This window comes from Euleptes europaea, chromosome 6, assembly GCF_029931775.1.
Source record: "Euleptes europaea isolate rEulEur1 chromosome 6, rEulEur1.hap1, whole genome shotgun sequence".
NCBI classification, from domain to species: domain Eukaryota; kingdom Metazoa; phylum Chordata; class Lepidosauria; order Squamata; family Sphaerodactylidae; genus Euleptes; species Euleptes europaea.
In genome coordinates, this window is record NC_079317.1 from 63,449,410 (window position 1) to 63,593,588 (window position 144,179).

The 144,179-nt window shown below is 43.0% G+C and overlaps 2 protein-coding genes and 1 pseudogene across 4 annotated transcripts; 1 reads left to right on the plus strand and 2 right to left on the minus strand.

Annotated features, from left to right (window-relative positions):
• Positions 1–6,329: 6,329 nt before the first annotated feature.
• TTC17 (tetratricopeptide repeat domain 17) lies at positions 6,330–92,410 on the minus strand. Of its 3 annotated transcripts, XM_056850787.1 has the most exons (25): positions 92,186–92,410; positions 75,147–75,236; positions 72,873–73,042; positions 70,715–70,826; positions 69,032–69,163; positions 68,571–68,680; positions 65,777–65,921; positions 65,379–65,518; positions 64,777–64,937; positions 62,808–62,920; positions 59,477–59,623; positions 58,894–59,009; positions 58,407–58,581; positions 56,998–57,075; positions 53,142–53,366; positions 43,934–44,120; positions 27,486–27,656; positions 25,663–25,916; positions 23,389–23,554; positions 21,887–22,007; positions 18,462–18,621; positions 16,726–16,809; positions 11,609–11,728; positions 9,705–9,848; positions 6,330–6,966 (listed from the first exon to the last, which is right to left on the minus strand). In XM_056850787.1, exons 1-25 carry the CDS (start codon positions 92,408–92,410, stop codon positions 6,835–6,837), a joined length of 3,678 nt encoding a protein of 1,225 aa, XP_056706765.1. In that variant the 3' UTR covers positions 6,330–6,834. The 3 variants fall into 3 exon arrangements, with proteins under 3 accessions (XP_056706765.1, XP_056706766.1, XP_056706767.1); XM_056850788.1 differs by lacking the exon at positions 9,705–9,848; XM_056850789.1 differs by lacking the exons at positions 9,705–9,848; positions 11,609–11,728.
• Positions 63,228–63,535, plus strand: LOC130478645 (histone H4-like; annotated as a pseudogene).
• A 5,123-nt stretch (positions 92,411–97,533) lies between the features above and the next one.
• Positions 97,534–114,219, minus strand: API5 (apoptosis inhibitor 5). Its single transcript, XM_056851638.1, has 14 exons — positions 114,132–114,219; positions 111,386–111,547; positions 110,532–110,625; positions 108,283–108,348; positions 107,750–107,901; positions 104,771–104,977; positions 104,521–104,625; positions 104,037–104,126; positions 103,338–103,519; positions 101,782–101,875; positions 100,962–101,018; positions 99,566–99,642; positions 98,921–99,057; positions 97,534–97,858 (listed from the first exon to the last, which is right to left on the minus strand). Exons 1-14 carry the CDS (start codon positions 114,198–114,200, stop codon positions 97,782–97,784), a joined length of 1,569 nt encoding a protein of 522 aa, XP_056707616.1. The 5' UTR covers positions 114,201–114,219; the 3' UTR covers positions 97,534–97,781.
• Positions 114,220–144,179: the final 29,960 nt, after the last annotated feature.

Consider the following 144,179-nt stretch of genomic DNA (forward strand, 5'->3'; position numbering starts at 1 on the left):
AGTAAGAGACTTTTTCTGCCTTTGGGTGTTTTTTTTGTTTTTTGGGGGGGTTGTTCTTCCCAGATATAGCTCTTACAGGCTGGGGGAACTGCTAACCTAGACTTATGCATTGGCATGTTTGCAAGAGTACTTATTTCATGAATGCTTAAATTGGGATCCAGCTGCCACCTGCAGGATTTGAGAAGGAGAAGCCTCATTTTACTTACTCCGCTACCTGAAGATCTCATAGTTGATACTACCTTGGAGAGAGTGTTCTTCACATTTCTAGAAGGCTAAATATATAGGTGTGTCCTCTTATTAGAATCATAGAATCAGAGTTGGAAGGGACCACCAGGGTCATCAAGTCCAACCCCCTGCACAATGCAGGAAATTCACAACTACCTCCCCCGCCCCACCCCACCCCAGTGACCAGAAGATGGCCAAGATGCCCTCCCTCTCACCATCTGCCTAAGGTCACAGAATCAGCATTGCTGACAGATGGCTATCAACCTCTTCTTAAAAATCTCCATGGAAGGAGAGCTTACCACCTCCCGAGGAAGCCTGTTCCACTGAGGAACCGCTCTGTTAGAAAATTCTTCCTAATGACTAGATGGAAATTCTTCTGATTTAATTTTAACCCGTTGCTTCTGGGGCAACAGAAAACAACTTGGCACCATCCTCTATATGACAGCCCCTCAAGTACTTGAACATGACTATCATATCCCCTCTCAGTCTTCTCCTCTTCAGGCTAAACATACCCAGCTCCTTCAACCTTTCCTCATACGACTTGGTCTCAAGACCCCCTCACCATCTTTGTTGCCTTCCTCTGGACACGTTCCAGCTTGTCTACATCTTTCTTAAATTGTGGTGCCCAAAACTGAACACAGTGCTCTAGGTGAGGTCTAACTGGAGCAGAGTAAAGTGATACCATCACTTCGCATGATCTGGACACTATACTTCTGTTGATGCAGCCCAAGACCGAGGAAAGGGGGTCAACAAAGACAAATTTGGTACATTTATACAATACAATGTTCTTCCATAGAGTTAGAACATGATGGGTAGCCATGTTAGTCTGCTTGTAGTAAAAAAGAACCAAGAGACCAGTAGCACCTTAAAGACTAACAAAATTTCTTCAGAAGTAAGCTGTGACTCACAAAAGCTCATACTCTGCCAGAAACTTTGTTAGTCTTTAAGGTGCTACTGAACTCTTGCTCTTTTCTAATGTTCTCCCAGTTTATATATTCATGCTAACAAGAAGCATGGGAGAACAAGCCAGAAGAAAAGAGAACTTGGCCCAGACATTGTGTTAGCATTAAACATACCCATACATTACTTGGCATTCATGTAGGCTCTGTGAAGGGAAATCAATGCATATTGTACACAGACACAGCATGGATTTAAGATTTAGGATGTACTCACTGAATGAACAAAAATCCTGGTTTTGGAAGACTTATTTAAATCTTCACATGCTTAAATATGGAAGTTTAAGAAGACAAAGATCATATTACTTCAGATGTGATAACTCATCACAGTGCACATACAACCTCATGCTGTATGCGTTGCCCTTCTCCTTGCAATAAGGACCATATTACCCTGCTTTCCCAGATTTCAGCCTGAAAATAGTGGAGTGGTATGTTCTTCTCACCCTAGAGTTGCCAACAACCTGGGGGGGGGGGAATAATCCCTGCTCCTTAAATACAGGTTTTGTGTGGAAGCTAATGCTTTTATTGACATGGAATTAAACAACATAACCTAGTAAATAACATTCTATAAAGCCTGTGTTGGCTCTGACCTGGATGGCCCAGGTTAGCAAGACCCTGTCAGATCTTGGAAGCTAAGCAGGGCTAAATTACGAATTTAGATAGTTCGCTAGTGGCTGCCAAAGTATCAGCTCGTTATTTACCTCCTTGGCTCCCTAATCCACAGTCCCCAAGCCTTTCCTCAGAGCTTGTTCTCCCCCATCTGCCCTTCTCTCAGGTTCACATATCTCATCCACTGTTTGTTTTGCTCTCTCCTTCAATCACACAGTGGTGGTTTGGAGTGGTAGACTCAAATCTGGTGAACTGGGTTTGATTCCCCACTCCTCCACATGAAGCCTGCTGGGTGACCTTGGGCTAGTCACAGCTTTCAGAGCTCTCTCAGCCCCACCTATCTCACATGGTGTCTGTTGTGGGGAGGGGAAGGGAAAGTGATTGTAAGCTGGTTTGATTCTTTAAGTGGTTGAGAAAGTCAGCATATAAAAACCAACTCCTCCTCCTTCTTCCCACCCCATGTCATTGTTTAGAGGGGTTGGCTCCCGTTAGTATTTTGTATACTCTTTCATAGGGGGTATGTGTATGCAAATTCCCAGAAGAGTCACCTTTATCTCAACCATGGTTTTCCTTTCCCCAGACAGTGCACATTAAGTCTTTTCTATTAATACTTCAACTGACTTTTATAAAACAATAGATAACATTCCCATCATAAACAGGGTATCAGATAGGTTCTGGCAAACAATTTTGCCCTAGATATCATGCACATGTCCATGCACCAAGTAATTTTATAACTGTCTTTTTTTTTTAATGTCCTTGGTTTCTCCACAGGAGCAGTGATGTCAAGGAGGAGTAATGGTCCTGAATGTAAAGAAGCTCATGTTGCTTATATGGTAAAGCGAGAGGGAAAAAGGAGGAGGGGGAAAGGGAAATCAAGAAAGAACATTGGTAGCTGTTTAAAGATTTAAGATAAGAGCATCCCCAGCAAAGGTTTCCAAATACTCTGTAAGTTCATATGTAGTCTTTGCAGACTACTTGTTTCTTGGATACCAACTCTGTCATTTTTGCCTAATATTTCAAGGGTTCGTGGATCTTGGAATGAAATGCTTTGCTATCAATGCAGCACAATTAATCTAGGGTTGTTGTGGTTTACACAGGGGCCACATAGAAAGGGCATTTCTTACTATTAGGTGAATGTTTTAACTAGCAAAAATGAAGGTAAAACATCTCACAACTTCAAGTCTTTAATAGATAAGCTTTCATGGAGCCCAGTGAATTCACAGTCAGTTTTCTGTTGTATCAAACTGAGGTACAAATCTATTGTGGAGGGAAGGTGGCATGGTATAGCCTGATCTCAGATCTCAGAAGCTAAGCAGGGTTGGTTCTTGGAAGGGAAACCTCTAAGGAAGACTCTACAGAGGAAGGCAATGACAAACCACCTCTGCTTAATCACTTGCTTTGAAAGTCCGTTGCTGGGGTCATCATAAGTCAGCTGCGACTTGACAGAACTTTACACACACACATCTGTGAGAGACTTCTGTATTTCTCTTAAAACCTGTTTCTACTGCCCTGGCAAAATTTGAAAACAGGGTTTCTACTCTTCATGTATAATGAATCTTCCTCTGGAGCTTCCCTTTCCATGGCCAGCAAAGCAGCATTTGGGTCCTCTGCAAAAATGTGAGCCCTCCTGCTGCTTCTGTACTCCGGATGTCTGCTGAAGTTGCTCTTAAAATACAAGTCAGCTCTTTGTTACATACGTTGCTATGTAACACCAACCTTGTACCTTATAGGAGCTTTTTGGATCAGTCTAATAGTGGTGTAGCTATATTTGTAATGAATATATCTAGCTCAAGCAAATTTTCCAGTGCTTGTTCTTGGTGTAACTAATAACCTGATGCTATGACAAATAAGTGCTGCCTCATTAACAATATCCACTACTATAATGTTGTGCAAAGCTGTTGTCTGTTACTCAACAGAGCCAAGTGTGGGACTAAGTATGATTCAGTCCTGATGTAGTCTAAAAGATCTTTATAATCACAGAACCAACCCTGGTATCTGCTTCTGTGCTTTGCTATAGCTACACCATTCTATGGGAATGAGGTGGGAGGACAAACCTACAACTACAACCAGTTTTACACTCATAGCATCCCACTGGGTTCTTCAACCTGCCTTCATAGACACCTGATCAAACTTACATTGGTTAACCAGTCCAGAAGAATTTAGATCTATGAATATAATTACTAATGCTGTTAGTACCCAAATGTAAACATGTAACTCAAGCATGCACAGGAAATAGTAATCATTTAATTTCCTTGGCAATCTACATAAAAAATGCATTAAACATGATAAATGACAATTAATGATAAATGGCATTAAGCATATTTCCAACCCGACCCACAAAGTTTTGGTTGGCAGTGCTCAACTATTATATTGAGCCAAGGAAGTAGAGTGAAGTATGGCGATTTAATTAGAAAAAAAGAAACGGCATCTCAATATTTTTGAAAGTCTTGAGATCTTCACAGGAAATATACCATGGAAGTAGAAGTCTAGCTAAAACAGAATATTGCTTTATGGTCTCCTGGGATCGAGTCAACATATATGTACGGACATCGGATCAAAAGACTCCTGGGTAATTTTCCTTGTGATAATTATTACCCCATGGCATGATTAGGCTTGGCACAAGGAGGATCTTGGGCCTTTTCTAATAACAAAAGGGACTTTCTAAAGAAGATACATTTCACATTTTGAGAACTGTAACTCTAGGATTTCAGATCATATGTTTGGAGATTCACATTTCTTATTTGGGAAAAAAAAACCTGAAAGATTGTGTTACATGGGGTTTTGCAAAACGTATCCTGTAATGTAACCTTGTGTGTAACTCTCTATGAAATACAATTAACTCAGTCATCATCACTGTTGAATTATGTTACCCAATATGACAAGAGAAGCAAGCTGCACATAAGTTTCCTCACTGGGCTTGAAATTGTATATACATATTGCTTGAAGTTGTCCATACATACTTCACCGTGTGGGTTACATTTTTCTATCATTTTTGCAAAGATGGTTGTAAACAAGGCCCAAACATGGGGTGAGGAAGTAAGGAAGAAAACAGGTACACATTACCAGAAGCTTCGACATTTGGAAATAATATAGGAAATTTTCTTTTTGTGGCTTAGTATTGTATGTAGGTGAGGGAATCTGGAAGGGGAGCCTGTGTTAGAAGTTTGTACTAGGTGAACAGAAACAATGATTGGGGCTGGCTTTGTGCAACATTCTGTTTCTTTTGTATGTCCCATCATTGTAGAGCTGGGCTGTAACTCTTGGGTTGTGTCCAACCAATCAAATTTTCCTTCCTCCCACTGCAGTCCATTGTGTGCCCTGCACCCCCAACAAACATCCGCCTGGGTTTCAAGCGGACTACCAGGAATGGCACTGGACTTGATATGCGGGGGAGGGGAGGAAATCGGCAAAAGCTGCACCCCTGCACCCTTCTTCTGCCAGCAGAAACACTCTTCTTCTGGTGGAGAAAGACCATTGGCTAGAACCCTTTGCCCTTTCACTTCCAGACTGGCTTATACTGCATTAATTTTCAATATTGCAGCAATAGGTAGAACTGTGTATTAGTATAGCATGTCCAGACCTGCAAGATGATGTTCGGAAGAAGCTAGTTACTCTTGGCTGGAGACCGTTCAAATTTTAAATACCCCCCACCCATCAATCTCTAATGAAGATATCTCCTCTCCCAAAAGATGTTGTAGATTTTTTTCAATAAATATTCTTACAGGATAATAGGCAAAAAAGAGAGAAAACTCAAGAAGTCTTTGCAGTGTTAATACCACCACCCACATGACAAATATTGAAACTTTGTTATATTTTACTGTAGTTAAAAGGAATTTGGAAGTGATGTATTTTTTTTTAACTTTTCTATTTTTCAGCTGTCAACCACACACCTTTCCATAGATTTTAACCTTCACTTAAGATCTGGGCAATGCTCAGTGAGCGTTAGTAGCAGAACTTGGATCCCCAGCTGTTTTCTGGGTTTGTAGTTATGTTCCAAAACCACAGCGGGAGCAGTGATGAGCTAAGTTCTGTGGTCTTCACCTTTATTGAACAGCACTTAATGCTTGTAAGAGAAAAAAATGGAAATAAGAGGCCAACAGTCCATTCATTAACATAATTGTTTATTTTTGTTCCAACTTATGTGCCCTTGCTGATTCAGCAATGAGACCCAAAGGTTCAGGGTTTTCACTGACCAAGCTGATGCTCATTTGGAAACAGATCACTTATTTTACTTGTGAAAATGTTCTCTCCAGCTTTCAGAGAGAGTGAAAGAATGCGTGTACACATTCCACAAACACTCGCATCTTACTCTCAAGAGGGTAAAACATCCTGTTAATAATTAGTAAAGACACCAAGGGCTGTAGAGAATTTCAAATATAAATGGATACAAAACCTCTTAAACAGTATTTTTTATCTGATTCTCTTTTCTGCTTGTAACCAAAATACAAATAATTTTACATGAGTTCCTTTCCTCACTCTTTCTCCTGTTCCCCTTACCCTATGAAAACCATAGTAGGTTTAAAAAAAAAGAGAAAAAGGGTCTATGTTTTTAAAACACTTAGCCTGTAACCGTCTGTACTCTTATCTCACAGTCTATGTCTGAGTTGGTAATGATGTACTATGGATGGAGTGAGGTGGGTCAAACATGAATTACTGATGGATGAAAAGCCTATTATGGCTTCTTGCTACATACAATGCCTGGTGCAATTATGTGCGTTGCATTTTCATAGATAGGCTAAGACCAGAAGCAGGTTACAGTCTATGCAGGCACCAATTTAATTATGATGCAGAATGTCAATGTGTTTGGGACCCAGGCATGTGGAAGGTTTCTTGTCTTGGTGCTTATTTTACCAAACATTTATATAATTATTTTTATTGCAGGTCTCCCCAAAAGATGCTTTTTCCCTGAATAATAAAAATGATCCCCAAATCTTTGTTTCCCAATTTATCTTAGCACACCTTATTATAAGCAGAATAGCAAACAATGATTTTGTTGTCTTTAAACAAAAATAAAGGGGGGGGGGAAGGTGGAAGGTTGTGATCCTTAAGGAGAACGTCTTTCTTTTTTCATGAGTAAATGACACTGAATGGCACGGATTCGATTCTTTGCTGGTGCAAACTCGGGCTGGAGTTTCAGTGTTGATTCATACCACCCCATGGCCTTCTCAAATTCTTCCTGCAGGGATCATAGACAGAAAACAATCAGGGGCTGAAAAGACACAGGTTCCTAGCACAGTCTGCAGGTACAAGAAAAGCCTACTGAATTAACTACTGATTTAAGCTTTTGGCTATAATATTGAACTGCCTGCAAATTTATACATGTAAAAAGGGCATAGACAGGGGGAGCAAAAATTTTCCCCTTACCTCACTGCGGAAAGTTACTTCCATCTAAACCAATTAATTTCAATGGGGGGGGGGGAGAGAGAGAGAGAGAGAGAGAGAGAGATCTACACCAGTATGGACAAATTGCATAGGTAGTCATCACACAAATTAAATGATTCATGGGTATTTGTTTTTCAGCAGTTACAATGTCACAGAGGTGACATATGAACTGGGTCTAAGTTGTGGAATTGTACTTCAGGATTTCAAACGACAAAAAGAAGGATGGAAGTTGAGTATGGCTGGCTTGGATGGCACTTGCAAGGGAAAATTCTTAAGCCAGAATAATATGCAAAAATGTTTGGAGAAAGGGTAGTTGATCTGGCAGAGTGTTAGGTAAATTGAACTGTTTCATTTTTAAGGCTTTACAAAACAAAGAGTTGCCTAGTGCCTATAAACACTAGGAAAACTGGGAAAAGTTAAATCGTTCGACTTATTTATTAACCGGCATCTCAGTCTATAACTGGCTTCTAAAGTGGTTCACCATTATCAAAATATCACACAAATGACAAAGTTTTAAAAAATGTTTCTTAGGAAGGGGAGGGGGTCCTCAGCTGGGTCCAGGCTTGGTAGAAGGTGCCTGCCTTCCTGCCCTCCTCCAGATGATCCCTATGACGACATCTGGGAACCTATAGTTCCTTCATAGAGCTTCAGTCCATCTTAGCACTTCAATCTACAAAGATACCAATCTCTCCAGTTCTAAAAGCCCATAATTAGCTGCTAATGTCCTTGGGAGAATACAATTCCCAAGAATTTATCTTTAAAGATGTGAATAGGGTCCAGGGTATCATAAGACTCCTTCCCCCCATATAAACATTCATAAATGTTAAGATCTCTAATGAAAGGTTCTTGTTGTATATGCCCCACCACTTGAGGTAAGGTGAGTAGTTATTGGAGACATCACCTTCTGCAAGGTGGCTCCTGGCTTAGAGCACTCAACACTCTTTCCCTGGTAATATATATGTTGTGCCTTTTCTTAATGAGCGTTAGGTGAGGACACATTTATTCTCCCAGGAATTTGGCAATTACTCACCCTCTACCTTTGTCTGCTATTAAGTATTTTGCGAGCGTTTTCAAGGTTTCAAGGTTTTGGCTGCTTGCGTTTCACTGATGTTTTTACTCAGGTATGTAAATATTTTAATACTTCATATTCCGCCCCCCCCCCCAAACATACCAATAATGGTATCCAAAATCTTTTGAAACCATCTTGTGAAGTGCAACCCCTCAGAATACTAAGGTCTTTCCCCCTTTCCAGTCAGTTAGACTCTCAACTGCCCATCAGTGTTTCCCTCATGGAACATATTTGGTCCTCATCATATTGGTTCATCTTTGTTAATTTAAGAAGTGAAACCTGTATTCTTGAAAAGTCCCCTGTGTATGTAGACAGGCTTATCTTGTCTGTGGATGGCCTGGTTTGATTGGCATGGGAGCAAGTCACCTTACTGTTAGAGACAAGAAGCTGGGGGCCTGCAAGGAATCATGGGGGGGATATAAATTCGCTTCCTCCAAATAATCCCCCTCATACTGTCTATATAGAGGATTGAGCAAGCTAATTTTTTTCCTCTTCTGCCACCTTCTCCCTTTAGCTAACTCAGCTGATTTCAACGTTGTTTCCCTTTGGAGCATACTTAATCATCAGGTCATTTTTTAGATTTTGTTTTGCTCTGTAGTGGTTTCTACATACATGTAGAGCCCTCTAAATAGGGACATACTACTACCATTCTGTGGGCAGCCCTATTGTGCTGACTTTGTCATCCACATAGGAGCCAGACAGTTTATGACTAAATAGAATGTAGTATATGATGTAAACACCTTAGCCCACAATCCCAGGAGAAAGCATGTATATAAGGGAAACATCAAAGATTTGTACTGAAACATGGAAGGAGAAAACTAAAATGACTAAACTTATCTGGTTATGTCTATTGATTTTTCTAGTGCATGTTCTTAAAAATATGAAGCCTGTCTTCTGAAGAGGCAAGTTGCAGTGAATATCCACAAGTATCCCTATACTGATGTTTCCTTGTACAGCACAGGTAGTACAGGATTATAAGGCCAGGAAGTTTTCCACATTAATTTTTTTGTCTTTGTTCATTTACCTTTACTTGTTCTAGCTGGGTTGCTGCCCTGCTGATCTGAATACTTGTCAAGAACTTGTGCCCAGGTGGCACTTGCAGGGGGTGTATTTAAATAACCAGGCGCATTTCTTGCATATTACGGAAACACATGGCCAGAAGAACCACACGGGCAAAAAATCTTTAGGTGGACTCAGTGTGGTGTATAGCTATAAATGCTTGTAGATTATATCTATAATACAAAATGATTACTGTTCTAGAGTTAGCTGGCTGACGTAAACTATTAGGACTAGAGGAAAAATACAAAGGGAAGCTTCTTTCTAGCCTTAACTGCACTACTGAGCCCCGACTCCACCTCCAGATGTGGACTTTGTCCTCATTCTGAAACTCTGCTTGTCTGCAACTACAGACCTTCAGAGTGCTATAAAGGAAACTGAACCGTCGGCAGTGATTCCGCACTCACCATTGCTACATAGACATTAGCCAACGTGAAATGATTGACAACAAAGTGTGGGGCAATTTCGACTGCCATTGTTGCCACGATGATGGCATCATTCCAAAGTTTTGCATTGTGGAAGATGTTTGCTAGGCTTATGAGTGGCACGTCCTGAAAGAGAAGAAAAGTGGAATAAACCCAGTGGGTAGAATATGTAGCTTTAGCCGGAATCAGGACAATGACTGCCATGAAGACTACTGATAAGGCTGATTCTGGTTACGGGGAAGGGTCAACTTTCCTTTCATTACTTTGCCAATAGACATATTTTAAGTTATGATTACAAAAAAATATGCCAAATGTTTCGCTGTGAATTTTGTTCCAGTGTGATTACTGCTGTCTTCTTTAACTGACAGTATGTCAACAGAAGAACCACTTCAGTGCAGCATTTACTCAAACACAAGACTCATTTTTTTCTCCTGGTATGTCATTAAAAAAAGGGGGGCATCTTATATTTGCATACAAGTTACAGTTATGTCTAGCTATTTTTTATGCATGTATAACATTTTTAAAGGAGTTGTCTTACATTCAGGGTCATCCTCCTTTCAAGTAAATATTGTAATATGAATGGCTTCATCACTCATGGTAGGATGATAAATATTCCAACTTTTTGTTTAAATTGCAAAAAGAGTTTGATATACCGTATTTTCCGGCATATAAGACGACTGGGCGTATAAGACGACCCCCAACTTTTCCAGTTAAAATATAGAGTTTGGGATATATTCGCCGTATAAGACTACCCCTCTTCCAACGCACACCAAATAAAAATTTGCTGGGCCGGGGGGAGGCGGCGCCTGTTCCTGGAAGAGCCCCGCCTGGGGAGTTGGTCACATTCTTGGCCGCGCTGCAAGAGCGGAGCCAGACGCACCAACGCGCAGGTGGGGAGGGAGGCGGGGAGGGAGGGAGGCAGGGGGGCCCAAGGAGGAGGAGGAGAAGGAGCGCGCAGGCCGCCCGCCTGCATTCGCTCAGCCCCGAACCACCCTCAGTCTGGGCTGGAGCGTGGCGCGGCTGCAGTTGCGACACCAGAGCGGGTGGGCAGGAGCCAGGAGGCGGAGAAGGACGCGGGCCGCCCCAGCCCGGGCCAGCCAGCCACCTGCCTGCCTTGCGCCGCCGCCGGAGCGTGGCCGAGCGCTTCCCTCCGTGCGCCCCGGCGCGCCTGGTTCCGACTCCCAGCCGGGCAGCGAGCGCCCTCGCCGGCCTCGCCTCCCCTCCCTCCTCCGGCGGACATGGACAGAGTGGAGGCGGCTCCCCAGGCAGATTCCCCAGTCCGGCTCGGAATTCAGCACCCGCCCTATAAGACGACACCCCGCGTATAAGACGACCCCCGACTTTTGAGAAGATTTTCCTGGGTTAAAAAGTCGTCTTATACGCCGGAAAATACAGTACTTGAAATTTTAAGGTCAGCCTTTTATTCATGTATAGGTTTATGGCCCATTTTGCCTTTTGTAGTTGGGGCATCATTCAAATGAGGGCAGTAGACAGGCAAATGAGTAAAATGTAGCAGTAGACAGGCAAGTGAGTAAAATGTAGGGTTGGATCCAGACCTCTAATTGCGTAAGCAAAATGTCTTGTACGGGGAGGGGGGGAGTTTGCCGATGTTGTCCCCATGCTGCTATGGAGTGGCCCCCTGACTCTGGAGCAGTTCTGTCAAAGACAGGAGAGGGCTGCTTGAAGCTGCAGTGATGAACTGTGTGAGCGGATGTGAAGGGGCTGGATCCAACCCACAGTTTAGGACAATCTTGAAACTGTATTCAGGAATTTAGTCAGGTTAGAGGTGATCAAGAAGGGTGGAAATCAGCACATCTGGCTATGTACAAACTGAAAGCAGGGAATCACAAACATATCATATGTGACATGGGCAGTGTTACACACACCTTCATGTGATAGGGTGTATGATGCAAAGCTTGCCGGAGGCAGTCAATTGCTTTCTTCCCTTGACCTTTTACTCTCCAGTAGAGGGCTGCCATGCTGGAAAGGACCCAAGAGGTTTGATTCTATTGTGGCATATAGGAAGGAAAATAATGTTAATAATCATCTACTCTTCGATCCACATAATGGCCAACAAGATTTATTAAAATCTACAGTATATGTTTAAAATAACAAGAACTAATGAACATCAGAATAGACCACATCAACTAAAACAGCAGAAACTATCAGCAGTTTTTAATTAAAACACACTGTGAACTCCAAAGGCTCTATGAAGAAGGACAACCTCTGCCCCTCACTGAAAATCATCAAAGATGGAGCAAGACAACACAGAACTTCTTAGGTGCTGAACAATCTCAGTGAAACGGATGAGAAGACACGGTTCCATATAACTGTCCACTGCACTTTAGGCAGTGTTGGAAACATACCACAGGGCCTTCAAACAAATGTCGTATGGGAAGGATCATCTGCGTTAAACTGGAACCAGATCATTTCTTCCAAGCCCTTATTATTTTACTTCTTCTAAAAAGAGAATGTTGAAGAAGAAGAAGATATCCTTTCTTCATCTTAAGAGAGCCATTGCTGTGCAGCGGGTAGTGTCAGACCAGGATTTAGGAGAACCAAGTCGGAATACCTACTCTGCCATGGAAACATATTAGAGTGGTTGTTATGAGAAAAAAATGGAGGGGAGAAGCAGATGTCATCTGCTTAGGGTTAGAGAAAAGCAGGGTATAAATATGCTTGTTTTAACATTAGGGAACTGGAAAACTTAACTTCCCTACCTTGTATGAAAACAGATAGCTGTTGTTAATCATAATAAGTATCTGTGTGGGTCCTCTGACAGGAGTTTCAATGGTCAGGCAAAGTGGGTTGGATCCTATACTCCAGTCCATTAGCAGAACAGTCGTAAGACCCAACTTTGTATATCTCACTTAGTCAAAGATCTTTTTTGTTCAGCACAGCAATGCTGCCCCTCTGTGGCAATGTACAGCAGCTATTTAAAAATCTCTAAAGAGATCCATTCCCCATGAGGAGCCTTGAAAGAGTAGGGCAGGTTGGGGCAGGGTGAGGCAAGGATGGTCACCAGCCTGATTATTTTTCAAGAAGGCCAACAAGGACCTACACCCTCGAAAAAGGAGAGAGTCAACTTGGAAGATATCCAAGACCTTGGTACACCAGCAAAGGAAATGATACATGATAGTATAGGTGGTGATGGCCGAATGTGTTCTTATTTACTCTGATACAGAAGATGGCTGGACAATTCCCCCCTCCCCCCCAGTAAATAACTTTTGTTGTAACTCAGGGTGCTGTTTTCAAATGTATTCACATACCCTTATTCAACAAATTACAGACCCTATGTCCTCTCATATATAATGGCAGGATATATATATCCTGACCAAGAATACTGGCTTGTACCTGGCAGACTGCCAGTAGAAAACAACAGAAATCCCCTTAGATCTCTCTGAAATTATTCTTGGGATCATGGTGCCTGTGTAGACAAGCAAATATGGAAGTTGGGGAGCTATGCTGAAGAGAGGGGAAGGGGCAGCAGGCTGTTCACCTGAGTCCTACAGTCTCAGGAATAATCTCTCAGGGATTGGTGGTGAAAGATACTGCTGCAGTGGGAGGAGAGGAATGTGAGTAAAATCAACATTCTGGTGGAACTTACTGGATACAAGTCCCTATTTTGGTTACAACATCCTTGTATTGGATTTGAATAGAGAAGGTGAAATCACAGGGGTTCTCAGCAACTCTAACATTACTGATCTCATTACTGGGGTCATTCCAAAGGCTGAATCCAGCATTTTTTAGCAATCTTGTGAGACATTCTCAAGGTGTTTTTTTTTTTGGGGTGTGTGTGTGTGTCATGGATTCCAGAGGCCTTAATTAGTAAGGGCCTTTAGTTCTTGATGTATTTTACTCCATAAGAAACAAAGGTTATATTCTTTTAAAGATGTATTGAAATTAGTCATCTTCCATTTACTTCTGAACAAACAAGTCTCCCTAGCATAATAACTACAAAAATACTGAATTCAGTTATGGGTGATACCCTCATGGAAGAATGATTGACTGTGTATCCATGGGCCTCCTCCTATCTCAAAAGACACCAACTCCCTGGTACACTACGGAGCTGCAGACCATGAAATAAACAGGGAGACAGGGAGTTTGAGTAGAAATGACAAAAGACTTGTGCTAGTCTTTCTACAAAGTCCCCTTCTAGACCTCTGAGGTGCAGATGAAGGGGTGAGGAAATCTTTTCAACCACCTTTTTCTTAGTCAACTGCTTTCTGCAGAGCTCATTAGGGTGTTGACTTTTTTAAAAAATGCCAAGAGATCCTCCAGATGACGTGTCATCTTCTGCTTGTTGTGACAGTTTGTCTCAATTATTTGCTAACAACATTCCTCAGATCCTCTCCAGCCACATGCTATTTATAGCAGATATTGACCGAAGATGCTATAAGCATATGTTTGGTGCAACTGCTTGAATCACTTCAACCTGTTCACTATGGACACAGTGCTGGATGCATGCTAGGCAGAACTTGTTTTTTTTAAAAATTAATCAGGGTCTCTATGGACAGGGATGGAATTCTGTCATCTTTCAAAGAGGGGGCAGTTCTGTTTTTTTTGGAGGGGGGACCAGAGAGGTGGCCATGCCAGTCTGTTGGAGCAAAACAGAAGCCCAGAGGCACCCTAAACACTAATAACACGAATTTCCAGCATGTGCTTTCATGAGTATGAGCTTATTTTCTCATGGCATCTGAGGAAGTGACCTCTGGCTCATGAAAGCTCATGCTGGAATAAGTTTTGTTAGTCTTCAAGGTGCTGTTGGGTTTCCTTTTTGTTTTGGGGGAAGAAGCCATCCTTGAATAGGGATGGTCTGACTTGTTTTTATTATTTACTTTTCTGGAGAATGTTATTGAATAACTTCAGGTATATTCATCTTTTTCTGACAGGCTTCTACCCTGTTTATGGTACTAAGATAGCTTTGTACTCTAATTTGTATCTAGAGACCAACAGGAGAAATACTTCCCTGTTTGCTATTTAGAGCATTTTATCTTGTTCTCACTATTTACTTTCTCCACCCCATGGATAAATTTCTAAATCTCTATTCCATCCCCCTTATTTTCCTAAACTAAAAGGCCCCACACTCTTTAGCTTTTCCTCATAGGGAAGGTGCTCCAACCTCAGGATAATTTGGGTTGCTTTGTTTCTGTACCCTTTCCTCCTATGGCTCTTTGGTCTCCTAAAATGACAGGTCTCATGACAAACTCTCACTATCAAGTTCTAGGACATGTAAACAATCCAGACCAGTTAAGCTATCCTCAGTGTAAAAAGATATCTGTTCACCTTATGTGGAAAAGGTCCCCTCTGAGGGATCATTTCAGCACTCCTCACTTTTATATTTTATATTGAGGCCTCATTGCCCCTGGCAATAGGACACCTCTAGCAGGTCTCTGAAACTCACATCTACAAGCCTCTCTCAGCTTCTCCAGGTCACTGATCTTAGCCTTAAGAGTATAAATTTGTTTCCTGAGATCCAGGAGCTCATTACATTGACCCCACCCCGGCAGCTCTGCCCATCAGACCGAAAGTCACACACACAACACATGGTGCTGTACTTGAATCAGGACCACAAGCTGTAGACTTTGGAGGAATTTCTTAATAAAATGACAGCACTGAAGATACTTGCAGGATACTGAAATGGCCCGATACTGATGTTATTAGGAAAGGGATAGTTAGGAAAAGGCTTGAAAATAAAATGGCCAGTATTGCAATGCCTGTGATGCATCCATATTTGGGATAGCATGAGCAGTTCAGAACTATTGTAGAGCTGGGAAAAGTGCAGAAAAGGGCACCCACACTTAAGAAGCGACTGGAGCAAGGCTAAGAAATGTGGGGCTTTTCAGCATTAAAAAAAAAGACTGCTAACGGGGGGTATGACAGAGATTTACAACATTCTACACAGTGGGGAGAAAATGAACAGAGAGGATCTTTTCTTCCTCTTCCATCATACTAGAACTCTTGAGTTGGAATTCAATAATAGAAACCAAACGGTTAATTATTCTTGCTGCTTGATACAGGGATGATGGTTAGATTCCCAGAATATCACAAAAGTTCAAAAGGGAATATATTCACAATTCAGTGTACCGAAGAGATTTAATGGATTGCGCCACCTGCTGAAGGCAGGTGTACACGTTAACTTTACAGTGTGCAAAAAGCTGGAAGCACACAGGAGGTTTTCTGCAGCAGCATAGCCATGCCAGCAAGGGATCCAGTGGTAGAGCAAAGATGCCTCACATGATGAAGAAATGGGGACTGATAGCACACAGCGTATCTGCACTGGGATGTCCTTGTATGGAAAGAGTTTACAATGAATGTCTCATGGAGTACATATCTGTTTATTTAAAACACGCACACGCTGCCTCTTCAGACGCTTGCTCAAGGTGATTCGTAAAATAAAACAAGATAAAATCTTAAAAACATAAATTAAAAAATTAAAAAACCCAGCTAATAAAAACCCAGAGCAAAAAACATCTAGCAGTCCTCAGGCTAGAAACAGATTGTAAAAAACAGTTAAAAGAGCAAACCCTTAAGTTAAAAGCCTGTGTGACAAGAAATGGTTTGGCCTGGTGCTTAAAAGAGCACAGGGTAGACGCCAGGTGAGATTTAGGAGTGGAGATAACACTAGAAGATACCTGTGGATTACTTCAGATAGCAAGCAAAGAGAAGTCCTGCATTCAGCACCGACTTGCTCTGTAACAGGGGGGGTTACCGCACTTTGTATTCCCAGCGATGTATTGAGAGTTTGAAAATGTTATAAAAAACATCGCTTTAAAGGGGTTTTTGGATACCACGGCTTATAAATGGTTGGAAGACGTCTTCACAGCTAAAGGGGCCAAACAAAGTGCGAACAGTATTTTTTATAACATTTTCAAACTCTTAATACATCACTGGGAATACAAGTGCGGTAACCCCCAGGTTTTGAGACATTACAGATGACAGAGCAGGTTGCTCTCCAACTAAAATCAGAACAATCAAATCTTGCATTGCCCTCCATTCTTACCTTTTCTAAAACCTTGGCTATTCGAGTACCAACTTGTTCTAAAGATTGTGGTGGGTAATGGTCTTTTCCAAGATTCTGTAACACCTAAGATGGGAAAAAAAGGAACCCCCCTCAGAAAAAGTTACTAGCAAATTAACTCAGTGGCTTTAACAATCTGTATCCTCCCTTTTGATCGTGCCTGTCTTCCAGTACAGAGCTCATGCATTTATCAACTGGCTTTCCTGTATGTTAAAAATGCAACTAGATAATAGTCAAATACAAAGACTTTGATAGATCACAATGGGTAGCCGCGTTAGTCTGTTTGTAGCAGTAGAAAAGAGCAAGAGTCCAGTAGCACCTTGAAGACTAACACAATTTCTGGCAGGGTATGAGCTTTCATGAGTCACAGCTCACTTCTGAAGATTCTGTTAGTCTTTAAGATGCTACTGAACTCTTGCTATTTCTACTGGTAAAGTATGCTGTATTGAATACAACAATGCTATACACTGCACTATGTATCAGAGTACTACAAAATCTGGTAAAATGTTACAATGTCCATATTTCAATTGCAGAACAGAAAGCTGATTCTCTTCATGATTACCCGTGGACCACCAGGATGGGTACTCCAGGGATCAACCCTCTGACCAAGTTTAGGTTCCTCCCTTTGGCCCTTAACATGGCTCTGCTTCCTGCCCAGTGCAGCCTTATTCTGCTGTCATTTCTTACCTGCAAACAATTTTGCTAATATCTACATAACGTCACTGGTATTGATCTTCAAGATTATAACATCTCAATAATATAATGCAGATGTTTAAGAAATATAGGCATGGTACAGTAAAAAATCCTTTATACTTATATACAGATGTAAATATAAGTTTAACGACTAACCCTAAATGGATTACATGGTGATATAAGAAACAAAGTTGAATAGATGATAGAAATAAAAACTGTCTGATTAGGATAAAATAAGGCACATTTGGTAACATGTTATGTTAACTGTAATTTAGGTAGGTACAGTATGTCTTATTTTGTTTGTATGTTATGTATTTGTAACTGTACGTTTAAAAGAAAATTTATTGAATGAATAGATTATAAAATCTGAACCAATATCTAGAGATCCCCTCCCTCCCCACTGCTTAACAACACGTACATATTGGTAACAGGTTTTGCTACCTTATCCCTGGACAGACACCGATGGTGAAACTAGCCCAATGAATGAAGCAATGAACCCCATAGCAAGGATGGAAGTAGGAGAAGGAAACGACTTTCTATTGTGTTTGGGAGGTGGTAAAAAGGCAGTCTGATATCTAAGCTGATTATTGGTGTGTCTGTTTTGATGAGCTACTTGAATATTGCTGGGGGGAGGAGAGAAGAAACGATGGTGCAACAAGGCTAGCTCATTCAGAACTTCTGATCCTCTCATCCCTGAGCAACTTCTTCCACCTTTGCATGGGCACACTATTTCCCATGGCATACGAGGCACCAGCCCACCACCTGCACTAAAATAAAAAGCAGGGATGGTATTTTTAGTGCATTCTCATTCATCAGCTTCCTGAGCGGCTCTTTTTAATGCTGAAGTACGAGCTGGGAGGGCAGGTCTCACTCTTGTTGATGCAACTGTATGCCTTAATCCAGTAGGAAGCAATCGATCAACATCTACTTCATAGATAACGCTCAGTTAATCACTGCTAGCCGTAGGCAGTGTTTCCCAGAGGGAAGGATCTCCATGTACCGAGCCCGCATGACAGTACAAGTACCTCTTTCAGCTGACTCTCTCCGGTGTAATGAAGGCTCGCTCGATTGGCAACACCCTGAAGGTGATCCAAGGTATGCATGCTGGCAGGGAGGTTGGCATTGCAGACAGGCTCCATGGCTGGCTCTTGAAGCTGAGTGGCAAAATCTATGTGATCTGTAATACTACAGATGAAAGGAAGCCTGAATCAGAAACTAAGTCTTCAGAGGAGGAGGCTGAGGGACAGAAATTCAAATGCAGCGACAGATTTTCTACTAGACATTTCATGCCTGTGCTCTTAGGGATGGATTCAAGGTATCTTTAACTGATGTGCATCAAAAGATCCAGGGCTGAAAAGCACATCTGTTCTGCACCAGCACTGGGGAATAGGAGCCAGGTTGTTTTTCTGTCACTCCATTTGTTTCTTGCCCCTGGTCTCCATGCTGACAGCAAAGCAGTTGATTTGTATGCTTGAGTAACATTTGGGTATAATGGAGGAATATGAGAGGGTGGGAAGGTGCAAAATGGGATCCTTGTGGACTAATAGTCACATACACTGGGGGGGGGAAGAGCTCCTCCTCTCTCTACCTCAAGCACCACTCTGCTGACAGAAGAGGGAGGAGGGTGCACTTTCATACCCACCAGTGTAGCTCCCCCTGATCTGCATGGCTCTTAGATCCCCCAGCCCCAGTAACCAAACTTTGTGGAGTTGGAAGGGACAGCTGGGGAGAGAGGAATGTGGAAAGATCCACATCCACTAGATCCAACTTCTGCTGATAGATCCCTGTGATTTCCTTATTACCTTGTGTAACATACTGCTATAGGACAGCCTACAGGAACAGCTCATGGTCACCGCCAGCTTCCCTTGTGACATCCAGAAATAATCACTGATTAAGAAAGCAACTTGCAGCTTTTCCATGTGTGAATTACTAAGAGCAAGTTACCAAATCCAAGTGATAGTCCTACAGCATCAGGCTACACCGTTCACTGTGGGGTGGTGGTGCGTAAAGGCAACCGCTGTTGGTGAGTTTTATGAGATTAGCAGACTACAAAGAAAGCAAATTATACAGCCAATAGATTCCAATTGGGAATGATGTTAGTTGCTTGCTGATTGTTACATCACAAATCAGTTCAGATGCCTAATCCTTTTTTTAGCTGGAGAAATACCAACCAAAATCTCGGGCCTTTTGGGAACACAAAGCTTCGAAGTGGCATCGTCTCCTACACATTTAAACCTATGCAAGCCTATACGAAAGATCCACAGAAGACAGCAGATTTAGTAGGTATGTACACCAACATAGAAGTTAAGATACAGTGGTGGATAAGCCTTACTAAGATGATGAGACTTAAACATAAGAGTGTAAGTACGTCTTGACAGCTGTGTTCCTAACAAAGCCATACGCAATCAAAGCTTCAAATTTCAAATATTTGTTGGCAGATCAGATACTAAACAACGGCTGCATCCCCAAACCAGGGAGAAAACGGTGCTGCGCTTACCTGTAACTGTTGTTCATCGAGTGGTCTTCTGTGCAGGCACACATGGGGAGCTGCGCATGCACAGGTCATGGAGAATAGACTTCAAAAGCTTCTACAAAGGTCAGCTCATAGGACGGCTCCCCCCTCCTTTCCATCTCACACCCGAGTCAAGTCGACATGTTGTGGCCCTCTCCCAGGCACATGAGGCAATCTGAGTGCTCATCGTTCTGAGCCAGCTTTGTTCCACACCGCTGCCGTTTCTTAAATAAGGCCATCTCGCCCCCAATTGTTGAGTAAAAAAACCCTCCTGCTGAAAATGGTCTATTTACCTCAGGAATTCATAGAATCACAGAGTTGGAAGGGACCACCAGGGTCATCTAGTCCAAACCCCTGCACAATGCAGGAAACTCACAACTACCTCCCCCACACACGCCCAGTGCCCAGAAGATGGCCAAGATGCCCCCCTCCCATGAAGAGCAAAAGCTATATGTGTCCTCTCTCCATGGAGGCAGGAAGAGAACTGAGGGAAGAGCGCTCCCCTGCCCCTCTGTAACATGCCCAATTCGCCAGGAAGAGTTGTTGACTCATGAGCAAGACAGAGGGGACAGGGAGCACTCCTATGAGCTGACCTTTCTTGAAGCTTTTAAATTCTATTCTCCGTGGCTGGCTTGCGCATGCGCAGTTCCCCATGTGGGACTGCACAGAAGCCACGAAGATGAATTGTTTGTAATAAGAGAATCACATATAATATTTGCTGAAATGCTGACAAATGTCAGATTTCTCAAGGAATTCTATTTTCTACTGGTCTGATCCTCTTAACAATTTGATTTTTTGAAAAGCACATAATTGTAAAATTAAACAGCATGTCCCTAAAAAATGTCCCTTCCACTGGTTTCCGTATGTGTCCATTTTTGATGTCTGTGTCCATTCACCCCTATACAAATGAAAGAACTACTCTGGAGAATAAGAAGAACTTTGTCTGTACCACCACATTGTTGTGGCAGTGGATCTCAAAAACTTACACACTGTGAGAAAATGTATATTCTTTGGTCTGTCATGATACTATTTGAAAATCAGTTTCACTGGGTGGCTCAAGTATCACTGGGTGGTTCAAGTATTACAACTAGAGGAGTGAAAATTCTCTCCAGCGTGAGAGAGCCAGGGTGGTGTAGTGGTTAAGGGTGGTGATTTGGAGTGGTGGACTGATCTGGACAACCGGGTTTGATTCCCCACTCCTCCACATGAGCAGCGGAGGCTAATCTGGTGAACTGGATTTGTTTCTCCACTCCTACACATGAAGCCAGCTGGATGACCTTGGACTAGTCACACTCTCTCAGCCCCACCTACATCACAGGGTGTCTGTTGTGGGGAGGGGCAGGGAAGGTGATTGTAAGCCAATTTGATTCTTCCTTAAGTGGTAGAGAAAGTCAGCATATAAAAACCAACTCCTCTTCTTCCTTTGCACACCCTCATAAGTTTATAAAGGAGGGGACATGACAAGATGTTTTGCCCCAATATGCATCACTTGGAACGTGCTTACACTGAATCTCATCATTTGTTCTCTTGCCCAGTCAGAGATCCTCACGGAGTATTTTACAGTCTCTTTTGGGCTTTGCCTCCTGTCTTTGGGGTCATCAGCCAATTTGACTCGCGGCTCACCCCTGAGTGCGATCAGCTCACCCAAGTGTAACAACTTCTGCAGCGGCTGTCTCGAGTGTTATGAACTGCTGGAGGGTGCTGTTAATGGGTAATGACATATCTGACATTACAAGACACACAGGGGAAAACCTGGGATAGTGTAGATGGCATTATTAGGTTTAGTAATAGTGTTCCCGGCGCAGGTGAAAGGCAATCTGTTTACCTACAGTAAAGCTACAGTTCACTGTATCAACTGACTAGGATGAATCCTGTATGCTATAAACAGTTGTCCTAGTTGGTGCCGCTGGTCTAGCTTTGTTTAGTGAAAATACTCACTCAATATTTTTAGCAGAAACAGCTAGCCAGGTGCTGGCCACCGTAGTAAGCTCTACTCTGCGGAGTTTGATGCATTCATCAGGACTTGGCCAACCTAGGCTACGGTAGTCTCTCTTCTTTCCTGGAAAGAAGCAAACAAGAAAAAAAAGGAGAGTAAACATAAGAGCTTTCTTAGTTGATTTTCCTGTATAATTTTACATTTGTCGATGGTGTGTATCATATTTAATGCCTTCAATTAAATGTGGCTGTAGTGATGGTAGGCACGGCTGTTACATGAAATAGGGACGAGAATGGGGTCTTTAGCTGCCTCTGGCAGCAACCAGTAGCACGACTTCCCAGGAAGATACTCATAAACAGTATCCCTTTTCATACCCAATCTCGTTGCAGCAGATCAAGGGGTCTTGGAGCTGCAGCTGATGAGTGAAGTAGCGTTTCTGAACAGAGAAGTAAATGACACAAGGGGAGACACTTTGCAACAGCCCCTGACGAGATGACACAGACCCCCATTCCTGACCGGGCACAGTGCACTTCACTCTGTCCCCTCTGTAGCACTTTTGGCCACACTTTTTTGGAGCACTCTTTGCCTGTTTTACATTTCAAAGGTGGGTTTGGGTGTTGCCTAATTCCCAGCTGCGTGGAGTATAATCACTCAGTCTGTTGGCTTGCTGTGAAGCAGGGATGCTTGGACCTCTCCCAGCCTCAGTGTGATAAAATGGGTGCTCGCGCCACACAGTTGGGCTACCAAAGAGGAAGCAGGTAGCCTATGCGTGTTTTACATTTCCTCCCCAAGAGAAAATGTGACTCTTGCTCTTTCTCCTGGGGTATGGGGCCAATCATAGTCATCTGGACTGTGGGAAGTTTAAAAGGGATATCAGAGGCACTCCTCTATCTATTGCACAGTACAGTACAAACAGGTATTTATTAAAAATAATTACATTACAGCAGAAACCAGAATGTGCCTGCTAACTTTATTCTATAATATCTTTAATGCAAAGGTGTAAATCCAGCCCTGATTGCACCATTACCTTCTTTTAAACCTATGGAAACCCATAATTTTATTATTGTTGGCATGGCTCTAAATTATATAGCAGTTGCTTTGTTCTGCTGAATATGATCTATAGAACCTTCAAGGACTTGAATCACATTTCATGCTCACTCACCTTACATTATTATGATTTTAGCTACTGGGCTACATCATACACTGCTAAATACAAACCAACTAACTTTACTAAGTATATAACAAACAAACAATCCCCTCTCCCACTTTCTCCCAGAATAGTGTTTTGCTCACTGCAGTTTTTCAGGCAGGTTAAGGGTGTTATCCTGTGCACAGTTACCTGGATGTAAACCACACTGACCATAGCGGGACCCATCTCAGAATGAATGTATATAGCATCATGCTCCATAATATGCTGTCATATGATCTGTATGCATCTCCTAATGTAGGAGAATGAAACGCATCTGAAAAAAAAAACCCACTCTAGTTACTGAAAAAAATGTACCTGGTGGTCCAGGGGAGGGAATTTTTGGCCCACTGATCTCTAGTGTCGTTTGGTAAAGGTTCTCCTTTTCTCCGTTTACCCCATCCTCCCCATATCTTTCGCCAGGCTCTTGCGGATACAGGTTTTCTGCTTTAGATTTCTTTACACGCTTTACTTGGAATGTGATCTGCCAAAGAAAAACATCGTGGGGGTAAACTGAAGCAAGTATATTAGGCACGCTGTTAAGAAAGAAGCACCAGCTGACTTCCAGCAGGCTGAGTTGATTTCAAGGGCAATTGCCAGACAGTTTTTCTTTTCTTTGTATTTGTAGCCACTCCCTGTCCTGCTTGCATCTCAATGCATCATACTGAAGGGATATAATCATATAAAAATCATATGCAACAGTTTTAGTACTGGGATCCACCCTGAAAATGAGTCTGAACATCTGCAGGTAATCAGCATAGCGTATTTTCTAATTAATGTAATTTTAAATTAAATCAAGGTGTCAGGCCAAAAGTGATGGCGAAATCCAGCCTCGTGAAGTCTTCTCTCCATACGAGTCTTATGTTAAAAATAATGATTCGTCTGTTTAAAACAATGCAATTCAAATCAGACAAAGCAAGGGATTCTTATTTTTCTTTCAGTTGGCTGGAGGCTAAACTCATTGGATTGGACCCAGCCTTCTAATGAAATAAATGAGTTTGTGGAAGAGATCTTTTTTTAAAAAGTTTCCCTTTCCAGTGCAGCCGCCTACACACCTGAAGAGCGACTGTGGTGGGGTGAGAAACCCTCAGGAGGAGTATGGGAACTAAAGCAAGGGGCTACACTGACAGGCAACCGGAAGACCACACCACACTCCCAACCAGCCCCTGCCCATTTGCAGATTTTGCTGCACTCATAAGAGGGCCGTTTGTGCCAATTCCCTGATTCTTGCTGTAGTTCCCCCATTTCCTTCTCAGAACATCTCCTTGCACCCTCTGAAATTTTGCTCTTGAGTATCAGGCCCCCTCGGGAACAGTACGGCAGGGAGTGTAGGGGGCTGCAGTAAGGAGGGGGGAATCTACAGAAATTCCTTCTCTCCCTCCCCTGAGATGAGCTTTGTTCTGTTCACAGTCCTTACTCCACTTGCCCAACTGTGTGAGATTTGATTTCTGCCAGTACTCTTGTCTTGCTGCAGCTACCTGTGCCACATCTAATTTGCCTTCCGGGTTCCTCAACTACCAGGAACAGGTTTTTTTTTTGGTGGTGGTGGTGGTGGTGGGGCACAAAGAGTTGCACCATGAAGGGGAAGGCAGCAAAAATCCTTTCCATGCACCTTTTCCACTCTCAGAAGAGTTTGATCCAGCCTACATCAGCATCAACTCCACTCTGTCCCTCTGAATCCCCCCAAAACAGCCATGCAAACGTGGGGCTGCAGGCGCTCTCCCAATCTCACTACTGTTGTTATGGGTTTGGTTCATTCTTAGAGCCAAAGGAGAAGAAACAGAGGAGGACAAGGGGCCAATATACAAAGGAAGGAGAACGAGGCAGCAAAGATGGGGAAGCAGAAAGGCTTGTGCTGTTGCAGAGAAAAGGAGGGCATGAGAGAAAGGGGCTAATGTGCCTATATTGAGGGGGAAATAATAGACGAGTCTAACATAGAAAAGGCTGCAATGAGACCTGGGGTGGTGCAGAAAGACAAAGGAGTGCATGAGGTATAAGGAGAAAAAGGGGTAAATGAGAAAAAAGAAAATAAGAGTTATAAAAAATTATTTCCCATAATTAGTGTAGTAATGAAACTCTTCCGAGTGAGTAAAAGTCCATATAAAAAAGCTCACAGAGTGAACAGAGTTGTGAATCTTCATTGTAGGAATTTTGAACCACTTAAATCAATGGGCTTAGAAAATCATCTTTGTGTAGGATTGGACTGTGAAACCACCACACTGTACTACTTGTACATGGCTCAAAGTGCAACATCACGCCACGTTACTTCATTCAAAATCTAATGAAATGAATGGGCAGAGTAAACTTGCATAGGACTGAAACTGTCTGAAGCAAAATGATGGCCAAGAGAGAAATCCTTTGAATCTAAAATAACATAGGGCGAAAACGCATGGTTGCTTTATCCTCCTTTAATCCCTGTTTTAGCCAGGATCGAACGCACATTAAGCGAAACGCATGTGTTCGATCCAGGCTGAATCCTGGCTGAAACAGGGATTAAAGGAGGATAAAGCGACCGTGCGTTTTCGCCCATAGCAAATCTGGATCCAGTTTGCAAGAGATTCTTAGGCTGCCCTTTCAAATGAGAGATTTTACCCATTCAGCTTCATCGTCATCATCTCTGCAGTCTCCAAAACAGGAGCTGCCAAGTCCATCTTGAGAGCCTTTCTTCAGGACACGGATCCCTTGCAAGTCCATCCGGTGCCCCTTCACTTCCAGCGCCCCCTCAAATGCTTCAAGGGGCCAAGAGTTTTCAAATTCGTCCACTAACGCCAACATCTCCTCAGACATCTGAGTGTCTCCTAAATTCTCCACTCCTTCGGAGCCATTACTTTCTACAATAACGGTGCCTGTAAAGGAGGATCAACACATGAAATCACTTTGCTCAAAAGCTGTAGTATAATTCTCAGATACCACGCAAAACAAAAACAAAATCTTTTACTTCTTATTTCCCTGTGCCAAGCAGAACAGATGGTATAAAAATAACTCCTGAGAGTCATGATGTTCTTGAGGAAGGTAGTTTAAAGCATGTTTCCAGTTATCTTTGCAAATATGGGGACAAAAACTAGTTGGGGGGCTGAAAGGAATGGATATGTGTGTGTGTGTAAACAAACAGGAAATTTCCTGCTTACCCTAATCTCCCTCACCAAATACTATGAATTTTAGGGGCCCAAGCAGGCTAAATTTCCCCTCCATCCCATTTCCCTTTCCCCCTCTTTAAATGACACTTCTTTCAACATTTCAGGATGCTGGCCTAGATGAGACTTTGGTGTGATCCATCAGGGCTGCTTTAGGTTCTTATCCAACCAAGCATCTTGCCAGACTTCCAAAAAGAAACTGCACAAGAAGAGTCAGAGGATTGTGGCATCATTAGTTTGTGTGGAAGGCTTCTATAAGGATGTAGCTCCCCCCTTTCCAGTGCAATTAAAATGGTTTTTCAACTTCTCCCTAATAGTTTTGAGGTGATGCTGTACAGTTCATAATGCAGTATGATTTGTGTGACTCATTGGCTTTGGTTAAATCACTTGTCTATGTTAGTCTTAGGAACATAAGAACATAAGAAAAGCCATGCTGGACCAGACCATCAAGTCCAGCAGCCTGTTCACACAGTGGCCAACCAGGAAGTCCACAAACAAGTCCACAAACGCATCCTGCCTGCGTTCCACAGCACCTGATATAATAGGCATGCTCCTCTGATACTGAAGAGAATAGGTATGCATCATGACTAGCAGCCATGGATAGCCCTCTCCTCCATGAACATGTCCCCTCTTAAAGCCTTCCAATTTGACAGCCATCACCACATCCTGGGACAGAGAGTTCCAAAATTTAATTATGCGTTGTGTGACACATTCTGTCATGTTTCAGAGGGTCAGATATCTGACAAAGGGAGCTTTAACTCTCAAAAGCTTATACCCTGAAAATCTTGTGGGTCTCCACTGGGCTTGAATCTAGCACATCCTGTCATGTTTCAATGTGCTTACCAGTTAATGAAGCACATATGTGCACAACCCAAACTGGTGTCTCCCCAGCATACTAACACTATAAGGCATGCCAGATAAATGCAATTCAACATGACAGTGTAGGCATGGAACATTTATACAGGTAAATGACTTACCTGCAGTTGACATCACATATAAATTTGGTCTGGGTATACCTATGGCAGGAACGGTTAAACATCAAAGCTCTGGAACTCTTAATAATTGCATAGAAGTGGGAACTTCGGCATGTGCAACTTTTCAAATGGTAACAGAACTGTGACACGAGAAACTGTGCGCTTCAAAACACTCTCCTTCACACAACTATTGAAGGTACAGGAGTACTAATATTGAAACTGTTGTCCAAGCCACATCTAGAAGAGTACAAAATAACAACTGCTCTGAAAAGATTCATTCTTGTTGCTGTGCCCAGCAGTTACTTACTTTCTAAAGTCAAAGAGGATGAATCCCTTGTGGAACCATGCATGAGATCCACTGAACCATCTTCAGTAACTGCCTCATGATTTTCTTCCACTGAGAAGATCTCAGAGTCTTGTGAGTCAAAGTACTTCTGCTTGGAATGGCTATCACCTTGGCTCTTCTCAGGACAGTGGCCTGCAAAAGGCACGCACAGAAAGCAGACACAATTACCTCAGGATAAAAAAAGGCATTTTCCATTAACGTGGTCATTCAGTTCTGCCTTATTTTCCTGATCTCAAATCCCCCCCACCCCGAGCTGCAGCTCTAATCATTGGAAGATCTTTATGATCATCTGGTAATAATCTACTGGTGGTCCCTGGCCCTAAGAGTGTGTGGCTGTCCTCGACGAGAGCCAGGGCCTTTTCGGCCTGGTGGAATGCTCTGTCTGGTGACATCAGGGCCCTGCAGGAACTTCAAGAGTTCCACAGGGCTTGCAAGACACAGCGATCCCGCCAGGCCTATGGTTGAGGACAGCCGTGAAGGTCATCTTGCTGGCCTCCCTACCCCCCCTCCTTTTATATTATTTTATGCTGAGGGATAACCTGCCGCCTATCTCCGGCAACATGAGTGGAATTTAGATGCCATCTGCAGTTTTTCAGTTTAAATTGGGGTGTTATTGTTTTAAAATTAGAATTTATGGTTAATTTTACTATTGATTATATATTTTTTATAAATGTTTTTATTGATTTTCAATAATAAATAGGGGTACAGAAGGAAAAAAAGGAAACGGGAACTATTGATTATATTGATGTGTTTTAAATGATGTTACCCGCTCTGAGGGCAGGCTATAAATCACAAAAATAACAACAAACAAGCAAACAAGCAAACACCAGTTACCCGAATGGGGCAAATGCCAGTTCTGGGGGTGAGGAGCGCAGATGGCCCTGATCCAAATCCCTGAGCTCCTGTCTGTCTATGAAAATGCTGCAATGGAGGCCCCCCCCACCAACATACAAAGAGGGGCATAAATGAAAGCAAGGATTAGCATCCAAGCCAATGGGTTTCTACTTGCTTCTGCTAGGGACAGGGGTAGAAGTTCTTATTTTTATTGCGGGTGATAGAACGAGGCTGGAAAGTGTTACTCCTCCCCAAAGGTATAGTGACTAGGGACCAGCTTGGTAAATTCCACACTCCCATGATAAAACAGAGATGGCTGCTGCACCTGTTTTGCCACACCACTCTAAAATGTGAACAGACATGCGTATTCATTTTCCTTAGTGAAACCTGTGGGTCTGCAAGGAGGGAACGTAACAAAAGAAAGAGAAATGTAAAACGCTGTCCCCCTACCTTTAATATGTTGACAGACAATATTCTATTGAATAACAGAATGGAGATGTATCCCCAAATATTTTACAAATAGGTTTTAAAAAATAATATAGGTGAACTTCACACACTTTGGGGGGGAAAATCGAAGTCGTTTTGGTTATTGCTCCCTAGACATCATTGCGGCCGAGTCTCTTCTCCACATCGCCTCTCCCCTCCCCCATTAAAATTTAATGGGTTTCACCTTTTTAAATCTATGCAATACACTTCGTGTGTTATTTATAAGAGACGGTGAGCACAGGCCCCCAAAGCTGAAATTAGCTCTTTCAGCTGACATCAGATCCAGACTGATTTCAGCACAAGCCTGGTGCATTCTAAGAAACGGATGCCTTTGAACAGAAGAAACCTTGGCCATTTTGATGCGGGAGGGGTGAAGAGGAATTTTAAGCAGATATGATGTTATGGAAACACTTCACAATATTAAAAATAATATTAAGGGGAAGGAGAAGAGGACAAAGAATGTCAAAGTTCTTGAAGAAACTGCATTAAGTTAGTACCATCGTTACTATTAATTTAAAATTGACTGGATGACTGCACTGGCCATTTTTGGGAGCTGAAGTCCTACTATTCTTAGAAAGCTAAGCAATTGTACACAATTTGTCTGGTCTCAACCATTCCACAGCTGTTTTTAGATCCAATGAAGACACAATGTCAAAAGAGATCAAACAATGAAACTCTGATGCCTCTTGGTAGGGCATGCCAAGTATACCAATAGCAATCGTAGAAACTACTGCTGAGGACTTTGGTTAGGTTTTGAACTGGACGTGAGTCAAAATGGCAAAACTGTTGCGGTCAAGGCAAATTAAAAGTTGGTGAGCCTCAACACTATATGCAAAACCTGGATGGTAACAGAACTGCTCTGGTCAACACTGTTTAAGCATTCATTCATTCAATACCCTGCACCCTTACCTCACAGGGGACTCTGGAAGGCTTACAACATTTGAAAATACAATAAATACAAATAAAGTGCAAATAAATAAATGCAATAAATAGAGCAATAACACCAATTAAAACAGCAACTCAACAACAACTTACTCAGAGAAATGAGAACAACTGGCCAGCTCCCAAAGGCCACACAAAACAAAGCAGCCTTACATGCCTTACAGAATACTGGAAGACCCTACAGGGTACAAATTTCCCCGGGGAGTTGATTCCAGAGAGAAGGGGCAACCACTGAAAATGCCCTCACCATGGTGGTTGACAAGTGGGCAATTCGCGGACCAGGCACCTGTAGAAGGCCCTGCAATGATGATCTAAGTAGGCAATGGGAGGTCATACTAGGAGAGGCAGTCACACAGGTAGGACGGTCCCAGACCATTTAGGGCTTTATGGGTCAAAACTAGCACTTTGAATTTGCACCAGAAGCTGACCGGAAGCCAGTGCAGGTGTCGAAGTACTGATGTTATACGTGCAGAACAGGGGGGACCCAGTCAGCAAACAATCAGCCACATTCTGGAGCACCTGAAGCTTCCGAAGCATCTACGTGGATCGTGTTGCAGTAGTCTAATCTGGAGGTGACCGTCACATAGATCACAGTGGCAGGGTCAGAGCGGGACATAGAGGTGGTTAGTTGGTGGGCTCGGCGTAGGTGATAGAAAGCTGTCTTCGCTGCCCTGTACACGTTAACAATTGAGCCACAACCCTAAGCTCCTAACAGAGTCCACTGAACAGAGCTGGACTTGGTCAAATGTAAGTAAAGCCAGCTGCCCCTGAGCCCTGAACCTTCCCAACCACATGATCTCTGTTTTTGAAGGATTTCACTTTAGGCTGCTTTCACCTAACCAATACACTACAGTATCCAGGTACAAAGGCAAGGCTGAGATCCTGACAGCTGGCTGCTTTTCAAGCAAAAGGTAGATCTGAGCATCATCCACATATTGGTGGCACCCAGCTCCAAACCTCCTGACGATCTCTATCAGAGGGCACATACAGGTATTAAACAACATCAAAGTGAGGTTTGACACCTGTGAGACCCACAGGTTGGCCCTGGAGAGGCTACCTCTCTCCACCTATGGCTACTCTCTGTGAGCATCCCTGAAAAAACAAGGAGAACCACCTCAATGCAGTGCCCCTCACCCCCAGGGAGGCAAGGTGGTCAACCAGGACCAAATGGTTCACTGTGTCAAAAGCAGCTAATGGATCCAAAAGGATCAGCAGCGCTGGCCAACCTTTGTTAAGATTGTCAACCAAGGCTATCAGAGCTGTCTCAGTGCCGAGACCCAGCCTGAAACCAGATTGGAAGGGATCCTGGGCCAGTTTCATCCAGGAAATTCTGAGGCTGCTCGGTCACTGCTAGCTCAATCACATTTTCCAGGAATGGAAGGTTTGACGTCGGGCAGTAATTGGCTAGATCCCTCTCAAAATCTGGCAGGAAGGTCCTGGCAAAGGGAAGAGACTATATCTGCAAAAAATGTTGCAAAAGCATCACATCTAATAGCCAAATCGTTATCCATTTTAGAAACCACTGCAGGAGTGGTCAACGGCAGAATTAGTAAACAACTGTACTGGTTGCGAACTAGCAGATGCAACAGAGACGGAGAAGTAAGATCACTCTGTCGCCTTCACCTCTACTTCATAGGCCTTCAAATGGGCTCTATAAAGCATTCTTGGACCTTTGTCATGAATCTGCTGCTGTATCCGTCAAAGTGCTCTCTTTGCATCCCTCAGCTCCTCTGTATACCGGGGGTTAGGGAGGTTCAAGAGCATACAGGGAGGGCATCAAGAAGCAATTCGTTCGATGGCTTCCTGCAGGCCTAAATTCCAGGTTTTCATCAGTTCATCAAAAAAACCACTGGCAGGTCCAAACAAATCCTGCAGAGCGTTCTAGAAACCAATTGGATCCCGAAGTCTCCGTGGGCGAGCATAAATAAGCTCATCGCCCCTGCAGGAGGGAGGGGCAAAACTCAAACCAATCTTCACAAGGAAGTGATCTAACCATGGCCCTGGTGCACACAGAACTGCAGAACTCAGATCAACCCCTGCACAAAAGACCAAATCCAGCGTGCGGCCTGCTTCATTTAGGTATCACTTTTTAATGCTAAGAAGGAATTAGGGATGGCAGAGGAAAAATAACATAAGTTAAAAAGGATCAAGAATATTAGACACATTATGGATATAGATGTCGTCAAGTTGCAACTGACATGGCGACCCCAGACAAGTGAGAAACAGGTGGTTTGCCATTGCCACCCTCTGCAGAGTCTTCTTTGGTGGTCTCCCATCCAAGTACCAATCCTGCTTAGCTCCTGAGATCTGACAAGACTGGGCTATACCATGCCGCCTTCCCTCCCCTCAGACACATTTGTCAGAAAAAGTTTGAAATATCTGGGTATGTCCATCCTAAAGAAAAGAGTATGGGAGGTGGGGATTTCCAAATAAAAATGCTATGAACAATGGTTCTTCATCGTGATCAACGTCAGGACAAGGGTAATAACTCTGAATTAAATAGAAGCTGGATAAAAGACTTGTGTATTGTCTGCACTTTTATGATTTTCCCCTTTTAAATAAAGTACTGTGGTAACATCGAAGAGTATGAAAGTTGTATTGTGATATTACAGGTCTGAGATGGTTCATTAATACATGCAAGTCCTCACTTTTTGGGGCAAGCACTACATCAGGAACGTGACTGTACTGTTTTGAGGAAAATGTCTACCAGCATAATACTTATTTGTACTTTCAGCTGTATAAGCATCTATTTGTTAGCAATTTAAGCTGCATATCCTTCCTCTTCATCAAATCCTCCCCTGCCTTGTGATTTTGTTATTCTAAACAGTTTGCGAATGCTCTTCCTGCCGTGGGAGAGGGGAAGCAAGGAGGCTGTGCTCTGCTGACAGAAACCGTTGCAGCAGCAGCAGAAATGTTCAGAAGGATCCAAGCCGCTGTTTGCATCCTTATACCAGAAACTCACACTCTTTCTCTGGCCAGCACTAAACCATTATGGCTACACTACTAAGAGGTATCATGTTCCAGCAAAGATTTAAAACCAGGTTTTTGCATCTCACTTCACATGTGCCATGTGCATCAAAAAGTGGCAGGAGGATGGGTGATACTAGCAGTAAAAATGGCTTGCAGAAAAACCACCTTTTCCTCGCTTGATCTGCTATTCAGACTGTAACCTCCCTCTCTAGCCACTTAAGAGTTAAAAAATAAATGCCTGAGTGAACATTCATCCAGTGGGGACCAGAAGCAGTTTACATCATTCTTCTCTCCTGCATTTTATCCTCACGACCCCGTGAGGCAGGTTAGGCTGAGAGTATGTGACTGGCCATAGGTCACCCAGCCAGTTTCATATCAGAGTGGGGATTTGAACCTGGATCTGCCAGCTCCTGTCTGACCCTCTAACCACTGTACCACACTGGCTCTCAGTATTGTGTATAGTCTGACTTTAAGATTAACACAGAAGAATGCAGACTGTGAAGGCTCAAGAAACTAGAGCCTGAGCAGTATTTTGAGCGCTCAGAGTAGGACTTCAGTGTCCTTTACAGCTTCTTAGCCATCTCCCATGACTTTCACCTATACCACTCCCTGAGGATGACTTGCTGTCCCTAGTCTCTTCTATTTTCCTCTTTCATTTTTCACAAAGGTGTCAATAATATGAATCCTGGAAGCAGAATTATCCAAAGTCAATTTAGCAAACGCCATTCCCTTGTTACTGGGCCATGGGTCATCTTTGTCTGTACAAGGGAACGTAGGCTAAGCTTGGCTGACACTACGTGCTTTCGCCCATGTACACTGGTGTGCTCTGTGGAAAATAAATCTCCTATTGCACAGTGAACACAGATAATGTCTTTTAATTTTATATGTTCCCTTTCTCTATTACCTGTATGAATTTCACAAACAGGATGCCCTCAAAGTGCTTCCAAGTGCAGGGTTGTTTTAATTTATGAGCATTTGGGCTAAAAATCCTCTTTAACCGCATTAAGCAGGTTGCTTTAGCTTGTACGGCAAACTGAAATAAAAAGACTGCATGGGATCCAAATGCTACTTATTTATATTTAAAGATGAGCCATGAGTTTTCTTTAGTGTGTTACAAAGAAAGACGCAACTCTAATGCCAGACCACTGCACTCTGTTTCTAGTTCACACAGCACTAAAAATTACTCTTATGAAATATAAACCATCACTAAATAAATCATGGGGGGGAAAAACCCAGGAAAAAGTACTGTCTGCTTAATTTAAACATTACATGCTGCAAAAGGGACAAGCCCTCCTCCCCAGAGAATCCACAGAGATTACCGAATGCAGTAATCCCTTAAAAATATACAGTTGATTCTTACTAATGGCTTGACAGTGGCCGAACTTGCAGTAATAAAAACCACCACATCCCAGCATTTTGTCCTCTCTCAGCATTGGGTAGAACGGGACGGTTCTCTTTGTGACGTGGACAGAGAAACCACAGCATGTTCTCAGCACTGTCTGGGAACGAGGCCCAGCATGGAAGACGGTTTCTAAATTTGGCTCTGCAACACCGTCAGCAGATAAGGAAGACTAGAAAATGCTATTTGCAATGCCTCTCCCAGGGTACTCTGATGCTACATATAGAGCAGCAGGCTAAGCGGCGCAGTGGCCTGAATTTCAATGAATGCCTCAAAAATAACTTGCTGTCCTTAGAAGACAGGGGAGGGAGAAAGGCACAGATGCTCTGAATGGCTCGTTCTGAGCAACTTCTTTGGTTGCATTGCAACAACTGATTCACAGCCCTGCTAGTCTTTTTTTAAAAAACTTATAGTAATTTATTTCCTAAATCGGCAAACCATTTTGAAGAACTCCTAACTTCAATGGTGCACTACTAAATTATTATGCGCAGATATAAGGAATGGGACACAGCAACAGTGGCCATATCAATTTGCAGGAAACCGGAATTGTGAATACAGGATTTTTGGCAATATTTCTCGGTTTGCCTGCTCAATACTAAAACGTTTCTCTTAAACACATAAGGCAGGAAGCTCAAAGATCATTTCTGCTTTGTAAGTACTGGATAATTTTGATGCTGCCACATGGGTCTCAGAGAAATGAATAGGGCAGAATTTTGTTGGATCAACTTCTTCAGCAATTACATTAATTCCTAATGTGGAGCTCAGATTCTTTGGCAAGAGGTAGGAATTTCTTCAGCAACCAACGCTGGACTAAGAATACACAAGCGCTGAAAGTTTGCTGCAAATAGGCATGTTTTTGGTGCAGAAAAAGTGGTATGATAGACAAACTGCAATTTGTCCTATGTGTTATTTTAAAAATACCCCATTTACAGGTGACAAATTTCAATCTAATCTTGAAAAAGCTTGAAATTTAGTTATTTTTTTAATTTAAAACATTTGTATGCTGCCTTTCCATCCAAGTTAGGGTCCCCAAGGTGGCACACAATCAGGACAATATTTAAAATACAAATACAAATGTATCAAATACTTGAAATAAATAACACGTATAAACACAAACACAGGGACATACAAACAGGGAGGGGGACCAATGAGAGTTAATGAGCAAACACTAAACAAAACAAAAAAGTCTTCACTTGCACTGGCAGAAGACAATGATAGAGGGAAACAGATCAGCCTCCCTGAGGAGGGAGTTCCAAGAGTATTGGCGCCATGAAAGGTTGTCACCTGTTTAGCCTAAGTTAGTGGGGGCACGCACAGCAGGGCCTTTGAAAATGACTGGAGTGGTTGGGTAAGAGACATCCAACTCCTGGGCCAGACCTCCCCCACTACCAGTAGGACCTCCGTTTTGACTGAAATCAGATTGAAATGCACCTTTTGATTTCTTCTCCGTGTCTTCTCTTTGATCCTTTACCCATTTCTTGTTCTTGCGTCTTGCAGTTCCTCTACATAATCATGAGGACCAAACATTTAGGATATTTTTTGAGACCCACTTAGACATAACCCTTTGCCCATTTACTCAGACATAAGTTTCACTGAATGCAATGGGATCTTTGTCCACAATGAGCGTACACAGGGTTGCAAACACACTTTTACTCGTAGGCTTGGATCCAGGCAGCATTTCAGGGGGCATTTTGGGCTGCTATGCAGAGTGGGTAGGTGTGAAAGTCACATTCTATAGACAGAAATCATTCCTCCCGTGGAAATGCTCCTCTGGATCCAAGCCAATATTAAGTTTTGCTAGAGAAATTTCTGTCTAGAGACTGCTCTTGAACACTCTGTCTGGTTGTTACTTGTGATTAGATAGCATCTGCTCCTTGGGAATTGTATCAGCAAACCTTAAACTTGTGGGGCTTTGCTGGATGGGTTCAACTGGCCTCTAGTAGCCTGTGGCCTCCTTTTAAGAACTGTCTGAAAACCACTCTTTTAGTGTAGGTATCTTTACAGTGCAACCCTGAGCAGAACTGCACCCTTCTAAGCCCATTTTCTTCAATGGACTTACAAGTGTATAACTTCATAACTAGGCTGATACAAGTGTACTATCCCTAGTTTTTCCTTAATGAAATATGATTAAATATGTGCTGAGTTATAGTTTGGGTCTATTTTGTGGTATTAATTTGTGTTTTTATACCTGGAGAAACAGTATTATATTTTGTGAAGTACCCCAAGTCCTTACAAGCTTTTATCTTTGAACAGAACTTAGATAGCTGTAAGCATGACAGAAGTATTATTTACTGTTACAGACATAGGTAACTTATCATTTCTATCCTCACTGTGCTGCTAAATGTTTGTCCCCATTACTACCTATCCAAACCATTGTTCGTTTCTGCCATTCTTATTCAGTCAATTTACAAAAAAGGCTTGCAAAAGTGATGCTTCCCGCACAATGTGGTGAATTTCATAACCCTATCACCACTTGTCACCTTCCTATCACCTTAGAGAGCCAGCGTGGTGTGGTGGTTAAGACCGGTGGAGTTTAATCTGGAGAACTGGGTTTGATTCCCTGCTCCTTCACATCTGGTGAACTGGGTTGGTTTCCCCATTCCTACACATTAAGCCACCTGGGTGACCTTGGGCCAGTCACAGTTCTCTTCGAGCTCTCAGCCTCACCTACCTCACAAAGTGTCTGTTGTGGGGAGAGGAAGGGAAGGAGATTATAAACTGGTTTGATTCTCCTTAAAAGGTAGAGAAAATCGGCATCTAAAAACCAACTCTTGTTCTAGTCTCAGATAACCTTTTCGTAGAAACATGTAAGGCTGCTTCAAGAGTAAATTTACCCCCTATAGAGACTGAACTTCCATGGAGGGAAAAGCGTATAACCCTTATAGTGGCTGTCCAGGGATTTATTTTACTTTATGAAGTTCATGTTAATACAACAGCATCAATGTGCTGTGGAGGCTTAGTTAAATACAGTTGTTCAGTATGCATAATGACAGAAAAACATACTACAGTATCACAATTAACAGGTGGAGAAAATACAAAGAGGCCAATAGGCTAAATTGGTGAGAATATACATGCCAAAAATCAATTCTTTAAGCCTGCTTTGGGACTTCAATTTATGATTGCCATGGATAAGAAATTTTAAATCTTCCATAACGTTTTTGTGAAATACTTCAGCCGATTAGAATCTCACTGTAAAATATTTCCAGTGCAAAAAGAGCACCTGTATGCAAATGAACATTTAGGTGTAACTTGATTATAACTTTCGGAGTAACTGCAAAGCGGCTGTCAAGTAATAAACTACAGATAGTGTAAACAGCCTTATCATTCCCAGACAGCAGACAAAGTGGTAATCATGAGAACCTACAGGAAAGTGTCACTGTAAAATATGCTTCTTTGACTGATTTGGAGGGAACAGAGATACAGAACAGAGGAGGAGGGTAAAGTGGACCATCTGAGACATTTGGCTGCTGACAAACTTTAGGCCCCATACATAATCAGGGGTTTCATTCCTGGTGAATGTCACTGATATCTGAACCCTATTTTGTGCAGGTCCCTGGACATTCATTATCATGCATGGTTCAGTATACAGGTGGGAGAAGCAGAACTGTGGTCAATAACTTGAAGTTCTTAGATCAGGGGAGGATAAATATTACCAGTTGGCACTGCAGTCCTCTTGTCAATCTGATGTCCTTCTAGAGAGAGAACCCCAAAATAATGAGCTAGTGGTGGATGGCAATATCCTGGTTTGGGGGAGGGAACAGCTGGGGTATAGGCAGAGATGGAGCCTTCCTCTCTGTTCTACAGTTGTAGGCTGTATGTTGTGTTTTATCTATCTATCTATCTATCTATCTATCTATCTATCTATCTATCTATCTATCTATCTATCTATCTATCTATCTATCTATTTTATTTAACTGTTATTATTTTAAAGTGGAGCTTAGCTGGCTCGGCTGGTTGAGAAGGGCGTTCTCTGGGCATTCACCTCTTCTGGATTTGTTCCCTTTTCTCTCTAAATATTTCCTGTAGGGAGACAGGGGTTTTGGTTACGAACTGAGCACAAAACTTTGAATTTGATATACAGTCACCTTTTATTAACTCAAGCGCTAAGGTGATTGAAAATAATTGGTTATTATTATGGGGAGGAAAACAAATAATCCTTTTCAAGGAATTTGCAGTGCCCCAAAGAAAACAAAGCAGAATGGACGATTTCCTGGATAGTAGTTCTCTTACTATCTGCTCAAATCATTATTTACCTTTGCTCCCAAGTGATAAAGCTCCACTATTAACAGATACAAATATTTTAAATGAGATTAAAATATCTCTTTCCTCAACACCAAACCCACTGGAAAGAAATTTTACCAAAGAACAATATTTTAAGATTCGTTCTAAGGACTTTGAATTTTTGGCTTCCCAAACACTTGAACCATGCATTCCTGAGGGGAATGCCTGCGCCAGGCTTAGGAGGCAATGCAGCGGTGCTGCCTCCTAAGGAGGTTTTGGCCCTGCCAAAACCTCCGCCCGGCGCCAAAAACCCGTGCAACCTAAAAGGTGGCGAATCTCGGCCTAAAATAAAGGGGGCATTCCCGAGCAGTAGTGGCTTAGGAGGCTGCCTAATGGCGGCCCCGCCCCCAGGCCAACGCTGTGACGCCCCAGGAAGGCCTCCTGGGATGCCGGGATGCCCCGGTAATACCTCCCTGGACTTGGCTGCAGCCTTTGCCAGCATCCAAATGCCGGCAAAAGGCTCTGTTGGCGTCCCGGCCCTGCCACAGCAGCGGCCGGAGACCGGTGGCCGGACCTTCACGTCGGTGTTGAGGCCACAAACGCCGGCAAGTTCTGCCCGGATGCTGGCGCTCTGGGCCCTTGAGCCAGACTTCGCCAGCCTCCAGAGAACTTTCATCCTGGCCGCCGGCGCGGCTCAGGAATGCACGGTTAACAGCTCAGACTGTGAGTAAAATTTATGAAAAGCTTGACCCATTACTCTAATTTTGTTTTGTAAACAGCCCGGTATCTCTGACTTTCCAAACAGTGGGGACAGGGAGATTTGCATCCTATAAACTATTTATGGCATCAACCCCCTTATTTATTATAAGACAACCAACCTGGAATAGCACGTGCCCCTGAATTCTCCACCTTATTGATTTTAGTACCAAAGCTATAATGCTTGACATTTATAAATTTCAGGGACAATGGACAGATTGGTTCTCTAAATGGAAGTCAGGGGGACACTTATCTTAGTTGCTAGGACTCTCTTATGTTAACCTCAAGACTATTGAAAGGATACATGACCCAATTTATCATGACCATATTTTATTACATTTTAATACCTCATGGATTCCTTCTTTAATATTGGCCATACGTCAATTTCTGCAGCATTTTGGGATTTTCCCCTCTAGATACGTCAAAAAACTGGAAAGTCAAACCTTTGATTTCATCGAATAGGCCATCAGCTAGAACAAATGAAGGAGCTGCTAAAGAAAGAACTAGTTATTCTAAATCCAAGGAAATACTCCTAGCAGAAACCTCTCCTGAGAAGAGAAAGGAGGAGGAGACACCAATTTATTTGTGTGCAACGACCAACCTTTGCGTAGCTGCGGAGATTTCTAAAAAGACTGAGGAAATCCCAATAGCTGCCAAGCACCCCAGTTGTTACCTTTGGAAACAGGGAAAGATCTGGTGTTGAGCAATGTGGAGGCAGACCTTTTCCCCTCCTTTTCAACACTTCCGGAAAAAGAGCAAAATAACTTAATCCAAAGGTTCCAACTCCTTCAACAACAGCTGGTTGCTAACCAACAAAATGCCAGAAGTCAAGATGGTACAACTGAGGAAATGTTTTATACTTCTACACCCAATTCAAAACTCCTCTTAAGAGTTAGCCCTACTGCTTCATGTGCTTTTATCCCCCTAGGACCCAAAGTAGTTGTTGTAAACAAATGCAGCAGCTCCAAAAGAGAATGTTTCACTACCTGATAATGTTCCCGATGCAATTAATCATGACTGACTCAAACCTCATAATTTGCATATCCTCTTTTGGAATGTAGTGTGTGGGGGGGCTTATAAGAGGATCCTTCCAGAGGTACAACACCTGCTGAATAAAGCAGACATAGGCCTCCTCCAGGAAACGTGGGAGACTGAGGAAATATTTATTACAGGGTGTCAAGAAGTTGAGGTCCCTCAATTTCTTGGATTGCAGGATGTCTTTTGGTTCAGGCCCAGAGGCCTATGAATTCTGTGTTGTTGGGATTTTAGACCAGCAAAATAAGTTTCCTTTTGAAAACTGCTTCTGTGGAGGGAGTGAGGTGGGCCCCAGCTGGTGCTTGTTAAATCCTTCTCTCCCCTTTCTGGAATGCAAGGCCGTGCATTGCCATAGTAACTAATCGGTCAGCCATCATGATGATGTCCAGGTGCCTGGGGTTCTGCAGGCTACATCACCTGAACATCTCTGAGTGAGTCAGCATTTCTGACCAAGCGATTAATTAACAACTAATTCCTTTCGTTTTCTCAATTGGCTTCTATGAGCTCATCCCTTTGAGAAAACAGATATAAGGACAAACCAGCCCTAAGCAAACTATGCACGCTTTGGGGTACAGCAGGAGAGCTGTGCTGGCGGCATCACAACCCATTTGATTTTGGCCCTTGAGGGGGAAACTCTGGTCAAGCTGACCTGCTTGGAGAAAACCTTGGACAACCTTTTGAAACTTTTGAATACTGGAAGCATCTTTGGAACTTGGTAACTATGAATCTGATGCAAGAAACCTTTGCCAATCCTTTTGAATCAAAAAGGCTTTTGAATGTATTAGTTAGCTATGCTAAATAGTTTATTATTTTCTTGCTTAAACTTCATGACTTTTTCTTTCCTGTAAACCAGCATAACTCTGATAAATAAAATTGTTAGCCTTTAAATGTATTGTGTCTTTTGATTTTGGGATTCCAAGCCTAAATTCTAAGTGCCTTGTGTGAGTGTAAAAACCACCTACCAGAAACCTAAGACAGTTTTGGGAAGTGTGAACAGTCCTAGCTAGGTCTCACCCTGGCAGGAAAAGTATTACACTGAATTTGGAGCTTGGCTGGAGGTACCCTGGACTCCTTGCCTGGAGGCTCACCCTTTGGACTCCAGGGTTGGTGGCAGCTATCCATTAAACTTGGGATGAAAGCCTGGAGTTTAATGTTTTGTCCCTTTTGGGAAACTTTTGACTAAACCAAAGCAGCTCCAGCTGGTGGAGACTGGTTGGAGCTCTTTGACACAGGGCTTATGAGGTTCTCTGTTTAGGCTCAAATTAATGCTAAGGGGGGCCGCATCAAGGTGGGGGGGGGCTTGCATGCTTGATCTCAGACAGGGTTAACATTGACAGATTAGAGTAGTTACATTCTTTGCTTTTGGCTCTGCCAATTCTGATACATCTAAATGATGTTAATTTGATAACTATTACTGTTTATTTTCCTCTATAAGTAGAAAATTGAAATCCATGTGGAGCTCTTTATCTGAACAATTGAGTAATCTGTCTTCTATGTATCCTGATGCACTCTTAATTGTAGCAGGATATTTTAATGCTTGTGTTGGAGCAGATGATATGCACTGGCTTCTAGCCAGTGTAAGGTTGGAGGATGATTAATTATTCTGATAAATCCTTATTCCTTTTAAATGATAGATCCACTAGGGATAGTAAGATAAACAAAGCTGGTTTGTTTATGTTACCCTTTGTATTAGACAATGAATTGATTATCTTGAACGGCAGGAGAGGAATAGATCCTTGTGGTGATTACATATTTATTTCCCAAAATGGATGTAGTTTAATTTATTTATTTCTAGTCCCTTCTAATTTGGGTTGAGAGGTGAGGAGATTATGGGTTGAGCTTTTTTAAAAAAATAAGTGATCATCTACCACTTATTTTGATATTATCACTTAACCCCCAGAGAGCAAGTCTGTCCAAACTGATTCTAGACCTGGAGACCTTTTCTAGAATACCAAGAAAGTGGACTCTTCAGCATGGAATGTAGGTTGATACCTTATTATCTTTGAACTTACTTAAGAGGCTAATTCCAGAAACAGTTAATGCTCCTAACCCACTTATTGCTTTAAAATATTCGAGGACCTCTGGGAGGCGTTTAAACCACTATTTGAAGGATCCTTGCGCCCCCTCCCAATAAGGGGAAGCATGTCCAGTATGACCGGGGATGCCATCAGTTAAGGAAGGCTATACGAAGATCTGGCAGGAATTTTAGGTCCTCTGGAAACTATGAACACTTGAGATTGTTACTTCATCTTAAAAGAAAATATAGACACTTAATAAAACTAAAAAAGTGGTATATCCCAAAAGAGTGGGACCTTCTTATTGACACCTCTAGGAAAAAACACACAAAACAATTTTGGTCCCTGATGTCTAAAGTCAGTCATCAACCCTCAATGGAGACCTCTATTTCTTCTCAAAAAAGGGTTCAATACTTTTCTGAACTTTTTACACAGTCACTCCCAATAACTGTGCTATCTCAATTTCACATCCATAATTTACCTGGCACAAAGTTACTGCACTAGAAACAGAAAATCTGATCAGTAAACTGAAATTACGAAAGCCCTCTGGTCCTGATTTTTTACCTCCAGATCTTTTCTGCAATAAGATCAAATGGTGGGCCCCTATACTAGTGGAGGCCTTGAGTCAGGCTTCATTCTTGAGAACTGGAATTAGGCAATTATATTTCTGATTTATAAGAAAGATGACAAGTCTCAAACAGGGAATTCTCACCAAATTAGTAATCTTTCTGTAGTGGGTGTGTGGCTGTATTTCTGTATCCAGGAACAGAAGATGACTACAAGGGCAGAACATCCTCCAAACCACTCTTCACACCTGCTCAAAAAGTCATGGGACTTTGAGTGCATAAAAAGAGGGCCACAATAATCAGAACAAGAAAAAGCAAATGAGCAATTGGTGCCATGAGGACAATAATTTATTCAAGTTAACAGTCCCTTTATCATGGGATAAAGTGGCAAACACGCTGGTGTGGGGGCAAACATGCTGGCATCTGGGAGTGACCGAGCTCCACTGGCCCCCGCCGCCAGTCCAGGAACTAAATCCTGGAAGAGAACAGCCACGCTGACGTAGGGGAGGCGTTCCCGGGGTGGAGCTGCCTTTGGGCAGCTTCCTAACCACTTTCGCCCCAGGAACGCCCCCTTGAACAGTGGCAGGGATGCGCCAACTTTTTCGGTGGCACAGCCTCACTGTTTTCAATGGGGAAATTCCCCCAATTTTTCCTTTTTAAATTTTTAAATACCCTCTTCTTTTTCTCCACAGCGGCCATTAACCCTCAGAGAAGGTAGCGTGGCTCTGCTGCTCCTGGCCACCATGGATCTACCCCTCCCCTTTAGGAATGGGCTGTAAGAAATATAGTTGATACAGCGATGTCTCAATAGCCAGAAGCCGGCGCATGTTGAATAAATTAATGTCAGTTTTCTTACTGGTCCATTCTGAGTAAACATATTTTAAAAACAATATGGCATGCAGAGAAGGCGGTAGAACTACCTCTCCTATAGGCACCTCTGTGCCGGATAGGAGAGGCAGTTCTGCCACCCTCTCTGCATGCCACAGGGGCAGCGGCTACCCCCCTTGCCTCCCCACTACAGCCCTGCATAAATCAGTTGTTATTTGACAGCACAATAAATATCTAAATAAATAAAAATAGAGTAGTTGAAGAAATTTGCTTTATCAATGAGAGGTGCACTCCAATTTCTGTAGGAAGCCTTAGAGATAGGTCATTACTTTGGGGACTTATTGAGCAGCTGCTTACCACTGCAGGATGAGGTGGTGATGTTGTACAAGAACGGATAGAACTGCAAGCAGCGGATCAGCCGCAGGCTCTTCTCACACGCCAGGCACTGGGTGGTAAGGTCCAGGGCGTGTCTGAAAGCCTGCAATGCCCCACTGATGTTCTTCAGAGCCAAGCAGGCATTTCCTAAGCTCAAGAAAGTCAGCGGCTAAATAGGAGAAAAGGCAAGTGACATCAGCACAGACAGAAGTGAAGGCCAGAACTGTTCTTCCGTACACCTTGGCAAAATGATCATGCTTTTAACTTCCCAAATTGAGTGTTGGGAAAAAATGCTCCAAAGCCTTTTAACAAACCGACAGTGTTAGGAACTAGCACCGAAATCCTGTGCAGCTGTTCATGAATCAAAAAATAACTGGGAATTTTATAGCATTTAATTTTTCATATCCTGGTTTCAAAGGTAAACACGTATAGTAAATTGTAAATATCAATATTGTCCCACAATGCTGCCTTTAAATAAAAACTATAAATAAGAACAAGAAGTTCTAAGATACAGGAGGAATAAAATGCATCCTCCTTACAATAGCGAGGAATTGCTACTCATCCCTTTGAGCAGTTGTGCCCCAAAATATGTTATATATAGACTCTAGCTCTCTACATACATTGAAATCAGTGCATGTAGAGGGGGAATGGGCGCAAATAAGCTGGTCCTTCCCCCGCCTATGTGAGATCCCAGGTTTATTAACAGCATCTATGTATGTAAGAAGTGTGCATGCAGTCTCCATTTCAGCGACCAGGAACATTTGAAAAAGCAGCATTCCTCCTAATTACTGGGACTAAGTCTATGTGTGCAGACTCTGCTTATGAACTGCCAACTTGGAAGGCTTTCAGAGGGGAGTGGACATGTTCATGGAGGAAAGGGGTATTCATGGCTACTAGTTAAAATGGATACTAGTCATGATGCATACCTATTCTCTCCAGGATCAGAGGAGCATGCCTGTTATCTTAGGTGCTTTGGATCACAGGCAGGATACTGCTGCTGCAGTCGTCTTGTTTGTGGGCTTCCTTGAAGCACCTGGTTGGCCACTGTGTGAACAGACTGCTGGACTTGATGGGCCTTGGTCTGATCCAGCATGGCCTTTCTTATGTTCTTATGAATGGGAAATTACATATTGGCAGGGCCAGCCAAGTTCATATGTTGATTTCAGCACGCTTAATGTTATATGTAGAGAAAACAGAGTTGCACTTACCTGTAACTGCTGTTCATTGATGTCTTCGGTGCAGACACACATGTGGGACTGCGCCTGCGCGCAGGCCTGCCGCCGGAAAAAATTCAATAGCCTTAGTCCTCAACCGGGGATGCCCCTCCCTCACAGGCGGGGCCGGCCTTCGCGCCGTGCAGCCCGCATGCTACTGGGCGGGGCATCCCCTTCCCTCCTCAGTTCCTTCTCCGCCGCCGACCAAGACTGGCATACACAAACCAGCTATAACTTAATTGTTCTACTTAATAATCTTGTTTCTCCTCTTTTTTTTTTTTTTTTTTAGGTCGACAGCGGGGTCGGAAGGGAGGGATGTGTGTCTGCACCGAAGACATCAATGAACAGCAGTTACAGGTAAGTGCAACTCTGTTTTCATCTTCTGTCTTCGGTGCAGCCCCACATGTGGGATATTAGCAAGCTTACCCAATAGGTGGTGGGGTTGACTCAGGAGAAAAGGGTCTGCAGAACTGCTCTACCCACTGCTGCATCCTTCCTGGCCTGCAGGTCCAGAGCGTAGTGCTTCACAAAGGTGTCTTCTGAAGACCACGTCACCGCTCTACAGATGTCGCCCACAGGAACTTTTCTATGGAGAGCAGCAGAAGAACCCTGCGCCCTGGTGGAATGCGCCCTAATGCCCAAGGGGCATGTCACCTTCGCCTGTTTATAGGCTATTCTAACCGCCGTGACCACCCACCTCGCTATAGATTGGGCCGAGGCGGCTCTACCTTTCTTAGGACCTTGATAGCATACAAACAGGGATTTGGACCTTCTAAACTGTTTGGTACGGTCAATATAATATAGGAGAGCTCTTTTTACATCAAGGGTATGTAGTGTCCTCTCTGCCTGAGAGGAAGGATTGGGAAAAAACACTGGTAGAACTAAATCTTGAGCTAGGTGAAAGGAAGAGATCACCTTGGGTTTAAATCTAAAACTAGGGTGGAGGACCACCCTTTCATTATAAACCCTGAGAAAGGGGCTATCAATACGAAGGGCTGCCAGCTCCCCTACTCTCCTAGTTGATGTCACAGCCACCAGGAAAGCTATTTTAGCTGACAAGAATGACAGATGTACGTGAGCTAAAGGCTCAAAGGGTGCTAGCATCAGTTTGGCTAGGACCAGGGAGAGTGACCATTGGGGCGTTAGTATAGGAGTAGGAGGAAATAAATTATTAAGGCCCTTCAGAAAGCGTTTTGCAAGGGGATGGGAGAAAACTGTATAACCCTCCACCTTATCATGGAAGGCCGAAATCGCAGCCAAATGTACCCTTATGGATGAGACTGCCAGTCCCCTCTTGGTTAATTCCAACAAATAATCCAAGATGCTAGGAACAGGACAGGTAAAGGGAGAAAAACTTTTTTGATTTGCCCAAGCTAAAAATCTATCCCACTTCCTGTCATACGAATAACGAGTCGAGGGCCTTCTAGCTTGCAAAAGGACCTCCTGAACCGGCTGTGAACAACCCACTAATGAGAGGGAAGGATTCTCCACGCCATGAGGTGTAGTCTCTGTACATCGTGGTGGGCCAGATCCCCCCAGCGAAGTAGGTTCGGGTGGTCTGGAAGTGGCTTGTAATTCCCCCCCGCCAGGTGTGTAAGAAGGGTGAACCATATCTGTCTCGGCCATCGGGGTGCTATGAGAATGCAGTCGGTGTTGTCTGCAGCTATCTTCCCCAGAACCCGGGCAAGCAGGGGGAATGGGGGGAAGGCGTAAAACAGGCGGTTCGACCAAGTGAGTTGGAAAGCGTCTCCCAGGGACAAGGGGTCGCTCCCCGCGAGAGAGCAGAATTCTACTGCTTTCTTGTTGCCCCTGGTCGCAAACAGGTCTATCTGAGGAATGCCCCATTCTTGGAAAATGGGGAGGATAAACTGATCCTGTAGTTCCCATTCGTGGTTTGTGGTAAAAACCCTGCTCAGGGAGTCCGCCCAGGCATTGTGGATCCCCGCAATATGCATGGCACGCAGGTCTATGTTGTGTCTCCCAGCTATTGCCCAAATCCTCTGGGCTTCCCTGGAGAGAGGAATGGAACCTGTGCCCCCCTGTTTGTTTACATAAAACACTGTGCAGGAGTTGTCCGATTGTAAAAGTGTTCTCGAGTTCTGGAGGATATCTGAGAATGAGGTAAGAACATAACGCACAGCTCTCAGCTCTAGAAAATTAATGTGCATAGACAACTCACTAGGAGACCATCTATCTTGAACATAGTGACTCCCGCAATGACCACCCCAACCCTCCATAGAGGCGTCTGTGGTGACTGTAAAACTTGGAGTCCAAAACCCCAGAGGGATCCCCTTAAGAAGATTAGGCTCAGAGAGCCACCATTGTAGTGATCGCAGAACAGGCCTAGGGATAGACAGTCTATACCACTTGGAGTGGCGAGAGCAGTCGTAGGACCGAATGAACCAATTTTGCAGTTCCCTCATTTTAAGCCTGGCTAGAGGGGTCACTGCAGTGGTCGATGCCATTAAGCCTAATAATCTCTGTATAGAGACTACTGGTTGGTGTCTATATCTCATAAAAAGCTGGACTAGCCTCTTAATGGAGGACACCCTTTCAGTGGGGAGGAATGCCCGACCTGCTGTGGAATCTAACACGGCACCAATAAACTGAGCTCTGGGAGAAGGGTTTAGTTTAGACTTTTTCAAGTTGACCATCAGTCCCAGTTTTGAACAGGTAGAGAGAACCAGCTGCAAATTGACGGAGAGAGACTCAGGGCTAGAAGCCGTGAGCAGCCAATCGTCAAGGTAGGGATAAATCGTGCATCCCTGGTCTCTGAGGAAGGACATAACTACCGCCATGCATTTCGTAAATACTCTGGGGGCCGTGGCAAGGCCGAAAGGGAGGACAGAATATTGAAAAAATTCAGACCCATAACGAAACATTAAGAAGTGTCGATGTTCAGGGTGGATAGAAATATGGAAGTAAGCGTCCTTCAGGTCCAAAACTGCGAACCATGTATGAGGTGAAATAAGTTCCATCACAGAGGGTAGGGAAACCATTCTGAACTTGGAAACTCGTAAATATTTATTCAAAAATCTAAGATCAATAATGGGTCTAGAGCCCCCATCCTTCTTATCAACCATAAAGATACGAGAAAAGAATCCCAAACATGGGAGGTTAACTTTTTCAACAGCACCCTTCAGGAGAAATTCACCCAGTTGGGGTGCAAATTCTGGGAGTGGGTTATCTGCCGCAGAACTGGCAGAGAAACAAGTAGGGATGGATTTAAACTCCAGGTGGTAACCCTGGGAAATAACCCTGAGAACCCAGGTATCAGAACAGATAGCCTGCCAGGCCTCAGAAAACTTAGCCAACCTATTCCGGAACGGTAGCCCCTCCTCTGAGGGTTGCGGAAATAGTCAGAACTTTTGTGAGGATTGTCTCTGATCTTTGTTCTGGGGGTTAGGGTGAGAGCGTTGCTTGAAACCGTGTTTTGGTCTAGGTTGCTGATGTTGGAATTTATCCTGTTGAGGATACGGGTGAAATCTTTGAAATCTCTGGTATCTGTTGAAGGAGGGGCCGAAAGATTGCTGACGGTATTGAGGTTTGTCCCTCTGTTGTTGGTGAAAAGGAGGGGCCACCCCTAGAGAACGGGCGGTCTGGCGGTCCTTCTTGAGGTTCGTGAGAAATTCTGTGGTTGACGAAGCAAACAGGGTATCGCCTTCAAATGGGAGATCTTCGATAAGTGATCTCGTGTCCAACGGAAGGGCAGTAGAGCGAAGCCAGGAGTGGCGACGTAGAGTGATTGCTGAAGCCATCGTTCTAGCTGCACTATCTGCGGCATGTTTGCCTGCGTTGATCTGCTGTCTCGATAAGCGAGTGGCCTCTGCTTGGATAAGACGCATGGCATTCTTAGACTCCTCTGGCAGCAGGTCGATATGAGGGGCAGCCTTCTCCCACAAGAAAAGCTGGTACCCCCCCATGATGGTTTGATAGTTGGATATACGGAAACTCAGGGCAGAGGAGGTGTATGTCCGTCTGCCCAGCTGATCAAGTCGTTTACTCTCTTTGTCGGCAGGGGTTGAATGTGGTCCCTGGCGCTGCCGAGATTGCATCTCCGTGGTCACTATGGAGGAGGGTGGAGGGTGAATTGTGAGGAATTCAGCCGACTCAGATTTTGTCCTATACAGGTTTTCCACCTTCTTGGAAGAAGCTGGTAAGGACGCAGGTTTCTTCCAGAGAGATGTAGCTATCTCTGAGAGGCCCTCCAGTATGGGGAAGGCAGCAATGCCCGGTGTATCGGGGTAGAGACGACTAAGGATCTTGTCCTTGGGTCTATTGTCCGTTGTGGAGATATTAATGTCCAATGCTTCAGCCATCCTTATCATTTGCTCCGTCCGGAGCCTGAGATCTTCAGATGGTGAAATAGCCTCTGTGTCCCCTACCAGTTCATCTGGTGAGGGTTCTGATACATCCTCAGAGCTTTCATCCCTTGACCCTGTCTCCTCAAGTTCGGATTCCGGTCTAGGAGTGCGCTGAGTCAGAGGGGTAAATGGAGAGGGTAGTTGAGGTGTATGAAGGACCACCGGTTCGCCTCTGATGGAGAGCTGTCTAAAGCGGCAGAATTCAATCCAGTCCTTGACCAACTCTGGGGAGATTGTGGGCCCAGAAGTGGAGGGAACTGGTTGGAAGATCTGTTGTGGTACCGAGGGGGTCGGTACCATGGAGGCTGGGTCTAGCGGGTCCGGATCCGTAATCAAGAGAGGGTCCTCGAGGGGATCCAGGTCTGCTTCAGAGTAGGAGTGGAACGGAGAGTCCAGGTGAGGCGAGGGCGTCCTCGGTACCGATGGTGGTACTGAGGGCGGTGCCGACGGTGGTACCGACGGTGGAACCGACGGTGGTACCGAGGGCGGTACCGAGATGGAGACGTCCGGTGCCAGGGGTCTTGGTGTCTCCGTAGGCCTCTTATGCACTGGATGGCCGGAGCTAGACGGCTTGTCAATGTTTCGTCTTGCGTTTGTGCTTCTTATGGCCCCGGGACGGATCCGAGGAGCTCGGATCCGAGGGTCTCGGTGTCGAACTGGTACCAGGGATCGGTACCGATCTAGTCGACTGCGTGTCTCCCGGGGTCCTAGAACCCGTCGAAGGGGAGGGAGCCGAGAGAGCCTTTTTCCACAATTCGGCGCTCAGCCGGTGCGCGCGAGCATTGCGAGACCGGGTAGAGAAGCCTTGGCATATGGAACATTTAGACACGTTGTGACCTTCGCCTAAGCAAGTTAAGCAGAGTTCATGTTGATCTGAGTGCGGTATCTTGGCCGGGCACTTCTTACAGATCTTAAAGGGGGCCTTAGAGGCCATCACGTAATCTTAGCTTTATTTGTTAACGTCCTTTAGTTACTTATTTTATTTTTAAGTTTCTTTCTTCTTATCTTTATCTTCTTCTTTTTTTTTTTTTTTTTTGTAGGAAAGAGAAGGAGGGCCGGGGCGCGGCCCACAGAACTTACGAACTCGGAGAGGTAAGGCAAGGAGCTCCAATCCAGGCGGCGGCAAAAAAGGAACTGAGGAGGGAAGGGGATGCCCCGCCCAGTAGCATGCGGGCTGCACGGCGCGAAGGCCGGCCCCGCCTGTGAGGGAGGGGCATCCCCGGTTGAGGACTAAGGCTATTGAATTTTTTCCGGCGGCAGGCCTGCGCGCAGGCGCAGTCCCACATGTGGGGCTGCACCGAAGACAGAAGATGAACTTCTCTTTTTCTACTTAAGCTTTGATGCTCACTGGAAGAACCTGGGCCAGTCATGTAAGCCTCCATGGACTCATTAGCGGAAGAACAGGATAAAAAAAGCAATATATGTCTAGTCAAAGGTTCCTAAAGAGGTTCTAGCACACACAATTGATGTTACTAAAGACCTGTTCATAAGTTACAGGGAACAAACATACAATCCATGTACAGTGTACGGTTGATCTTTCTTTATACATGCACTGAATAATTCTCATATTACATTTAGCACATGTACGCTTGAACATATGATTGAAACACACACATTTATCCAGGTACCGGTCCCTGGTTTCATTTGTAATGTGAATGTGCGTTGGTTCTTTCTTACAAACAGATGTATGTGTGTATATGCAGGTTGTATGTGCGCTCATTGTAACATATGAACAGAGATAAGGTTCTCTACATTTAAAGACATACATACAAGGTGATAGTTTCAGATGTTGCCCAGTTGCCCTGATGAGTCACAACTATTAGTACTGGGTATACAGAATACTACAATAATGTGTGCAAATGGCATCTTGGCACTTTCATTCTTCAGACTTTCTTTTAATATAATATAGCGCTTTAAATCCTGTAACAATGATGGCTTAATCACAGAAAACAGAAAGGATCTCCTTAAAACAAAATGGCTCAAATAAACCCTGAGGCTGGAACCCCCTAACACTTTAAGACATGGGCTATCAGTTTGTTTAACCGAGATAAACTTTTTTTTTATTGTCTAAGAAATCCAAAAATATTTCATATGCCTAAATTCTTCAGAAAGTCTCTTTAAACATGACTAAGTTCAGTAGTTAAAAGGTATATATCCACAAAAATAAATTCAGTTTCAGTGTAAGTCCTGAGTATAAACAGGAAAAGAGGAAGACCCAACAAGAGATGGATTGACTTTATAAAGGAAGCCACGGCCCTCAATTTGCAGGATCTGAGCAGGGCTGTTAAGGATAGGACACTTTGGAGGACATTGATTCATAGGGTCGCCATGAGTCAGAGACGACTTGACGGCACTTAACACACACACACAACACATAAGTCTGATGCTCTAATTTATTTTTAAAATTTTTATAACTGTCTTTCTCCTCCTCAACATGTGGACTCAGAGCCTGATCTTGGCTTGGACCAACCATTCATTCAGTCTCTCTCGTTTCCTTCTAATTGCTAATTTTGGAAACTGTGAACAGCAGAAAAAAATGAGACCCAAAGGCCCCCGACACATTCTTGCCTCATTTTATGTGTGTGTGCCAAGTGCTGTCAAGCACTTCTGACTTATGGCGACCCTATGAATCAATGGCCTCCAAAATGTCCTATCGTTAACAGCCTTTCTCAGGTCTTGCAATCTGAGGGCCCTGGCTTCCTTGATTGAATCAATCCATTTCATGTTGGGTCTTCCTCTTTTCCCACTGCCTTCAACTTTTCCTAGCATTATCGTCTTTTCCAGTGACCAAAGAATGCTAGCCTCAGTTTGGTCATTTTAGCTTCTAAAGAAGTGTCCTAGCTTGATTTGATCTATAGAACCCGCTTATTTGTCTTTTTGGCAGTCCACAGTATCTGTAAAACTCTACTCAAGCACCCTGTTTCAACTGAATGAACTTTCTTCCTGTCAGCTTTCTTCATTGTCCAACTTACACAACCATACAGAGTACTGGGGAATACATAGTATGAATGATCTTGAACTTTGTCGCCAGCAACACATCCTTACTCTTCAGGATCTTTTCTAGTTCCTTCATGGCTGCCCTCCCCAGTCTCAATCTCTTTCTAATTTCTTAGATGCAGTCTCCCTTTTGGTTGATGACTGAGCCAAGAAATGGAAAATCTTTTAACATTTCCAGTTTCTTTATCATCAGCCTTAAAGTTGTGCAATTCCTCAGCAGCCAATACTTTTGCCTTCTTGATGTTGAGCTGTAATCCTGCTTTGGTATTTTATGCTTTAACCTTCATCAGTAGTAGTTCCAGGTCTTCACTATTTTCTGCCAATAATGTGGTGTCATCTGCATATCTCAAATTATTAAAGTTCCTTCCACCAATTTTCAGTTATATGATCCGGAAGACAACCAAGTGCACTGCCAACATTTACTTTAAATTAAGCTGTTATTCCTATTGATATTCAATTCTTGGTCAATCCTAGCATAGAAAAACCTTAAGCTTAGGGTTCAAATCTAACAAACCAGCACAATTATCATATTTTACCCTTGAATGACTTAAGAACAAACCGGGGTTAGGGAATATGCTTCTCTCGTGCTGATACACTTCAGGGCAAATGCCTCACCTCTGAGCCATTGATGGCTAAAGCTTTTCGAAGAAGCCTGCTAGCATCCAAGTGAAGACCATAATGAATCAGAAGGTTTGCTAGATTTACTAAAGGGATATCTTGGAATTCATGTGGAGTCAGGTTCAGTGCTTTTCGTAAGCAAGTGAAGGCAAAGGTGCCGTTTCCAAATGCACGCCAGTAAAGGCCAGCTTCATTGAGCACTAGCCATAAAGGATCTCTTGCCTGAAATTTAAAAAACAAACATAAGAAGTAGGGGGAAAGGTTACCCATATTATCTTCACCCTCTCCTTTGTGGTATTAGTGGTTTAATGCTCCTTTAGATGCTACAGCTGCACAAGCATAGAACACACTCAGCAATCGTCAGCAGAGGACCATGTATACATGAAACAAAACAGCACACTCTAAAGGAATCTATCTCTATAAAAACCAGTTCCCAAAATTCCACTCCACTACGTCATGCTCTAGTATGACCAAGAAATACAGCACAGGCATTAAACAGAGGTGCAGGACGGATTATAAAAGATGCAAATCACAGGTTTAACTCCTCCAGCAATGGCATTCGTGAATACATATCTTTATTTTTTCCTGTATGCATGAACCACTATTATTCATTCTGTGGGGAAAATAAAGACCTACTCTTGGGCACAGCATTGCAACAGGAACAAAACCTGCCCTTCCAATATTTTTCATCAGACTGGAAGATCTGGAGAAGGACACATGTAAGAATAACTATTTTCACTGGGGTATCTGAATGGTCAGATGGGAAGGTGTTGACAGAAGCTGTTTTACTTGAACTGGCAGTTTTCCTTGAAGCCTTTATACTGATATCAAGGTAAAGATCTGATATGGATTGGAAGATCTTCCCCAAAGCCAAAAGTAGATCTCACCTTTCTTCAGGCATGCTGAGAAAGGACAGAATTCTTGCATTTTAACTTGTTTTGCAGCATGACAAAATAGGGACTCCTCTTCAAAATTATTTTTTGGCAATTTGAATTATTAGTAAAACCATTTGCCAGGTGAGGGAAGATTGTTTCTGGATCAATTAAGAAGCTACACAGTTCAACTGGAAATAGGAATTTTTTTTTTTTTTTTGGTCAAAAGGATTATTTGTGGTTTGTAATACTGGAGACAATACATACCGTATATACTCGGGCATAAGCCGACCCGAGTATAAGCCGACCCCCCAAATTTGAGGCCAGAAAAGGGAATTTCTTATTGACCCGCGTATAAGCCGAGGGTCAATAAGAAATTCCCTTTACCGGCAATGCTGCGCTCTAAAATGGCGGCCGCCATTTTAGAGCGCAGGGCCCCTGCCCCAGGTCGCCCTCCCGCCGGCCTCCGGGCCCTCCCAACCCACCCCGACCCCAGTGCCATCCAAGGGGGGGAGGGGGAAGAGCCCCAGAACCCCCTACTTACCTGAAGAGGCGGCGAATCGGCGGCGGCGGTGCGGCCTTCCTGGGCTGGCAGGAGGCCCCTGCCGGCCGGAGGAAGGCGCCCAGGCGCGTGGTCGGCGGTGCCGCAGCCGGCCTTCGCAAGGCCCCTCCCGGCCAGAGGGAGGCGGCCAGGCGCGCGGCCGGCGGGGGCCTTCGCAAGGCCCCTCCCGGCCAGAGGGAGGCGGCCAGGCGCGCGGCCGGCGGTGCCACGGCCGGCGGGGGCCTCCTGCCTGCGCAGGCAGGCCCCTCCCGGCTAGAGGGAGGCGGCCAGGCGCGCAGCCGGCGGCGCCGCGGCCGGCGCCTTCGCAAGGCCCCTCCCAGCCAGAGGGAGGCGGCCAGGAGCGCAGCTGGCGGCGCCGCGGCCGGCGGGGGCCTCCTGCCTGCGCAGGCAGGCCCCTCCCGGCAAGAGGGAGGCGGCCAGGCGCGCGGCCAGTGGCGACGTGGCCGGCGGGGGCCTCCTGCCTGCGCAGGCAGGCCTCTCCCGGCCAGAGGAAGGCGCCTGGGCCCGGCGGCGGCGGTGATGGAGGTAAGTTCCCCCCTCCCTCCTCCCCCCTCTACCGTATTGACCCGCGTATAAGCCGAGTTCGGCTTTTTCAGCCCTTTTTTTGGGCTGAAAAACTCGGCTTATACGCGAGTATATACGGTAAGAGATTCCAATATTATTGTGTTTTTAGAACTTGATTAATATTTTGATACGTTGTAGATTGTCTTGTCCTTTGACACTGACAACCAACTTTTGGTAAAGATGTATCAGTATTTCTTTTTTTAAAAAAGAGCAATTTTCACATTGGCAATAGGTTACATTCCTTACACCACCTCTTCACAGCCTGGAAACCATGTTCAATTCAGGAGAATGGGGGCAAGCCCAGGTTTCAAAAAAACAAGTCTGGTCCTGCCCCCTTGCCCTGTCTAGGACAGATGAGGATGGAGAGTAGAAAAACACCATGTAGCTGGAGAAAAGAGTCCCTCCATCTCTTGGCCACCTTAACAGGCTTTTTGCTAATAAGACTTAAAAGGCAGTGCAGCCATATTTGAGTTTGCCAAACTCACAGTCATGAACAGGGAAATGCTAGGACCCAGGATAAGTTTATTCTTTTCTTTCTCTTACCTAATGGCAAGATCCTTCAATATGCTTTATGAGCATCGGACTATGGCTGCTTTTAATAAAGTCTTAACATTATAAACAAGGACAAATAGAAGTAGTTCCCTGAATGATCCCTCCTCCCTTAACAGTGGCCTACTTGCATCAAACTCAATGGTGTAAGGGCTCAGAACTAAGGGCAAGGTCTCCTTGCCCTTTATACAGGGCTATGCCCGCTTGAGCTTGAGACCTCCGCTGAAGAGAATGAGTCCTACCCTCAGAGAATTTCTGCCAAGCTACCATTATGCCACTTGATTTTCCTTGCATTAAAAGAAGCAATAAAACAATGAAGAAAAAAAATGACAGGGTAATTCTAAACAGAATTATGCCCTTTAAATCAATGGGCTTAGAAGGGTATACCAGCTTTGGAATGTACTGCTTACCTAGCACTTTATATTTTTTTTTTATTCCGGCCGATATTTAATATTGGCAACAGCAACATTTTATAAGATTTCCCCCAGTCGCTTCATTTGTTAAAATTGCAGGCTAGATATACAGAGCAATGTTATTTCTACTGTGTAAGAGGAATATTGGTCTGTAATCTGCTGCTCCACAGCTTTCTGTATCCCCCAGACGGCTCAGCCACCAAAATATTTTCAATTATGCCACAGTTTGCTGGAAATGAGTTGAGCTTCTAGTCACCTGTCCACTGTGGATATTAAATTCTTTATTTGCACATCCTGGGTTGGATCCTGCAGATCTGTTTTGCTAATGATGATGTTTTCCTCCAGCACAAAAAACCTTGCTCTCACCTAAGAGGTTCGGCTACCAGAGGAATAAATTTATTTGTTTTATTTATTTAGTTCATTTCTCCCCCACCTTTCTCTTCCAATGGGGACCCAAAGCGGCTTACATTGATCTCTTCTCCATTATTTTATCCTTACAACCCTGTGAGGTAGCCTCCTGTGCAGAATGACTCCTTGCACTGGAAGAAAGCACCACCATCAGCAGAATGGATCCACAGGATCCAACCCTCTGGATGCGAGAAGGAGAGCATACTTTTATCTTAGTTTTACTGCATGGCCTTGATAATTTTCTTGCACGGAGGCTGTAAGATCTGACCCGGTTAGGATTTTTCCATGAATTAAACAACTACATTTTCTAAGTCATTCCACTTATTTGTTGTTTAAATGAAAAGAAATTAAGTAGAATGCCTTAAATTACAAAACAGATACTTGCTTCCATGGAGATCATGGTGCTCAGGGATTCTGACAAAAACGCTGTATACCCAAAGAAGAAAGCAAAAATTACACATTGCAGTAACTAGAGGTGCACTTACCTTTACAATGGCATGATGGAGAAACGATCCTATTTGCTGCTGGGAAGACGATTGATTATTGACACGAGAGTATAAGATCTGGACAATACAGAAAGAACATTGAAAATCCTAATCAGAAGTATAAAAGTAATGCAAAAAGGTAACTTGGCTATTCAGATTTACTGCCCTGAACAATGACTGGATTTTTATCACAAAGGGAAAAGCTGACAGAGTGTACTTTCTGAGATTGTGGATAAACTGGTAAGACTATATTTGAAAACAACAACCCAAAACCACTACATTAATTTCATAAGCTTGGTATAGGTGCAGAGTGACTCTGAGAATAAAAAATATAAAAGAGGTAGCAAGCTATGCTGACAGAGAATGGTTGATGATGCTTCTCCAGCAGCAGAATAGACAGCAAGGAAATGAAAACTGGGCTAGAAACCGAGTGTCTCAGTTTTGCTGCATGAAGTCCTAATAGTTGGCATTAGACGACAGAGAAAGACATAACAAGTTATTCTCCCCACCATCAATCCAAATCAGACAAAATACATTCTAAAGCAACTTGGTATAGCAGTAGCAGCTCCTTTAACTTATTTGGGGGTGGGGGAGAATGGTACTTAGCATTTATGTAACACTTTGCTTTGCTATACATAAACTTGCTGTAATCCTTACAATCTGGCAAAGTAGGTCAAATTTTATTATATTGCAGATTGACAGATGACACTGAGATACCAGAGTTTTGCCTAATGGCAAAGGAGAAATTCAAACCAGGGTCCTTCCTCCAGGACAGATTCCTAAGGCACTCCACTTGTCACTCCTCTCCAAGAGGATAAGGAAACATTAACAAGCACTCTTTAGGTGCGATCTGTCAACCAGTTACAGATCCCCCTAACAGTAATAGGTTCTAAGTCACATTTTACCATCTTGTTAACAAGAATATTACGTCAAACCTTATCAAAAGCCTTACTGAAATCAAGATAAACTATGTCCCCTGATCCAGCAAGGCAGTAACTTTCTCAAAAAAGGAGATGAAGTTAGTCTGATATGACTTGTTCTAGAGAAACCCGTGCTGGCTTTTAGTAATGACAGCCATCCTTTCTAAATGCTCTCGGACTGACTGATTTGCTCTAAAACTTTTCCAGGTATAGGAGTCAAGGTGACAGGTCGGCAGTTACCCGGATCCTCCTTTTTCCCCTTCTTGAAGATGGGGATCACATTTTAATACTCTCCTTTATATAAACTGCGTAAGCTAGACAAAGAAATCAAGCCCAAAGGATCTGATCAGTGCCAAAGAGGGTGCTTCTTTGATTGACCTGTATTCAAATTTGGTTTTATGTGGAAGGACTTCTTGCTATTAAGAACGTTCCAAGACTGGAAACATTGCAAGATATAGGAGCCATACACTGAAAACACATATTTCTTACTTGTTTTGCATGACTGTCTGGTATATTTTCTTTCAGATCCAGATGACTGGACAGTTCTTTCACCAACAAGTAAAATGAGTCTGCAGCATGGGCATCAGAAACGGAAGAACAATCTGGCTCATGGATGTCTGTATCTGCATGATCCTCCTCTGTGCTGCCAAGTACTGAGTGGATCCTAACCATCACATGAATCAACACACAAGAATATAATCAGACTGATTTTGCCACTCAGAGCATGGCTACATCCCTGTAGAATCAGCAACAGAAGAACCAATGCTCTTTGTTAGCTGTCAGATAACACACACACAGTAACTTTAAATTTGTGTTCCCCCCCATATCATATCGCTGAATGCTCCCAACAAGAATATTGTGTAGTACAATACTATACAAGCTTACTTGGAACAACATATCAGTTCAATAATATTTACTCACAAGTGTGGGTAAGCTTACAGCTAAATCCCACTTTTCTGATGGACCAAACACTTACCTTTGTTCCCTATTTTCTGGATGCAGGAAATAGGTTGGTAGTTCCTCTGGGGCGGGGATAGTTGGATAGGATTTTATACAATCTGATCTTTTAGGCCACAGAATATTCTGCTTTTCCTAGTCAAAGAAAGCACAGTTCTTCTTAAATTGTCAAGAACATTGTTACTTTTATTACTCTTTTGATTAGCTAGTTGCTGTGATAAGGTATTCAAATATAGGCACACTGAAAATCAAAGCATTTAAACATTTATGAAGCCAAATGCATGGTCATAGCTGTCCAATCCTTATCATTTGACAGATATATTTTCTGTAGTTTTGATCTCTATTTACCAGAGTTGCAATCATAGCACTGCTTTCATCTGCAGCGTGTAGCAGGTAATAGTTATAATGGAATGAAGACTGACGCACAGGTTATGAACAGTTAAATTGGTATATATATTATAAATGTATTATAAAGTATCATCAGGCCAACAAGATTTATTTGCCCCGGTGTATACATATTGCTAGTTGTACACTTCTGCTTTGAGATATCACCATTAAGGATTTCTGCTTTCCAGAAAAGAGGGGCTATTCTGTTGACTTACCCTATAAGCATCAGAATCCAGACCCCATATTGAGAACACAGAATGGACTAAAGGGGATGATCCCAAGGAGCGGCTCAGATCACTGTGGTTGGCATGAAGTTCAGAATTTATGGATGTCATACTTGAAACTGAATCACTACCACCAAACTAAAACCAAGAAAAATGAGAGAGGTACCTTTAAAACATATCTTTGAAATGCCTTACTAAAATTATCATAAACATTGCCTTCAGAAATACTAGCATTTTACCTAGCCCAATTTTTTAAAAACAAGGTCCAAGGTCACTTTATAGTTCTGAAACATCAGCCAAGTTTTGGCATAAACAGGAACACACCTGCGTGGGTACAGTTTCAAACAAGTAATGAATTATGTTTTTGGTATTACACAGTTCATTAGAAATCTTTATTCGTAGCTCTGAGGAAGCATCAGATTAAGGGTATGTGATAGTCTGAGAAAACTACCATTGGTCTTCATGACTTTGGACAGGGACATGAACTGACTCTTCAGGGTTTTAGGACAAAGTCCTTGCTGGATATCAGCACGGAGGAAGCCTAATACCTCTGCTACTGTTGCTCTCCTACTGTTGCTCTTGAGAAATTCATGTGTTAACACAATGTAGTGAATGCCTTCCAAGTCACTTCATAGATCCTTTTCATTGAGCATCTTCTGGAGGAAAGCAGCATGTCTAAGACTGGTCTCGCATATCTGAAAGCAATGTCAGGCTCTCCCTTCTGCTCCAGGTGAGCTGGGATTGTATAGAGAACACTGAATGTGCATTTCATGTGGTGTTGGAAGAATCCAGAAAGAGTGAACACATGAACACATGAAGCTGCCTTATACTGAACCAGACCCTTGGTCCATCAAAGTCAGTACTGTCTACTCAGACCGGCCCCGGCTCTCCAGGGACCCAGGCAGGGATCTTTCACATCACCTACCTGCCTAGTCCCTTGAACTGGAGATGCCGGGGATTGAACCCGGGGATTGAACTGCCATGGACATTCGTTTTGAGAACTGTGGAATCCTGGACTAATACTGTTCAATGAAAATCACCTCTGCTCTGTCTGGGCTGATCATATTAAGGAAGAGTGTACATCTACAAAGCAAATCTCTGGTCCAGGGATGATTTAGAACAACTTCCCCTTCTGCTCCCTCTGTCTTCAACCAAGAAACGATCCTAGGAAGTTTGTTATCGGCTGGTGATGTGAACAGATCTAGAATTGGTCACCCTAGGCTTCCAGCAATTACTCAGAAAATCTTCTTATTCTTGACCTATTTCCTGAGACCCGGATCCAGTCAATCTTGGCGCTGATTTGATGTTGATATGCTGGGCTGAGGTAGTTGTGGTGTCACTCCAGTCAGGGCAGTAGCAGGAGGGCATCTTGCAGCACCTTGTACTTCCTGATATGGACCTTTTTTGATATGGACCTTTGCTATGGTGGTGTCTATTTATTTATTTCTCTTATACCCCACTTTTCTCCCAAATGGGGACCCAAGTGGCTTACAATAGTCTCCCTTTCTTTATTTTATCCTCACAACAACCCTATGCATTAGTTTAGGATGAGAGTGTATGACTGACACAAGCAAGCTTCTGTGGCAGTGGTGATTCCGACCCGGGCCTCCCAGATCCTAGCTTGACACTCTAACAACCACAGCACAGTAGCTCTTAACCTTGTCAGCTAAGATAAGGATCCCCTTTTTCTCTACTTGGTGTTTGAAAACTTCTAGGGTTAATCTAATGACTTATGGCTTAGCCAATTTATGCTGTGAATTGTCTCTGCTCGATACCTCTTCCCTTCAGCTAGGGAATTGAGGCAGTGAGCCTCCCCCACCCCCCGCAAGGCATCCACAGGGACTTTGACTGAAGTTGAATCCTTGAGTGGGCTGGCCACTGGCAAGTTTTGGAGCTGGGCTCTTTGAGATGAGGATCTTCATTCCTAGAGACTATGGTCGCTGACACAAAAGTACCCACTGGAGTATCTTCTAGTGGGATACTGAAAGAGTTGATAGCTGTGCCAGGGAATGCATACACTTTTGGCAATGTTGATTACATTTTTGATGGCTTCTGGAGTGTCCCCCACTTTGCAGACTGCTTCCTTGAAGGATTCGGAGAATCACTTGCATAGCCGCCTTCATTTTGGATAGACTCTCAAATTCCCTTAGGGCTCAGAGGTGGATCCTTGAGACTGTTCAGTACAGTCAGCCACACATATCTGAAGGGGCATAAGAGACTTGCTGGGACCTCGGTTCTGTTGGCTGGAGACTATTGCAGACTTTGGTGAGGTTTCTGGAGGACACTCTTCTGAGCCTCCACAGGGCCTCCTTCCTCCATAGTGACAGAAGCTAAGTCTCTGAGCATCTTCAGGAGCCGGCACTGTTTGTCTTCAGCTGAGACAAGCTGTGACACATCTGAGAAAGCAGCCATCTTTTTGAAAGCATTCATTAGAATGATTCTAACGATGTTTTCCCCCACTTAGGGCAGGGGTCCCCAATCTGTGGGCACCTTTGACACTCAGAGAACAGGGAATGGGCTCCACCATAAAATCACTGCTGTGGGGTGCAGGAGGCAATACAGAATGTTGGGAAGCTGCCAGTCAAGCATCCTCCTATGATGGAGGCACCTGTCTCCAAATGGATGCTTCTCAAAGATGAACCCTCCAGTAAGGTGGAGGAATACCAGGACTGGGTCTCTGCTTTTGGGAAGGGATGCTTTGTTGGGGAACCAAATGAACACTGGGAAGCCCAATGGCAGGCACCACACTGGGGACTAATGCCTTAGCAAGAGAGGTGGTGCTGTTGAGCAGTAGGTGAGAAGAAAAGCTCTTGAAATGTCCTACTTCTGTGGAGCAGAAAGGGAATGTGTTGGGGATATGACTTTCACCCAAAACAGAAGGACTGTGTAAGATATTCAGCATAGCCCTGGCCAGGGAGCAACTCTCACAAGGATACCAGGCTCCACCAATGGAAGAGGAAGGGAGTCACACAGTGACTTCAGCTCAGCATCTGTTTATTATCTCTGTTTTCGACAACAAAGGGTTTCCTGGTCAGGTGGTATAGGAGAGTGTTCAACCCTTATGATACAGAAAAGGAGCTCTGCTTTCCCAGGAACAACTTAAGAACATTTTTCTACAAAGGATACTATTATTTACAATTGCATACAAAGAACAATGCCTAACTTTATATTTACTCAGCATTGTATGCTGAGCATGATGTTACAGAACACTTCAAGACAGCCTTAAACGCCAAAGGCTTTATGCACGTTCAGGGAGGTGCCCATTTCAGCATCAAGAACTTTATAGATCATGGAGTGAAAAAACCACTGTGCTACAACAAACCTCAACATATTCAACATTTTCAAACATGTCACCACGGTGATAGCGGACAGGCTGGTCCCACTGGCAATGCAAACTGTGCTGCTGGTTGCCCAAGCGACAAATCTGATGGTTTCCTGAAAAATACAAACATAAAACAAAAGTTCATATTTCATGACATGTTGCCCTGCATCGTTTAATGCCATAAAGCATGTGAGTGCTCAACCAGTGTATCCTTAGATAGAACATATAATCTAATCTATAATAATGCTTCTGTATTATTCCTTGAGCAACCCTCATGGAACATAGGTGTTTCAGATATCCTGTTACCTTTGTTTAGTTGTGTGCATATGCTGCTAACGGATGTGAGATACAACACCACTGCAACAGTTCAGATCTGTACTGCTTACACATCGAGTGTGTTCAGTTCGTTGAGAAAGAGAAATGTCTGGTCATGGAAAAGGTGGTAAAGGTTTGGGAAAAGCGGCAAGAGGCATTGTAAAATTCTTCAAGATAATATTCAAGGTATTACCAAACCTGCCATCCCCCATCCGGCTCGTTGGGGAGGCATTAAGCGTATTTCAGGATTGAACTATGAAGAAACACGTGGTGTGCTGAAAGTTTTCATGGAGAATGTGATCAGAGATGCTGTGACCTACACCGAGCATGCTAAAAGGAAGTCCATGACTGCTATGGACGTCGTCTATGCTCTCAAGGGGCAGGGTCTCAGCCTGCATGGGTTTGGAGGCTGAAAGAGTTATGGCCTTGAATGACGCACAACTCAAAGGGCCCTTTTCAGGGCCACCTATTTGTACATGAAAAAAGCTGTTTGATTTTCTTTGGTGAAATTTGAATAAGTGGGAGAGAGATTTAATGTTTAAATACTTGGGTTTTTTTCATCTTTTGAAAACGGAAAGTTAACACCCTAATTTCCCACTATATTTGAGTTTTTGTTACAACCTGGAATGTTTTTTAAAGGTGCATGTGTTTTGTTTGTTTTGCTTTAGTAGGCCAGCTAGGGAAAAAACAACAACCTTGACAGCAAAAAAAGGGGTAAGTTTATCAGCAGTAATGTACAGAAGCTCCATATATAGAAGCACTAATCTGAATACTTCATGCTGGAGACAACAAAGAAACAAGGTATGACCTGGAACAGCCCTAACAGCCCAGACTAGCCAGCACAGTGTAGTGGTTAAGAGTGGTGGACTCTAATCTGGAGAACCGGGTTGGTTTCCTCACTCCTTCACATGAAGCCTGCTGAATGACCTTGGGGTAGTCACAGTTCTCTTTGAGCTGTCTCAACCTTATCTACCTCACAAGGTGTCTGTTGCAGGGAGAGGAAGGGAAGGAGATTGTAAGCTGGTTTGATTCTCCCCCAAAGGTAGTGAAAATCTGCATATAAAAACCAATTCTTATTCTTATTCTCATCAGAGTTTGGACCTAAGCAGGGTTGGTACTTGGATGGGAGACCACCAAGGAAGACTGGGGCTGCTACGCATAGGAAGGCAATGGCAAACCACCTCTGCTCCTCTCTTGTCTTGAAAATCACACGAGGTGGAACTTCATGGGATTGCCATGAGTTGGCTGTGACTCGACGGTACACTGTACCTTTAGTTGCCCTTTATGCCTAATAAAATGCTGCTCGGAAGGGCTCCCTGGCTTTGGGAGGAAGCTTGGAGTAGTGTGCAAAGGGTAATGCTACCGAATGGGAGGCTGAAGAGCTCACACATAGCCCTTTAGATCTTGATCATGGAAGTTGAACAGAACACTACTCACAGGCTCTGTGTAGATAAGCAGAACTGACTGAAATGTAAATGGATCAAACAATTCTCGAGCTGGAATATTTCTCCAGCAAATGTTCTACTCAATAGAATACCACCTGTCAGTTATCAAAAAGCCCTGGTTCCATATAAAAACAGCATTCCTTCATGACCCAAATGGACACTTTTCATTTTCCAAATTAGTTAAAGAATGTTCATAACGCGACGGGTACCAAGTTGTGCTTCTTTCGCCATCTGTGTCTCATGGATGATGTTCCTCAAGATCTGCTCTTCCTGAATCAGCTTGTGCTTTTCTAAGATCTCCTGTTGCCTCAAGTAATGGTCATGCTGCTTCTGATATTCCTTCAGTTCATTTAAGGTTCGCTGAAGTGATCTAAAAAAAAGTAAAAGAAAATTAAGTTCGAGAGGTTTTAAATTTTCTTTTCTTACGGATATACGTTAGCACTAGCTTCATAAAGGTTGGGAATTGCTGTCTGTTTGGTTCTTTACAATGTTTTAAGTAGGCAGAGTTGAGCTATAGCTTGCCACAATGTGAATAAGACCAGTGACAGAACTTTGCTTGAATTTAAGGGAATGTACTACCTACTTACACACTGACCTGGAAGGCCCAGGTTAGCCCTATCTGTTCAGATCTGAGAAGCTAAGCAGGGTTGTCCCTGGTTATTACTTAGATGGGAGACCACAACAGAAGTCCAGGGTTGGTACACAGAGATATGCAATGGCAAACTACCTATGCTTGTCTCTTGCCTTGAAAACACTACGGGGTCTCCCTAAATGGGAGTGCGGCTTGACACTTTCCACCACTGATACCTACCTATGCTGGGCCTCCAGTTTCTGCTCGAGCTTTTGCTGACATAGGACAGCATGCTTCCTTTTTATCGCTTGCTCAAACCCTGGTTTGGCCTGTAGAGCATGATCATAACACAGTACTGAGTGGTTGTATTCCCCAAGCATCTGAAAAAGGATTGAGAAAAAAGGCATGTTAGCAGCATTCAGAGAGCAATACAATACTACTTTTGAGCTTCTTTACAGCAATGACTAGTTTCATCAGGGGATTGCTCAGAAAGTCAAATTATGTGTAACACGTTAGCTACTTCAGTAAAGCTCTCAAACAAAGGTCTCAGATAAAAAACTGTGCCCCTGTCTTACTGCTCAACAGAACCTAAGCAACGTGACACAACCATTCTAGATGATTGAAAAGATCATATTTACTGCATATATGTTTCCCAAAGTATAATAGCTAGTGAAGACGTCACTGTAATCCAGAGCTGCGTGGACCACGATGGCTGCATCAGCAGAGAAGTGTGCTCTGTGCAGCACGTTGGCCAGGTTTATCAGTGCAACATCTTTATTGTGCCTGAAAGAGAGGAAAAAAGAACCAGTGGTTAGTGAGATGTTAACAAAAGAGTTTCCCCAATGTAGCTCGGTTCTCGGCTTGATCTCAGGCATCCCTGGAGGAAGCCAAGATGACAGAAGTGGGAAGTCGCCTCCCTGAGTCTGTGCTAAAATAGATTTTAGGCAAGCTGCAAGGTCGTGACTGGGCTTGCAGAGCTGCTGATCTGGCTCCATACGAAGGGGCTCTTCGTCTCCCAATGTCACACATTGGTACTGCTGCTTTATGATTTACTGGCCGTGTTAAGCTAAAATATATTCTAAAATCACCTGGACTGGTAGACTGTCTGGGCAGAACTATGCTGGAGAAAGCAGCTGGGTTAGACTAGTTTTTAAAATACTGAATAGTTCTACTGGTGTTCTTTGCACTTTATCAACGTCTTTTGGTCATAGGACTACAACCGCAGACATAAAACAATCTATCTGAAACAGCTACACAATGCATGGATTTCAATAAACCTAATTTTATCAAATATTTGCCAATTACGTACTTTATTTATAATCCCAACTTTCTCCCCAGTGGGGAGAATGGGGCTTACATCATTCTCCTCTCCTCCATTTACTCCTGATAACAACCTTGTGAGGTACCCTCAGGCTGAGAGCGTGTGACTGGCCTGAGGTTACCAAGCAAGTTTCATGGCAGAGTGGGGGTTAGAACCTGGGTCTCCAGATCTTAATCTGACCTCTAACCACTACACCACTGAGGCTCTCTAACTCTGTGAGGTCATAGGAACACGCCTCGTTTAAATAAAACCACACAGAACTAACACAGAAAACAAAAGCCAGCTTCCTAAATCCTAAAATGATGCCTTGATTTATTACTCCACAACTCTTCTGTAGTCAGGTAATAGCGCGTGTATAACAATCACACAGAGAGAGAGCCAGCGTGGTGTAGTAGTTAAATTGTCAGACTAGGTTCTGGGAAATCCAGGTTTGAATCACAGGGGACATTCTGAAGAGTAGGGCAGGCAGCAATTCAGGTCTAAGCTTGGCAGTGAGCATCATTTTTGGATACATATAAAGACAGACATGTGTGTGTACAATTTTTCATAACTGGTCTTGCAGCAGCCATTTTTAATCCTTGGTGGAAAAATGGCTTAAAGACTCAGTTACTGCAGTCCTGAATTGGTCAGTTTCTCAACTCCACAGCCAAGGTAGGTTGAATTCAGCTTTATGTTTTTTTTATTAACCAAAATTCCATTGCCCACTTATATGGTTTAAACTTACAAAGGAATAGTCTATCTGCAACATTTTTATCCTGCCTTACTTCTAAGGAGATCAGCATACATATCCTAACTATCCTGTCAGGTCAGTTCAGGGAAGGAGGGGGAGAGAGATATTGACTGCAAGGCCATCCAGTGAGTTTGAAGGCTGAGTGGGAATCTGAATCTGGGTCTTTCCATTGCTAGTACAACATGCTAGTCTTGTTGCTATACTGTCACATTGCCTTAAGAGATGCTGACTATACATAATTAATTTGCATGAAGAGATCCTGAGTATGCACTCTTGCTTAAAAACACAAACAGGAGTGCCTTGGGGCACAGAATCAAATTTTACTTTGTCCAGCATTCTTTACAAGAATCCTATCAATCAGCAGCCACTAGGTGATCCCCCAGTGAACCACAATCTATGTTCTGCCCTTCCTTGCCCTAATATATAGGAATATAGGCTCATAAAGAACCCATTTGTCTAAAAGAACTATACCAGTTCTACCTCAGATGTCTGCTTTTTCTATACAGGATTTGTGTCCTTGATTTGCAAGTTAGCTTTTTCAACAATTTTGCAAATGAAAACATATGTAAGGTACAAACATTATTCATGAAATACAGGTTCACATCCTATTCTATACAAAAATATCTATGAAGGGATGCACCTGCATCACATTTAAAGCAACCGTGCAGCAAATGGATGTAGTCGGCTAATCAAACACCCAGGGCTTTTGATAGCCTTGCAAAGCAGAAACACATTTTCTCAATAACTGTGTCAAGATAAAACTTTGCTCTGCTATTTTAGTCCTTCCTTAGTGATGCTTAAGCTGAGACAAGAGGCAGCTTGACCAACAGACAACTAAATGACATATGGAAGTTAAACTGCATATCACAGACACACTTCCCAGCTTTTCATTCCTATTGTTTACGTGTTTAACTGGTAAGTAGATTTAACTGCAACATGCAATTAGTAACTTCTGACACATCTTACCCAAGGAAGGGTTGGGAGAGGAAGAGGGGTTATATAAAAAGGCAGTGAGATATAGTTAAAACACTTTGTTCCTGGCAAAGGGAACATTTCAAATCTGGTCTAAATGACAGACACCTCGGAATAAGCTTTACAAAGAACATAAAACCTTCATTGTGATTTGTTTCAGGTTAGTTTACAGCATATACTGAATATTTAGTCCTTCCTTAGTGATGCTTAAGCTGAGAGAAGAGGCAGCTTGACCTCCAGATAACTACATGAAATATGGAAGTTAAATTGTTTATCACAGACACACTTGCCTATCCAATCTAGACCAGACGAGACTGCAAATTCTGTTCAATTTATTTTTCAACTGTACAATGTGTAGTATTATGATACTTGTAAAAGCCATTTCCCTGCTTCATGCAGAAGGCCTCACCTTGAAGAAAAATGGAGTGCCCGCATAGCACACTCCACCACCTGATATGGCTCATTCTTTATTCGCCAGTAGAAGGAAGCCATGTTATACAATACCCAAGATGTTGAGTTCTGTAACAATAAAAAGATACAATCAATGTAAAAAACAAACCAAAAACAAATGCTGAGTCCTTACATAGAGAAAACTGAAAACAGATTCAGAACATACTCCTCTTTTCTGGTTTTCACAGTAAATGGTAACCATGAAGGCCAGAAAAATGAAAACAGACTTCTTATCATTATAAAACGAGTCAGCCTGTTACATTCCACTAGTACATCTTTGACCAGCTGGGATGTTTTCATTATAATGTGTACATAGATAGCATCTGAATAAGCCCTTGAACATCTAGTGCATTCGTGCTGTATCGGTGCTTCTAGATGCTCTTTTCAAGAAAATGACTAAGGTGGTCACTGTAATCATACCTTCATGAGACCATCATAAATGTGATGACCTATCTCCTCTATGTTTCTTCCTAACCGTCTGGATAAGTAAGTAAATATAGGATCTTCTTTAGATAACAAGGGTGCTGAAAGATTAACTCTTTCTTGAATACCCTAGATTGGGAGGAAGAGAAAAGTCAGTGATCTGGCACACACAATGAGATTCTCTACCACCAAGACTGCAGCCCCATCTTATTAGAACTGCCCACTAACATATTTTAGAAGTACAAAGAGAACACACTCAAGTGTTGTTGTTTTTTTAAAAAAACAACAACAGTTAAGGCATCACCAAATTGTGTGAAGTGATCCTTAGTACGCACTCTTGTTTAAGGGCTTTGCTGCAAGAAATTAAAGTCTGCCTAGGTCCAACATGCTTTATAAGGCTCCCAGAAAATGCTACGACAGCCCACAAAAACTGCATTTTTGTTCTGAACACGTTTGTTCTGAGCATTTTTGTTCTGAACGGTGCTCATATATGTCTGTATAAGGAACCAATCACACTTGCTTGGATGCCACCAAAATATGGCTCACAGAAGGATTTCTGTCAGCAGAGCATTCTTGCCTCCCTCTTCTTGAAGCCAAAGTCCCTGGCAGAATGCTGTTCCTGGGGGATGAGGATGCCCAGGAAAGCATAGCTGGGGGGTGGGGATGGAGGTGTGAAGCAGGAGGAAGACCAGGAAAAACTGTCCCCGCATTAGAGGAAATGTTCAGAGGGATCCAACCCACTGTATTATAGCACTGTTGCAATTCATGTGTTCACTCACCAGTACTTCTATTATTAGTTATATGCTAATGCAAGTAATCTTGGTAAGACATATAACATCTCAATAGCCTTGGGGAGAAACCACGAAACCTCATTTCCTCTTTTATACTAATAACAAAGTGTAATGATCTATCATTCTACCTAAAAAGACTAGTGTTGATTAGAAAGGGGTATTCTGGCCACACCTTAAGATATCTGTGCCCTACAAACACTCAGAAAAATATTAGGGTGCAGTTTGTGGGAAATTTTGCAAGCGATTGTCTAGCACTTCTATTGAAGCAAAATATCCCGTAACCATGATAAGGCAGGGCAAAGCATAAGGACTGCAATAGACTGCAATAGGATGGACCCTGCATGTCTTCCGCAGGGCTTACCGAACAAAGGTATTGCATGGTAGCAGCACTATAGGTAGGGGGGAAAAATCTAAATTCTGACCCCATGAACTCAATATACTTCACTCATTCATTACGGCCAAACACAAATGTGTGTATGTTATTATTTTTACAAAGTATCAAAAGCATTTGAACATTTTTGCCAAAAACTGGAGTGGAAAGAATCTGATAATTGGAAAGGTAGAGAGATTGGGGTTAGTCAGTCAACAGGACTGGGGCATGTGTGTGTATAAAACAGAAGCTGTAAGATGGACAGGAAGTTGAACAAGGAACTGACCACTACGAGGTCTGCCCTGACCTGAGCCTTTTTGCCAAATATTACAAAGATAGTGCCAGCTGCAAAATCAAAAACTGTTTTGAAAGGTGTCCCATTTGCTTCACAAAACTGATTCTGTGAATTAGGTGATTATATAAGAAGCAGTCTGGACTACAAGAATGTATTTAGTCACCACAGTAAGACGGGCAGGTCAGAAGCAAAGTGGTAGAAAAACCTGAACGACTGTCACTTACCCGTAAGTGCTGGAATGCATGAATGCTATATGGAAGATCTAGAATTTTTGTACATTCTGGTTGTTCTAGGTCTGGAGGTAAAGGAGATTTTGTGTCTATATAGTCTTCAGGACTAAATAAAAAATACAAACAATAGAATATTAGATCACAACCATAGGAGTCATGCAAGAATGATGCTAAATATTCACTACTTTCTCTACTAACAATGGAATCTTCTTTATACAGCAACAGTTGTTTCAGAGCTGTTTGCATAAATAGTATTTCTGCTGAGTGCTACATAAAAGGCTGGAAAGCAACTCTAATCTCTCTCCCAGAGAACAGGTACACAACTGAATATATATTTAGGATACTCTAATGCCATATTTAGAACTGCCTGGTTTTACTCAATGAGGAATTAAAAGGAATGATATTCTCAATCAAGGTATTCCTCTGGATTCTACCATAGTTCCATAATCCCCAAAGGCAAATTTTATACGTTTTAGGAGTACCTATGAAAGGTGGGGGGAAGGAAAGCAGCATGGTATAGCCCACTCTCATCAGATCTCAGAAGCTAAGCAGGGTGGTACTTGGAGGGGAGTTCTCCAAGGAAGACTTTGCAGAGGAAGGCAATGGCAAACCACCTCTGCTTAATCACTTGCCTTGAAAGCCCCTTGGTGGGGTTGCCATAAGTCGGCTGCAACTTAACAACACTTTACACACACATGAAAGGCACGTGATGAAATATTGTTGTCGCAGACTGCACATGGGGTTTTGATGATAGAAAACTACTCAATATACCAACTTTAAGCCAAAGTGAATATTCTCCATGGCATCTTCTTGACCACACCACTTATTTTATTAAAAGTTTTTGATAGAAAAAAGATACGGACAGTTCTACAGGCAGAGCTTTAGGCAAATCCAGAAAAACAGTCAGCAGTATGATCATTCATTCCCAAGAGAGATTAAAACATATGATTGTAAAAGCAGAAGAGCACCAAGACATACTTAGGGAACATCCCTTGAGTTGACAATCAATACATAATGTGTATAAAATTGATATAACTAAGTGGCTTCTGCAACTATAGTGGCTCTTTGAGCTAGACTGGTGTTACCCCAATTACTCTTTTAAAAAATCAGCAGCTGTTTAACATTGTAAAGCACCAGCAGTACATAGGTTGCGACTTCTAGTCTCAGTAAACCTGTAAGTTAGGCGTAGATGGAGAAACAACATAGAGAATGTAATTTATCCAACACCACTAAGTGAGTTGGGGATGTAAACCCATGTCTTCAAGCTCCAGACCATTTAAATTCTCAGTCTTCTAGCAAAGACTTTCAGACTGAGAAGGCAAGAAGTTCTTTTTCCGCAGGAACCAAGTGTTAAAAGCTGAGATAACTGCTCTGATTATTCAGCTTCTAAACAAATTGCCCACATCAATTCTATTTATCTTATGATTACAAAATAACCTCTTGTCATTACTCAAGCTCAACATTTCAGGATTCCAACTGAACCCCAAAGACCAGATGAGATACTGGTGATTTACTAAGATACTTTTAGAACTGGTATAGTATAGACTGCAGCCTGAATAACCAGATTAGCCAGATCTCATCAGAGCTTGGAAGCTAAGCAGGGTCAGCAATGGTTAGTACTTGGATGGGAGACTAGCAAGGAAGACTGGTGTTCCTACACAGAGGAAGGCAATGTTAAACCACACCTGCTCTTCGCTTGCTTTGAAAACCTCATAGTCCTGGGGTCGGCTTGAATCGGTTATAACTTGATGGCACACAATTATTATACAGCGGAGACGCTAAGACTCTGCTATGAAACAGAAAACCCCCAATTTGAATTTCCCCTCTACCTTTAACTCACCTGGTGGCCTTTGGAAGGCCACTTTCTCGGCTCTCCACTTGCAATAAGAGCACATCAATGCTTACATACCTAATAGGTCTTTTGTAAAGATAACAAACAGCGTGTTCAGCATTTTGAACATCTGAAATGTGCTACACCCACTATTAAAACAGAAGAACCTTCCTCACCCCCAAAACATGCAACTACCATTTAAAGATCATCCAATAATTCAGAAATCTTCATTATTGCTCAAGCAGAGATTTCCACACTTTTCTTCCCACCAATGGAAAGAATAGCTATTGTACATTCTAATACAACTAGTCTTCTCATTACCTGATATCTTTGCTTTCCAAGGTGATATATGTGCCATCATAGAGATCCAGGTCCCCCAAGGGCACTTTTGCTTTAATGCAATCTGGATCTTCTTTATTATGTCTTTGTTCCAGCCCTGTGTCTCTGTCTTCATTCTCTTCTATATGGATTTTTTGAGCAACTAACTGTTTCTACGAGAAAACAAAACATAATACATATGGATCAATATAGGTTTCTCCTTATGAAAAACTCAAGTGTCCAGAAGAGAATACTGTATTTACCCATTTTATCCTCAAAACTGTTGGGCAACCGGGGGTGTGTGTGTGTGGAACTCATGTAATCCAACATGGAAGAATAAAAGCAGTTCTTAATATGTAGGTGTAGAAAAATAACTTCTGACACAAGAAAAATTTTCCTTGCACGATTAACAGTAGCATTTACAAGATCTTATCCATGTTAGGAATCAGAAGCAAAAGCACATGGTTTATTATGCCAGTTTCCAATGAAGAGACCAGAGACTATATTTCTAGTCATGATTAATCATCATATTGAACATAATTGCCAGGAGACCAAGTCTTTGCAAAGGACCAAGGCTGCGAACATTCTTCAAGGCTCAAGAAACAGTGGGGTGTTTTTGCATTTAGACACATGGGATAATTAGCAGAAAACAGAGGCAAGAATACTTTTTTTCCCTTTTATTACAGTTGGAAGGGGCACCAAGGTCATCTAGTCCAACCCCTTGCACAATGCAGGAAATTCACAACTACCTCCCCCCCATGCCCCCTGTGACCCATACTCCATGCCCAGAAGATGGCCAAGGTGCCCTCCCTCTCATGATCTGCCTAAGGTCATAGAATCCACATTGCTGACAGATGGGCATCTAGCCTCTGCTTAAAAACCTCCAGGGAAGGAGAGCTTACCACCTCCCGAGGAAGCCTGTTCCACTGAGGAACTGCTCTAACTGTGAGAGAATTCTTCCTAATGTCTAGGGGGAAACTCTTTTGATTTAATTTCAACCCGTTGGTTCTGGTACGACCTTCCGGGGCAAAAGAAAACAACTCAGCACCATCCTCAATATGACAGCCCTTCAAGTACTTGCAGATTGTTATCATATCACCTCTCAGTCTTCTCCTCTTCAGGCTAAACATACCCAGCTCCTTCAGCTATCCCTCATACAACTTGGTCTCCATACCCCTCACCATCTTTGTTGCCCTCCTCTGGACACGTTCCAGCTTGTCTACATCCTTCTTAAATTGTGGTGCTCAAAACTGAACACAATACTCTAGGTGAGGTCTAACTAGATCGATACCATCACTTCATGTGATCAGGACACTATACTTCTGTTGATACAGCCCAAGATCGCATTTGCCTTTTTAGCTACCACATCACACTGCTGACTCATGTTCAGTGTTTGGTCTATTAAGACCCCAAGATCCTTTTTGCACACATTACTGCTAAAACAAGATACTGCTAAGATACACTGAAAAAAATTAAGTAAATTCACAGTGACATATTTTAGATATTCCAGAACTCTTGGAACGGAATCTATAAAAGTGTATAGAAGAGGATGGGCAAGTCAAATGGACTTGCTTTATAATATTAGACCTCCTCACCAACTGCTTTTGAAAGACTCTTCTAGTTCAAAAGCAGCTTTTCAGTGGAGGGGGGCACTACTCTGACAAAGCCCAAAGTGGATAGATATATTCTTTTATTTACAGCCATTGGCCAGCATACAAAATTCAATAAAGGTGTCCTTAGTGTTATGTTTGGATTCAGAGTTCTGGAATACCAAAATATTTACATATTTACCATAGGAGTCCGTTATTATAGAACTGAAAAATATTTTTCCCATAAGCATAAATACACCATTTAAAGTAGCAACAAATGGTGTTCAGCAAACCTTAAACAGTTATTTCAGATAAAGAATGGGATCAAAGAAGTGCTTCCATAAACTAGTCCAGTACAGTTTGGGACATTTTCCTTTAACTAGCTGGCCTCCCTTCTCATACCAGAAACTGCTTTTGTAACTCCCTTCAGGTCCAGAAGAAATCTGTCATGAGTCAATGAGAGCTGCTCCTCAAGAAAAACAAGTGCGAAATTCCCATTGACTAACAGAAGTAAGTCCCTGGTTCTTGGCCAAGCCAACACAGAACAGCCAAATGCTAACACACAATTTTTAAATTTAGGACTTCTCCATATAAGCATTAAATAACTACCAAGAACACATCCTTGGCACATGTAATTCTCCAAATGCATATCAAGGAATGAGTGTTATTCTTGTAACAGAAGCCTTACCTCCAGCTCTTTGAGGTAGTTAACAGTTGTTTCTTGTCTCATTAAAATTACTAAATCATGAGGGTGTTTCAAGTTCATTGGTGAATCAACCTGGAAGACAGACAGAGGTAGCCACTGTCATAAGTTCTCTTTAAATCTATTTTTATCTATCACTGTCATTCAGACGTTCATACCACATATAAAACAGAAGCTTCCTCTTATAATGAATAAATAAATAAATTTTATTTGCGGCTAGTATGCCAGATAAAACAGGTAAAACAGAAACTGACCATACAGAGTAGATGTTTAAAACCAAGGCGCTTCCCCTTATATCCATATCAGAAAATACACAATGAAGCGTTGTGATTTTACATTCTGGGAAATTAATTTGAACTGCATTGAGATTTACATAAATAAAACATTCAAGACACTGGGATTCTAAATGATTCCAATCACTAAAGCCCAATGTAAATTAAACATTGCCTAAAGCATTGTGGGTAATATACACCAGGGAAAGGCAACTTCAGTGTGAAAAGATGACACTTCTTCTGTGCATTATAGATAATAAAATGAGTTAAATTATGGTCCACTACAAAAACCTCATATAGGGAGACAACAGTACACATTAACTCAGACTACAGCAGGAGTGTTAAACTCAAATGGGAGAAAAGGCCAAACTCCCCACCCAACAGATGCTCAAAGGCCAGTCACGTTTTCACCCCCTCCCCAATTACAGCTCCCCATCTCCTGTGTGTGTAAAGTGCCTTCAAGTCGCAGCCGACACTACTCCTTTTATAACTATCCCCAGCCATATCCAATTGCATCATTGGATCCCAGTTCCGCTGCCCTTGGATCACCCCTCTTCTCCCATAATATATGAAAGGAGAAAAGGAGAAAGGGGGGTGGGGGAAAGAAAAAAAGAACGAGGGGAAAAGGTAAAAGGAGGACTGGGTGTGTGTGGAGGAGGGATGGAAAGACAAACGGGATGAATAAAAGGGGCATTTCCAGGCAACACCATCACTCACTCACATTACCTGCTTGGGGGGGGGGGAATCAGAGAAGGGGCACGTGAAGCAGCTGAGCGGAAGCAGCAGCTCTGTGTTGTGCCAGCCCCAATTGGGCAGAGCAACTGCTCCTTCACGAAGGGGCAGGCAAGCAAATTAGATGCTGTGCCAAATGAGAGGTGGTAGATGGCAGAAACTGTTGCCTGCCTGCTGGCTCACAGTGAAACAGAAGCAAAACAGCCAGGGCGAAAACGCACGGTCACTTGATCCTCCTTTAATCCCTGTTTCAGCCAGGATTCAGCCTCGATCGAACGCATGCGTTTCGCCTAATGCGCATTCGATCCTGGCTAAAACAGGGATTAAAGGAGGATACAGCGGCCATGCGTTTTCGCCCCAGACTGTCTTTTCTGCACAGCACCCCATCACCCAGAACAAGAGTATCACACTAGTGTCTGGATCCTCTCTTGGCATAAAAGGGTAGAAGAGAAGAAACAGGACCTGGGAGCTGGCAAGGCATACTTGCTCTGCATGGCAGAGCAGCATGTGGAAAAACCAGGCCGGCTAGGGGCTGAGAAAAGATAACTCATCAGTTGCCAAGTCATCTGTCTTCTCTTCCCTTTTTGTATGATGAGAAACGAGCTTGTCCAGTCCCCAGCCAACCTTGCTTGTCCACACACTATTCTACCCTTTCCCTTCCAGTCAACCTTTTGTGGCTGCAGATAATGGCCCTACCACCACCCTCGGTGACAGCACTACTGCTATCGCCTTGGCAACAGCCCGAGTAGTGTAGGGCTAAAAGAGACAGGGATGTGGCTGTGCGGTTTGCAGGATGATGAAGGAACCACTGAGATGGCTGCTCTTGCTTCCAGTGAAATAGTGGTGGGGGGGAGAGAGAGATTTTACCCCAGCAATCTCAAAGGTGTACCTAGGGCTCATTTGGCCCTGCATGTCTCAGGCAGTTGCCAGGGCAATGGCTGTAAGTGTCCTTGCTGAGCCACAAAGCAGGCCTCCTTCCCCTTCAGATGGTTCTTTGGCTGTGTTGGATGGGAGCAGTAGCCCTCCCCTGGTTGATCAGGGGCTCTGTCTGCCTTGGCTCCACTGGGCCCTCCATCAGGTGCAGCAGGAGGATCAACTTGTAGGCCATACCCATGTCCTTAGTAGGTGGAGCGTAGAGCATGGGTTATTTGTTTGACACCCCTAGACTACAGCAATACATGGGTGGATCCAAATTCGGCTTCCACCACTGTAAGACTTCTACCAGAGAAAAGGGGGACAATTTTTGTCAACCCCCTATCTCACTGTAGAATTCCATATTCTTGCACTGTTCCTGTGGGCCCCCCGTTCTCCAAGAAACACAATTCAGGGAATTCAATGGGCTGCACCAGGAGAAAGAAGTTCCATTCCTTTAGCAGAGCTCCACTGATTACACTTTGGATCTAAATCACGTCGCTTTAGGAATCTGAGGGACATCTGAGGACTAAAAATTGCTACATGGAAGTAGACGCCCCTGTCAACAAAGTACGCTGCTCAAGCAAGCTGCTATGTCCTGCCAAGTGAACTATGGAACAAGCATATCTCCATTCAATTCCCCAGTGAAGATTAAAAAAAAATTGAACATTAAAGTCGACAATGGAAAAAAGTATGATGGCTTTAAAGCACAAGAAATTTCTTCATAACTTCACATCTATGTTAATATTTATGCAGTTGTCATCACACATCTGAACACACACATGAAGCTGCCTTATACTGAATCAGACCCTTGGCCCATCTAGGTCAGTATTGTCTACTTAGACCGGCAGCGGCTCTCCAGGGTCTCAGGAAGGGTCTTTCACATCACCTACTTGCCTAGTCCCTTTAACTGGAGATGCCGGGGATTGAACCTGGGACCTCCTGCATGCCAAGCAGATGCTCTACCACTGAGCCACGGCTTCTCCCATCAAATACCCATCAAAGGGAAATACACCAGTTTCCACATTTTCAGAAATAAATACGGTACTCAGTTCTTACCAGCTGCACATATCCTTTCCTTCCCAGATGTGTACAACTGGGGAATGGAAAGCTCAAGAGGAAAATGATAGATGGCTTTAACACAGCTGTAAAATTATACTCTTCAAAATGTAGAATTATTACTTTTCCTGGTTTTCAGGAGTGTGGGGTAGACTGAACTGACATAGTGACATTACAGCAGATATTAGAGGTTTGGCAAAATGATTTGAGGACTGATTTAGCTGAGGAAGTGCGTATTTTAATCAAGACAGCATGTTAACAATGGTACTAAATGATATAATGCTATTTCTAAAAAACAGTAGTCATTGCCTGAACTTTTTTTTAAAAATGTAGTACCATTTAGTCAGTGTTTATTACTAGGTTTTACTATTAAAGTTTTATATTTAATAAGGGTGGAACTCAGTTAAGATTAAAATTCTACCTTAGAGAGGTTAATCATTAATATTGTTATCTGGGTAGTATTATTCCCACTTTGTTAAAGGTCTGCAAACTGCGTTTCTTGACAAGCATGTTGAATTTAGTGGCGCTGCTCTACAGGAGACAAGGATGTCAAGGTTATCATTTTCTCAAGAGAGTTAAATTAGTTGCTGGGATGTAGAGGGGAAAACAACTATGAACCATAAAATGAAAGACAATTTTTATTTTTTGAGGTAAATTACATTAAGGGGAAGAGCCAGCGCTGTCCCTCCCCCTCCCAATCAGAAATCCTTCCACTGCCACCGATTATTTGCTTTCCTACTTATTTGGTGATGGTGGATTATGATTTTATTTTACTCAGGTTGCCTGTGTGAAATCAGATATACATTGTGGCGGTGAACATAAAGGATTAATGCATACCTTAAGACAAAGTCTCAAGGAGATGGTGTCAGATAGGCTCTCTGTCAACCCCGGAATGAAACAAGATGGTTTCCCCCACGGACAAAATGGAGTTTTTGCACTCCGTCCCTTCCCCCGTTTACACCGGGTCTCCCTCCCAAGATCTACACCTCAATGGAGACCAGCCCGGGAAATCGTTGACCTGATACCGGGTCCCGCAAAACAATGACTGAGCCCGGGAAGATCAGCCAGTGAACGTGCGCATTTATTTTCTGTATGCGTTTGCTTAAGTACTTGCCGGTAGTGAAATTCTGTATTGTTTCTTTGTTTCTCAAACCTAATCTTCCCTATTGTATCTGCCCTATATATGTATCACTATTCCCCCATGCCTGTATTCTAGCCTTAAGTCTTTTACCTGCTGAAACCACTGACTTTCTGTAATAAGCTTTTAACTCGCTCTACCATCTGGAGAAAAGTTATTGCCAGGAGCGTATTGGATTACTGAGGCTTGACAGATGAATCCTAACGAATAGCAAAAGAGCAAGTTTCTGAAAGGCTTGTTCAGTTTTCATGCAGCCAGCCCTCTTGGAATACGGACAAGGGTAACATGCTAGTCTAGATGTAACTGTAGTGGAGATCTTATATCCTAATTCTGATTCAATCTGCTCTTTACAGAGCCATCCTAAAAGCACTTTCCTATCTCACTGAATAAAATGAGATTTACGTCTGAATAGTTGTGCTTAGAATTGCTTCTTCCATATACCACTTTATAGTAATCAACATGCTCAAATATGTCCTTAATATTTCTATCCTCTTTTGTTTGTATTTTCAACATAGCTCCAAACAGCTATTTTGCTCTTGCAAAACATATTACAAAATGTTTTCCATATCCTCTTTTACAATATCCAAAAGAGAATGGCGGAACAAGATAGTGGAAAGTAACATTATTAATACACATACAGTACAAAATGATTGAACGAATCAATCTCCCTGTCACACACTTTTCATTGCCTTGCCCTCCTGCTCTTCATGTAAAAAAAAGATAAAGGACAGGAAAATTATGTATATCTAGTAAAAGTGGTGGAAGAAAATGCACAGCTACAAGAGATTCATTCACCCCATTCCAAAATTAAACTTGCTGCTGGGTAGTGCATGCGAATGTTGATGTTCTACTATAATCAGCAGTCCAACATCTCTTAACTATAATCTAGATTATTTACAAAATACTTGGGAACACTTTCTGTCCATAGAACAGTATTTCCCTCCCCCCTCCTGCTGCAGCCCAAAATGCCTTCTAAAAATGCTGCTCCTGGGAGAGAGGAGACTCCCAAAAACAGTATTTTTTTGGGGGGGGGGCATTTTGGGGTATGGCAGGTTTTCCCCCTGTCCAACACTTAAGATGGTTAGGGGACCCGATAAAAACTATTTTTACGTGTATATATATATGTTAGAACAAGAAAGGCTTAATGGAATAAAACCTCAAAAAAACTACAGGCTTTGGTAAATGATTCAAATTGAGATTCTTTTCTCCCAAGCCAAATACCAGTTCAGGTTACCTTTCTTCAACACCCACTCCCCACCCAGCACCTGTTAATTTCAATGGGAGAGCTGTGTTTATGGTTTATGGTTTAATCTTATCCACTGAAATCAACTGAACCTAAACACGCTCAACTCTGGCTAGATTATGTGAACAAAAGTAATGTCACTTTCCAGTTTCAGTCAGCACACAAACTAGTTGCTTCATATTTAGTATTAGTAATATTAGCAGCAATATTACTTATAAAATATAAATACAATTTGTTGGGAGTATCAAATCCTTGATTGGGAAATGGGCTCAGAGTGACCTGGAAAAGTAGACAAAATGGTAAAATTTAATTTTCAATCCTATATATTCTGTAAATTCTTCCACCATAATTAGGTCAATTGCCCTATGATGTTTCATGCTCTCCGCCCCTAACTTTTTAAAAATTATAGTGTATAATCAGCACCAGAGTAATTTTTGTCTCAGTTACATTAAATGTGAAAGTGAAATGAGAACACTGGGTGAGCTTGACAAAATTAAACCTTTTATACTGGTGTTTGCTGCAATTCTATTCCTGTACTGCCAAAGGGGAATGCTTAATGAAGCATAATTTTTTACAGGTAGTGTCACGTTCAACGAAACTCCCATGTTTTTAAAAATGTTTTATAGTACAGTGTATTTCACCCCCCACACTAGGTTAGTAAAGGATATCTTTTGTTTGGGAAAGGTTTGGATAGCTTTATAGTACAGTGTATTTCACCCCCCACACTAGGTTAGTAAAGGATATCTTTTGTTTGGGAAAGGTTTGGATAGCTTTCAAAACCTCAGGTGTAGGAAGCTCCTGCATTGGCTTGTTATGTACTTATATATGGGAACTAGTAAAACAGACCACCGACTCAGGTATTCTAGGTGGCAAGCTTACTCTTATAGAATTTCACATTGATAACTATCTCTAGCAATTTCCTTTCCTTTCTGTATGCTTTAAGAAGTGCTACCCAGCAGAACTATAAAGCTGAACTCCATGCACACTCCAGTAGAGAGCAAGCCCAAAACCTAATAGGTCTTACTACAACACAAAGCCATTTCAGAGAAAGGTGCAACGTTTACAAAGAATCTCAAACAGGATACAACACACAGTACATTATTTCGTTCAAGAGCAAGCCGCTGGAAAGACTCATACAAGTTGCCTCCTTGACATGACTAAGTCATCAATAGGCAGTCCAAAAACATGTGGAACTGTATGACTGAAAATAATTTGAAAGGTATCTTTGACCCTAACTGAATCTATGTGGAAACCGGTCTTTTTGATTTTCAAGGATCTACTTCCAATTACAAATCATAGGTTTAAGCCAGAGATGTTCACTCAAAGAGAGTCACATTCCCAATTACCACCAATCAGAAGAGCCTCATTTACTTCCATTCTTGGCTTAATTTCTCCACCTCAGGAAGGCTTGTAGCTTACCCACTCCTCTGGAAGCAGCTGTTTCAACTTGGGAGTCAACTGCCAGCCACAAGCCCCAACAGGAAAAGGTCTTTCCCACTTATCCTAAACGTAGGGCAGGTACCACAATGGGGAAAGGTGCTTGTTAGAGCCACATGTGGCTCCTGAGCCACAGTGTATCACTGGTTTAACCCTATATGTTTAAAATATTTACTTGGAAACAAGTCCTACTAGCAATCTTACTTTCAAACAAATATTGAGGACTGGAGCAAAAGTTGTTTTGGGGAAGCAACAGCTCTAATTAAGTAATTAAGACTGATGTGGGAAAAGGCTGTTAAATCATCAGGGCTACTTAAGAAACATCTCAGAATAACGACAGACCAAGGATTTCCAGATTAAAAGTGTTTATATATTTATTCATTCATTCAGTGTTGCAAATACATACATACAAGAAACTTAGAGACGTTTCTCAAGGAGAGGATATTGTTGTTTGGGTAATACGTTACCGATCAAGAAGTGGAGACGTCCAAAATCCGTGGCATATAGGTACAACATGAAATATAGCGGGGAATGGGAGACGGATGTATCGGAGACTTGAGCCAGCCAAGTCACCGGAAAGGGGTATGTGTGGAGCTCCGCAAAAACTCAATGCACACGATATATGGAAGGAGAGTAGGGCAGAACCAAGAAGAAGAACTACTTGCTTTGTCAGGGAGGGCAAAATATACCCTTCTCTGGGGTGGGGGTGGGGGTTGAGATTCCCCCAGATGGCTCCTATCTAAAACAATAGGGATCAAAGACTTTGGCTGCAAAGATCGGGCAAAGTGACAATTTGTAAACTAAGCTGGCACCAATGATTTACATATATCCGGGATGTCTTGACTTGATCTTCTCATGTTCGACAGTACCTCAGGAAGGTGTGAATCTTTACACTCCAGGGATGCGGCGGATGTTTTTCTCACAGGATACGGGGGGGGGGCAGCAGGAGAGAGCGACGTGATGCTCTCGTTTCGGCGTTATGGCTTCCCTTTGGATCAGGAGACAATCAGGATCATGGCTTCCCTTCAGCTGGTTCTGCAGGGGTGACCCGGTCTCTTGTCCTGGACAGCCTGGTAATGCAGCAGAGCGCTAGCCCAGAGCAGCAGGCTATTAACGCTTAGACAGTCCATTGAGTCTCTGGTGTGGTTGCCATGACCAGGGCGGGAGGTCAGGCAGTGCATGTGGCAACAGCACAGTGTTAAAACTACCAAATGTACTCAGCCCAACAGTGAGAGCAAGGCAAGGCAGAGATTGATGAATAGCCCAGGGGAAAAATATCCTGAAGTGCTGAACTAAATGTATATCAATATTTGGAATCATTGTGCAAAAAAAATAATCTGTTAGAATTACCGTAATCACTAGACAAGAAAGTAAGAGAACAAGCTGGAAACTACATTCGTTTCAGTCTGTACACAGATAACAGCTTTTGGCTTTAAATTGAACAGTCCTCCAAATTATGTGAAGCCATAAAACTAACATGAATATTTCTAGCATTTGTCAATTAACAAGATTCAACTCTAAAATAAAATGTACAACATTCTCAAAGTCTTAAAAATGGTAAAAATAGCAGTAACCAGGCAAGTGTGCAGCCTGGATAGTTAGTGTAGAGGGGGAAAAAAGTATTATTTTATGCCACAGTAAAAGAAACAAGATGTTTAGGTTGTAAGAGGTCATTAAGCTCCTCTTGACCCAGGCATGACACTCATTAGACTGCACTCAAGAGATATGCGCTGAAGCTTCACAGCCATCAAAAGCTGCCTCTAGACTATAACTGGTGGCTGAAATGTCCTGCAGTCATGAATGCCTGAGCGGGAGACATACATTTAACACTAAAGAAAGGTGTGAATTGTAAGCATATGGGCCGCCTAACTCCCGGACTGGTCATGGCAACCCCAATATGCAGGCACACGACTACTGTTCCAAGCCACGTGTCCACCCCAAGCGCTACGGGGATGGCTGCAGCGCGCGCCAGCGAAATTGACATGACCGCTCCTGTGTGTTCCGAGCAGCCAGCAGCTGGGAGACAGAGGCCAGGGCAACTTCCAGTGAACCTGAGAGACTCCATGTTCCTGTTCATCTCTGTTCCAGCTGCAGCCATTTCCTGGAAAGCGGACAGTCATGTAGTCAGTGCCAGCAACCCCCCCTCCCATTGCAACATCAGCAGATTAATGGGCCATCAGCAGAGATCCTGATATCAGCGATGACTCGTTCTTCCAGCTATGTGAAGCAGCGATCCCCTGATGTTAGCAGAATCGCGCCTATTGTTTAAGATAGTTAAAGATTCTCCCGGTTCCTCCCGGGTTGCACAAGTCACTGGAATTAGAATAGATTTCCAAATCATCACCACCTCACCCCGGCAGCCGACCATTAAGGTCTTTTGTCACCTGGGAACCTCAGAGGGGTAATCCAATCACCCCGCCCCCAGAGAAACAGTATATCTGGGGTCGCCCAAACCCATAACCTTACCTTAGGTCTTTCCCTGGCATCTTTGCCGTCACTCTGTTGGTTTGGGTTTGCGCAGCCTGACCACGCTCCCCTCCTGCCTCGCTGGTCAAGTCCACGGGACCCCCCTCTCCCTCGTCCCTCTATTTTCTCTGTATCTTAGTCTACTGGAACTTGGGACAACTCCTCTACAGGAAAGGTATCGTACAGCCCGTCATCACCTCCTGCCACATTGGCGAACGTCTCTGTACTCCTCTTTTTGAACTCCTAGATTCTCTGTATGTTTGTGTTGCATCATTGAACACTTGAAAACATAAACTCTCTTAATTCGGAATCCATTATCTCTGTCGTTATTCTTAAGGTCACAGTTACGAGCTCTGGTATACACTGGTTGCATTCCGCTTTATAAATATCATAGTTACCGATTGCTCAGCTAATTCCCCCATTTAAAGAGCATTTCGGGTAACAGATACTTGGAAATAATATACACAACACTAATATACCTCCCAATGATACACTCAGCGGCTCAGGAGCCACATGTGGCTCTTCTGAGCATTGAGGCACCTGACCAGAGTTTCAGAAAGGTGGGCTTGTAGCTGGCAAGTGCTTCCAGCAGCTGCCACTGGAGGGAATGGACAGGTAAACTGCGAGCCAACCAGATATGTGGGTCTTGTGCCAGGTATAGAAGTAGAGGGCCCGTTATCTCCAACAACCCCATACCATTCTCTGCAACTACTGCCTTCTCATTCCAGAACCCGGGTGGCTGCCAGGAACAGAACAATCAGGCTGCACAGAAGACAAGAGTAAAACCACCAACACTATGGAAACCACCTGGGAACAGTGCAAGCTGGCCACAGAGATAGTGGTGGTTTTATTCCCCTTTCTTCATGCCCACCTTGCTCTCCACTCCTACACATGAAGCCAGCTGGGCGACCTTGGGCTAGTCACAGCTCTCTTAGAGCTCTCTCTGCTCCACCTACCTCACAGGGTGTCTGTTGTGGGAAGGGGAAGAGAAGGTGATTGTAAACCAGTTTGATTCTTCCTTAAGTGGTAGAGAAAGGCGGCATATAAAAACTAACTCTTCTTCTCTCCTCTGGCTACCTTGGCAATCTCACTCTCCCAGCCGCCCTGCTGTGCCTCATACTGAGAGTGGGAAGGCAGAGAGAGAACTCTTCCCTCTCACCCAGGAACAAAGGGGCTGGCTAAGATTTAACAGTGGTGGGGAGAGGCTAACCTACATACTCCGAAGTAATCTAGTAATTTTAAAAGGTTATAGTTTTATGTTTAATTAGTATATCTTATTGTTTGTGTATGTTTAGTGGGGTGGGACACGGAATATAGTAGCTCTTTTACTTGATGGTAACCGTGAATATGAATTTCTGCAAGCCATGGAATGAGTACCACTATGCTGAACCTATTTGCTAAAAACAAAGTATTGGTGATTTTAGATATAAACACATTTTTAATATTTAATAATTAACATCTTATGGCTCAACAACTCCTAAGAGCCAGGCTGCAGTAGAGCCGAGAAATTTCATTGTGGTGCCTAGTATTTTCAGCAATGATTTTATTGTAGCGTCCTTCTACCAAGAAGGCTATGTCTGGGATCATGGCACCTGCATGGACAAAAGCCATTTAGAACGGGAGCTGTAACAAGGAGGGGAACTGGCAGAAATTGACAGAAAAAGGTGGCTGGATCTAACCCAAAGCTCATTTATCATTTTGAATCAGAATATTTTGGTTTATTATGACCCTCACCTTCTACAATATAAACTATCACTGACATTGACTATATACTCCTTATATTAGGAACTACAGATTAGGCACACTGCTTGTTTTCCAGCCTCCTGGTTTCCCAGTTGGAACCATGTCTGAGTTGGCGGAGATGCACTTAGGCGTTGTGCTGGAAACATCTAGAGTGATTATTCTGGGGAACTTCAACACTCATGAAGAAGATACCTCACCAGCACTGGCCAAGGATTTTATAATGTCTTTGAGTGCCTTAGGCTCTCTCAAATTGTGATGTCCCAGCACAAAAAACAAGCAAAACCTTAGAATTAATCTTTGCACTGAGCCTTTGAGGGAAGGTCTGATTTCAGGGGTGAGGACTCATCCTGAACCATGGTCTAACCACTGTCTATTCAGGGCAAGAATGAATGTGGCTCCAATATTTTTTGGGAAGGGGACCCAGTTAAAATGCTCTACTCATGGAAGCTCATGGGTCCTACTGGCTTCTAAAACACTCTGATGGATTTTAGGATTCCAAACACATGCTCTGTTGAGGGTGCAGTGGGAGCTGTGGTGGGAGCTTCATGAAGCTGTCGACAAGTTTGCCCCTCATTGACCTCTCCTACTTTTGGGGCAGAACCCAGCTCCATGATTTACCACAGAGCTGGGTAACCCGAAGAAAGCCAGGGGATGTCTAGAATGATGCTGGTGAAAACCTTGTAATGAATTTGACAGATTGTGCTTTGGAGTCTTCTGAAACACCTATGAAGCAGCAGTGACAGCAGCAAAACAGTGTTACTTCTCTGCCACCATTGCAGCAGCTACTTCACAACCAACCCAATTGTTTAAGGTAGCTTTTTTTGTTTGTTTTTTGCCATCAAGTCACAGCTGACTTATGGCGACCCCATAGGGTTTTCAAGGCAAGAGGTGGTTTTCCATTGCCTGCCTCCGCCTCACGATCCTGGTATTCCTTGGAGGTCTCCCATCCAAATACTTGCCAGGTTTAGGGCTGAGTGGGTATGATTGGTCCAAGTTCACCCAGCAAGCTTCCGTGGCATGAGTGGAGAATTGAACCTGGGTTTCCCAGGTCCTAGTCTGACACCTCAAACACTACACCATGCTGGCTTTCTTAAGATGGCTTAGCATCTGGTTATTCCTAAATCTGAGCCTTTATTGTCTCAGGGACAGACAAGCAGTTGTGATACTTTTGTCAAGTTCTTGGCTGACAAAATATCGTGAATACACTCTGATATGGATACCTGTTATAAAGGTCAGTCAGAAGAAATGCCTAATGCATCACCTGGTCTATTTATAGACCAATTTGACCCAATTTCCATGATAGATGTTGACAGGATCCTAGGATCTGTGACGGCCAGTATTTGTGCCTTGTATCCTTGCTCATCCTGTCTGCTAAAATCATGTAAGGACCACATCAACGAGCCCCTAGTATTGTCGAAGGCTTTCACGGTCAGAGTTCATTGGTTCTCGTAGGTTATCCGGGCTGTGTAACCGTGGTCTTGGTAACCAAGACCACGGTTACACAGCCCGGATAACCTACGAGAACCAACGAGCCCCTAGTATTTTCCATAAATCAATCACTAACTCAGGACACGTTCCCTTGGCCAAGCAAAGAGACAGTTATCTGTCCACTACCTTGTGCTTCCTACTTTTGTTGAGGTCCAGGTGATCCCTACTGACTCAGTTCAAAGCCTAAGAGTTATACTGGATCCAACAGTATTTCTGGAGAAGTTTAAAGGTGAAGGTCCCCTGTGCAAAGCACCAGGTCATTCCTGACCCATGGGGTGACGTCACATTTCAACATTTACTAGGCAGACTTTGTTTGCGGGGTGGTTTGTCAGTGCCTTCCCCAGTCATCTTCCCTTTACCCCCAGCAAGCTGGGTACTCATTTTACCAACCTCGGAAGGATGGAAGGCTGAGTCAACTTTGAGCCGGCTACCTGAAACAAACTTCCGTTGGGATCGAACTCAGGTCGTGAGCAGAGCTTGGACTGCAGTACTGCAGCTTACCACTCTGCGCCACGGGGCTCAAGGAGATGTTAACACAGCTGCAGAAAATACTTTCTTCCAACTCTCTTTAGCCTGGAAGATGGCCCCCTACCTTGACTCAGCTGATCTGGCCACCTGAATCCATGCCTTGGTAACATCGAGATTATACTATTGTAATGCATTCTACATAGGTCTCTCCTCGAAGACAACTTAGAGACTCCAGTTGGTTCAGGATTCCGAAGCTCAGTTAGGAGCTAAGCAGAGCATGCCAATTACTCTCATTCTGCAGTCACTCCATTGGCTGTCCATCAGTTACTGAGTTCAAGTCAAGGTACTGGATATCACATAAACAGTCCCTCACGGCCTTGGACCCTCATATCTCTCCTCCATGATCCACCAAAACAGCTCCAGTCATCTGAGAAGACTTCTGCGGGTGTTACCCTGCAAATTGGCAAAATAAACTCCCCATATTTCTGCATTCTCTGTTGTGGCCCCTACCCCATGGAATTGACTGCCTGAAGGGTCAGGAAGGCTTCCACTCTCTTGGCATTCCACATACTATGCAAAACTGAATTATTCAGGGAGGCATTTTTACTTATGTAATACGTTTGTACTGAAACAAAATGGTTCAGGAAGATGTTTTGGGGACAGGGATTGTAGACTATACTACTGTGTACAGAACATGCTAGCTGTTGCTATATGTAATTTCTGCACCATTTAATGTGTCATGTTAATGCTTATGCTTTGTTTCAGCTATGTTTCAGATTTCTGTGATCCAAATCTTATTGCATTGCTTATTACAATAAGATTTGGATCCCAGAGGAATAAAGTTAAGTTTCCATATAAACAAGACAAGAACTCTGTGCACATATACTTTTATTTATTCATTTATTTACATTATCTATAGTCTGCCTTTCTCACTGAGACTCAATGCAGGATACACGATGAAAGAAATCACCACACAGGGAAGTGAGAACCAAGTACCAATGTGCTTTATAAGGCAAGCTGAGAAGCAAGTGCAATAAGAACTGAAAGAGGGAAAAGCACTCCCAGTCCACACCCCATACAATGAAATCACAAGTGATAAAACTCAACAATGGCTAAATTAGACTTTTTTTTATAAGTGTAAACGGCATAAAGGAGATGTAGTATTAAGTATTTCCACCTTGTGCTACATTTCTAATCTCAGTAGCCCTCTGGAGCCATTGCCTACCCTGTGGGAGAAACATACATGCAGTATAACTGTACACTTTCCCCTGTAAGCAAAAAGCAGCTGGGGGGGGGGGAAGGGGGAGAAGAGGAGGAGAACTGAGGTCTAACAATCAGCATATGTTTGTGTGTGGTTAGATCGCTCCTATCTAAATGAGCTCCCTTTGCAATGTCTCTTTAAGAATTGCAGAAAATCTATTCACTGATCTGTCACATCCTTACCCTCAGAATTAACCTGGTCCAATAAATATAACGAATGGTCTTACATCAAGACTGTTTTAGTCAGTGACATAAATTGGCATGCAAAAACTCTTAGTCTGAAATCTCATAAACACTGTTAGTTACATAAACGATAGAATGCAGGGATTATATATCTACCACGTTGATTTGTTGGTACACTGGAAAAAACCCATACAAGATAAAAGAAAAGTAGATAAAGATTTTCCACTTCAGAGCTCTACTTAATGGGGAAAGCCAACATTTCCCAGTCTTGCATGGGATGCAAAGGAAGAATGTGTGCAAACAAGAAAATTACACATGCAACTAAAGTTTTGCTTTCTGTTAGCCATGAAACTTCCCACTACTAAAGTGTCGAGCGGCATTTTAAAAGATGGTTGTCTTCTCAGGCGCAGAAACTGTAAAAGTCAAAACAGAAAGCCAGTTTTGCTTGTACACATGTCTCCCTTTATTTGGGACCAGGGCATAATCTACAGATCACAGTCTGGATTTGGGTAATGATGGCAACTGTCAATTAGTTCAGTCAAACCTCTCTGACCCATTGATTAAAACTCTTGATCAAGGCTAGTAGCTTCCCATTCTGAATAATGGACTATATTAATAATCAGGATTTATATGAATTTAACCTACCTTACATACCAAAAGCTCTATAAACACATTTTTTCTTGATACTAGAGATGATTATGAGGTAGCTCCTAGTGGATGTACTTCTGAATTATGGATGCAGTCCTATGTACTTGAAACCAACTTTAGATTAAAACTGAACAGAGCCAAACATAAGCCAGATAAATTTAAAACTTGTAACATTTCTTATTTGCAGTTATCAGTTTCCTTGCACAAAATATTGCAGTCATGCCCTATCAACCACATTTCCAGAGGCACACAGTGCAACATCAACAGAAGAGGGAGGGGCCGTGGCTCAGTGGTAAAGCATCTGCTTGGCATGCAGAAGGTCCCAGGTTCAATTCCCAGCATCTGCAGTTAAAGGCACTAGATGATGTGAAAGACCTCTGCCTGAGGCCCTGGAAAGCTGCTGCTAGTCTGAGTAGACAATACTGACTTTGATGGACCAAGGGTCTGATAAGGTAGCTTCATGTGTGTTCAAGAGAATATGAAATACATCATACAACTCAAATAACCGTTTTTGTGCCATTTTGGTTTGTCTTAGTAAGAAGTTTGGAAGTCTTCAATTTTGGATTTTTCATTGGACCAACACAGCTGCTGGAACTTCGAGAACATTAGAAGAATGCCTGAAAGTTTACTGAATGAATTGTGAGAGCATGGTACACTATTAAGCATAACTGATTAACAAGAAGAAGCGACTTGTGAAAGGCTATTAGTAATATGTAAATGAAATGTCCAAGTTCAGAGGCAGTATACTTCTGAATACTGGCTACAGGAAACAAACAACGGTGGAGAGCTATTAGTGACTTCATTCCCTGCCTGTGGAATTCCTGGAAATAGCTGGGTACCCCCAATTGGAAACAGGATGCTAGACAAGAGAGATTCATCTGATCCAAACGGGTTCTTATTGAGCAGATGCCTACCAAGATCCATAACAAAAACAGAGTTTTGCTAACAAAAATCAGAAGCTGATTGGCCATTCACTTTACTGGGAAAAATCAGGGGGAGGCTGCTTTCACATAACCCCCCCCCCAAGTGGGACTGGTGATGAGGAGCACAACAGCACACAGCTTTGCCCTGCCAACACAGGCACAGTGCGTCCAGTGAGGAGCAGTGCAACACCTGATTTCGCCCTGTGCCAGGCACATCAGGGCGCTGAGGAAGGGCATGGCTGAACCCAATTTTGCCCTGCTGTCTCAGGAGCAGCGGGGCTGGCAAGGAGGAGCATGGCAGTGTCCAATTTTACCTTGCCAGCCTATAGCAAGTTCAGTTCAGGAGAAGCATGGTGGCATCCAGCTGGCAAGGGCTGGCACAGGCAGTGTGTCCAGCAAGGAGCAGCATGGGGAGGGGCTGTGGCACAGTGGTAGAGCATCTGCTCAGCGTGCAGAAGGTCCCAGGTTCAATCCCTGGCATCTCTAGTTAAAGGGACTAGGCAAGTAGGTGATGTGAAAGACATCAGCCCGAGACCCTGGAGAGCCGCTGCCGGTCTGAGTAGGCAATGCTGACTTGGATGGACCAAGGGTCTGATTCAGTACAAGGAAGCTTCATGTGGTCATGGTGGTGCACCCCTTCCTGAAGCCTGCTCTTTAGCCCTCCATCAGGCGTGTGGGGATACGGCCATGCCTTTTGGGTTCCTATACTGCCCCTGATAAAAACACACACACACAAAAACTACAGGTCTTTAGAAAAAGTACGGGTCTCAGGAGGGCTGCGGGGCTTAAAGGCCCAGAGGAAAGAGGGAAAGTTTGTGTCTCGCAGGGCCACCGCTGGCACCAGACAGAAAGGGCAACGCCTCCTCCTCTAGAGAGGAAAGACGCGCCCTACGGGAGAGGATGAGGCTACTCAGACGCTCCCTTTTGGATACACGGCGATGGAGCCTCCTAGAAAAGAGAGACCATTACAGAAGAAGGGGGGGGAAGAGAGAGAGGGAGAATGTTTCTATGGAGACGGTTTCCACAGCGACGCCAAGAGCCCCCTCCCTTACCTGCTGCTGTATCTTGCCGTCCTCGGTGACCACCCAATGGGTGGTGGCCGCGCCGGGCCGCGGCATCAAGCCCAGCAGCAGCCAGAAGCCCAGCATGCAGCCCAAGGGGGCACGCGCCGGCTCCCGGCCACCCCGCCTGGGCGCTCCTCCTGCCGCCGCCGCCGCCATCTTCCTCAAGCCCGGCCTGACCGCGCCACCCGGAAGCGGAACTGCCGGAACCGCCATTTTGGAGAAGGGCGGGTGGGAAGAAGCGGCCGGGAAGCGGAGAGTCCAAGGGAGGCGGGCTCTTCTCGGCCCCTCCGCGGGAAAGCGAAAGGAAGCGGCGAAGGGGGCGTCGCTCGCGGGATGCCGGAAGCTGCTGCGGCTTGTATATCCGCCGAAGGACCGCGCGTTTCCCCCACACGGACGAGCTGGCTGGACGAGCGAGACGGGCCGCTGCAAAGGCGGGCTTGCCTCCGTCGACAGCTACATGAACACGCAGCTTGCCGATACGGAAGAATAGATTGACGATGCACTGTCTGGGCATCTGGGAGAAGTTCTGATAAGGCGTAATTAGGGTTGCCAACCTCCAGGTAACCGGCTGGAGACCTCCTGCTATTACAGCTGATCTCCAGCCGATAGAGATCAGGTCACTTGGAGACAGTCATGCCAGGAAAAGTGGAGGGCAGCAGGAAAAGAGAAAGACCCAACAAGAGGTGGACTGACTCAATAAAGGAAGCCACAGCCTTCGATTTGCAGGATCTGAACAAGGCTGTTCCTAAGTTGTAATAATGTCCTTTATATAAAGGGTGTGGAGGAGGAGGAAGATGGAGAAATGAGAGAATAAACTTTTGGAAACATTTTTTTTTTTTAAAAAAAGACATGCCGCTGTGCTCCTCCGCCGCCCTCATGGTGCCCGGGCTGGCCATATTGTGCGCTATCTGTACTAGCAGGGTAAAACTGTCAGTAACAAGTTGTCCATAATAATCTGACATAGACAGCTGACAGGTAGCAGCTAGATCAGAGGCATCTAGGACGATGCAAGAGGCAGCAACAGCCTTGCAGGTTCTAGGGTGAACTGTAACTAACCGGTTTGAAGCAGTAGGATGATGTAATACTGTGGCCAGGTCTATAGGTGGCCTTATTGGTTTCAGGTGGAGGTCTGGTTTCAGGTAAAGGTCTGTATGTAACTGTAACTCTGTGTTGGGAAGTTTGGTGGAGAGAGTGTACGTGACGGTTTGTCTTTTGTATCTGTGCACTGTAAATTAAACAATGTTTTCTATAAAGCAAGTTCTGGTGGTGTGTCCTGGATAACTGCTAATCCACCTGCTTCCACGTCAGAAACTGAGTCCTGCTGCGGCCGGGCCTTTAAGATTAAGCTGGGCGTCGCTGCACTTGTCCTCAACGGCTGCACCACACTCAGGATAGTGGGACTGAGGTGCTGTTTCTCGCTGGCCATATACCACAGAGCGGGGGGGCTGTGAAATGAGTTGTACTTTAGGGTAGCAGCTCACCGGGATTTTTACTAAATGGCCCGATTCCCCGTTCCCCTGCGCAAGACAGATCCTGCGCAAGAGTGATCCCATCTTCCAATTTTTTTCGCGGCTGTTGCACTAACTGGAAACATTAATTGAACTTTGGGTGGCCACAGACAGAAAGCTGAAGGGGAGGGGGGCAAGAGCTCTGAAGACAGTCAAAATTTGCACATGCCAGTTTACATTCATAGATGCACACCGACACATTCTATTATTTCAAAAACAAATAACCACAGCACTAGTTGTACAGCTGATGTTACAGGAGATCTTGTCAACGCTCCTGCTCTTTCTTTGCCTAAATAGCTTGGTTACCTTTAGCAGCCCCTTTTCCGACTACAGGTAGCTGTAGTTGCTCCAGAATCCAGCCTTCACAACTAGTTTTACTGGAAGCAGAGGACATGCCTCAGAAAAAGACGATATTTAGCCATCATATAAGAACTCCTTCCCTAGGTCTTCCACTAAACTGCAGCTGAAGCAAAAGCGTTTTTTCTTAAAATAAAAACCCTATACCTGTGCAAAGTTTCAAGAGCTGTACCCATGCAAATCAGCTACACAGTACTGTTAGCTACCTTGCTCGGGCACAAGCTTGGTTTAGCATGTGCAGGAGAAACTGCAAATAGCAAACTAGTACTGCAGGGGGGAGAACATACTCCCTCGGCTTGTGCTTGATTTCTGTTTGTGGGGAGCACTAAAAAATGTGAACCTTCAGGTATAGTGGAATAGCCCATTCTAGCACCTTAGCATTCTAACTCCTTATTCCCTTGCGTGTATAAATTGGGCTTAAATGAGATGCTGTGCATATGCTTAAACCAGGTTCTATGCAGACAATAGGTACATGCTTTTTATCATGTCAAGGACATCTGTGGTCCAAACAAGTGTCTGAAACAATATGAAAATCAGCTTAGCAAAAGTTAAAGAATGAACAGCGATCCCACATCCAGATCTCGCCAGGAAAAAACACAGTATCAGCAGCCATCTCCAGTCTAAATTTGAGCTCAAGAGATCTGCAAGCAACTTTCTGAGAATGAAATCCAGATCTCAACATTACTACTAGAAATGTAAATCACAAAAGGTACTCCTTTTTGGTAAATGACACATTATACAGTGGCTCTACATTTTGCCAATATGAAGAAAATCGCTTTGTGTAGCCCTTCAGCAAATTTTTGCAAGTCACATGTTTATTGGTTTTTCACTCTCCATATTGTATTCTACCATATTAATGGGTTTTCCTCTTAATTTCATATTTTATTACATTATGGGTGGTTTTATAATGGTTCTTTTCATTTAATATGTATTGCCTTGTTTATATATTTAAATAAAGCCTTTATGCTCAACCAATTTGGATCACCTATCTGTACTATAGCTGGGTGGAAAAAATAGAATAACAGCAGATTCCATAAGGAATGAAGCTCCTTATGACATTCCATTTTGTTTTTCCTAATTCGTACATTTTTTTTTTACTGAGTACTGAAAGTGGCATATCTCCAATTTCCTAGCCACAGAACCAAGTACAAATAGGAGCACCCAACTAAGCTGTTGAATCTAAATAAAATGCATTTAACACATTTTAGTGTACCATATCACCTCTATCAATAAAATCATTTGCATTAGCCCCATTAAATCTGTTCCAAAAATCCATAGTCCATTTATTTGATGAAATACAGAATGCCTTTACCAATTATTATTAAAAACCAATAAAACGATGTCACTAACAAAATTTCAAAATGGATTTATTGCAAAGGCATAAAGGAAATTTTTACAAAGAAAATGAAGTGGTTTAATGGGAATCACCTAACAAATTTGCTGCCTCTGCAACACAAAGTACACATTAGCTATTTCTAAGGACAATCTGTACATTATCTCTGGATGGAAAAAAAATCTGAATTCACCTTGGCTACTTAAACCTGAGGGTCCTGCCAAACAAAACAAACCTACAAAGCTGTGTGCAATGATTGCACATTCTTACAAATTAGTCTTTGAAATTCTTGGAAAAGCTGCAAATTGCCGTAATTGTCAAATGCCACATACTGAAGTGAGAGATAATGTGTAAAAATCCCTCTTGGCCAATTTGTATTTTAAACTGGCCAGTTTCTAGAGAAATAATGAGATGTAGATGTTTTCATTTAGTCACTTCTCTGTTTCTTCACATACTTGAAATCATGTCATTCAAAAATTGCCCATCAGCATGAGCAACTATGGAGTCAGCCAACTTTTTTTTCTTACTGAAACTTTTTCCCCTGATCTTCCTAAACACTTGCCCAGAAAAATCTTGTGCTAGCTGGAGGAAACAAGACTGCAATAATAATAATAAAAAGATTGTGAAGTCCTCTTTGTCCAATTTATAATTGTTCACAATACACATGAAACTTGTTGGGAATACATTTACATACAGATGTTTGGTTTGCAATACAGGTACTAAAATGCTGGAGAGAAATGGGGCAGCTTGCAGTCATCTAAATAAAGCATGGACTTGAGTACTTTGTCTCTGCTGCATTGGTTTTCCCTGTTAACTGACATTTACATTTTATGATACTCTTTGAGCACAATCCTTAAAGGCGGGGGGGGGGTAGATCTTTGATTCAGAGGCTTCCTGACCACCGCGGAGGAAAAGAAGGCTTGTTTTAAAATTTAAAAAGAAAAAAAATGGGAGAAATGCCCGAACAGCGAGTCTGTGCCACTCAAAAATGTGGCGCAGCCCCGCCGCTGCTCAAGGGGGCATTCCCAGGGTGAAAGGGCTGTGGAAGCTGCCTAAAGGCAGCTCCACCCCCAGGGATGCTCCCCCCCACACCAGTGCGGGCTTTTGGTAAAGCCCTGCTGGCAAGACTGCGGTGGGGGCTGTGGGCTCTGATGCCAGCGTGTTTGCCCCAGTGCCAGCGTAGATACCACCTTATTTCGTGATAAGGTGGCACCTACACTGGTGCAGGGTCACACTGGCTCCAATGGAGTTTTGTCCCCCCGCCCCAGGAATGGGCTGTTAAAGTGTAACAAGAAATGAAGCATGGTGAAAACTAAAAATATAATTAAACTTTGATAGTTTATAGTCTCTTTAATATAGTTTAAGGGCATCTAACATTAAAATAAGGGTCCCCGTTTCATAAAGATTACCTAAATTTCTATTCAAGTGCAACTGAATAGCTGGAATATCAGTGTAATCTAATATGCCATGTTTAACATTTTTAACATGGCTATTCAACTATTAAAAAGTCAAAGTACTTCTAAAGGCAAGCCAATTTAAATTCTCAGTTCACAGAAAATAGTACTACTCTTCCCCAGCCCTTGGAAGAATTGCTGTCACATCACAGAGTTACCATTTTGGGGGCAGCGTTTCTAGCATGTTTATTATTTTTCAGTAGAATTTTATGGCATATGCATATATTATATATATATATGCATGCACACAAATACATTTATAGAGAACATTAAAAATGCCGTTTGCAAAACACACATTACGCTATCTGGAGAAGAGCAAGATGTGTTCAAGTAAACACCACATTCTCCACATAAGTAAATAGACCGACTTTTGATAACAGCACAGAGTCTTCTGTATCCATGTTGCACACTTTAAAAATTACAGATTTCTATCAACAATCAAAGCCACCACTGGCAGCCTGTACTACTTTGTTTTTGCAACATCACTCGTCCACACTTATTGCAAAAAATAAACGTTCTCTGAAGAAAAACTACCAACTTCAGTTATGACATTTCCATCCATTATTTTACCACGTGAACGTAGTTTACACTATAGAGTCCACTGTATATTACCTATGTTTATGATGAATGCAACATCTGTACTGAAGAAGTTTCAGTTGGAACACTCATGCTTTTTCTTGAACAGATCATGAAGATGCTTAAAAAAAAGAAACACAACCAAAATGCCAGATGCTAAGCATCCAAAAATACAGTTGTAGCTTCACTGTGGATGAGTTTGTAGTCCGTTAGAAAAGTAGATCATACATACAAAGGTATAAGAACATTTATATCAGTCTCTTGCAGAAGGCAGTCCATCAAGCAATGCAGCGCTCCAGTCAATCCTTCAAACTTTAAAGATGTTTTAGCCACAATGGCCATGGAAAATGCATTTTTTAATAGATTCTTCCACGACTGCGATTACGTCCTCCCCATCCTCTCCCTCGTCCACCACGAAAGCCACCTCTCTGTTCTGAAACAGCAAAAAAACAAAGTTTTATCTCATATCTATTATTTAAAGGTTTGGCCAGGAAGAGTGGGGTAACAAATGGAAATAATAAATAAATAACTAAAGCCGCAATCCCGACATTTACTAGGCAGACTTTGTTAACGGGGTGGTTTGCCAGTGTCTTCTCCAATCTTCTTCCCTTTTCCCCCAGCAAGCTGGGTACTCATTTTACTGACCTCGGAAGGATGGAAGGCTGAGTCAACCTTGAGCCGGCTACCTGAAACTGACTTCCGTAGGGATCGAACTCAGGTCTGGATTACATGCCCAACATCCCAGGTCCAATCCCTGGCATCTCCACATAAAGGATGTCAGGTAAAAGATATTGGAGAAAACACTGTATGCCCTGAAATCAGTGCTGCTGCCAATCACAGTAAACAACAAGCTAGATAGACTAATGGTCTGATTCAGTATAAGGCAACTTCATGTGTTCATGTTTAAAATCTTACTGAGATAACTCACGTTACTCCATGTGTTTGTGTGTGTATGCACGCGCCGTCAAGTCATAGGTGACGTATGGCGACTCCATAGGGTTTTGAAGACAAGAGATGTTCGGAGGTGGTTTGTCATTGCCATCACGACCCTGGTAGTTCTTGGAGGTTGCCCATCCAATTCTAACTAGAGCCTACCCTGCTTAGTTTCTGAAATCTGACAAGATCAGGCTAGTCTGGGGCTATCCAAGTCAAACCTATATTTTTTCATAGGCGTAAACATGTCAGACATGATGGAAGGAAGAAATCTAATATGAGACAGAACATTTCTTGGTAATATTCATGAGACATTTAAAGCAAAATCATGCTGGTTCCATATCTCAGATAAACTAGCAAGAAAATAAATGACTAGCATCTTGTTTTAGTTTACTTGTAGTTTGTTGTTGTGAGCTGCTTTGAACCCCTTCAGAAAGAAAGGCAGGATAGAAATACTTAAACAAAAATATTTAGTGCACAGAACCTGTTATCTCCCAGCACAAGAGAGAATCATATTTAAGACTGACAACCTCTCTCTCTCATGGATACAACCCTTACTTACCATAAGAAAAGTTGCCAAGGTTACTACTGTATTTGCCACTGGGTGGATTGTATATCTGCCTGGCATCCCTTTTTGGTCCTGCTGGAGCTTTCTTCGCTGGTAAATCTGGAGCTGCGTCATCACTGGCTCTTTTTTGTCTTCCAAGAAAACATAGTTCATATCAAGATACTGGAGAATCTCTAGACAAATATAGACTTTGGTGCACTTGAGAGTGTTACTGCAGGTGAAAGGATTTTTACCTGCATAGTGTGACTTCCTTAAAAAAAAAACCACACACCACACCAGCCCCAAATGTCCCTCTGTACAGCACTTCCCCCACTTACACATGGGAATGCTTTGTGTTTATGGATCTCTCCAGAGACACAGCATCACACATACGATTGCAGCATTTCAAGAACTACTATTTGACTAAAACATATTCTCTATTTTACCTCTCTCATTCTGTTGGATCAACACACTGGAATCATCAAGAAACACAGGATTGTTTACAATAGTAAGTTACAATAGTGTGTACAATAGTGTACAATAGTAAGTTACAGCTTAATTGTAACTTAAATTATTTCTGGGCACCAAGAACTTGACTCCATAAACCTGGCATAAAGTTCCAGTGCAGAACTAACTCAAGGTCTTCAGTTAATAACTTACCCAGCATCAGACTTTTGCACAGGCTTCCAAGAAAGTGTAACTGTACTCTTGTATGAAGGGGGAATGTGGAAGAGATCCTAGAGGCAAAATCAGAAATATTTCATTCTGACATTAAATTGATGTCAGCAGCATTTTATAATCTACAACCGGGGATTCTGCAAGGCATCTCATTTCTCTTCCCCCACTATTTCCACTCTCTTTCCTGAAAGCCCCTATAGCCCCTCTTTTCCTGCTTTCTCCTCTCTTTCCTACTCACTAACCAATCTACCTTTATCTGTCCACATCATCATCAACTTTCACTCCCCCAGCAGCCTGTATCCGGGAAAACTATGGCTGAGTTGCACAGTTCTAGCCATCAGCCCAGTGGCATGATAGGGATCCCACAAAGACTTGAGGGGGGAGTGCACTTTCCCCTGTATTCCCCTTCTCACACTATTTCTTTTCTTCCCCTAGCAGCCCCCATATCCTCTCCCCTTTCCCTGCTTCCTTTTCTCCTGCCCATCTAACAACTAACCTTTTATCTGCTCCCTATCTTCAGCTATATTATTTATTTACTTCATTTATACCCTGCCGTTCTCCACAATTGGGACCCACAGCAGCTTACACCATTTTCTTCTATTGTATCTTCACAACAACCCTGCGAGGTAGGATTCCGTCCAGCCATACCTCACAGGATTATTTTGAGGTTAAAAATAGAGTAGGGAACATTGAATGCCATGAGGGAGGATCTGAATCCATGTTTTCTTGGTCAAGCTGCAACATTCTGTTTACTACTTTACAATTTTTTGTTGGTAAGTTTTTTGGATCATGAAAGATTTCCTGAAAAGGCCTTTATTAAAAAAAATAGTTTTATACACTCAAATATGAGTAGGCTGTACTAACTAATGCTTCCTGGAATAGATTAGCACAAAGCTCTACTGATTTTAGTCACAACTAACATAAGAAATTACAAATGATTCCAGAAGGGCTTTATTTGCTATCTCTAGTAATGTTGGTCGAAGGGGGGGGGGAGAGAACCCAACACGTTCACAGTTATATAAACAGAAATGACAGTATTCTGAATTTGACATTATTTGCTTGAAGACCAAAAGTAATGCACCTTTCTCCCTAGCTACAGCTCATGAAATTGTATGGAATCCCTATTCTTTCCCGGTACTGCTTCTGGGGATACAAGAATATTCACGACATTTTTCACAGATTTAGTATAATGCCTGAATATATCAATGCAAAGAGAGACTAAATTCCATCCATTTTTGGTACAATTATATTGATTCAAATTTTCTTCGAAGTAGTAGGAATATACTGCTAGTCTGGATTAGACTGGTCATAAATTGTTTTATGACTAGCACGTCCTCAAATATTTAACAGATCCTGTATGAAGAACAGCAGTACTTACCTTGATCAACACATTGATGTTATTTGTAATTTTCAATGCAACCACTTTAATTTTGTTCTGTGAGAAAGAACACACAGTATTTCAGCTGCAATGATTTTCAAGTCTATACAAATTGAAAACTTTTCAGCATTTGAAGACAGCTATTTTTCATTGTACCTAACTGTAATTTGATGTCCAGTGTAATCATAAACTACATCCTACTAACATTTATACCCTGCCATTCCTTTAAAAAAATCTCAAAGCAGCATAAATGGTAGCTATCTATTTCAGCTGCAAAACAACCCTGCAAGGTAGGTTAGACTGAGTGTGTGTGCCTGGCTTTAGGTCATTCAGTGAGTCTAAGGGCACTGTAAAACCCAAACAGAAGTCTCCAGTCCAAGTCCAACATTTGTGCAATACTGGCTCTGCCTGGGGTAACATGTTAATAGCCACAACTAATCAGTAGTAGTACTTTGGTCATGGTAACCGTAAAAACTTTCCAATTCCTGTGCGTGTCTTGACTTTTTACAGCTTCTGGCAGTGATGAAGCTAAGATAAGTAAATACATGAGTTTTACAGAAATATCAGATATATACCGATCATATTCCTACTCAATACTTGCAAAGCACTTTCAGTATTTCAAACATTTCACACTTACCACAGTTCTGTAAGGTTAGCCAGTCTTACCTTACAGTAGATGGGGAATAAGACTGTAATTTACTAAAGGTCACCTACATTTCTGGCAGGGAAAAAAGTTAAACCAGTGATCTGGATCACAGTTTTCTTTTACCTACTACGATACACCAACTCACTAATACCGTCATAATAAAGCATTACATACCTCTTCTGTTTTTAATGCTTCTCCTGTTTTGCCTTGGAGCGCCAAACGAAGCTGCCGGATATAAACCTGCAGACCTCGAGCAAAATATTGTAGTCTAACAAAACAGAACAATTGAAAAGTCAGTAATGACCACACAGCTCATACGCACACCAAAATAAGCATTCCAGTACAGATCTTTTTAAAGGTAATTGGGGCAAATTAAACACACATGAGGTGTTTCGCAGGAAATTGAATCCCTACTACAGGTTGAGTATTTTGCATCCAGACATCCCATAATCCAGACTGACCTGAAAACAGGATGCTTTGCAGGCAGAACAGCACAGCCAGGCCGCGTGAATCTGACTCAGTCACACTGCCCGGCCTTTCCAAAGTCTGGAGAGGCTGGGCAGCGTGGCTATGAGTCAGACTGCACTGTGAGCATGGCCAATCTTCAGTTTAGCTTCCCCCCGTGCCACAGTCAAACTTCAGATTCAAAATCCGGAAAGATCCGAACAATGGACCACTTCTGGACCCAAGCTGTCCAGATGTGAGATATTCAACCTGTAGTAAAATATGTTGTACAGAACACCCTAAATAATACTGAATTTATGGAAAATAAAAAGCAGGGTAGATTTATTTGAGGTTTAATTTTAAAAAAATCTTTACAAACAGGTTAAGAAAAGCTATTATCATAGCAGGGAAAACAGCTTGAAAACAGTGATATGGGCCATAATGGCTCTTGGTGCCAAGTCAGGTGGTCCATAATATTGTCTGGCTCATATCTCTCGGGGGGGGGGGGGGCTCAGAACTCTGCCTCCCAACTTTTTTCTGGGATGACAAGCAGCTTTCTGCTCCCTGACATTGGAAATTTCCCTGTTACTCTCCAGGAGCCAGTGTGGTGTAGTGGTTAAGGTGTTGGACTTGGATCTGGGAAACCCAGGTTCAAAACTCCACTCTGCCATGGAAACCTGCTGGGTGACCTTGGGCCAGTCACACACACTCAGCCTTGAATGTGGCATGTATTTGGATGGGACACCTCCAAGGAATACCTGGGGCGTGACTTAGAGGCAGGCAATGGCAAACCATCTCTGAATATCTCCTGCCTTGATAACCCTGCGGGGTTGCCGTAAGTCAGCAGTGACTTGACAGCGAACACACACACATTATAATAATATACTGCTTTATCCTTGATTAACAAGAACCAACCAAAACACAACAGTCAATACCACTTCTGGAAGTCTCAAGCTTTGTCACATCTCCAGAGTATTCCACAGTTAAGACTTCAGTCTTGGGAGTGGAATGTTAAGAAAGCCATGTTCCATTAACTCTACTTATTTGTGATAGGGCAGAAGCAAAGTGGTTCTCATATGCAGAAGCAAAGCTTTCTTCCAATAAACAATAAATAGTTGGAAAGACCAACTATTACAGATGAGGATTAATCACTTCCTTTCAGGAAGTCCACCTAGTTGCCATTAGGACAGCAGGGTTCTACACTGATGCTTCAACCATGACTCCATTACTGATGTTCTGGTGAAGCATTTACAAAAGCAATTATTTTAAACGCTTTGAAATACTACCTGATTTTGAAGTCTTTCACTTTCTCTGTGTTCAGCTTGGCAGTCAGGAAGTCTGGAAGTTTACGGCCCAACTGATGAAAACTATATAGTAAACACTCCACGTAACTGAACTGCAGTTTTGGCTCTTCGTTGCCAGCGTTCTCTCCATTCTCTGCTTCTTCTGGAGGAAGTGGCATATACTCCTGAGAAACAGAAACCAAAAGGATCACAAAGAATCACTCCATCTATTAACTATCCATTAGTATCCTTGCCCCAATTACATATTCTTTACTTGTAACTTCAGAGAGTGTACGTATTTCCCACTAATATAACTTACTAAGCAATTCCTCTTATTACATTATAGCTGCCACTGAACAAGCATCTATTGAGTGTTAATACTACCCATGGAGAACCAATCTTCAAGCACTTTAACACTTCTATCGAGACTGTGTATGGTATTTAGGGATTGTACTTCACATAGGAACATTAGGACAATGTAAACTATTAAAATGGGATCCTTATAAACTATGGCTAGTTACAATGGAGCTTTCTGTCAATGCCCAAATCATCATTTGATTCTTGAGGTACTACCAACATACCTCTCACTGCATCTGAAGAAATAGCTCTGACTCAAAGCTCATGCGGAAAGAACGATTTTTATGTCTTTAAAATGCCACTGGAATTATGTTTTATTTCACTAAGACTGGACCATCATCTTACCAGTAATTTATCAAAAAGCTTCTTTAAATTTGATTCTAGTTTTTCCATGTCTCCACAGAAGGAACTCATTTCAGCAAGCAGTTTCAGTACCTAGGGAAAAACCAACAACAATTTGAAACTTCACAGCATTACATTTTTTACAAGAGCTGCCTAGCAATAATAAGAATGGCTTGTCCCATAATGTAATAACGTCACAAATAAAATCAAATAACTGTGGCAAAGAGGCTGAAGATGGTGATTTTTCAAAGACTGGTGTGGAGTACTTTGTAACTTGCCACACTTAAATTAGATCTGTTTAATTTTGTCTGTACAACTTTAAGGTTACGAAGGTATAAAACTTTAAACAAGCACAAAATAAGACAAGATTTTCATATGCTCAGAATTAACCTATCAGTAGTCATAAACAGTGACTAATTTCCTTTTGCCTCCATCCAACACTTTTTTGACTCATGTCGAGCTGTTAGTTGTTACTAGATTATCTTACCTCTAACTGGATATCGAGGCCTTCAACTGGAGTGGTCAGAGAACTCAAATTTGGCAGCACATGCTCACAGAAGTAAGTGACAAATCTTGTGGAGTGAACATTTTTCTACAGAATAAGCAAAACAACACTCAATGTAACATTTTCTCTGATTTCCACACACAGCACCAATCTTTCATTCTCTATCAGCTAGAATTAAATTAAGGAACGACAATAAGACATGGTTAACATGTCAGTTAGAGAAAACACTTACAGAGAAAAGTGGGACTGCTTGACGAGTACACTGCAACAGTCTATCCACACAGTCAGGGTCAGATGGATTGAAAGTCTGTTCCAGATCAGCTTGTTCAGCCACCAGTTCAACAAGTTGCTGTCTTCCACTCACTGTTTGCAAGCTTTTTAAGCTGGATAGTATCTTCATGAACAAGACAAATTCCTCGCCTGTTACATCCTCAAGCACCTTAAAAAGAAACAAAGGAGAGAAAAACAGAGAAGAATGTATAACCATACTGATCCACTTTAAGAACACCCATGTACCGTATTTTCCGGCGTATAAGACGACTGGGCGTATAAGACGACCCCCAACTTTTCAAGCTAAAATATAGTTTGGGATATACTCGCCGTATAAGACTACCCTCTCCCATAATACTAGAAGGCGGGGCCATCTGCTCAAGCTGGAGGGGGAGAGATTCAAAACAGAAGTTTTTTTTTTTTTTTCCACACAACGCACAGTTAAATGGTGGCCGGGTTCTGAGCCGAGAGCGAGGCGAGTGGGTAGAAGCGCCCGAAGAGAAACCGAGGCACGCTGGGAAGTGTAGATCGCGCTCTGCCCCGGCCGGGTTCTGAGCCCAGAGCGAGGCGAGTGGGTAGAAGCGCCCGTAGAGAAACTGCCTCTAGCAGTCGCAGCCGGGCAGATGATCACCCGTGAAAATTTCCTGCCCCAAAGAGTTTCTCTGACGCCATAGGGGAGAGGCCATGGCTCAATGGCAGAACACCCGCTCAGCGTGCAGAAGGTCCCACCCCTATGGTGTCAGAGAAACTCTTTGCGGCAGGAGATTTGCACGGGTGATCATCTGCCCGGCTGCGACTGCTAGAGGCAGTTTCTCTATGGCAGGGGTGGGGAACCTTTTTTCTGCCAAGGGCAATTTGCATATTTATCACATCATTGGGGGCCATACCAATGCCATACCAGTTGTAGATCTCCCAGCGGGGGGTGGGGGGTCGGGGGGGGTCGACGCTAGGGAGGTTTTTGGGGTGGAAGAAAGAAAGAAAGAAAGAAAGAAAGAAAGAAAGAAAGAAAGAAAGAAAGAAAGAAAGAAAGAAAGAAAGAAAGAAAGAAAGAAAGAAAGAAAGAAAGGCCATTTATGCATGGGAGGTTTTGCCTTGGATTTGCTACTCTCTAGATGCACATTTTTCCCATTTGAATTCTCAAAACTCTGCATGGGATTTATTGTTGAGTTTTGAGAATTCAGATTGGGAAAATGTGCATCTAGTCTGTAGAGTGGCAAATCCAAGACAAAACCTCCCATGCATAAATGAAAGAAGGAAGGAAGGAGGGAGGGAGGGAGAAAGAGAGGGAAAGAAAGAAAGAAAGAAAGAAAGAGAGAGAGAGAGAGAGAGAGAGAGAGAGAGAGAGAGAGAGAGAGAGAGAGAGAGAGAGAGAGAGAGAGAGAGAGAGAGAGAGAGAGAGAGAGAGAGAGAGAGAGAGAGAGAGAGAGAGAGAGAGAGAGAGAGAGAGATGGATGGGGGAGAAAGAAAAGGACAGAGAAAAAGAAAAGGACAGAGTGTGACAGACCAAGAAAGAGACAGAAAAAGAGGGAGAAAGAAAGGGAGAGAAAGGAGTGACAGAAAAAGGAAGAAAAGAGAGAAAAGCCTTCACACACACACACACCTGGCGGCACGCGCAACCCCGCGCAACTGGACTTCAACTTTCCCGCCTCCCCACCCCGCCCCACCCCACCCCCAGAGTGCCTAATCGGCTCCCGGGAGCAGCTGGCTTCTTCTTCTACCCCCCCCTCACCGCCTGTCAGCTGTTGAGTGGCAAGAGAGAGGGGGGAAGAAGGGAAGAAGCCAAGCAGCTCCCGGCGGCGGAATATCCGCACGGGAGGCGATTAGGCGACTCTGGGGGCGGGGTAGGGAGGCGGGAAGGGTGAAGCCCGGTTGCGCACGCCGCGGCGGCGTGCAGGAACAGCTGAGGCAGTGAAAGGGGTTTTTGAAGTGTGCCGCGACGTTCCTGCACACTGCGGCTGTAGGGGCAGCCTTGGGGGAAGCGTCTTTCTCCCTCCCCCCCACCACTCGGAAGGAACCTGGGACCTTCTGCAAGCGGGTGCGTGCGTGTGTGTGTGCAGGGGAGGGGGGGAGCCGAGAAGGAACATGGAATCCTTCCCGGTTCCCCCCCTCCCCTGCGCGCACACACACACACACAGGCACGCACCTGCTTGCAAAAGGCCCTAAGTTCCTTCCCGGTCCCCCCTCCCCGCAAACACAAAGGCACGCACCGGCTTACAAAAGGTCCCAGGTTAGTTCCCGGTTCATGCCCCTCCCCCGTACACACACAAAGGCACCCACCCGCTTGCAGAAGGTCCCAGGTTCCTTCCTACATGAACCCGGCCAGGCACACAGGGGCCCACTAAGCTGGCGGCGCAGCCAGCATGCAGGCTGGCAAGGCCTCGGAGTCTCAACCCTGCCTCAGCATTCTCCAGTCCGGCTCGGAATTCAGCACCCGCCCTCATACATCCGGCATATAAGACGACCCCCGACTTTTGAGAGGATTTTCCGGGGTTAAAAAGTCGTCTTATACGCCGGAAAATACGGTATTTATTTGCATTTTTAAAATTTCTACTGCATTTTAGTGTACAAAATGTTGTACAATCTTGGCTTAGCCTCAAGGATTCCATGTGACAAGGGTCAAGCTGCCAGAGTGATTTGCTTGAGGCTAGTCAGTAGGCTTCATTTCCCAGCAGACATCTATCTACACATTAGCCATCCACATCCAAACCCAATGCTATTTTCTGTGTCACACAGGGTTGCTGACAGCTGCTGAGATTAGCTTCTTTCATTTGATGTAATGCAATTATGTCAAAATATGTGATAACATATTCGGACCAGAAAAGACTCCCAGACTACTAGGGGCAGGGAAAGCTTTAAACATGCAGGGTTTCATCTATGTGAAAGTTATTATAGAAATGCATGACTTTTGCATTGGAAAAAAAATCACAATTGATATACTCACTTTCTTTGATTCGGTTAATATGTACTCCTCTATTTCTTTTGTTAATATCTCTTCGGGCAGTGTTTTGAGTTTTGTGGAGAGAAATTTGATCGCTCGCTCACGCACAATATCCTCTCCCTGAAGAATCTGACTGAATAAGCCACCCAGTGTTCCTAAAAAGGCCAAAAGAGGTCAAATTATACAACCTACCTTGCAACTGAAAGAAATAATACTGTAGAGAAACCCCTTAGAAATGTTAGAAATAATACCTTCAAAATCCCTTACACTGTCCTACACCATGTTAATAGAAACACTGAAGTGGACAAGTAAATCTGCAATATACCCCTGAATAACAATTACAGCACTGAACTTTGTATTCGTGATGCCTTCAAAATGTATTCCAAAATGCTTGTCACAAACAGCATGGATAGTCACCTCAATTTACCAATCTGTTCTATCCTGTCCTATGAAAAGTATTAAATCTTTTGTCAACGGGATCTAGGAAGCATTTAAAGTTCTAAGTTGTGTTAAGGATATAAAAATGTGTATTTTACCTTTAGCATCCATCTTAAATATGCTCAGCAATGCGTTATTGACCAAATTAAATTCAGCAGAATCATCTGGGGAAACAAGAATAGTGACAATCATGAATCTTTACATACTTTATAAGCCCTGAATAAAGCCAAGAACCAGAAGTCAGGAAACAGAAAGATTCAAGTGTAATAGCAGTGGTAATTCCTTTTATTAAGACAAATAATACTTCACAAAGTAGTGAGGAAGCTTTGTGAATGGTGACTTTTTAACTAATAAAATGTAGCATACTGCTGGATTTGGATTCCCCCCCCCCCCAACATGTCAACATGGCTAACTGCAACTTCTATCAAATATTAGAAGAACCTTTCATATTAAGAAATTATTCCAAGAATTAAGGAATGTAACAAAATATCTGCCCAAAAACCAGGAGGCAGTTGCCATGGCAACACAAACACAATAAAGAGAAAATAATTTCAGCAGACTGTATTTGTTTTTCCTTTCTACAAATGTAGTTTCTTATTTTGTTTAATTCAGAGTTAACATTTATATTTTGTGGCTATATCATAAAATATATATAACACCAAGATAGCACTGACTAGAAACTATATACATCTGCCCACACTTTAGCTGCTTTGATGCAAATCGAGGGTCTTACTCCATCAGTTCACTCAGCATCATATTTAACAAGTCCAGGTTCCTTTTAAGATGCAGACCTTGAGGATGTATAGGGCCTCAAAATACAGATATTGCATTATGGCATAATATGAATAAATCTGAAAAATTGGCTTTGAGACCATTCATCACACGTTTGGATGTGATTTTCAAGCCAGCTGATAAGGGAGTAGCAATGGTGGTGTGGGATATAAAGCATTATATTAAGGAAGCCCACAATTAAATAACGCTTCACATTATAAAAGACATATAGTTGATCCTATGTTCATAATTTTTAAAAGACTGCCAACATTTTGGATGAAACAATACTTGAGGGCTGTAGCAGTAAATCCACACATTTTCCTTTTATACGTGAAAACAGAGTGCCTCAATTTTATCTTTTACCAAAAATATATTTAAAAATGTTTCTGGTACCAGGTAAACCAATGGTCTCAGGCTGTGGCTCTGTTTCAGAATGCCTAACAACGCACATAGATCATTTTTAAAAACCATTTGTCCCTAAGATCAGGTCTTTTTATGGACTTTCTTAATTGCATTAACATTATCAACCTGGAAATGGAAGTGGTTCAATTTTCCAGCCTAAGGTAAGATACATACCAGCATTTTTGCAAAAGACCTTCTTCAATACTGACACAGCAGCATCAGTGACAGCTGCTGCCATCAGTTGGGGCAGGGAATATGGCAAATGGTGCTGCATAGCCTGTGACTGTATGTTGCATTACTGCAACACAGCACTTTTGTACAGAGTGCCCTATATACTTCTGCCATAAGATCAATATGAATCTTTTGAAACATGTAGGCTACTAACTCTCTGCACAAGGTATATTTTCAATTCACCAGGAAATTAAGAGCACGAAAGAATCTAATATAGACAATAGCAAAAGTTTTTTTAACAAGTTTTATTAATTTTACATATAAATGGTAATACAAAGAAAAGACAAAAAAATAAAAAATAAAAAGAAGGGGAAGGGGGAAGGCAAACCCCCACTTTTCCTAACATCCTAATTGAGTTACAGATATATTCCCTTTTTCTGGTCATAGTCAATCTAAATGCCTTTTCCAATAAAACTTCAGAGGACCTGAGTCATGAATTCCCGTGAGATATTGTCGAACGCCTTTTCGGCATCAACAAAGATGAATGCAAATTTCTCAGCCTGGCGCCGAACCACCTCTCTTGCATTAAGTACAGATCTTATGTTCTCTCTAATGTGTCTTTTTGGCATGAAGCTGCTTTGGTCTTTATGAATCAAACTAGCTGCACTAGATGGCAAGGTCAAATCGTTACCTTCCTTTGGGATAAGTGTAATAAATGCTTCTTGCCAGGAATCTGGGATGATTTTAGTGGTTAGTATTTCATTCATTATTGTTTGTAATGGGGATGTAACCTGTTCTATGAAGCATTTGTAATATTTAGCTGTGATACCGTCAGGACCTGGTGCCTTCCCCGGCAAAAGTTAAGGGGAAAAATATCTTTTAGAATATAATAGGTAAACACTGATTAGAAACAACAAGAAGATGAAAGCAAAAAATGCAATAAGCATTCACTTTGTTTACAACGTACAAACTGTATACAAATGCAAACACCATTCTCTCTTACCTGACTGCAGAAGTTGAGTGAGTATGTCTGCCACTCTAGGAAGGTTGTCCCCTGTAGCAAACTGAGGCAACTCCTTGATTGCTTGGCGTCTGATCTATATACAAATATATATATACTAGTCAATTGAAGAAGTTAATTAAAATCCTTCGATACATGTTTTACTCTCTACCAGCTCTCAATAGAACTTTGGAGAAAATTCAGTTACTTATTGACTCAAGTATTTTTATTAGCAGGAACAGATATAGCAGCATAACAAAAGGTTTCCTAGTGGCCAACAACTGTAGACATCACCAAACAATTGCCGTCCCCTGCTTAGCTACGCTGCTTTAAAAAAACTTTTTTTAAAAAAGCTGGTGAAATTTTACTTGATATCTGTATGAATTGCACTTGTTAGCAGTAATTTGTAATTTCTACACTTCTTGAAAATTATCTAGCATCTCACTGAGATATAAAAATTCAACATGTCTTTTAAAGTTAATTTCGTTGCTTCACAGTAGTCAATTTGTGTTTGTAATTAGCAAAGGAACAAACCACTTGATGATTAAAGTATGCCTTTGTTCTAATAAAGTGAATCCTTTAAAAATACATGACCAGCAAACTGACCAAATCTTTGACTAGTAAAACGGAACGTTAGACAGGACTGAAATGAGCATGAGGGGGCACCGGTTCAAACCAAGAGTATTCACTATGAAGTGTGCCAATCCCACAGGAACAAACTTCAAATGGCACAGATGATGCTCCTGGTTTAGGCATGAAAAGTTTTCTATTTCCCAAATTACTTAATGTTAATCTCTTAGAAAGGAGTAAAAAGCAAAAGAGAATAAATAAATTAGGGTCAGGACAAAAATACTTACAGAAACATCTTCGTCCTCGCAAAGGTCCAACTGGGCATTGATAGCTGAATCTGCCAGCTCAGGGAAATGTTTGAAGAACTTCGGAATGAACTGTGCAGCAAGTCTCTTCTCCTTGGCACCACCCTTGACACCATCCAAGATCACCTGGTAAGCATCTTTGTGCTAGAAGAGAAGATGAATTATACAAAATGAAGAGGATTGGCAATGGCTCTTAAGGGCAAGGCTTTCAAATCCATGCTGAAAAGCTAACCACTGTAGATGGAAAGAGTTGCATAAATATTCATTTCTGATAGTGAAATATTTAGTGACAAGAAAGCGTTACCACACATTAGAAAACCCCTTATGACTCCATCATTTTACCACTTAAATATTTACCACTTAAAATATTTGGCTCAACATACATGGCACAAAATCACCTCTAAAGTTGCTGTTTCACCCCTGGAAATTAAAATGTAAAAGGTGCTTTTTGTATTTGGTCTGCAACTACAGAACTGCCTTTAGAAGCCCAAAGACCAAACATCTTTTTTAAGCATCACAAGATCATCATGTTTGTGCTAGCTTTTGGAGGATCAGGCTTTATCCATTAAAGAACTTAAGGTTCAGCAAGTTCCTCTTTTTAGTTTCTAAAACCAATCTTAGTTTTAAAAAGATATTTTATATTTGCTTTCAAATATCTCACTACTTGCCACCGAGATTTAAGAATAACCACCTTAATACATTATATAAATTGCAGTCTGATGCATTAAACTTTCTTTTAAGGTAAAGGAAACATACAGTAGTAAATGAAAAGGTTGCCTGAGCCTTTGCGGGTGGTGCCAGCAGGGTGAAGGAATCTTCTGGACATTCACACAGCAACAGTCAACTTCATCAAAAGTACAGGCTCACGTTAGGTAGCAAATGCAATATGATTGCAAGGGAAGGCACCTGGGGCTCTGTGGTTACAATGCAATGCACAGTGGGTCTGGAATAAGTCAGTATCCCTTTCAGCAAAGATGCTAGAAGGCACATGTACCATAAATCTCTATGGGAATATTTTAATTCCGCTTAATATGGCTAATTTAGGCATTGAAAGCCATACTACACAGTATGCGGACATGAGCTGGACAGACTAAGGTGGCAGAATTCTAGATTTATTAGTTCAGACGACAAGTGGGTGATGGTCTTTAAAAGGTATGTAATGTAAATAACCAGCAAACCAGATGTGTGTTGTAGAGGACATTGCTATACTGGAAAACCCAAATGCAAAAAGAACATTTTATTAGGAGCAATCAATACACAAAACACTGTGCACATGATTTCCAGGGAACTCAAAAACAGAAGATATTTTGGTCAGCCATTTAAAAAAGGTGATGCGTTACTTTTGTTGTTAACACATCATAGAGGTTATGCTAAATTCATCTACGCGATATGCAGGTTGCTTACGGACAAAACAAGAACCTCACTCTGCAGACCGTAGCCCATAATTGTCGCGCCCTAGCCCAGCACCTCATTTCACCTCTCACGCCTATCTTAATCAAAACCGGGGGACCTGCTTAGTGAGTTATAGAAACAAGTTTTATTACTTTTTTATTATATTGTTTATTATATATTTTATTACTTTTTTATTATACTGTTAAGACACTTCTTCGGAAGTCTGGTGATGGGTCACTTTTTAAGGTGGGTGGAGGGTCAAAAGGGTATTTTTTGTTTTCTGAATTTTACAATTTTGTAACTATGAATATATTAATAAGAGCATATGATTGATACTCTTTTGTATTTTCTTTTTATTTCTTATTTTTTATTATTATTGTATTTGTTTGTATTTGTTTGTTTTGTTTAATGTTATATATATATATAACATGGGGGACCAGCAAAAGGCTTTCCGCCATCTTTCTAAGGGGGTGCCTATTAGCGAGGCCGGCTTCTCCCGCTGACGCCTGCAGCCCGGATTAGGCCCGAGGGGGCGATGAACCCCAGCTGAAACGACCTCAAGACCCTCCATCCCAAGATTGGATATTAAAAATGCTAGAACTGGTGGAGATGGCGAAATTAACTGCAACGATTAACCAAAAAGACAATGTGCAATTTATGGGAGAATGGGAGGTTTGGAAGAATTACTGTGAACAAGAAATGCACATGGGCAAAATGGAAGGCTATTCTTTGATCCGACCCATAATGTAGTATCTTTATAATCGGTTGAAAGAAAAAAAATTAGATATATTATAAAGTATTTAAAGGCAATTTGGATGATAATGATAATATTAGGATCAGAAAATACAAACGATAGAGTATACAATTTTATTTTGAGGTAGAAGGAAGTGGTGGGGAAGTCAATACATTAGTTAATTAATTTATGTTTCCAACAACAATCTATGGGTTTCTCTTTACTTTTATGATTTATTTTTTTTAATTGTTGTCAAATTGTGGTTCATATATTGGGAAAATCAATAAAAATTATATATTTTTAAAAAAGAACCTCCATCCCAGCCGCCGCCGTCGTGAACGCGTTCCCACCGGGGCGGGCGGATAAACCGCAGCCGCTGCTTGGCCAGAGCAGCCGCTCGGGGGCCGAGGAGGCGCCTTTAAGACCCTCCCGGCCCGCCACCCTCGGCCTGACTCGACCCCCCCCCCCGCTCCAACCGATTCTCTCCCCCGAAGCGACGGCCGAGGCGGCGCGTCCCCTCGCCGGGGATCCCTCTCCCGGGATAGGCCTCAGCCCCCCGCGCGCAGCCCGCCCGCCTTCCCTCCTCGCCGCGCCGGGCCCCACCTGCCCCGCGGTCTCCTTGGCGTCGGCCAAGATGCCGTAGTTACGGTACAGCTCCTCCACGGTAGGCATCGTCCCGTTACTGCGGCGGCGGCGGCGGCTGCTCCTCGGGCCTGCCACTGCGACAGCCAGCTTCCTTCCCCAGCGCCCAGCGCAGCGAGAGGAGCCGCCTGGCCGGGCCGCCGCGCCCGGCCTCTTCCCGCCTGCAGCGCCCCCTGCCGAGGCGGCGGCTTCATGGCGGGCGCTCAAGAGCCCCAAAGGAGGCGCCGCGCCGCGTTGGTTTTCAGACTCCTAAGGAAAGCTATTGAATCAGCAGGGTAGACTTCCCCTGACTATGGAAGATCCACTGATTTAGCAATTTGCAATAATCTCTTTTCCTTTCTGTCAAATGTATTGAAATGCATCCCGACAGCCAGGGAATAGCTTGTTGCTGGGCAGGATATCTCTGTGTGTCTGTGGGCTAAGGAACTGGGGCAAGAGTCAGGGAGGGTTGCAATGAACCATAACAAGAACTGGGCGAAACTGTTACTATACTGCCGCCTCCATGTTTGTAGTGCTATCAGCTTTACCCTGAATTGGTTCTTGTGGGTTATCCGGGCTGTGTGACCGTGGTCTGGGTATTTTCTTTCCTGACGTTTCGCCAGCAGCTGTGGCAGGCATCTTCAGAGGAGGAACACTGAAGGACAGGGTCTCTCAGTGTCAATGATTCAGGACAATGATTCAGCTCAAACCCAACCCCCTTCTGGCTATATATGACTCTTCCTACACACTTGACACTGAGAGACCCTGTCCTTCAGTGTTACTCCTCTGAAGATGCCTGCCACAGCTGCTGGCGAAACGTCAGGAAAGAAAATACCAAGACCACGGTTACACAGCCCGGATAACCCACAAGAACCAATGAACTCTGACCGTGAAAGCCTTTGACAATATTTTACCCTGAATGTTGATGGGTTGTCATATCTTGAATTTGGATAAATATCCCTTCCTCAGTATGATCGGGGCTCAGAGATTTTTACTCGGTAAAGTGCTCTGGGTAGCAGCTGCTCCAAATAAATAACTATTTTCTTGCAAACAACGGTCTCAGGTCTCCTTCTCCCCACGAACTTCTGGTATACTGCATCACTATGCTGGATCAGACCAAGGTCCATCAAAGTCCAGCTGTCTGTTCACTCAGTGGCCAACCAGATGCCTCTAGGAAGCCCACAAGGAAGACAACAGCAGCAGCACCATCCTGCCTTGTGTTCCACCGCACCCAAGATGATAACCATGCTCCTCCGATTGTCTCAGACTGATAATGGGACCCACAGCTCAGAGCTGTCAAGAAGGGGGAAATGTTTGTTTCATTTGAAGTTTCAAGCTAGGTTTGTTTTAAATTTCATCAAAGGGATTTATTAAAAATTTCTTCAACTACTTCTGTACCTGCAGGGACGTATGTGAGGGACGTGTGTGAGGATATATGACAAACGTTTCTCTAGCTGTAGTGCACTCCAGACAAGGCAAATGGGAGGGAAAGTGACATGGTATAACTCAGTCGGGTCAAATCTTGGAAGCTAGGCAGCTAAGCAGGGTCGGTACTTGGACGGGAGACCACCAAGGAAGACTCAGCACTGGAAAACCACCTCTGTTTGCCTTGAAAACCCCTTGGAGTGGCCATAAGTTGATTGCGGTCTGATGGCACTTAAGTACATAGATAGGCAAGGCTGATTTATATAGTTATATTTATGTTAGATGGGTACGATAGGCAAATCTCAGGCATATATTCAACGAGTAAAGGTCCCCTGTGCAAGCACCGGGTCATTCCTGACCCATGGCCCATGGGATGACATCACATCCCGACGTTTACTAGGCAGACTTTGTTTACGGGGTGGTTTGCCAGTGCTTTCCCCACTCATCTTCCCTTTACCCACAGCAAGCTGGGTACTCATTTTACCAACCTCGGAAGGCTGGAAGGTTGAGTCAACCTTGAGCCGGCTACCTGAAACCAACTTCTGTTGGGATCGAGTGCAGGTTGTGAGCAGAGCTTGGACTGCAGTACTGCAGCTTACCACTCTGCGCCACGGGGCTCCTATATTCAATGAGTACCTGATGGCAAATCAGCTACCTTTCTTACTGTTAGGGTTGGTGCAACACTTTACCAAGGGTATGGTGGAGAAAAGAAGGATCTGAGATTTATCCTCATGGTGGAACAAACTGAATGAACATTGTTGCCACATAGTGTTATTGGGCTGTAGTGTTCTATCATGTATGGATTTTTTTTAAAAGCCCACCTATTATATTATTTAATTATTATAATTAAATATGTTAGCCTCATCTGGCTGAAAATCAAAAACTAAAAAAAATATACAAGGGGAAATGTTTTATTACATTTGTGCAAGTGTGACATGATCACAAAATGCTTTCGCTATGGTTCTGGCAAAAGCTGTACATTTTAGTAACACCCAGTAGACTTAATTTTAACATGGATAAACACAGTAGGCTGAATACTACTTACTGCCATGAGGTGGCAGTAAGAGTCCATGATAGTTTGCACCCTACAAAGCACATAGCATGGTATCAATCAGTGGCAGGCATCAGCTCTTGCATGGTTAGTCCTGCAACGTAGACTTTAAGAAGAAGAAAGAGAGAAGAAGAGTTGGTTTTTATATGCCGACTTTCTCTTAAGGAAGAATCAAACTGGCTTACAATCACCTTCCCTTCCCCTCCCCACAACAGGGACCCTGTGAGGGAGGTGGGCTAAGAGAGTGTGACTAGCCCAAGGTCACCCAGCTGGCTTCATGTGCAGGAGTGAGGAAACCAATCCAGTTCACCAGATTAGCCTCCGCCGCTCATGTGGAGGAGTGGGGAATCAAACCCGGTTCTCCAGATCATTAGTGCCACTTGTGCCGGCTAAACTGTCACTAACGCCAGCACAGGGCCAGTTACACCAGTGCTGGGGAGCTGCGGGGCAGCGTGAGGCAGGGCTGCAGGTGGAGCCTCGAAGACAGCATATCTCCAGTGCAGGACGTCCTGCCAGCACCAAAGGGGGCATTCCAGGGTTGGGGCTGACAATAGTCAGCTCCCAAAGCTTTTTTGCCCTGGGAATGCCCCCTTTTGCAGGTGTGATCTTGTGCCTGCTAAAATCATGGTGGCAGCCCTGTGAAACCCTATGGAGCAGTTTCGTGGGGTTTTCTTAAAAATAGCATTTTCAGCCTGGCAGCAAGCCACTCAGGAGGTGGTGTGGTTGCGCTGTCCACGGACACTCCCTTACTACCCCCCCCCTTAGGATTGTGCTGTAAACCAGGCACTAGCTTCCTAATTCATATAATAGCAATAGATTTGAACTTATAGATTTGAACAAGTGCTTTCCTATATACCTTATAACTCTCTCTCTCTCTCTCTCTCTCTCTCTCTGTGTGTGTGTGTGTGTGTGTATATAATTCAATGCAAGGATCTAAGACATAATTATTTGTTACAAGCTATGGTTTATGCAAACAAACGTCTAATGAATGTTTAAAATACTCAGATAATTCTCTATTAGTGCCTCTGCAGTGGCCACATTCATGATACGGCAGAGATTAAGAGACGTTCTATCTCGCTTGCAAACAGTAGTTTTATTCCTTCTTCCTCCAGCGCTTCCAATAATTGCCATTACCCTTCTCTGGAAATTTGCTATTCATATTATGTCTTTGTGAATATGAGATGTTTCAGACTACATGAATTATTCAAAATGAGGGCATAACATATGGTCACAGTGGAATGTTATAATATTTCACTTATTATTCCCTCTCTTCTTGTTTAATACAAGCAATTATTATGCTGCTAGCCCACTGAATGAATCCCTTCATTGACTTTTCTATAAGGACAGCCAAGTCTTTATTCCTTAAGGCAATTACTGTTTATTTACGAAACCATTCTCTGTGCCTGCAAAGTTGATGCTTTGCATGCAATTCCCACAGGCTTACTTCCTAGTAGGTATGTTTGGGGTTATAGCTTCACAATAAGATTTAAACTATATTAATTCCACTGAAACATGATGGGAGTAAATGAGTTTAAATGCAAGTACCCCAGCCTGGTTGGAGGACTAGGCTATTTATATTTAAAAATCTAGGCACCTGCAGGCACAATATGTTTTTGCTTTGGTGGCCTGCAGGTGGCGCTCAATACCCACTCTTTCATGCCAATTCCTGCTCACTTTACCACACTCATTTCTCAACAATCATGCCCCAAATATAAACATTAGGCAAAAAGATTGTTCAGAGTTGTAATGACCTGGGATTTCCCCCCAGTTTTCAGATGATCAGTTTAATGGTAATGTCTATTTACATATCAATAGCCACATAGCAACATCAATATTTTACCATTTTAATGTGTACAGTCCCATGGATAACACTTTACATGGTCCCATTCCTTTCTTGTAAGGACTCACACCCAAATCAGCCAAGGGCATCTGAGAATTAAGGAGAAGAAAAAGAAAAAGAAAGATTTTCTGGTTAAGAGTTTCCCCCAATAGGTCTGTGTCATGCGTGTTCTCTTCGTCTTGATTCCCACTCTGAGTCGTTTTTCTGTTTGTCTCAAAACTGATTGAATTCCCTCGGTGACAATTAACCTCCCATGTAGTGGCTGCCTCAAGCACTTCTAATTAAGTGCCCAATCAAGAAGTCAATGGATCTTTTCTCACATGGAGGGAAATGGTTATTTATGATGTTCAAAAAAACGGATCTAAAGCATTTCTAGGAAATTTCCTAGTGGGGAACAGAGGTCTCTCATAGATAGGGATGACATCGACATTTCAACAAGCTGACACTGTGCAAGTCTGACTATGACAGGGGATCTTGACAGGGAGCACGCGAGGCGGGCTCTTTCGGGTTGTTATTGGAAAGATCTCCCAAGACAATTCTTGGTATTGGCATATTGGTGAGACTTCAAGAGTGAGAATGCAAAGCTACATTGCAATCAATTCATCAGATTTCATTGGGCTTTCTAGTAGTGCCTAACATTGCATGAGACTGTGCTGGAAGGGTGCTTAGCGCTGTTACCAAAAGGAATGCCTCAAAGGTGTTTGAAGGTAATCTTTAATATGAACCATCCAGTCAAACATATTCTGAAAACATCTAAAGTGTTTTGATTTTGAAAGGGTCTTGTAAAGGAAATGCTAACATTATATCCGCTCTAGTTGGTTAGTCATTCTACTGAAATATTTTCTTGTTCCAGAATCCCGGCTGTTGACGTAGGATAGTTGAGTAAAAGGTGATGGTGGCAAGAGATGCTGGGCAGCATTTTGTTGTCCAGTGAAAGGCTGACTCAGTCTTCCATCCTTTGGAGGTCAGTAAAATGAGTCCCCTGCTTGCTGGGGGTAAAGTGTAGAAGACTGAAGAAGGCAATGGCAAACCACCCCGTAAACATAGTCTGCCTAATAAACGTTGTGATGTGACGTCATACCATGTGTCAGTAATAATGACCCGGTGCTTGCACAGGGGGCTACCTTTACCTTTAAAAGAGAAGTGGGACTTGTTAGTGATGTATTTGGGAACCAGATGAGCCATTTAGGGTTCATGATGCCATATCTTCGAACAAGCACCCCTTCCTGCCAAATTTGTCTCTTCATTCAGGAACTTCATTTCTGCTGTGCCTTTCACAGAATGATTTCCATTTTCCTCTACCTTAAAGATAAACGGCTTTACAGTCATGCTTCTCAGTGGATTGGGGTCATTTGTAAGGTTACATGGGGAAAGATGTGCTATCGCTCTTCTTGTTTCTGCTGTGCATTTGGCAACGTGACTATCTCTGTTAATCTGCCTTTTTTCTCTATCTGTAGTCAGCCTATCCCTTATTATTCGGAGGGGACTCTCACAGCAGCAAAGCTGAGGAAAGGAATTCAATTAGTAGGAAAATGTGATTGAAACCCCCCCCCCCCAGAAACTGACAGGGGAATTTAAGGATTTGGAACTAGTTTGAACTTAATGGGCTTTGCTTGAATGTGGTTGACAAAGATGGCCTCAGAGAGTAATTTCTGGCACTCATCCTTTGCCACTGAGCCCTGGTGCTGTGAACTGGAGCAGTAAGGAGTATGATTTTTGAGGGTTTCTTTTTTGCTTTTGACCTAAACTCCAGCTGATGCTTTGAAACAGTGATTTGATTTTACTTTCTTTAAAAAATAAAAGTCACTGATTGGATAGTGCATGCACGTCATCTTGTTTCCATTTTCCATACCTTTTTTTTGCAACCTAACAAACTGTTTCTCTACCCTTTCCTCCTTCAACTTTTAACTGCTAGATATCCTAGCTGTGACTTCTAGGAACAAGGCTCTTTCTGCATACAATCTCCCTCTTCTCGAATCCCTAAGCAGTTCATTAATGTAGAGAGGAAGAAGCTTATGTGAACAAGGATAATGCAAAGTGGTGCTTTACAGAGGTAAACAAGGTATGAAGAGAAACATTAAGCGCTATGGGCTGATAATGCCAACACTGCTTGCATTTCAACATAGCTTGCATAGGAGTGAACTTTCTGTATCTGCTAGAGGTAGGGTTGCCAACCTCCAGGTACTGGAAAAAAATAGGCTCTGTGCTGTATAGTTAATGGAGAAACCAAAACAGCACACAAGGCAATAATGCAATAGAAATATATTAAAGTGAAAGTGTGAAATTTGTGAAACTTATCTATATACACATATACAAAAATACAATGTACAAACGATTACAAATTACAAACACATAAAAATGCACATAGAACAACCAACAATCCCAGACGCAAAAAAGAAGGTTAAATAATTAGCCTTCTAACAAGATCTTCTACACAAAGGTAGGTATATCAACCAGAGGTTTTCACAATTATTCAATGAATAATAACTTTTTCTAATAACAAATTAGGATCAAGAGTATTAATCCATTCATTAAATTTGGTGAATGATTCCACTGATATAATGGATCACATAGGCAACCCTATGTGATCCATTATAGCTTAGCACCTTGAAACAAACAATATATTCAGAAGGATCACGTGGCTTAGCTCTCCCAGGATAGGACTGTTTCAAAATGTGGGTGAATGTATTTCATGGCTAAACACAGACATTTTAAAAAAGAAATGCTATCAATAGAGAACTAGCATGGTGAGGAGAAATCTGTGCTGGAATCCTTCTCCTTTACAAAAGTGCTTTCTACATGCATGGGGTTTTTTTTGTTGGTTTTTTTTTTTTTTTTTTTGCTGTATTGGACCATTCAAAATATACCATACCCTTCTTGCATTCTGAACAGCACCCCAAGTGTACTGTTCCAAGTGGTTCTTCTAAACCAGCCCTTACAAAACTTCAGTCAATACCAAGTTGACAACATCTTTTTGCTGGCTTTCCTAAAAATGGGTACAAAGCACACTGGAAATTCAATAGACTACAGGATCTCTAAGTGCTTTTAAACAATACTAAATTAGAAAGTGGCTTTCATTTAAAAGCATAATTTTCAATTAGCCGCCCATTCAATAGAAAGTGTCTGGGAAAGAGCTGAGCTGGTCTAGCTTTCTTTGTTGCTGCTTGTCAACTAACAGGCTTTCTCCCTTGTTAGAAATCACTTTGCTGTAATTTGGCAATGATTCCATGGCCACAATATGTTTCGATTTTGAATGAATGCTAAGAAAGAGCTCCATGCAGAACAAGGTGGTTCTGAGCCAGTTACCTCCAGAAATTATTTCCACGCATTATGGAAAGTATGTTTGTGTAGTACAAGCAAGGTCAGGTTTTCAGGAATTTAGCCCAGGACTGCTGTTGCACATTATATAGTTGTCAGTTTTCCATTATACAATGGCAGGGAGCCTGCAACTTTTGGAAAAGTGTAGGCTAGGCTTGCCAACCTCCAGGTGGTAGCTGGAGATCTCCCGCTATTACAACTGATCTCCAGCCGATAGAGATCAGTTCACCTGGAGAAAAATGGCCACTTTGGCAATTGGACTCTATGGCATTGAAGTCCCTCCCCTCCCCAAACCCTGTCCTCCTCAGGTTCCTCTCCCAAAATCTGCAAGTATTTCCCAACCCGGAGCTGGCAACCCTAGTATAGGCCCTCACAGTGTGGTGCTTGCTGCCATAGTGGTTCCATAAAATGAGAGCTATGGAGTAGCTCAAGTAAAGATGCCATTCTTTATTTGTCTAATGTAGTTGCAAAGTAAAAGTCTCAAGTTCATTCATACCGTTTCTTCCATCAGACATGTCTGTAGAGCAAAACTGGAAGCATGGGAAGTAGGACCCCCAAGAAAGTACCATGTTGCATGGGGTTTGCATGCCCTTTCTCTGTGTGGATTATACCACTTTGTTGACTCCCAAAATCCCCATGCATTGCCTATGGTTATGTTAATCTGCTGTGTAAATTATTGAGGGGTCAACATAAACTAAGCATGAATACCATGTGCTTGTGGGAAATGGCACAGAGAGCCAGCATGGTGTAGTGGTTAAGAGGAATGGTTTGGTGCAGTGGACTGAGCAGTGGATTGAGGTTCCTTGCTCTCTGGACCCACACTTTCCTGTGGGGAATCTATGCACCAGCAGTCTCCAAGCTCAAATCAAGTCCTGCCCCTTTAAATGTTGCTTTGTAATTGGCTTACTCGTAGTGCTTACTGTGAGAGAAAATCCACCTCCCAAACCCAATTGCTGCATAAAAAAGCATTTTAAGAAAAGCAACAAAAAACCCGGAGCAATCCGAAAGGAGGAGGGAGGGAGAAATCCAATCCTTGGGTTTAAAAGTTTTTCTTCTGCTCAGAAAGAGCTCCGAGGAAGCAGGAAGTATTTGAATCCCTGTCTCTTTACACTCTGCTTTGTAACTGGCTGTGAGTGAAACCGAGCTTGTGTGCCCTTCACTTTGCCTTCTGCATGGGGATTTCACCCAGACTTTGCTCAGGGAAGATTAACAGAGGAATGGGAAGACCCAGACATTGCGAGGGCTTGGCATGAGGTCATCTCTAATGGACGGAAAACTCATGCATAACTCCAAGGAACAACCGATTCAGACTAGGGGTGGACGCGAATGAAAGTACCCATGCATTAACGACCACAGACACAATAAACACCTTTTTGTGGCTGAATTCTGATCTAATGGACATGTCTTTTAGAAATGTGGTCAATAACAACATGATCAAATAAGAATTGGGCATTGTATTCTCTGGATGAGAACCTGCTACCCTTAAAAAGTGCCATGGGATCTTTAATGATTGCAATACATCTAGCCCTTCATTTCATATCATCTGAAGCATATTTAAACCTATGTTAGCCACATGCCCACCTTTTGTCTCTGAAAATGCTAATCTGTAGAGGAAACAGAAAATCCTAATTTTTTACTGTGCTTCAGGAAGGGGACACATTCAATTAGAAAATGTTTTTCTGGGAAAGTCTTTCCTGGAAACTTTGAAGCTTCTTTTGTGTGTGTGTGTTTAGTATCCTATCATACTTCTTTCTCTTATTTCTTTTCATTTTAGGTGTATTATTAATCCACGATCATTGGGAATGGCTGCTGGAAGGGCCCAAAGGATCAGCAGGAGGTAGAGATTAAGAGGAGTGTTTCGCCAGGGATGATAAGTAATGAGGAAAACACTTTGTATTGTGCATTTCTGTGGCAAAAACTACCTCAAGCAGTTTGGTCTTTGGCTGTTTCACTGCCTATAGCAGGAACTATGCACCAACAAAGTACACACACACAACTTGTAAGACTGGAGATGCCTTTATCAGGAGGGACTCAACAACTATTCAAGAATGGTTTCTAGGCAGTCAGTCCCAAAGCAGATGATGCTTCTTTTAGATGTGAGGCTGGATTACATTAACTCCAGTTGGAAATGTCAGGTGCTTTCAGGCCGGCATTGAGAGCATTGGAGAGCTGCATGATGGAAGTGAGAACGAAATGGCACACTTTCACACCACAGAGGCTGAGGCTAATGTGACTGGAGATATATACAAATATATAATACACACACACACAGCTAAAATAAATGTAGGCTGTGATGGGAATTGCAAGAATGGCAACTACAGTTCCCAACACTGCCTTGGCAAATGCAGGGAGGTTTGTGGGGATGGTGCCCTGGGAAATTGGAGTTTGAGGAAGATGGGATGGCACCTTCTAATCTGCCTCCCCTATGGTCTTTCCCATAGAGACTAAAGGAAATTTCTTTGTGGAGGTCAGGCCATTTTTTCTCCCACTCCTCAATTCCTCAGGGGCAGGAACATGGGGCTGGGGGCAGGTAAATGGAATGCCTAATGGCAATGTTAATGTTGTTACCTAGACTCAGTCAATCTGGCCATGCTAATCTACACTTCTGTAATCTCATGGTTGGATGACTGCACCTTGCTCGATTTGGGCTTGCCCTTGAAGACAACCCAGAAACTACAACTGGTCCAGAATGCAGCAGCCCAACTATTATCAGGCATGAACCACCGGGAACGCACGTCACCCATTTTGAAACAGTTACATTGGCTGCTTATCTGTTTCCAAGTTCAGTTGAAGGTGCCAGTTATGACCTTTAAAGCCCTTCATGACCCTGGGATCCACATATTTGAAGGGCCATCTCTTTCCATATGTCCATGTGTGCCAACTAGTCTTCAGAGAGCCATCTGTTGGCTTTCACATCATCTAGGGTGGCCCTTCTGCCAGAGCCATATCTATCTAACTGCGTGCAAGAATATAACTGTGAGGCAAGAATATAAAATTGTGCCCCCATCCTTTCATAGCAGTTATTTTGGTAAAAAGGTAAATACATAAATAACTAGAGTACTAATAACCTGACATTTATTTTAATAACGACAAACCTTTTCTACAGCCCTCAGCCATGCATGCCTGAGGCAAGTGCCTCACCTGCCCTGCTTTTGTTATAGCTCTGCTGTCTGCCATCAGCCAGAGCCCAGGCCTTTTCCATGGTGGATGTGGAACGGGCTTTATTAATAGGTGAGGAGTGACCTCCTTGGACATCTTCAGGAGGCACAGCAAGGATTGCCAGTTTGCCAGGGCATTTGAGAAGGTGAATGGCAGGCATCTTTTAAGGGAGGGAGAAATTTAGGGTCTGATATTTTATTCTGGTTTTAATTGGATTTTTTTTTTAAAAAACTATTATTGTAAGCTGCGCTGAACCATGAGGAAAGGCAGAATTAAAATAAATAATGCATAGTAACTTGCTAATTATCTTGTGTACAGTTATTGTTCCAACTTTGATGCTACACACAATCTTGTTTCGGTATTATCATATTTATGGCATTTATGGCGTTGAGATATTGACTGGAAAACTACGAGTGATTTCAATGGAACCGTCTTCAGAGAAAGAGCTCCTTATGATAGCAGTAGGGTGCAACACAGGAGAGGGCTCCTGTGTCATTTCTGGTTGAGTAGAACAGTGAATGTTGGCAGGTTGTGTGACAGCACTGCCAGGGTAGGGAAAGGTGTTCCCGCAGCAGTTCCATCCTCTGTACAACTAGCAATGTCACAGAAGCCCTGCTGTGTATTACAATTTGGTTTGAGTTAGGCAGCAGTTATTGTTCCATCATAGTTTCCCCTGGAGGGACAGAGGTTTGAGGTGCCAGGAAACAGCAGTCCATCCATGAATCATTCCTTTAGAAACCCTTTAGCCTCATGGAACATTTGCATCCTGCATAAACTGTGGCAAGAAGCTGGCATGCTTTCCCCCTTCTTAAATAGCCTCCCCTTTCCTGCTGCAGGAACTGCGTGAGAAGAAGGGTAAATAGAACTAAATGATGCACCGGCCAAAGGGTATGTCTTTGTCCACTAGTACCATTTTCTCCATATCTGCCATTTCTGTACATATCATTTGTTTATGTATTTGTGTATTATAATCCTGCCTTTCCTGTACCCCCAGGAGGCTTACAAAGTAAAATAAAAATACAAAATACAGTAAAACACCACATAACCTCCTTTCCCCTAAAAATCCATGCAGCTGACACCCCATGAAAAGCCCTAGTGAACAGAATGACTTTGCAGTGCCTCCTAAACTCCATTAACAATGATGCACTTTACCTCCTTTGGGAATTCATTCCATAGGGTGAGAGCTATGATGGTAAAGCCATCATAGTTAATGCCCAGTGGGCTATCTTGAGCAGGGTAACAACTAGCAGGTGATTTGCTGCTATCCCCAAGTTAGAATCATAAAATCATAGAGTTGGAAGGGGCCATACAGGCCATCTAGTCTAAACCCCTGCTCAATGCAGGATCAATCTAGAGCAGCCTAGAGCAAAAGTTAGTTTGTTTGTACCAGACCATCATCAATTATCTTAACATTTAAATTGGATTATGTGTTATTATTGTGTATCGGCCCTTGCCATTCTAAGAAATGTTAGAATTTAGCTTCTTAGCCTCTTCAGTTCAAGGTTTCCTCCTGATGTACATTCTGTGGTTAAAATCAAGTTCTTGTTGGTTATTTGCCTTCTGTGTGGCTTCATGATATCTTACAATATTGGCTTGTTTCTATAGCAAATGTTTTGACATTTTGTTTTTGTGTTGGTTTTATGGCATTTAGCACATAGTGTAACTTTTGCCAGCGTGGTGTAGTGGTTAATAGTGGTGGACTCTAATCTGGAGAACTGAGTTTGATTCCCCACTCCTAAACATGAGCGGTGGACTCTAATCTAGTGAACCGGGTTGGTTGCCCCACTCCTACACATGAAACCAGCTGGGTGACCTTGGGCTAGTCACAGTTCTCTTCGAGCTCTCTCAGCCTCACCTACCTCACAAGGGTCATTTACATATGGGTATTTTGACTCACTTTTAACAGATAGGTATCCTAGCTATGACTTGTAGAAACAAGGCTCTTTCTTAGGGTTGTGCAAAAAAAAAAAAAAATCGGTAAATTTTGGGTTTGGGATTATTGGGCCTGATTTTTTTCAGTAAACCCGGAATAAGACGAATACCCACACTGGTAAATTTTGGTATTCAGCTTATTACCAGGCTTACTGAAAAATTCAGGTCCATTATAGTCTATGGGGATTTTTCCGAAGCTCCTGTGGGGGCATTTTTGGAGGTAGAGTCTCCAAATTTGCAGCGTGGCTGCAAGGGTCACCCAAGTCTGGTGAACTTTGGACAGGGGATCCAATTTTATTGGCCTGCAAAGTGGTTGCCCCCATCCTCCAGGCATTTGCGAGCCGAGCTGTCCATCGGTTTTCATGTTCAGAAGTTCAGCGTTGCCAAGGACTGGCATAAAGAGCCGATTGGCATCCTGGCACCTCAAAGTCTGGGGCTCCGTTCGTATCTGGGGTGCATAGCATGATGTCCATGCAAATTAACATCCAAACTGAGGGAAAAGGCTTATATGCAAGAGAAATAAGGCATGGAAAACATTCAGTTTGGTGGCAAAGGACATCCTGTGAACAGTCCTTTATTATGGTCATCAAAAGTCTGATTTCAAGAGATAGTCACTTTGCGGGGAAACAAAGCCTGTACTTGGGGTGACCTTCATTTTGAGAGCAGGTTTTCGGGGGGGGGGGTGATATCAAAGCCAGTCAAAGTCTTGACCACAGGGGGCTGTCTGAATGAGATTGCTCAACCACACGGGTGAGGGAGTCTCCTTCGGAAGCCTGGTGGTAGCAGCAGTCGAAACCGGCACTTTTTAGTTGGAGGGTATATCCTTCCAGATGGGCCTTGGTGAGCCTCGTCTTTTAAAAAACCCTTATGCTTGATCCAGATTAATCCACTGAATGGTTGATTCCAATTACATGACCTGACCTCAAAAGGGCCCCAACTATAAGGCCCTAACAAAACCAGTAAAAAATAATAATAATATTTGTTTGGCTTTTTTGGGAATTGCCTATTCGGCTTCTGGGATATCCCCAGGTTTTGGTGTTCAGTAAACCCAAAGCCCAAAAATTACCAAAACTGCTAATTTTGGGTTTATTTTTGATTCGGGTTTATCAGTATGCACAACCCTACTCTTTCTGCATACAATCTCCCTCTTCTCGAATCCCTACGCAGTTTATTAATGTATATAATATAACATTGCATAGGATGTTGAGAATTCAGATCAGAACACTGTGGGTCAAGAGAGTTTCAAACCCAAAACGAATCACCACTAATATACCGTGATATGGTAGATCCTACAGGAGAGATCAAAAGTTTATCAGCGCTCCAAGATAAATTCGAAGATATAAACTGGCTGACATATCTCCAACTGAGATCCAACTTAAAAAGAGACTGTTTAAAATCTGGTTCGTTCCGAGAACTAACAGAATTTGAGACAATTATAACCAAGAATGATGATAATTTGCTAGGAAAAATCTGTAAACTACTTCTGAAGTATGATTCAGAAGAAGAAGAAGTTAAGATAAACATGATTAAATGGATGCAGAACTTTGGTGAGATGGTCACGATGGAAACATGGGAAAAACTATGCACACTTGAACTAAAATACACCGCAAGTCAAGAAGTGAAGGAAAATTGGTATAAGACATTTTACAGATGGTACATAATGCCCAACATGATTGCTCAGATGACCACTTCGAAGGGAAAGAAAGGGGTGTGTTGGAAATGCCAACAGACAGATGGCTCTTACTTTCATGTTTGGTGGACTTGTCCGAGGGTACAAATCTACTGGAAGAAGATCCAATGTGAACTACAGACATAATAAAAATAAAAATAAGATTGGACCCCAAATTCTTTTTACTAAGTAAGTATAATACCACCTGATTTACCTATGAGATTCAGAGATCTGTTCAAATATGCTACAACGGCCGCAAGGACTGTGTTGGCAAGAACCTGGAAGCAAGCGTCTACACCTGACATAGAAGAATGGAAAGACAAAATGCTCGACTATGCAAACCTGGCCAGAATGACTTTTATGATGAACCCTACCCACGATGAGTCAGTAGAACAGGTTAACGAGAAATGGCAACCATTTTACACTTATATGTTAGCAAACTAACAGATAAATATTATAAGTAACCAGAAAATATAATCAGTTAAATGTAAATATATTAGATTAATTAAAATGTTTGGTAACTATACTCTGAAAATGTAAACTGCTTTCGAACTTATCAGACCAAAAAATGTGTTTGTTTGCATCAGACAGATTCCCCTTATCCCCTCACTTTTTTTTCCTTTCTGTATCCTGAACTTAAATTAAAAATAAAATAAAAACTTTAAATAAAAAACCCTTTAAATAAAAAAAATTGTTTTTGTTTTGAATCCTCTTGTCAGTGTTAACCTCTCATTACCTGCTATGGAGTGCTCTTGCATCACTTCTGCCATAGAGATTTAGGGCTTGCCACGATAAATTAGCTCAGATCGTGTGGCCTTCATTCATCTATACAGGTTAACTGAGTGAAACTGAGCCAATTACTATACCCCCTTTCAGTCATTATGCTTGGCCATGTGTATGAGGAGAACACTCATGAATACTGGTATGCATGTTTTGAAGCTGGAACATGTGTGTTGCCCCTTTCAGAAAAAAGGTAATTGCACATATGAGAGGATTATATCATATGTGATCTTTCATGTCATCAAACATAATGACTGAAAAAGACTACTGTCTCAGTCAAATCTACTCTACCAGGTTTTTGTGAAGGGGTGACAACTGTGAGATCCAGTGTTAAGCTGTGATGTGAACCCCTACTCAGCTGACTGGTGGTAGAAATAAGTATGCCTCCTTACTGACAGGGTGACATTCCTTAGAAGTGAAAAAATGGATTTAAAACTTGGTATTAAAAAATTGTGACTGGGAAATGAAAACATGGGAGTTGCCTATCTTTGATAAAGAAGGGCATCAGAATACAAATGAAGCTGCCTTTTACTAAATCAGACAATCAGTCTGTCAAGGTCAATATTGTCTACACAGACTGGCAGTGGCTCTCCAGGGTCTCAGGTAGAGGTCTTCCACATTACCTACTGCCTGGTCCTTTTAATAACAGAATAAAACACCTCCACACTGGGGGAGCCTAGAAGGAATCTTAATTTCTCTTGATCTTGGAGGAGTGAGCATAGTTTTGAGTTTGGGAACTCCCTCCCCCCACCCTTAGGGGGGATCCAGGTTACCATTACTTATTGTTTATTTACTTAAAACATATCTGGCAAGAAAACTCTGAGGCAAGTGACTGCTGAGGCAGTTTATTACTATGATATCTTCTAGAGCTAATCATGGAGTAGCTTTTATTTCAGTGAATGGGCGCTCTGATAATGGCTGTACTATTAATTTGATTGATCTGATTGATGCTGTCAAGTTCTCAGAGAGATCCTGAGCACAGGGCCTGAGAGGTTCTTTTCCTTTAATTCTGGCAGATGCTCTGGATTCTTTGGGCTAAGCAAGACTAGGATGGTGGTGTGATGTAACATGTAGTTTGGGGGCTCTGTCTTGAAATCACCTGTTAAACAGGGCTTGCTGTTGCTGTTGCTTTTCAGCCCCCCAGAAACTTTTCTGGAGTCCAACCTGGCCTGCCTTATCACTGTCCTTCTTACATTCTCTCCTTTTCTACACAAGTGGCATTCTGGGCAAGTAATCACTGCCTTGTCAAAATAATTTAGTGCTCCATCTTTGCTGCATGCCTGGAGTTTTATCTTCCCCACCATAAAGAGAAGCCAAAGTTAGACATGAGTATGTGTGCTACGGTCCCAAGTCAGTCCTGACAGCAAAGAAGAAAAGGCCAGTCTTATCAGCTTACAGCACACTCCATGGCCACAAGGTCCTTTCTGAGGTACCATCCATCACTCAAGAGAGGAACTGCAGGTAGAGAGAAGTACAGCATTGTAGCATATGTTTCAAGATAACCTTTGCTGGGGAAAAATACCTTCCTGCCCCAAATACCAACCAGTCATGATAGTCAATAGGATGATTTGCTCTCACTCACTGGGCTCCCTTTCTTTCCTTTGGTTATTTTGAAACATTTGAGACCATTTTTTCCATCCACCACCAGTCATTTAAAGATACAGGTAAGTAAGAGTCTGAAGTTATTTCAAGTTGGGTTTCATCTTGGATTCTCTTGAAACTGCACTGCATCAGTGGCTCTACATATTTAACACTATAGAAGTTCAGCACCAAATTACAATAAGATGCCTACTTCCCAGTGATATGGGGATGGGAGTAAAATCAAATAATCAACTGCTTTAACTAGAGGTGTAGTAGACAAATGTGTTAACAATAAGAACAATGCAAAGAGCAGCACATTCAGAACAACAAAAATTCCTGAATGTCCCCTTCCAAATTCTGATGAATTGTGCCTGCTCACAAATTTGTGAGCTCACAATCTGGTAACTGGGATCTTTGGAAGATGCCTGTGTTTATGTGTGTGCAAAGTAAGTTTAGGTGAAAATACAGATAGGATTATATTCACTCAGTTTCAGCTGTCAAGCTGGAAATATGGGAGACAGCCATATGCTTGATATTGTGCCAGTAAATCAGAAGGGATTTGAACTGTAAGGTCTGAGGGTCTCAGAGCTGTAAGAGAAAATAGTGAACTGATATGCTCAAGAAGTGGGGAGGATACCACACACAATGCTGCCCGGGAAAAAAAAAAATAGAACACACTAGGGGAGCATAGAGATTGGATTTGGATTGAAAATTTACTTAGTCAACCTTTAGGGACCCATTCTTGCCTGTATGAACTGATTTCACTGCACTATTTGTCTTGGTAATGCAACCAGAATTGCTTTTGCCCTTCTGGGGATTCACGTGCCTGTTGCTCTAACCTCTCCTGAGCTAAAACCACTGCAGTATTACTTATCAGACAAATCTTTTGCCAGGAAAACCAAAGCCTGTCCTAAATTCAAAGCCCAACTTCAAAATATCTTGGTTACTATTGGTATTCTAGTGCCAAGAGCCCCTTGTCTTGAAAAAGAGCTAGCCATGTCCCAGACCTGAAAGTGCTTATGGGCACTGAAAGCAGAAAGTAGAAACAGTTTATGGCTAGGAGGCTGACTTTGAGCTTAATTGCTGTCTTTAGGGACCTTGCATATCAACTTTGGATTTGCATTTGTTCATTTTAGCTAAGAGACCTATGAAAGTTAAACATCTGTTTGTGTGCTAGCTTTTCAGCATTGAAGAAAAATGATGTTCAGCTTTCTGGCTGAGAAAGGGCGCCTGAAGGGAAACCCCCCCCCCCACACACACACACAAAATATATTGCTGAACACATAATGGTCACATATTTAAGGTTCTCGGTTCAACCCTGGAACCCCCAGTTGAAGGAACTTCCAGGCAGCAGGTCATGGAAACATCAGCTGGTGTATAAAGTTGTAATAAATGTGGGCCTATGGCCTTGATTCACTGTAGGTCAGTATGTTGTGAAGGCACAGGAACTCTGACTTGTGAGGTCCCTAACTACTAAACTAGCATATCTGAGACCTGGAAACTTAATTCCCACAAGGGCTTGGTCGAAGATGAGAGCATTCTCTCTTTCACACACACAGCCAGCCTTTCTTATTAGTTCCTGTTTTTGTCTCCAAAATCCATCTCTGAGCACCCTTGAAATATCAGCCTAGGCTTTCCCTTGATCTTTCTTAGAGCCCTGTCCTGAGAGATTAATTTGATCTCTCAATGACTGGGAAATGCTCCCCTGTCCACTCTGCACAGGTCTCTAGTTCTGGCAATTCCTCACCCACAGCTGCTTTGATCTATGGGAACGATATATATTGATTAGTGACTGGACATGAAACTGTGAAAGGCTGAAGGATGCTTCTTTTATTGAGAGCTGATTCCCTGCTCGCTCCATTTTCTTGTTATGAACACCACAAGCAAAGATTAATGATAGCCGTTCCACTTGTTTAAGCAGCTGATGTCTCAGCCTTGGATCCCACCTGGGGCTCCCTGCTGGACAATAACAATAGACCATTACTGAGCTAACCAAAAACTTATAAAGACAGGCAAAGCTTGAGCTTCCAGGCAGGTAAAGAAAAACTATGCTCTCTCAGACTCGCAAAAAGTGACTGGAGAGATTTTTAAAAGTATCCCTTCCTGTGGACTTTGAAAAATATTGAAAGCACACGTCTAGAAACTTCAGGAGAATGCTGCATTTTTTGCGAGGGTCAAGTATATATTTTATGCAGATTGCTGAAAGCTGGCCACTACATGCAGCAGCTCAGCATTGCTATTATTCTACTCTATTCTATTTATTTCATACTGTTTTATTTCCAAGTGTTATAGACATCTTAATGCTAACTCATAAAACCGACATGAACGTTCATGCAGACACAAACACTAATTAACATTTTAGTGGATTTTGTTACATGTGAAGAGCTGTTGTGAGTGTCAGTGCACATTCAGAGTGGGCTCACCGTATCAAAATAGTGCAGTCTACTTTTCAGTGTTTTAAATTGCAGTGAGTCATGATTAGGAAATACACAAGTATTCACAAAGCAGATTTTATCATAAGAAAATGAGTCTCCTTCTCTCTTTCACACACACTTTCGTCCCATTTTTCGTCCGGGGAACTTAGGGTGGCACACATAGGCTGTTACCGCACTAGGTATTCCCAGCGATGTATCAAGAGTTTGGAAATGTTATAAAAAACATCGCTTTAAAAGGATTTTTGGATGTCACAGCTAAAAAATGGTTGGAAGTCGTCTTCACAGCTAAAGGGGCCAAACAAAGCGCGAACAGTATTTTTTTATAACAGTTTCAAACTCTTAATACATTGCTGGGAATACCTAGTGCGGTAACAGTTTGCCATTTTATTCTCACATGATCTGTCCTGTGTAGGTTAGACTGAGAGAATGTGATTGGCCAGCGAGCATCTTGATTGAGTGAGTGCTGGGCACTGACCGATAAATAGAGTTGCCAGGTCCCTCTTTGCCACCAGCGGGAGGTTTTGGGGGTGGAGCCTGAGGAGGGTGGGGTTTGGGGACTTCAATGCCATAGAGTCCAATGGCCAATGTGGCCATTTTTCTCCAGGTGAACTGATCTCTATCGGCTGGAGATCAGTTGTAATAGCAGGAGATCTCCAGCTGCTACCTGGAGGTTGCCAACCCTACCGATAAAGCAGTGCTCATATGAAATCTCTCCTGCTGTGATAGCAGCACCAGCAGGGTTGCCAGCTCCAGGTTGGGAAACTCCTGGAGATTTGGGGGTGGAGCCTGGGAAGGACAGGGACCTCAGAGGGGTGCAATGCCATAGAGTCCACCCTCCAAAACCATCTTTTTCCCCCAGGGGAACTGATCTCTGGAGATGAGCTGTCATTTTGGGAGCTCCTCAGGCCCCACTTGGAGCCTGGCAACCCAGAGAGCAATGAGCCTCTGAGAACAGCCAATTTCCTGTTTGTACACTGCACTACCAAGGGGCTCCTGTCCTGCTCAGTAACGGTAACAAATTCATTAGTTGGTAATCAACAAGCTAAGCTGTGTCAGTCTCAGTTAGGGTTGTCAAATTTGGCCTTGGAAATTCTTATGAGATTAGGGGGCAGTGTCATAAACACTGGACATAATTTGGACATAAACAGCATGAAAACTATCCATAGAAGTAGACCATTTAAAAGCTGGTAAAATAAAACTTCTAATTAAAAGCCTGACTAAAAAGATGTGTTTTGGCCTGGTTCCTAAAAGAAGGTAAAGTAGGCACCTAGTGAACCTCAGAGCGAAGGGTATTCCACAGAAAATATCCTGTTTCTAGTCACAACCGTGCTCTCCTCACAGAGCAGGGCTTGAGAGGCAGATCTTAATTGATGGGCTGGATAGTATGGGAGAAGATTCAGATGCCCTGGTCTCAAGCCATTTAGGACCTTAAAGGTACGAACCAGCATTTTGAATTGTGCCCAGAAATAGATGGGTAACCAGTTTGATCATCTGACAAAGGGATTCTTGAAAGCATATGTCTCCAAAATCCTGTTGGTCTGCAAGGTGCTACTGGACTCAAATCTAGTTCTTCTATTGCAGACCAACACTTTACCCTCCTGAAACAATTTAATAATATAGACCTGGAGCAATACAGCTAACCCTCTAATGCTGACTGTTTACTTTTCATTTCATTGCCTTTTAAAAAGCCATTACATACAGAGAAACTGAGAAGAAGCAAGACAGTATGGGGGCTCTCTTAATTTTTTTTTTTTTAAAAAATGCTTTTGTCTTTTTGCTGGTAGGTGACTTCTGAGTGCTGCAGAGGAAGGAACATGCAGGCATATCAGGAGCCTGTCAGAAGAAAACTTTGCTCTCCATTTGTTGACACCAGATAGGGACCTTGTGATGCATTAACTTGAAAGAGGCAGGTAGGACACACGGCTCAGATGTCGAAATGAGCTATGACGCTGCCACAAGGATTTGCTGTCAGGCAGTCAGATTCTGGCCCAATTCTGCCTGCCATTCTAGGTAGCAAAACTGCCATGGTGATGGTGCAGTTACTTCCCGTTTTTAACGGTGAATGTTGACCTCATTAGCTTGCCCTCGGCGTTCTTTCTCCTCCTCTGCCTCTGAGGACCTTTGATTGCCTTTTATTTCTTTTTCAATCAAGTTCTTTTTATCATCTAAAATATTAACTTAAAAGTAATAACTCATCTTCAAATGCAGGGACCAAGAAACTAATGGCTCCTTCGAGAGGCATACCTAAAGGCTGGTTTTATATGTTTGGGATCTAGCATTCAAATGTTACCATCTTTAGAGAAACAGGGACTTTAGAATATTAATTGAAGTAATATTTCAAAAGCTACTAATAATCACTGGGGACCGGGAAAATCACCGGCCGGGAAAAATGGCGGCGGGGGCCGGGGAGGGCTGGGGAGGGCCGGGGCAGCCTTCCTGCGGCAGCAGGAGGCTTCCCATGGCCCCTCCCGGCCGGGAAAAATAGCAGCGGGGGCCGGGGAGGGCCGGGGCAGCCTTCCTGCGGCTGCAGGAGGCTTCCCATGGCCCCTCCCGGCCGGGAAAAATAGCGGCGGGGGCCGGGGAGGGCCGGGGCAGCCTTCCTGCGGCTGCAGGAGGCGGCCCAAGGCCCCTCCCGGCCGGGAAAAATGGCGGCGCGGGCCTGGGGGACCCGGGGCAGCCTTCCTGCGGCTGCAGGAGGCTGCCCCAGGCCGCTCCCGGTGGCAGGAAGCGGCACGGGCCCGGCGGCGGCGGCAAGTTTCCCCCCTCCCTCCTCCCTCCCTCCCCCCGTATTGACCCGCGTATAAGCTGAGGCCGGCTTTTTCAGCCCATTTTTGGGGCTGAAAAACTCGGCTTATACGCGAGTATATACGGTATATTGTTATAGGAACTACTGATTTTTTTTTTTAAGCAGGCAAAAAAAAACCTCTCGATGGTACATGGGACAGGTATGGTAGTTGCAAGGGAATGTCTGAGGAAAGTGCAGGGGAAACCTCCTCCCAGACACTCCACTGCTGTTGTGAATGCCACTGCCTTCATGGTGGCAACGGATTCATAATAGAGAATAATTCCTGTGTGGGTGCAGCCTAATGTGTTTGCTTGACTGCTCATCCTGTTCTGCTCTGTGTCATTGTACAGGCGAAAACGCACGGTCGCTTTAGCTTCCTTTATTCCCAGGGTGAAAACGCACGGTCGCTTTAGCCTCCTTTATTCCCTGTTTCAGCCAGGATTCAGCCAGGATTGAACGCATGTTCGACAAAACGCATGCATTTGATCCTGGCTGAATCCTGGCTGAAACAAGGAATGTGTGTGTGTGTGTTAAATGGCGTCAAGTCACCTCCGACTCATGGCGACCCTATGAATCAACGTCCTCCAAAATGTCCTATCTTTGACAGCCTTGCTCAGGTCTTGCAAATTGAGGGCCGTGGCTTCCTTTATTGAGTCCATCCATCTCTTGTTGGGTCTTCCTCTTTTCCTGCTGCCCTCAACTTTTCTTAGCATGACTGTCTTTTCCAGTGACTCTTGTCGTCTCATGATGTGACCAAAATACGATAGCCTCAGTTTAGTCATTTTAGCTTCAAGGTCAGTTCAGGCCTGATTTGATCTATAACCCACTGATTTGTTTTTGTGGCCATCCACTGTATCCGTAACACTCTTCTCCAACACCACATTTCAAAGGAATCTATCTTTCAGCTTTCTTCAATGTCCAGCTTTCACACCCATACATAATAATAGGGGATACGATGGCATGAATTAATCTAATCTTGGTGGCCAGTGACACACCTTACACTTCAAAATCTTTTCTAGCTCCTTCATGACTGCAGGGAATAAAGGAGGCTGAAACGACCATGCATTTTCGCCCTACTTTATGGTGGTGTTTGGAATGCCTTCCTTAATATTGCATGGATAGCATGACTCTTCAAGGATATTTGGGGGTTTTCTTTTGGGTTTTTTTACTCTCATCATTAGTGTGGGTCCTAATGAGATCATTGGAGGAAATCTCCCAACAGATGTACTTCAATAAGACAACACAGCTGTAGCACAGCTTTCCCCCATTTAAAAGTTCCCAGAGAACAATCTCAAGAGAGCTGCAGATAGAAAAAAATAATCAACCTGAGGGATTATAAATGGAGGGAGATTAATGCCCAAGTGCCTTTTGGGAAACATTAATGGGATGTTGGGATCTAATTATGGTGTAATTAATACAGTTGTTCTACCTTCTCCACTGGGATTGAGGGTAGAGGAAAGGTATTTTAATGAGTTCCCTTAGGTTTTGGCAGGTATGTTATAATATGCAGAGCCAGAATTAAACAAATTAAGAGACACTACTCAAGAGACCAGAAAAGAATCAGTTGTTCGGCTGAGTTAGTCCTGTAATAATGCTGGAGCAGAAATGTGTTCTGCATTTCAGGGATGAAGAGAAACCTCAGAGATATGAACTTCAGAATGCAGGGAGGTGGAAGGGGACTAGCACAAACAGTGATGACATTACCAAGAAGAAGAGTAGGTTTTTATACCCCACTTTTCTCTGCCTTCAGGAGTCTCAAATCACATTCCCTTCCTCTTCCCACAACAGGTACCTTGTGAGGTAGGTGGGGCTGAGAGAGTTCTGAGAGAACTGTGACTGGCCCAAGGTCACCCAGCAGGCTTCATGTAAAAGAATGGAGAATCGGATCTCCCAATTAGAGTCTTCCACTCTTAACCACTAGACCATAGCCATTGTCAAAGAATACTGAGAAAAAGAGATTTCACTGAATACACAAGTTTTCTAGCCTTCATGGTTGTAAAGAATAACCTAAAGAATAACATCAGGAGAAGAATTTCAGTTGCTTTGGCTATATTGGTATTTAAATGGAACACTGTTTAAATCAGAGGACAGGATAGAGCTGTCTTTCATAGGCCAAAAGGTGAGACATCCATCAAATGATAAAACCAGCATAGTTGTTAAAAGAACAAGGTATGAGATAGGTGTCTCTAGTTCAAATCTCAGCTCACATATGAACTTGTTGTAGGGTTCTCCTACTATTACAACTGATCTCCAGCTGATAGAGATCAGTTCACCTGGAGAAAATGGGCGCTTTGGCAATTGGACTCTATGGCATTGATGACCCTCCCCTCCCCAAACCCTGCCCTCCTCAGGCTCTGCCCCAAAAACCTCCCGCTGGTTACAAAGAGGGACCTGGCAACCCTAACTTGTTGAGTGACCTTCACACACAGGCCATTTGGAGATAATAACAGTGGTCTTTCTTACTGGGATCTTGCAGGTATTTTTTATTTATTTAAAGATTTCAAGACCACCTTTCCCTACACAGTAGCCCCGAGATAGTTTTCAAAATATGCAATGTTAAAACCAACCTTTAAACCATCATCAACATTACCCATCCATACAATAGCAATAATATCAGTTGTAAAACTGTGAAGACCCCGCCCTCTTCTCCAGCTGAGACCCCTTAGATAGTAAGGTTCCTCTCTTATTTTGGATTTAGTTGTTCTAATGGGCACCCCCTGTTGCAGCCTAAGTGCCAGGGGATCTGAAATTTGGGGAGCCTCAATAAGGCACCTGGGCTGAGCCATGACATTAGAAATTCTGAGGAATGGAGAAAAAGGGTGTTACTGCCAGGAAAGCAGGAAAAATGCAATCTCTACCAGCTCAGTGGCATATCCTTCTCAATAACAAAAGACTTTTCAACACTGGAGATGTCACCCAATATCCTGACATATTCCAGAAGTGTCTGCCCAGCCCAAGGACGGTGCTATTTCATTAACCAATTGCCTGTTCTTCTTCCTTTTTTTTCACTCAATCAAGAGGGGCATTCAAGTCATTAATTTGCCCGCCATCCTGTTTCAGGAGATATGTGGCATCACCTAGACACTTGTGTCTATGCAGATCTAGCTCACTGCTATCTAAGGAAAGTCTGTTAATCAGGTTTCCTTACCCAGATTTTTATGTCCATGAAGATCTAGCCCTCTTCAACTTAATTAAAGTATGTTAATCCTGGTGCCTCAACCAGGCTCATTGTACCTATGCAGATTTGGCTCACAATAGCTCCTTGGATCTCTGCTGCCTCTACTCCTGGACCTCTCCGGGCCTCAACCATCCCTAAAACTTCCCAATTTCCTCCCTTCTCCCTTTCATAAAGTCCACCTTCTTGTTGGTGTGTGGGTATGCATGTGTGATTGCTGAGGGAATCTGATCTTAGGTGCTTAGTGTACGTTCTTTACATTTTTGTTTCCTTTTATTTTGTGTACAATACAATTATTTGTGTGTATAACTATACTCTCTCTTTCTTCATAATTTTATTTTGGGATACCCCCTACTGGGATCCACCGTGGTATACACAAACTACAAGATCTTGAGTTATTCCTTTCTAAAGGTAAAGGTCCCATGTGCAAGCACCTGGTTATTCCCAACCCATGGGGTGACGTCACATCCCAACATTTCCTAGGCAGACTTTGTTTACGGGGTGCTTTGCCAGTGCCTTCCCCAGTCATCTTCCCTTTACCCCCAGCAAGCTGGGTACTCATTTGACCGACCTCGGAAGGATGGAAGGCTGAGTCAAACTCAGCGTGGACTGCAGTACTGTAGTTTACCACTCTGTGCCACGGGGCTCCTATTCCTTTCTGGAGCCCCATTAAAGCTAATCTCCTCTTTTCTGGGTCCAGTTTGGGGTAACAAAACCTCTAGAATAATACTGTCTTGTATGCTTTCCTAAATGCAGACATGGACGGGTCAAGCCTCGTCTCTCTTGTCAAACTGTTTAAAGAAAGTAGAATGAGTACTGAGTGAAAATGACTTAAAATGAGCTACTACGGATTGAGCCTCTGCGTGTGAGAGCGCTGAAAGTGGGAGTTGCTGGGAAGGATGAAGCTGATACAGAGAGTCATAAAGCATGAGTTCACATGGGAAAGAACATCTTTCAGATAGGTGGGCAGATAATACAGGGTATAATTCAGCTAAAGTTATGTACTCAGGAGGTCCACTGGTTGTGATTAGATATAATTCAATGGGCCTTTGGCTTCTATGTGCATTCAACAACTGTTGATTGGTCTATCGTTAGCCTCTTCCTGTTTCTTTTTCACATAGCCACTGAGATGTTAGGTCTAATAATGGGAGGGTAACCAGCTGGTTTGTTCCATGATAGAGTGCCTGACATTTGACCCCCTTCCCACCTATTCATGACTCTGTATGCTTTGCAATTATTAAAGTATTCCACATTTTGTCCACAGTGTTATGAAACCCTGCCAGCATGGTGTAGTGGCTAGGAGCAGTGGACTCTAATCTGGGGAACTGGTTTGATTCCTCACTCCTCCACATGAGCGGCAAACTCTAATCTGGTGAAGTGGGTTGGTTTCCCCACTCCTCCACATGAAGCCTGCTGGGTGACCTTGGGCTAAGCACAGTTCTCTCCGAACTCTCTCAGCCCCACCTACCTCACAAGGTGTCTGTTGTGGGGAGAGGAAGGGAAGGTGATTGTAAGTTGGTTTGAGACTCCTTAAAGGTAGAGAAAATTGGGGGATAAAAACCAACTCTTCTTCAAAGATCTGAAGAGACACAAAGGCCAATGATCCACAGTTTAGCACAGGAAGCATTCTGACCTTTGGTATAACAGTAATAATAAACTGACATGACAGAAGTGCTACTGGTGAGCGGAAGGTATGACCTGGGACTTAAAGTGTCACCCATTCTGGATACGGTTGTGCTTCCCTTGAAAGAATAGTTTGGGAGTGCTCGTGGACCCAGGCCTATAGCTAGATAAGCAGGTGGCAGGCAGGGCCAGGAGTGCCTTTTCTCAGCTTTGACTGGTTAGCCACCTTCAGCCTTTCCTGGACAGAAAAATCTAGCCATTATGATGCATGCACTGGTTACATCCAGATTTGATTATTGCACATGCACTCTATGTGAGGCTGCCCTTGAAAAGTGTTGGAAAACTTCAGTTGGTGCAAAATGCTGCAGCCTGGGTGTTGACTGGAGTAGGCTGTAGGGACCACATCGCTCCAGTCTTGGCCCATCTACACTGGCTTCCAGTTTGTTTCTGGGCAAAATTCAACATCTTTGTGATGACCTTTAAATCCTTATATGGCTTGGGAACAGCATACCTGAAGGATCACCTACTCCCTTATGAACTTAGCCAATCACTATGGTCGTCTTCCAAAGCCCTGCTTTGGGTACCCATGCATTCTGAGATTAGGTGGGTAGCAAACCAGGAGAGGGCCTTCTTGGTTGTGGCACAAAAAAAATCTGGAACTCTTTTTCCAGGGATATTTGTCTGATCCCTTCTTTTGTTGTCTTCTTTCAGTGGGTGAAGAGACTTTTCTGTTTTGTCTGGTATTGCCTCTATGATCCTTCCTTCCTTCTGTATGTTTTATTGCTGTTTTTATTTTTTTTGGATGTGCATTTACGTTTTGGGTTTCATTGTTTTAATGATCTGCTTATGTTTGGTTTTAATGGTTTTTAAGATGTGTTTTTATTACATTTTTTAATCCGTTAGCTGCCTTGGTGGCTCTGATAAAGGCAGAAAGGCGGGGAACAACTTTTGTAAATAAATAAATAAAAATTAAACAGCAGTGCCTTCCTAAACAGAGTTACACCCTTTGAAGTCAATGAGCTTGGAAGAATGTTACTGCTTAGGATGGCACTGTTGGTCCCATAGCATCATACATATAAAAACTTCATGCCTGCACTAGCAAACCATTAGATGATTTCTGAAATGCCTCCTTTGCAAACTGCTAATTATTTTACAAGCTGGCGGGTATAACAAGCCGGCTGTGATTGAGAAGTTTGTATCGTGGCTCTTCTTCCTGAGCATTCATCATCTCCCCTTCACTTCTTTTTTCCCTAATGCCAACTGCCATTGTGGTTGGTTTGATAAACTGCCTCTTCGTAGGTTGCTGCTTTTCTGAGCCAAGTGTGTTTGGAGCTGATGTGGCACCTAAACCCTTCCCTAGACTTTGATGATATTAACAAATCGAGTTGCTTCAGTGGATTGACTTTTCCCCTCACTTATTTCAAAGAGCTTTTTGGAATGAAATCACCAAACCCATCACAGCTGCCATTGTAAATCAAGCTGACAGTCAATTACAAGACCGACAATGTATTCGAACAAGCCTAGCATTGAAAACCTAGCCATCTCTAACATGCTTATGGAACTGTAAATAGCTCTTGTTTTGAGGGCACACCTCTCTCTCCCCCCCTCCTTCAGCGAAATCCTTTCCTTCCGTCCTGCCTTCCTGCCTTCCTTCCTTCCATACAGCTGACATTGGAATAGGGTGACGGAGTCAGCAGAATTCTGAATGCCCAAGAATGCTCTTGGCAAAGTGATTATGTCCATTTGCTTTCTGGAGTGGGAGATGAAGTGGGTCATCAAGTTGGATTTTTCTCTTCTAAACTGTGTGTATTAACAATTTAGTTGCTGCTTTAGTTCCATGCAGTGGAAAGTTCCTCTTGAAGTTTACTCGATTGGAAGTGTTTTAATGCACATGACATGTTGCCCAGAGGTGGTCAGAGTTCCAAAGTCTAAGAGTTGCATGTTAAAATGTCAAATTGACAACCATGTTGTCTCCAATAACTGTCTTGATCACCTTTCCCAAACTTTCCTCTTCTTTTTTATTTAGAAGCTTCTGGCCTCACCTGGAGGGAAAGCAGGACTGAGGTTTGTTTTACAGCTGAAATAGAAGACAAGAACCTTTGAAGGAGGCAATAGTCTAACCTATACTGAAGAAACCATCTCTAGATTTAACTTGCTGTTTCTGGATAAAGTAGTAGAAAGAGCAGTGGCCAAGCGGTTTCTGGCATTCCTGGAGGACACATCAGCCCTCAACCAATTTCAGTTTGGCTTCTGGCCCAGCTACGGGATGGAGACTGCACTGGTTGCCCTCACAGATTATCTCTGTTGACAACTGGATTGAGGCAGGCCAGTTCTGCTGTTATTACTTGATCTGTCAGCAGTGTTTAACATGGTCAATCATGATCTTTTGATCCACCACTTTACTGACATTGGACTTCGAGGAACAGCCTTGCAATGGCTGATCTTATTCCATCAAGGTCAGGGACAGAGGTGATCACTAGGAGAGAGAATCTTAACCTGACATCCCTTAGTGTGCGTGGTCCCTCTTCCCAATGCTTTTTAACATTTATATGCATTCCCTTGCCCAGCTAGTCAGGGGTTGTGGGCTGGGATGTCATCAATATGCAGATGACACTCACCTTTATCTGATGATGGACAGCCACCTGGATGCTACTCCAGACACCCTGACCAAGTGCCTGGAGGTTATGTTGAAATGGTTAAAACAGAGCCAAATGAAATTAAATCCATCAAAGATGGAGGTCCTGTGGCTGGGGCAGAAGAGGATAGACCAGGAGAATCGGCTCCCGCTCTTGACTGAACCCAGGTAGTACCATCTTCTTGCATCAAGAGCCTGGGAGTAATTTTGGATGCCTCTCTTTCATTATAGAACCAAACTGCAAACATGGCCAAGATCATTGTTTTCCATCTTTGCCGAGTTCAGCAACTCGTGCCCTATCTGTCCAATCCAACCTTGCCACAGTGATCCATGCAACAGTCACCTCCAGATTAGACTACTGCAATTCTCTCTACAGAGGGCTGCCCTTGAGGTTGGTCCAGAAGTCACAACTGGTCCAAAATGCAGCTGCAAGGGTCCTCACTGAGACCTCAGGGAAGGCACATATACCACCAGTGCTTCATCAGTTGTACTGGATCCAGGTTTATTTTTGGATCAAGTTCAAGGTGCTGGTGCTTACCTTTAAAGCCCTAAACCTAAATGATCTGGGACCCTCATATTTATGGGACTGCCTCTCCCAATTTACTCCTCAGAGAGTTCTACA

Coding starts and splice junctions, on each gene's coding strand:
- TTC17 (XM_056850787.1), bottom strand. CDS start 92,410: ATGGCGGTTCCGGCAGTTCCGCTTCCGGGTGGCGCGGTCAGGCCGGGC. Junction 18,622..21,886: donor GTTTCTGCTAAAAATATTGA/GTGAGTATTTTC, acceptor TTTCATCTGTAG/TATTACAGATCACATAGATT. Junction 11,729..16,725: donor TAGCCAAGGTTTTAGAAAAG/GTAAGAATGGAG, acceptor ATGCCACAATAG/AATCAAACCTCTTGGGTCCT.
- API5 (XM_056851638.1), bottom strand. CDS start 114,200: ATGCCTACCGTGGAGGAGCTGTACCGTAACTACGGCATCTTGGCCGAC. Junction 99,058..99,565: donor GTGCAAAAGTCTGATGCTGG/GTAAGTTATTAA, acceptor TTTTCTTGGAAG/ACAAAAAAGAGCCAGTGATG. Junction 97,859..98,920: donor CCTTGGCAACTTTTCTTATG/GTAAGTAAGGGT, acceptor TTGCTGTTTCAG/AACAGAGAGGTGGCTTTCGT.